The 121,896-nt window shown below is 43.0% G+C and overlaps 1 protein-coding gene across 1 annotated transcript; it reads right to left on the bottom strand.

Annotated features, from left to right (window-relative positions):
- Positions 1-16,539: 16,539 nt before the first annotated feature.
- LOC110537871 (GDNF family receptor alpha-4-like) lies at positions 16,540-70,217 on the bottom strand. Its single transcript, XM_036939515.1, has 10 exons — positions 70,208-70,217; positions 69,670-70,008; positions 65,856-66,075; positions 27,361-27,671; positions 26,946-27,026; positions 25,795-26,140; positions 23,668-23,777; positions 20,383-20,517; positions 18,343-18,506; positions 16,540-18,008 (listed from the first exon to the last, which is right to left on the bottom strand). Exons 1-10 carry the CDS (start codon positions 70,215-70,217, stop codon positions 17,868-17,870), a joined length of 1,857 nt encoding a protein of 618 aa, XP_036795410.1. The 3' UTR covers positions 16,540-17,867.
- Positions 70,218-121,896: the final 51,679 nt, after the last annotated feature.

Raw genomic sequence — 121,896 nt, 5'->3', positions numbered from 1 at the left:
TTATGCGGCCATCCCTTGTATCATTTTCTATGCCTCCTAGGTATTTGCATTTGAAGTCATGCATATGAGTACTGCCACTAGGGGGAGCTGTGACGTCAAATGGGAACATTAGTGAGATAGTGAGGTTTGGAGGTTTCTTCTTCAGTCTTGGAGAATGCCTACCACTGAACACTACTAACGTTTCTTCATCTCATCATTTTATCCTGTTAATTCAGGTATATAATGTGCAAAAGTGCAATATAACTCTCAAAATATTGAGTTAACATGGTTAATTGCATAGTCCATGAGTTTGGTGATGTTTGAAGGCAATTGGAGGGCGTTTTAATCAGGTGAAAAAAAGCTGTTGGTGTTTTCCCCATTGTAAGTAATGGAGGTTGGCTAGGTTGCTAATGGTTTATATGTAAGAGAACTTCCAACAATATTTTAGCTCCTATAGCACGCCTATGAACGAAGGCTCAGTTTAGTTCAGGGAATATATATAAATATGCAATGTGATGATCAAAAGTGTTAAAGTGTTAAATATTTGTCCAAAAAGTACATTTAACAGTTCGCTAGCTTGATGGTAAACGAATTTAGCTTGGCTCAGCACTAGCTAGTTCTAGGCTAGTTGGTTTTGGTCAATGTTAGCTTACAAGTTGGTGGTTTATAGTGTAATGGTTGTAGCATTGTTTGCACAGGCATCCAGTAATTGACACCTTTTTAGAAATTGACACTGATTGAACCGTAAGTTATATATAATGGGAATTTGTATAAGTATGGTGATTTTCTTTTAACCTGAGACCTTTTATTTTTGGTGGATACTCGAATATGGAATGGGAAGATTTAATACTACAATAGAGTTGTAATGCGTACTTGATTTTGACAAAAGAAAAAGATGAAGAAAATATCTTTGAGAATGCCTGCTACTGAACACCACTAAAATGTATCTGTCATCATTCTATCCTGTTAATTCAGGTTTGTTATCTACTGACACGTCTCAGTCCGAGGCGTGTAACACTTTTGTTTGTTTACCCCACCATGATTTACATGCTAAATCGCAACTGCCAATAAACCCTAAATGACCACTGAAAGTCACACTCAGTGGCCACATACTTTACCTGTCAGTGTTTCCTGTTTTGACCAGGGGTTATACTCAATGATTTATATATGCACTACATGACTGATAGGGGACGCTGTGTTGAAGTCACCTTGCCTCCATATTGGCACTCCCCCACAGTTGTAAAAAAAAAATGCATTTCTTAATGTCTACATTCGTTTTCGCCACGTTTATTTCATTACAGACATCTTAATGCATACCTTTAAATTATATTATCTGAGATAAACATAAAAAAATGAACATATATACAAATATTTTCCTTAAAGTATACCAGGGTTTATATACATCATTAGTTATACCCTTCTAGCCCTCCAGCACAGCATCTGGTCTTGGTATCAACTAAAGCTCCAGGCTTGCTTTTAAAAAAAGCCAGCAGAGGAATAAAGGGTGGTATGGCTGCTGACCATTGTATATGGTGACTGAAAAGTACCACAAGAGAAATGCGTAATTTATTTCAATGATGTTATCTGGACATTCCTTTCCAATAAATGCAGTTTGCCATGTGCTGATATCAACCTTTGGTGGTTTACATTAAACTTGACATTTCTTGATATGAGTGTGAATATGAGTGCACCTGTGAAGGATGTCGTCTCTCCGCCCCCTGGATTACCATGATGGCCACCTGCTGCCAAGAGTGCGCTTATTACTGACCTCAAATGTAAGAATGCTACAGGGGATTGACAATTCCATAATCTTGTAATGAACAAGTCGTTATGTTGGTTATTTCAGAACTACACTGAACAAAAATATGAACACACATGTAAAATGTTGTCCAATGTTTGATGAGCTGAAATAAAAAGAACCCATAAACGTTTCAAACAACATGCTTATTTCTCTCAAATTTTGTGCACAATTTTTTTGTACATCCCTGTTAGTTAGCATTTCTCCTTTGCCAAGATAATCCATCCACATGACATGTGTGGCATATCAAGAAACGGATTAGTTAAACATAGTGATCATTACACAATCCGAGGCGCACCTCGTGCTGGGGATAATAAAAGGCCACTCTAAAATGTGCAGTTTTGTAACACAACACAATGCTACAGATGTCTCAAGTTTTGAGGGAACATACAATTGGCATGCCGACTGCAGGGATGTCCACCAGAACTGTTGCCAGAGAAGTGAATTTTAATTTCTTTACCATAAGCCGCATCCAACGTAATTTTAGAGAATTTGGCACTACGTCCAACCGGCCTCAGAACCTCAGACCACGTGTCTGTCGTTGTGTGGGCGAGTGATTTGCTGACATCAACAGAGTGCCCCATGGTGGCATGGGGTTAACAGCTTCTGGACTCAAGCCATAGGACTTCTGAACAATTAATCAAATGGCCACCCGGACTATTTACATTTACCCCCTTTGTTTTTACACTACTCCTACTCACTATTTTTATTATCTATGCATAGTCACTTTACCCCTACCTACATGTACAATTTACCTCAACTAATCTGTACCCCCACACATTGACTCGGTACCGGTAGCCCCTGTATATTGCCTCATTATTGTTATTTTATTACCAACTTTTTTTGGGTAAATATTTTCTTGAACTGCATTGTTGGTTAAGGGCTTGTAAGTAAGTATTTTACTGTAAGGTTGTATTCGATGCATGTGACAAATACGATTTGATTTGAATAAGTCTCTTGGAGCGTTCATTAACTCCTTGATGCTAACCTCACCAGGCTTCTTCGGCGCTACCAAGTCTTTCAGCAGTGTAAAAGTCCTCGAACCCACGACCGATAGAAACAGCTCTTCTCCTGTTGTCCTATATCTCGTTGGCCTCCAAAAACTGTAAAAAAAAAATCCTCATACAGTATGTGCTGAAACTATCAATAGCTTCATCGTAGCACCAAGCAGTCTCATTAATGAACAATGCCATGGCTCTCGTTAGTCATCGTGCGTGATGATGCAGATTCCAACTAGCCGTGCAGCTAGCTCGCTCGATTGGTCGTCAGCAAATTGAGGGTTTTACCTCAGAATTCATCTCATCCTCATCGCCAGTTGTTGCATCTTAGATTCTTAGACGCTGGGTTCTTTACTGATGACTCTGAGACTTCGCCAATTTGTAGAGCAAAGGAATATGTTTATTTCACATTCACACAGGAAACACAGATAGATATGACTATTCGTTGCTTCAGCCCTACTAACCCCTACTGCCTTCACAGGTGATCCCCTGGCCTCTCATTAGCCATTAGCCTCTTTGGAGGGCAGAAACACAATTACTATTTGTTCATTCAAACCATAACCCTCTTTGGAATAAATATGATTGGTTATTCTGAATAATAACATTTCCAATACACCACAATGACAATTTGAATGCACAGAGATACCATGATGAGATCCTGAGGCCCATTGTTCCACAGCCATCACCTCAGTAATGCACGGCCCCATGTCACAAGGATCTGTACACAATTCCTGAAAGCGTCCCAGTTCTTCCAAGGGCTGCATACTCACCAGACATGTCACCCATTGAACATGTTTGGGATGCTCTGGATTGATGTGTACGACAGCTAGTTTCAGTTCCCGTAAATATCCAGCAACTTTGCACTGTCATTGAAGAGTAGTGGGACAACATTCCATAGGCCACAATCAACAGTCTGATCAACTCTATGCGAAGGAGATGTGCATGAGGCAAATGGTGGTCATACCAGATACTGACTGGTTTCCTGATCCATGACCCTACCTTTTTTTAACAGATGCATATCTGTATTCCTAGTCTTGTGAAATCCATAGATTAGGGCCTAATTTATTTCAATTGACTGATTTCATTATATTTATTTTACCTTTGTTTAACTAGGCAAGTCAGTTAAGAACAAATTCTTATTTTCAATGATGGCCTAGGAACAGTGAGTTATAACTGCCTGTTCAGGGGCAGAACGACAGATTTGTACCTTGTCAGCTCGGGGGTTTGAACTTGCAACCTTCCGGTTACTAGTCCAACTCTCTAACCACTAGGCTCTGCCGCCCCACTGTAACTGTAACTCAGTAAAATCTTTGAAATTGTTTCAAGTTGCGTTTATATTTTTGTTCGGTATAAGCGACAAGAAATACAAATCTTTCTGAACTGGAGTAAAGTGGATAAAAATGTCATATAGATTGACTCAAGCATACCATTGAATGTAATAGTTTGTTGGAGCAAGTCAGCAGTGTACTTTCTTAACAGAAGGGGGCAGTCTAGCAACGGCTTTGTTTTCTCCACTAACAGCTCCATGGCTCGGTCCCAATCAGTCCTGTCCTTGCCTCCTCTCCTTCAACATTCCGATGTGAAAGAACTGACCAGGTGAAAGAGCTTCAACTATATTGTTTTTACCTGTCAAGTATTTTCCAGTCAGGGCAGATAAGGGGGAGGAGGCGAGGAAAGCGAGGAGAGGACGGACTTTAGAACAGCTGAAACATAATGCGTTCACACAGGCAGCCCCATTCTGATTTGACCAATCAGATCAGCTATTTGGCCAATAATTGGGCAAAAGATCAGAATTAGGCTGCTTATGTAAACACAGCCTATGAGTCCCATAGGCAAGACCGCCTACCCTGTCCCCCTCTGTTTTTCCTCTTTTTGTAATAACATAGATGTTAACTAAGGTTTTGCCTGAGTAAGAGAGCATGGAAATTCGATTGTAGCCTGGGTATCTGAGCAAACAGCAGTAGCCTAAAGCGGGATCTGTGTTGCTAAAGCGCATAATGACTAATATCAGTGGCTGATTGTCTAAGGTCCACTGATTGCCTGTTCTGTGTGTTTTGATTGCTAATTTCACCCTGCATGTGTTCTAACAAAAGTTCACACCACCTGAATGTACCTTGGCTGCGGATCACAATCGGAAATAAGAGTCACACAACTGAAAACACATGCAGGTGTTTCTAATTGAGTTTTGCCTTTTCATATTGACTAAATATCAATATGAAATCAAATACGAATCAAAAAGCATTTGTAAACTACACAAATCTAGAAAACGAAGAAACAAACAACCTGATCGGGATACAACACAATCAAATACAATCGTAAATGGTTGCATTTGAGGACTGGAAAGATATATTGGATTTTCACTATCATCTTCAACATTACGCTTACTAAGTAATAGACTAGTGTCCTGTCCAGAGGGTGAACTTGTACATCAAGCTGCCTCACACTACAGAAACAGGAGCTCCTATGAGCTGTTCCGGCTCACACACGCCAAGGATCTTGCAAGGCTACTTACTTACTTTTTAGTAAGTAATGAGTTGATATCAAAGTTGCTTTCACTGTTTTGTACAATGTAATTCTGGCTCTAGTTAGGTAGAGCACACACACATCTGTTTAGCTAAACCTGGTTGTCTCTTTACATTTCAGACAGGTGCTGGCTTTGGCTTGCATCTGGAACCAAACATGTGGAAATACTCTGCAGTGATTGGTGTCTGTCTCAGAGTGTAGAAGAGGGTGAGAGACAGATGGAGAATGTCAATTGCATATTCCTCGTATCCTCTCTCCTCGCATCCTTCTCAAAACCCATTGGATGAGAAAGCCAGAGGTCCCTCCCCTCTGACCTTCTCCAATGAGTTTTGAGGTGGTGAGGTGAGAGCCAACATGTTAACCCCCAGCCCATATCTTTGCACATCCAGAGTCTTCCTCCTGGGCAACACACTATGCCTACTCCAGTCGACATAGCTCCCCCATTAACAATACTGACCGAGAGAAGACATCCAGGGGATTAGAAATGGATGCGAACTGACATCCCCGTACACTCACCGCACCACCCTGTTGCATTCAGAAAGTCTAATTTCGGGTCAAGACGTGGAAACTGAAACAAAGGCTGTTATATTTCCCTTGATACCTTGAATTTTCTCTCCTTACCTCCTTCTCAAAACTCATAGGACAAGAAGGTCCAAGGGGAGGGACCTGGGACTTTCTCCTTCAATACATGAGGCGAGGAGATATCTGGGATCAACACTACTTGAATTTGGCTGGAACACACCAGTACTGAGTACCAGAACCTCCCATTTTCCACTGCTTGAGATCCGGCACCTCTAATATAATGTTGCCATAAAAATTGCTAAAATATACAGAGCTAGTCAAAAGTTTGGACACCTACTCATTCAAGGGTTTTTCTTTATTTTACTATTTTCTACATTGCAGGATAATAGTGAAGATGATAGTCCCACTAAGCGCAAAACAGATAACCAGCAAGACTATCGATACGCCATCCTAAGTGTGCCTTGAATTCTAAATAAATCACAGACAGTGTCACCAGCAACGCACTCCCACACCATCACACCACTTCCTCCATGCGTCACGGTGGGACCACACATGCGGAAATCATTCGTTCACCTACTCTGCGTCTCACAAAGACACAGCAATTGGAACCAAAAATCTCAGAATAGGACTCATCAGACCTAATCAGTCTAATGTCCATTGCTCGTGTTTCTTGGTACGAGCAAGTCTCTTCTTCTTATTGCTGTCCTTTAGTAGTGTTTTTTGTTGTTGCAGCAATTCACCCATGAAGGCCTGATTCACGCAGTCTCCTCTGAACAGTTGATGTTGAGATGTGTTTGTTACTTGAACTCTATGAAGCATCTATTTGGGCTACAATTTCAGAGGCTGGTAACTTTAATTAACTTGCCCTCTGCAGCAGAGGTAAGTGTGGGTCTTCCTTTCCTGTGGCAGTCCTCATGAGAGCCAGTTTCATCATAGCGCTTGATGATTTTTGTGACTGCACTTGAAGAATCTTTCAAAGTTCTTGAAATGTTCTGGACTGACTGACCTTTGCTCATTTGAGCTGTTCTTGCCATAATATGGACTTGGTCTTTTACCAAATTGGGCCATATTCTGTATACCACCCCTACCTTGTCTCAACACAACGGATTGGCTCAAACGCATTAAGAAGGAAAGAAACTTCACAAATTAACTTTTAACAAGGCACACCTGTTAGTTGAAATGCATTCTCTCAACCATGAAGCTGGTTGAGAGAATGCCAAGAGTGTGCAAAGCTGTCGTCAAGGTAAAAGGTTGGCTACTTTGAAGAATCTCAAATATAAAATATATTTGGATGTCTTTAACACTATTTTTAGTTACTACATGATTCCATATGTGTTATTTCATAATTTTCATGTATTCACTATTATTCTACAATGTAGAAAATAGTAAAAATAAAGAAAAATCCTTGAGTAGGTGTGTCCAAACTTGACTGGTTCTGTACATCGTTCCCGCACCTTAATACAGTATAAACTCTGCAATCACTGGCGATGGACGAATCATTGAAAGATTAATGGAGTTTTCAAGCAGGAATAGCTCAAAGTAAACAGATGTAGATTAAGCAATTCATTACTTGAGAAACTTCAGACAAAGTCATTTCTCAATTAAGTATTCTAATGGCGGCTGGAAATCTCGACTTCCCACCGAGAGTAATGTGAAGTCATAGGGTTTCTCAGCTACAGCAGCCAATTAATGGGAGTCTAGGGCTTTTTTTAATCTGTCAAGCACGCTATTGACATTCTGTGGCTGTATTCTTATGCTCAATTTGATGATGCCGTGGTGCTTTCCAATTAAAATGTGGCAAAAATTATGGAAGAGTGCGTATTATCTGGAACAGAGCTCTTCAACACCCATCAAGGGTGCATTGACCCCTACTTTCATCTTCTGTGAGATGAGAATTCCTGCGACATCTCTATTTAGTCTGTTTATTGATTCGTTCGCTTTCTTGCTGGTGATTACTGTGCAAGCATATGTTACCTTGGACCGGCTTAATTTGAGTGCACCTTTTCAGTGACACAGATTTGACTCATATTGCTATATGCCTGTAAGCAACCCTCTGGAGTCGGAGCCATAGTGGAGATCTCATGCTGTAGATGTACAGAATTCAGAATTCAGATAAGTCACCTTATTATGTCAAAAGGGGGAATTAAATAATCAATAGGAAGCTGACTGAAGTTCCCCTGCTGTGGCACTTCTACATACACGAAGCATGTACATCCCAAATAGTACTGACACACCTGCTCTGCTTGCTCCGACTACCGTGCCTTCTCGCCACTCACAGAACTTTCACAAGTCTGGATGAATGAAATAGCGTCAAAGTAAAAATAATTGCCACCCATTTCCAGGGAGCTATACACTAGCTACATATAAGCCCCATAAGTCTGGATTGTGATACTGTAACTGGACAATGTGTCAACAAGGGCACCATGACATAATGTTATGTATGGTACGACGTGCTGTTCGTCGTACTGTACGTTGTTATGGTTTACATATGCTGCGTTAAGGATGAATGGGTTGTCAGAATGAGTGGCTATGTCATTAAACGACAGTGATGTACAATGTGAAACTGGGCAGATGTGCATTATTTGACAGCTAAGCTAGATATAGCAAACGTGTAGATTAATCAGTGTACTGTAACCCGAAAGCTACAGTTGCCGGCTAAATGGGCCCTCGCAGGCAGCTTCATGTCAGGGTGCGTCTGGCCTCTCAAATGCAGGGCTCGGGTGTAGCATGAGTGGGGCCCAACATGGACCCATGGGCTAGCATAGAGAGTGGGAGAGGGAGTGGGCATCTAATCCAGTCCAGCTGACCGCCCCCCCATGACTCCCCCTCTGTTCAGGGACATAAGTGCCTCAGCCACGCTGCAGCTGCTGGCCGCTGTGATAAGAGCACCACACAGACACGCGCACACACACACACACACACACACGGATGTAGTTCACACACATATTAGGCACACACATATGCAGCACATTTGCGCACACACATGCACACATGTGTGCACACACGCGCACACATGCACACACACGCACACATGCACATTCACACAAACAGAGAGGGGAGAGAACTTGATAAACACAAGGTACGCATGCGCACTCACTGCTGGATGTACACACACAAACATGTGCTCACCCTGACCCATTTGCAGAACCCCCACTGAGAAAGTTTGATTATTTCACATACCCTAAATGTGATAGTCTTCCACTGACATGCACTCTACCACAAATGCAATCTCTCAAAATACTGCTGTAGAACATCAACATTACTGAAAGATGCCAGACCTGGGTCAGACCTGGCCTAGGTGAAAGACTTCAAAGTATTGGAGATGCGCTTGATTTATCTTGGCATTTGCACTCTGGGGACTATTCCATTGTTTCCATTGTATCGGGCAAACCAAATCAAGCTCAGCACAAATACCCAGGTCTGCTACAGTAGGCTGATGTTAAAAACATTTTTAGTCAAATGTCTTTGTATGCTGGTTGAATGTTCCAGACAGTGCAGTGTGGTGACATGTTTGTGGTAGCCTTGCCTCAGTCAGTGTTCAGGACTGGGCTATAGAGCAGTGATAAAGCTCCTGCTTGGGAAACACAGCAATGCCCTTCAGACAGAATATTATTAGCGCTGAGTTGGACTGATTTAAAGCCAAACTGTGCAAACAAGCTCCAGTATGTGGATTATAAAGCTTCAGCCAAATAAAGTTCAAACACAAAGCACAGCACAGCCTCGCTCTGCTCGCTGCATGTCCTCCTTAGACAACTAGGGAAAGTAGTGCTCAGAATTTACGATGAAAGACGTACAAAACACATAACTCTCACTAGTCTCAATGAAGTACAATTAGTTGTTTGATTGTATGATGGAAATAGGAGAAGCTGTGCAAAGCATTAAAAAAACTCACCCATCTCAATGGACAACAATAAAAACAGGGGCATGCTTTTGTAATATGCTTTTTATGTACGTACAAGGTCAGTATAGTACTACCTTTCCCCAATTCCCAGATTGAGAGAAAATACACAGTTGATGTGAGCATTTGTCACGGGCTTCAGAGAAGGCATGCAGTGGGGTTTATCTTTGTGTTTCATTGTTAGGGGTTGAAATCATGAAATGGCTACAAACAAGTCATTACAGAGGAGAGTAGAGCACATATATACTTTGTTGCAGTGCTTACAACAACGAGCTTGGCCAAATTGATCACATTTCTCCCAAGCAAAGGCAGGGTTGGAAGGTCATTGAAAAAGCATGCAACTCCTTAGAATACCAACATTGAAGGAAATACATATTAGATCAAGGGAATGGCAGAGGGGGAAAAAGTCTGGTAAACATGATGGCTGTTCCTTTCTTTCACATATCTGTTTATGATGTTGATCTCCAATTCACAATCGGATTTGTAGTTCAAAAAAAGAGGGTGGCTTGGAACATAAAAAAGATGGTCACCCCATCAGCATTTTTATTCTTCAAAATAATTTTCATCCCATCATCCTCCTCAACTTGTTAGGCCACCAGCTGCCACTGAGTTTCATCACTGTTAGAGTAAAACAAGTGTGGTTTGGCAATTTTCACTCATCCTGTAGTGTACGAAGGTTGTATCTTCTTTCAGGGGGTAATGTAATCACCTTGCAGTATGTCAATCATGTAATATCAGACACCTCTTAAAGGGATTCCATGTGTGGCCATCCATAACTAACGTTATACCATGAAATGTCCATTAACTGTGCATTCCTTTAGAGATAGTGCAACCATTTCAATTACTTGTGAAGTTTGGAAACTGTGACTTTGACTGCGATTTTTCAGCTATCCAGTTAATTCAACTCTACTCGTACTGTTGAATTTGAGGTAACTTTTTTGATGTTTGTCAAGGGAGATATGATATGTCCCAACTGACGGCTAAAAGCACCATCAAATAAATTACAAAAATCAGCATCAAAGTATAGATCAAAGTATAGTATGTTAATCCCAATTAAAATAAATCCAGTTCAACCATGACCCTTTTAATAGAAAATGTCAATTACAATATGAATTTTACAGTACTTTCGACGATGTCCAACCTAGTTTTTATGTTGGTTCTAATGTTCTATTACAGCTCTTTTAGTAAGATCTCTTGATTAAAGGAGTACTCTTATTTCCTCCTCCCCTTTCATTTCCTTGAAATAGCATTTACATTTTTTAAACAAAGTAAGCCAAAAGTAAAAAGGACCAACTCAAATTAATGGGAAACATAAAACTAACTTATTTTTAAACTTATTTTGTACATAATGGTGCGGCTGCCATCTCTTAAAACCGATATAACTTCTGGACATCAGGACAGCGATTACAGCGATTACTCACCTCTATCTGGACAAAGATTTTTTATTTATTAACGAATCCAACGCAAAGGATATACTGCTTTCTCTTGAACGGGCCAAAATCCCTGTCATTTGCGTGAAGATAAGACAGAGGAAAAGGGGGCGGAGGTCAGAGGAAAAGGGGGCGGAGGTCAGGCTACGTTCTGAGAGTTCGAGTGAGTAAACTTCCACTACCATCCGTTCTATTGGCATGAAATCATTGGAAAACAAAATGATACATGATCAAGACTATCCTGCCAAAGGGACATTAAAACTGTAATATCTTATGTTTCACCGAGTTGTGGCCGAACAACAACGCGGATAATATAGAGCTGGGGGGATTTTCCATGCATCGGCAGGACAGAGAAGCTATGTCTGGTAAGTGGGTGTGTGTCTATTTGTTAGTAACAGCTGGTGAGCGATGTCTAATATTTAAAAAACTCTTGAGATATTGCTTGTCTGAGGTAGAGTACCTTATGATAAGCTGTTGACCACACTATCTACCAAGAGAGTGCTCATCTATATTATTCGTAGCAGTCTATTTACCACCACATACCAATGCTGGCACTAAGACCGCACTCAACCAGCTGTATAAGGCCATAAGCAAATGAGAAAATGCTCATCCAGAAGCAACGCTCCTACTGGCCGGGGACTTTAATGCAGGCAAGCTTAAATCTGTTTTACCTCATTTCTCATTTCTGTCACATGTGCAACCAGAGGAGAGAAAAAAATAAACTCTAGACCACCTTTACACCACACACAGAGACAAAGCTCTCCCTCGCCCTCCATTTGGCAAATCTGACCATAATTATATCCTCCTGATTCCTGCTTACAAGCAAAAACTAAAGCTAGTACCAGTGACTCGCTCAATACGGAAGTTGTCAGATGACGCGGATACTATGCTACAGGACTGTTTTGCTAGCACAGACTGGAATATGTTCCGGGTTTCATCCAATGGCATTGAGGAGTATACCACCTCAGTCACTGGCTTCATCAATAAGTGCATCAACTACGTCGTCCCCACAGTGACCGTACGTACATATCCCAACCAGATTCCATGAATTACAGGCAACATCCGTATCGAGCTAAAGGCTAGAGCTGCCGCTTTCAAGGAGTGTGACTCTAACCCGGACGCTAATAAGAAACCCCGCTACGCCCTAAGACAAACCATCAAACAGACAAAGCGTCAATATAGGATTAAGATTGAATGCTACTACACCGGCTTTGACGCTTGTCGGATGTGGCAGGGCTTGAAAATTATTATGGACAGCAAATGGAAACCCATCCACGTGGCGTGAGCCTACCAGATGAGCTATATGTCTTTTATGCTCACTTCGAGGCAAGCAACACTGAAGCATGCATGAGAGCACCAGCTATTCCGGTTAACTGTGTGATAACTCTCTCGGTAGCCAATGTGAGCAAGACCTTTTAAACAGGTCAACATTCACAAAGACGCGGGACGGATAACCAGGATGAGTACTCTGCATGTGCAGACCAAAATGTACAACCTCTCCCTTACCGAGTCTGTAATAGCTACATGTTTCAAACAGACAATGAAACCATGAAGTGCTTTGAAAGGCTGGTCATGGCTCACATCAACAGCATCATCCCAGATACCCTAGACCCACTCCTAATTCGCCCCAACAGATCCACAGATGACGCAATCTCAATCGCACTCCACACTGCCCTGATCGTGGACTACAGGAATAGGCGGGCCTAAATCATTCTCTCTACTATTATTCTGACATTTCACATTCTTAAAATAAAAGTGGTGATCCTAACTGACCTAATACAGGGAATTTTTACAAGGCTTAAAATGTCAGGAATTGTGAAAAGCTGAGTTTAAATGTATTTGGCTAAGGTGCATGTAAACTTCTTCAACTGTATAACTTGGCGGAGTCAGAGGAAGGCCCCCAAAAATTGTCAAAGTCTCCAGTCACCAAAGTCATAGACTGCACAGCAAGCAGTACCAGAGCATCAAGTCTAAGACCAAAGGTCTTACCTGTTGTATTCGGCGCATGTGACAAATAAAGTTGGATTTGATTGCACTTTTTCCAGAGGACGGCTATTACTTCTGTAGTCTTTAAATGTCAAGATCTATTTTCTGCTCAGTAAAAACATTTTGAAACCTAGAATTATTATGTTCCTTATATACTCCCACTGAATTCTGATGTTGTGGGTTTTCTTTATTCCATATGCATCTTTTCTTGGGCTAATCAAAGGTATTGTCAGTGAGGATAGTGAAAGCAATACCAACGCATACCTGGGAGTGCAACCAAGTGTAGCGGTATTCAACACCCCACTTCCAATATTGCTATCAACCACATCCAGAATCATAGTCACACCATTGTTCTATTTTGTGGTGTGTTATGCATGCATGGCATGATACACCACAATGAAAGGTCAGCATAATTATATTTGAGAGAGCGAGAGAGAAACTTTTTTCTGTTGTACAAATTCAATTTAATACAATTGTAGCCAGGTACCATTTGAGGTAAGCCATATGGACCAATTTCATGTTTTTCTCACAGAACTTTGTGTATGAAAATTTAAAGCAGTCAGTCATGTGATGAGTTGAGTATAGTCGCACTCTGAGTGTTCATACTGATTGCTGCTATCCGTTCCACATCATCAAAGTAGGCCTACGAATACAAACAAGGGTTTTCCCCATAATACTGCCTTTTGAGTGATTTAACCACCGATACCCTTGGCAAAATCTCGCATTGGTATCCTGACTTACAGTAGTAATACACACTGCCAACCCACTCCCTCATTGCCAACTCATTTTTCCAGAGACGAACTAGCCACCAGACTGTTATTTTTGAGAGGGAAACAGCTTGGATTCACCTGACTAACTTTACCCCACAGCTACTTCACTCTTTTAATTTTCTAATCATAGCCCTCTACAAGGCCGTTCCATTATTGAAATGTACAAAATGCTTAGTTGTCATTCTTTGCATATTCTGTGCCCGATAAAACATCAACATTTCTACTTTAATTAATCAAGCTATTAATTGCGTCCAGACTAGACTTAACAAATACACACATTACTGTACTCAGTAAAAAGGGATAGAAATCTGCTATGAACATCATAATCAAATTGTATTTGTCACATGCGCCAATACAACAGGTAGACAACAGGTAGACAGGTAGACCTTACTGTGAAATGCTTACAAGTCCTTAACCGACAACGCAGTTCAAGAAAGAGTTAAGAAAATATTTACTAAATAAACTAAAGTAAAAAATACTAAAAAGTAACACTTAAAATAACATTAACGAGGCTATATACAGGAGGTACCTGTACCGAGTCAATGTGCGGGGGGTACAGGTATAAGGGCAGAAGGCGAGACCCAAATACAGACACAGGAGGCAGATGGTAGAGCTCTGATGTTTATTATAACAAAGGGAGTAGGCAAAGACAGGTCGGAGACAGGCAAGAGTTCATAAACCAGGTCAGAGTCCAAACATTACCAGGTGATAGGCAGTTTCGAGGTCAGGCCAGGCAGGGGTCAGAAACCAGATCCGAGTCCAAAAACAGTACAAGAGGCTGGTAGTCAGGCTGGTAGTCAGAACAGGCAGAGTGGTCAGGCAGGCGGGTTCAGAGTCAGAACAGGCAGAGTGGTCAGGCAGGCGGGTTCAGAGTCAGAACAGGCAGAGTGGTCAGGCAGGCGGGTTCAGGAGCCTTTTGGTCCTAGACTTGGTTCTCCGGTACCGCTTGCCGTGCGGTAGCGGAGCGCACAGTCTATGACTTGGTTGACTGGAGTCTTTGACAATTTTTTGGGCCTTCCTTTGACACCGTCTATTATATAGGTCCTGGATGGCAAGAAGCTTGGCCCCAGTGATGTACCCTCTGTAGCTCCTTACAGCCGAGCAGTTGCTATTATAGGTGGTGATGCAACCGGTCAGGATGAACTTTTTGAGGATCTAGGAACCAATGCCAAATATTTTTGGTCTCTTAAAGGTGGAAAAGGTGTTGTCGTGCCTTCTTCACCACAGTCTTGGTGTGTTTGGACCATGATAGTTTGTTGGTGATGTGGACACCAACGACTTGAAACTCTCGACCCGCTCCACTACAGCCACGTCAATGTTAATGGGGGCCTGTTCGGGTCACCTTTTCCTGTAGTCCACGTTCAGCTCCTTTGTCTTGCTTACATTGAGGGAGATGTTGTTGTATTGGCACCACACTGCCAGGTCTTTGACCTCCTCCCTATAGGCTGTCTCATCGTTGTCGGTAATCAGGCCCATCACTGTTGTGTCGTCAGCAAACTTAATGATGGTGTTGGAGTCGTGTTTGGCCACACAGTCATGGGTGAACAGGGAGTATAAGAGGGAACTAAGCACGCACCCATGAGGGGCCTCAGTGTTGAGGATGAGCATGGCAGACGTGTTGTTGCCTAAGCTTACCACCTGGGGACGGCCCGTCAAAAAGTCCAGGATCCAGTTGCAGAGGGAGGTGTTTAGTCCCAGGGTAATTAGCTTAGTGATGAGATTCGTGGGCACTATGGTGTTGAACGCTGAGCTGTAGTCAATGAACTGCATTCTCACATAGGTGTTCCTTTTGTCCAGGTGGGAATGGGCAGTGTGGAGTGCGATTGAGATCGTGTCGTCTGTGGATCTATTGGGGCGGTATGCAAATTGTTGTGGGTCTAGTGTTTCCGGGATGATGGTGTTGATGTGAGCAATTATCCACCTTTCAAAGCACTTCATGGCTATATGAGTGCTACGGGGAGGGAAATCATTTAAGCAGGTTACCTTCGCTTCCTTTGGCACAGGGACTATGGTGTTCTGCTTGAAACATGCTATATTACAGACTGGGTCAGGCAGAGGTTGAAAATGTCAGGGAAGACACTTGACAGGACGTGTACCAGGAGTACAAGTCCTGGTAATCCATCCGGCCACGTGGCTTTGTGAATGTTGACCTGTTTAAAGGTCTTGCACACATCGGCTGAACATATTCCAGTGTGTGCTAGCAAAATAGTCCTGTAGCGTAGTATCCGTGTCATCTGACCACTTCTGTATTGAGCGAGTCACTGGTACTTCCTGATTTCGTTTTTGCTTGTAAGCAGGAATCAGGAGGATAAAATTATAGTCAGATTTGCCAAATGGAGGGCGAGGGAGAGCTTTGTATGTGTCTCTGTGTGTGAAGTAAAGGTTGCCTAGATTTGAGGTAAAACATTATTTAAGTTTGCCTGCATTAAAGTCCCCGGCCACTAGGAGCGTCTTGTTTGCTTTTAGCTCGTGGAGTGCAGTCTTAGTGCCAGCATCGGTGTGTGGTGGTAAATACATGACTATGAATACTATAGATAAGAACTCTCTTGGTAGATAGTGTGGTCTACAGTGTGGTCTACAGCTTATCATGAGGTACCCCACCTCAAGACTTCTTTAATATTAGACATTGCCCACCAGCTGTTATTGACAAATACACACACCCCCACCCCTCGTCTTACCAGAAGTAGCTTATCTGTCCTGCCAATGCACAGTAAACCCAGCCAACTCTATATTATGTCGTCAGAAACCCATTGTCTTCCCCCATTGAACATCGCATCATTCATGACCATCTTACCATGAACAGGTCACATATACGCTTTCTACTGTACGAACTGTACTGTATTCTGCTATTGTCTCTGATATTTTATTTTCACATTGTGCATTCCAGCAACTATGGTTGATGTGTATTTTTTATATTTTACCTCTAGGCAAGTCAGTTAAGAACAAATTCTTATTTTCAATGACGGCCTAGGAACAGTGGGTTAACTGCCTGTTCAGGGGCAGAACGACCTTGTCAGCTCGGGGATTTGAACTTGCAACCTTCCGGTTACTAGTCCAACGCTCTAACCACTAGGCTACCCTGCCGCCCGAGGGCATTGCGGCCTGTCTTGGCTAGGCTCGGTAGTGATAAAAGGGTTCAATATTGCCCAAAATGTTGAGACACAAGCCCTTGTTCCTATATGGCATACTAATTCAGATACCCTTTGAGAATTTTATAATGAACACTTAGCTAAGCATTAGCGAGAACAAATGAACTGGCGATGACAGCATGACAAAGAGCCCAATCTTCACCACGTGCATGATAATCATTAGGTCAGAGCTATCCTACGTATTCTAAAGTTTCCACATCTCTTGCAGCCGACAGCACTTGGAATGATCAGAGTCAGTGTATTTGTCCAGAATGGATGAATAAGCCGTAGCTCCATTGTCCATCTCTACCATTCCAGTATTAATCAGAAACAATGTTCCTCCTTCAGTCAAGTCGAAGAGAGCGGTATTAAAGCCCTTATATCCGCAAGGGTCTTTTCCAATCAGTTTGTGCAGTTGAGTACAAAATAAAGACAGTTCACTAGAGTCCGTTTCTCGTGAGCTTTCCGTTTATATATAGATCTTAAAGAATAACCGTGCAGTTCCCGATGGCATTTGTAGAATTTAGTCCTGTGCTTGGATGTGCTTGGATAGCTGGATGGTAGGTTAGTCCACTAAAAAGTACTTTCATCTTGACTCGAAGCGATAACAATGTACAAGTATACAGATTGAAACCAATCTGTCTCAGTCTCTCCAAGTCGTACACCTAAGGGACTTGCAAGTGCAACAGAACCACTCACACAAAAAATAGGAAAAGGACTATGCTGTATATGTTTAGGAGACGGAGTAGCCTTAAATGCTAAAGACAAAAATGTATCCAGAATTTGTGAACAAATACTCCTGCTTTATGGGTGGTCCTTGGCAGTGCTTCCTCATTTAGTGACCATATAAGACCAGAGGTAGGACCAAAAGACCAGTAAAGGAAGTTGGAGGCAGTAGGCCAAGTGCGGGGGCAGAGTTTGGGAGCCCATCTGACGGGAGGGTAGAATCTCTCCACAATCGGTCGTTTCCGCTGGCCTAAAAGGGTGAGAAAGAGAGATCAATGTGACAAAAAACATTGTAGCCCCACATGGTTAGCCTGAAACATAACATAACTAGGTAGGTATTATTCACTGCCGAGGGCCAAAACTAAGTTATGCATTATCATTCAGAAATTTCAAAACGATGTGTCAAAGGTGATCGGGTGGGAGTCCTCTAAATATGCAAATATAACCTCCCTGAACTTAACTGGCAAAGGTATCAACTCCTGGCAACTCTTTCTTTAGATGAAATGCTGTACAAACAACTGAAAAACTATAATATTCCATTTTCTCTGACCCTGATGAAACAATCAACAAAACAATCACCACACCTGTGTTGGAATAATTGATTCCGGACTGTTCCGTGTGGTCTCCACAGTAGCAGTCAGAGGGTTGATGGCATGGCTCTCTCTGCCAGTGGCTGGGCTGAGGTGTCTCGATTCGCTGGACGTGGGCATCACGTCTGTCCCTCTCCCAAACGCCAGGAGGGCATTCCCTGTTTCACAAGATGAGAAAAGGCACAGTGTGAGAAGAGGAGACAATTAACCTGAGGCTCCTGAAATGGACCTGATACGTCTTAATGAATTTATAATCACGCCCACATTCAATTACTGCACAGGACTCTGCCTGAGCGGCTCGGACCAATTTGGATTTGCTCGGTGGAGAAAAAAAATACTCAGTATTCTCTTCATGTTTCCCCAACTGCACCTGCACCTGCCTCTCCACATCCTCTCATTAGCTCACAGACTAGTGGCATCGGCCAAACAAGTCTGAGACCTCGCACTGTGTCCTTTTTTGTCATGGAGAGGAGAGGCCACAGGACAGGTTGCTATCTGATGGCACTAGATTTACCCGGGAGGAAGATAGCCCCTATCTGTTTAAACAGGTCAGATGAAAACACTGTAGCAAAGTCAATAATAAGGATGATTAATTATTAGAAAGGGCATGCGCAATATTGGAATAGAAATGGATAACCGTCATGGTGAGTGAGTCACCCACAATGATGCATGAAGCTCCTAAAATAAAGCCAAAAATGAACGTCTGGGTCATGTGGTTGAAGGCACTCTTCATCTTATAGATGGATCATGAACATATCACACATTTGCTTAAACCATCAGAAGGTTAAACTAGCTTGTCTCCCAACATATTACACAATCATTACATGTAATAACATTACTATGCTATTATGGGTTAAGTCTGTAATCTACACAAATGGTCTCCATAAGGAACTCTATACAAGTTGCATATTATCAGCTAATATTTACATCAACTGTTGAAACGGGAATTTATGCATAAACCAATAAGATGGGGTGAATTAATAAATATGTTATTACTTTAGGTTAGCCCTGTGATTCTCTTTCCTGAGTGAAAAGGAAATGCACTGAACACCCAGGTGGAATTACCAAGGATACGGCATGAAGGGGATGATTAATATGAGAGAGAGAGAGCCCGAGAGGGGTGAAAGAGAGAGGAGCGAGAGAGTGAAAGGAAGAAAGAGAATGAAAAATCACAAGATTATACTCTGACTGGTCATTTTCCCACAGAGGGGATAACTATTTAACACAATAGTTCACTGCTATTGAGCCTACAGGTGACTAACTGCTGTGGGACATATCTGCCTCATTGTATCAAATTTTCCCCTAGTCAAATTACTTCTCCTTGTGAGCCCAATTTGCTGTAGTCCTTTGGCACAGGTATTCAATGCAAATAGGCTAGGATGAACGAGGAGTAACATCCAATAAATAACATTTGGAAATAAGAGAAAAGCTGCATTTAATCCAACAGATTAGACAAATCAAATTATGCTTGGCTTCAATGGGAGCTCTGTGAAGGTTTTTTGTAGAATAATTGCAAAAGCATTGTTATGTAGACCAATTATTGTAATGGAAAACCAAAGTGTTGCTTTTGAGAAGTTGGATAAATCATTCCTCAAAGGGAGACAGCATATGAGAGACATTACAAAAAAACTAAAGGCAAAATCCCCAGAACTCATGGAGTAAATCGTCCCATATATTTTACCATTGGAATATACAGAACAATATTTTATAGAAATAGGGCATCTTGAGATACAAGAAGATGTTGCTCTTGTTCTTCTCCCCTGTAAACCTGGGTAGTGTAACATGCTCATTAGGGATACCATAGCAAAAGGTTTCAAAATGTTTCCAATAGTTCAGAAAGTACCTTGGGCCGTTTTCCTCCATCGCGTGCCTAGTGAACACAACCCTACACTAAGGCTATATCCCAAATATTCCCTAAATAGTGCATTACTCTTGACCAGAGCCTTATGGAACCTAGTCAAAACTAGGCCATTTGGGATGCAGGCTAAGTCACTGGAGACTGCTTTTTGTGATGACTTGATGGGAGCCACTCACTGAGACAGACGTTGTTGGTGAAGTATTCCAGGAAGTCGGAGCACTCTACTCTCTGGTTTCCGCTGGCAGAGCAGGAGCACCATGGGGCCACGCTAGATGTGGAGTTATCCACATAGTTGGGAGTTATCGAACTGCCTGCAGAAACAATATGTTCTCAGTTTAGTATCAAATATTCATTCCCTCGAAAGACCTGTTGTTATAGGACTGTTATGCAACGTAAAACATTTATGAACCTTGTTTGCAATTCACTGTTCAATCGCACAATGTGAGTGGGGATGTTATTCAAGAAATGAGCAAAAATGCAGCTATGAGTACAAGTGTGTTGAGGGTAATTCTTGCCAGCTGTCTGTTGTTCGTTTTTATGGAGTCAGACACTTTCATTTGCGCTTTCTTTGAAAATGGTTGGAAGTGTTTGTGTGCCATTTCTCGCCCAAGTTTTGAAATGGAATGGAGAGTTTAAGTGCTTAATAAATACAGACCAGGAATGAAAATGCCAATTGTTTGTTTGCTGAAGGGCACCACAGAACTCTTGAAATGTATTAGGTCACTTGTGCTCTTTTTTTGAGAGCATGAAAGAAAAATGGCCAATCTTTGAGCGAGTGCATAAATCAAAGTCTACATTTCATCAAAGACACTTCTCAAAGTGTAATAACAGCCTTTACACTTCAGACTCTGCCTTCAGAGGTCCTTATGTGTACGGCATATTAGGACATACAGTTGAAGTCGGAAGTTTTCATGCACTTAAGTTGGAGTCATTAAAAACTAGTTTTTCAACTACTCCACAAATTTCTTCTTATTAACAAACTGTAGTTTCGGCAGGTCGGTTAGGACATCTACTTTGTGCAGGACAAGTAATTTTTGTTGTTTACAGACAGATTTCACTGTTTCACAATTCCAGTGAGTCAGAAGTTGACATACACTAAGTTGACTGCCTTTAAACAGCTTGGAAAATTCCAGAAAATTATGTCATGGCTTTAGAAGCTTCTGTTAGGCTAATTGACATAATTTGAGTCAATTGGGGGTGTACCTGTGAATGTATTTCAAGGCCTACCTTCAAACTCAGTGCCTCTTTGCTTGACATGGTGGGAAAATCAAAAGAAAATCAGCCAAGACCTCAGAAAAACAATTGTAGACCTCCACAAGTCTGGTTCATCCTTGGGAGCAATTTCCAAACGCCTGAAGGTACCACGTTCATCTGTACAAACAATAGTACACAAGTATAAACACCATGGGACCACGCAGCCGTCATACCGCTCAGGAAGCAGGCGCGTTCTGTCACCTAGAGATGAACGTACTTTGGTGCGAAACGTGCAAATCAATCCCAGAACAACAGCAAAGGACCTTGTAAAGATGCTGTCAGAAACAGGTACAAAATTATCTATATCCACAGTAAAACGAGTCCTACATCGACATAAGCTGAAAGGCCACTCAGCAAGGAAGATGCCACTGCTCCAAAACCGCCATAAAAAAAGCCAGACTATGGTTTGCAACTGCACACAGGGACAAAGATCGTACTTTTTGGATAAATGTCCTCTGGTCTGATGAAACAAAAATATAACTGTTTTGGCAGTAATGACCATCGTTATGTTTGGAGGAAAAAGGGGAGGCTTGCAAGCTGAAGAATGCCATCCCAACTGTAATGCACGGGTGTGGTAGCATCATGTTGTGGGGGTGCTTTGCTGCAGGAGGGACTGGTGCAATTCACAAAATACATGGCATCATGAGGCAGGAAAATTATGTGGATATATTGAAGCAACATCTCAAGACATCAGTCAGGAAGTTAAAGCTTGGTCGCAAATGGGTCTTCTAAATGAACAATGACCCCAAGCATACTTCCATAGTTGTGGCAAAATGGTTTAAGGACAACAAAGTCAAGGTATTGGAGTGGCCATCACAAAGCCCTGACCTCGATCCTATAGACAATTTGTGGGCAGAACTGAAAAAGTGTATGCGAGCAAGGAAGCCTACAAATCTGACTCAGTTACACCAGCTCTGTCAGGAGGAATGGGCCAAAATTCACCCAACTTATTGCGGGAAGCTTGTGGAAGGCTACCCAAAACATTTGACCCAAGTTAAACAATTTAAAGGCAATGCTACCAAATACAAATAGAGTGTATGTAAACTTCTGACTCACTGGGAATGTGATGAAAGAAATAAAAGCTGAAATAAATCTCTACTATTATTCTGACATTTCACATTCTTATAATAAAAGTGGTGACCCTAACTGACCTAAGACAGAGAATTTTTACTATGATTTAATGTCAAGAATTGTGAAAAACAAAGTTTAAATGTAATTGGCTAAGGTGTATGTAAACTTCCGAATTCAACTGTATGTAGTACATACACTGAACAAACATTAGGAACACCTTCCTAATATAGAGCTGCTGCCCCCCCCCCTCCCCCCTCCCCTTTTTTCCTTGGAACAGCCTCAGTTCATTGGGACATGGACTCTACAAGGATGATGGCCCATATTGACGCCAATGCTTCCCACAGTTGTGTCAAGTTGGCTGGATGTCCTTTGGGTGGTGGACCATTGTTGATACACGCGGGAAACCCTGCAGCGTTGCAGTTCTTGACACAAACCGGTGCACCTGTCAAATACTACAATACCCTGTACAAAGCCACTGCAATCTTTTGTCTTGCCCATTCACCCTCTGAATGGCACACATACACAAGCCATGTCTAAATTGTCTCTAGAATCAATTGTCTAAAAATCCTTTCTTAAACCTGTCTCCTCCCCTTCATCTACACTGATTGAAGTGGCATTAAGTGATCATAGCTTTCACCTGGATTCACCTGGTCAGTCTTGTGGAAAGAGCATGTTCTTAATGTTTTGTATACTCAGGGTACATACTGCTTTAAACCTTCGCAAATAGGATATACTCAAATCCTACTCATTTATTTTAGGCCTACACTATTAAAGAAGCTAAATGTAGCATTTCCACCTCCAAATGGCAAATGCTTTTCCTTGTATGTACATACATCAGCATCTTTCAGTGATAGTTAACTTGTTACATGTAGCTCCTTTAAATAGTAACTTTAATTTCCCTCAAATCAAATATTTCCTGACAATCTTTGTTTTTTTATTCATTAGTTTACCTTTTCCATCCTTCTCTCGTTGCCCCTCTAACTGCTTTCTCCTTTTTCAGTACACTAGGTTAGTTAAATACTTCCTTTTCTCTCTTTCTCCTGTTCTCCATTCATCGATTTACCCTCTCCTCCACTCATTTTGCTTTCTCCAATCCGTTCTCATTCTTAAGTTGCTCTTTCAGGCTCTGTACCCACCTATCAAGCCTGTGTAGGCAAGTAGACAGGCTCCATAGTTCCCCTGCTTGCAGCTGTTGGCAGACGACTCGGCTGGTTTGCAGTCGTACTGGAACTGAGCCAGACGGGACCTACACAGATCCAAAACAACTAGCACTGTTTAGTAGCGATCAAGGGCCGGACACAAATTACAATAGTAAAAAATATTAATGTTTTATGAAATGATTTTCACTGGTGGACGATAGGGTTGTGCTATGAATTTGGTACCGCACTAGTAAACTCAGCAAAAAAAACGTCCCTTTTTCAGGACCCTGTCTTTCAAAGATCATTTGTAAAAATCCAAATAACTTTTCAATGATAAACAATTAATGAACATGCACCTGTGGAATGGTCGTTAAGACATTAACAGCTTACAGACGGTAGGCAATTAATGTCACAGTTATGAAAACACTAAAGAAGCCTTTCTACGGACTCTGAAAAAACACCAAAAGAAAGATGCCCAGGGTCCCTGCTCATCTGCCTGAATGTGCCTTAGGCATGCTGCAAGGAGGCATGACACCTGCACAGGATCAGTACATCTGAACATCACACCTGCGGGACAGGTACAGGATGCAACAACAACTGCCTGAGTTACACCAGGAATGCAATAGGCTGAGAAAGGCTGGATTGAGGGCTTGTAGGCCTGTTGTAAGGCAGGTCCTCACCAGACATCACAGGCAACAACGTCGCCTGGCAAAAAAGTGCTCTTCATTGATGAGTCGGATTCGCGTTTATTGTCGAAGGAATGAGCGTTACACGGAGGACTGTACTCTGGAGCGGGATTGATTTGGAGGTGAATGGTCCGTCATGGTCTGGGGCGGTGTGTCACAGCATCATCGGACTGAGCTTGTCGTCATTGCAGGTAATCTCAACGCTATGCGTTACAGGGAAGACATCCTCCTCCCTCATGTGGTACCCTTCCTGCAGGCACATCCTGACATGACCCTGCAGCATGACAATGCCACCAGCCATACTGCTCATTCTGTGTGTGATTTCCTGAAAGACAGGAATGTAAGTGTTCTGCCATGGCCAGCAAAGAGTCCAGATCTCAATCCCATTGAGCACGTCTGGGACCTGTTGGATCGGAGGGTGAGGGCTAGAGCCATTCCCCCCCAGAAATGTCTGGGAACTTGCAGGTGCCTTGGTGGAAGAGTGGGGTAACATCTCACAGCAAGAACTGGGAAATCTGGTGCAGTCCATGAGGAGGAGATGCACTGCAGTACTTAATGCAGCTGGTGGCCACACCAGATACTGACTGTTACTTTTGACCTCCCCCCTGTTCAGGGACACATTATTACATTTCTGTTAGTCACATGTCTGTGGAACTTGTTCAGTTTATTTCTCAGTTGTTGAATCTTATGTTCATACAAGTATTTACACATGTTAAGTTTGCTGAAAAGAAACAGTTGACAGTTAGATGACGTTTCTTTTTTGCTAAGTTTACGTGTAAGGCTATGTGGCATACTGCAGTGAGGGGCATTTATTTATTTATTTCCACAATCCAGAATCATTAGTACAGCCACAGAGCAGGAAAGGGGGAAGGAGAAATAATGGTCATGACAAGAGATCGCAATAACTTTAATCCCTCTTACATTTTATCTGTGTAAAATATTTAATGTGTTTATCCAGCAGACTCTCAGAGGTGTTCTAAATGATTTTGGTGGACAGCTTGGGGGTAGAATATTGAACCATTGTTGATTGCTTGTTCGGTTTGTCTGACCTGATACAGATGTGGTTCCCAAATTATCAGTCACGGCCCCACTGGTGGGTCACAGCTGGTACTGTCTGGGTCATGAGACTCCTGACTAAAGACTGGGTTGAAGTATTGGTTTGTTGAGTTGGTGGTTCACAATAAATATGAACAACAGTTTTTTGATAAAAGCGAAAATACGTTTGGGAGTCAATGTTATACATCTTACACTGAGTGTACAAGGCTGTCAGATGAGCTGGCCGAGATCAACCTCTCTGGGAGCGAGTCACAATATGTTGGCTAAAACAGAAAGTGGTAGTAGCTCATTGTGGCCTATGTCCCAAAAGAGAAAAGTAAGTAAATAGGTGCAGTACATTACACATTAACAGTATGTTGTGTTATTAGAGCTTCTAACTCACCTGCACACATAGTCACCCTTGCACATACTCATCTGTATGAGGCAGCTGGGTTTGTCTGAGCCCTCATAGGAGCAGCCGGGAACAATGGTTTGCCTGCGTCGCTCGGCGCACGCCATGTCCGTGCAAGGGCAGAAAAGCAGCTCATGTGTGTAGGCTGGAGGGACGCGATCAAAGAACCGGCGTAGGGCCTTATTACACTTGGCCTTGTTGCAGAGGCCCGACTTGGCCAAGGGTTTGATGCAGGCAGATACGTACTCTGTGCGGAGCTTCTGGCACAGGTCGTCAACGTTACACGTCTTGGCTGCGTCCAGGCAACGGTTCACCGTCGCCACGTTGGCCTCAGAGTCTGTTGGTGCAAGGAATAGGAGGAACCAGGAATCAGTATCATAGAATAATAGAATGACCAAGCAAAACATTTTTGGAAAAGGCTATATCACCCATCAGTGATATATTGTTGAAACAATACAGATAGATAATCAGGTTCCTCTCTTCTAAGGTTAGTGGTATTTTTTGTTTGAATGCATTGGATTCTTTCCTCTGAGGAGGCACACCATCATACTGTAGTCCTAACCTCTTCAAATAACCAAACAAATATATAAGTTATGGGTAGATATATTTGATTGTTAGAGCATATTTAGAACATTCAATCCTAATTTGAATTTCCAAAGCATGAAACAATAATCTCATTATAAGTGAATCAACACATTCAGACATAGTCTTGAGGGAAATTGCCATTTAAACGTAGTAAACGTCTTGAGAAACCTAAATAATTATTGATGGGTATTCATTGTTCCTCTGTACTACCTTCATAACACATCTGAAAATAAAAATCACACCATTTGAATGGACCCAATTATCCAAAATACAATAATGACATGACTAGAAATTATGTATATAAAATAGCTGTAATATTCCTGCAAATGAAAATGTTAAAGCAGATGTAAATGAGATGCTTGGAAGCAAAACCACATTTTTTATAATGCTAATTGTATTAATTTTTAACTCTGCCTCCAGGATACAATGTGGGTTATTCTATGCCTAAGGCTGCCCTCCAGGGGGACCTAAAAGATGGTGGTTTATTTTCAACATGAAACCTCTCATGGTCAAAAGGTTGCGGTAACATCAAAATAAACCGAGGTCCATGTACTTACCAGCCGTGATGGAGGCCAGACGAACGGAGTCGTAGTCTCTCTCCACAGCTTTGTAAGGGTAACTCTCTACCAGGTTGAGTCCTGAGGGGATACAGAATGACACATTATATGACACAGTAATGACACTATCCTTTTGGAGCGAATGAACAGGACTTGCACATTGTTCATTTCCTGTAGTTGTTTATTACGACTCCTGCAGGTTAATACAGCAAATACTCCCCCTCTCCAAGGACCTTCAGTAATTTGTTACACGGTGACGCCAGGTGTGGTGACTGATGACTGACTGTGTGCCATGCATCATGACTAAGCTGCATCAGCCAGATTGTGTTGTGGGTAGAGAGTTAAATCTGTAACCTGTGTTACATAAATGGACATGGCCGCCATTCGATACAAATGACAGAGCTAAGTTGCTCACCGTGTATGACAGACTGATGGAGACTCCAGTAGATGCTGAGGCAGTTCTTCTCCTTCTTCATGCCCCGTTTGCACTGGCAGCCATGCAGGGGGCTGGAAATCAGGGCTGAGACGGCGTTGGCGCACTGGCTCCGGGCCCCGGGGCCCAGCTTCATGCTGCCGTCGCCCGCCACGCACTGACGCAGGGTCCGCAGACGTGGGCTGCAGGTCTCATCGCTGGAGCATGAGTCCCCCGCCACCAGACAGTCTCTGCCTGCAGACAGGACCTCATGCAGGGCTACAGGAGAGAAGGGGATGGGGAGGGTGGTGGAGAGAAAAGAAGAGTAGAAGGCAGGGAGTGGAGAACAATTATGATTGCGTACACAGGTTATTTCAGGTCACGGTTTCAATTTTGGAAACCTAATTTCTCATTATGCAGATCACCCAACCCATCACCTAAACCACTTGTATAATCCAATGAAATGAAAAGCATGAGGCTTGTGAAAACATCTGATGAAATGTTGAAAATATTTGACTACTGGCTATCTGTTGGTTTCTGTTGGTCTATTGCACCAGAGCCCGTTCTCTGTCCTAAAAGATGTTTGAGACTGAATTGTGTCACTGGCCTACTCACTGGCCTACTATCCCATAATGTCAAAGTGGAATGATGTTTTTAGAATTTTTAACTAATTAATTAAAAACCAAAAGCTGAAATGTCTTGAGTCAATAAGTATTCAACCCCTTTGTTATGGCAAGCCTAGATAAGTTCAGGAGTAAAAATGTACTTAACAAGTCAAATAATAAGTGGCATGGACTCACTGTGTGGAGTAATTGTATTTAACATGATTTTTGAATGACTACCTCATCCCTGTACCCTACACATGCGGTTATCCGTAAGGTCCCTCAGTTGAGCAGTGAGTTCAAAACACAGATTCGACCAGATTCAACCAGGGAGGTTTTCCAATGCCTCGGGCAACTATTGGTAGATGGGGACCAATGGTGACTTTAAAACAGTTAGAGTTTAATGGAGAAAACTGAGGATGGATCAACAGCATTGTAGTTACCCCACACAATACTAATCTAAATGACAGAGTGAAAAGGAGGAAGCCTGTACAAAACTAAAAAATATTCCAAAACTTGCACCTATTTGCAAAAAAAAAAAAAAAAAGAGGAAATAAATTAACTTTATGTCCTCAATACAAAGTGTTATGTTTGGGCCAAACACAACACATCACTGAGTACCACTCTTCATATTTTCAAGCATGGGGGTGGCTGCATCATATTATGGGCATGCTTGTCATCGTCAAGGACTAGGATTTTTTGGGGGATAAAAGTAAAGGGAATCGAGTTAAGCACAGGCGAAATCCTAAAGGAAAATCTGGTGCAGTCTGCTTTCCAAAATACTCTGGGAGACAAATTCACCTTTCAGCAGGACAATAACCTAAAACACAACGTCAAATATACACTGGAGTTGCTTACCAAGACGGCATTGAATGTTTGAGTGGCCTAGTTACAGTTTTGACTTCAATCATCTTGAAAATGGCTGTCTATCAATGATTAACAAGCAACATGACAGAGTCTGAAGAATAAATAAAAAATACAAACATGTACAATCCAGGTGTGCAAAGCTCTTAGAGACATACCCAGAAAGACTCTCTGCTGTAATCGTTGCCAAAGGTGATTCTACAAATGTATTGACTAGCGGATACTTATGTAAATTTGATATTTCTGTACTTAATTTTCAAAACATTTGCCAAAATTCCAAAAACACATTTTCATTATGGGTTAGTGTGTGTAAATGGGTGAGATATTTAACACATTTTCAATTCAGGCTGTAGCACAAATGGTTGAATAAGTTAAGGGGTCATTAGGCTAGGCCCCTTTTTTCACCACTTCCTGTCTGAATGACGTGCCCAAAGTATTATTGTTATTCAGGCCCTGAAGCCAAGATATGCATATAATTGGTACCATTGGAAGGAAGGCACTTTGAAGTTTTAGAAATGGTAAAATAATGTAGGAGAGTATAACACAATAGATATGTTAGGAGAAAATCCAAAGAAACAACCAGATTTTTTGGGGGGGAGAGAGGCCATGCTCTTCCAATGGCCAGTACACTCAATTCTAGCTCCCAGGATGCAATTCCTATGGCACCACTGGGTGTCAGTAGTCTATGTTCAAGGTTTCAGGCTTGTAACTTGAATAACAAATTAGAAATAACAGTTTTAGTACAAGGACACCGGCTTGGAAATCCATGTTTGCGCGCGCCAAGAAGAACCTGCTAAATTCGGTTTCCTATTGAACATAGTTCTTTCCCTAAGAAATATTATAGTATCTGAGGAGTAAATAGAAACGCATTTTGATATTGATGATATTATTTCATACTAATAAAATGTTCAGAGAAAGAGATTTGGGGGTGATCTTAGACCATTCCGCCAAACCTTCATCAGCTCTTCAATTCAAACCACAGGTTTTCAAAGGTGTTCAAGTCCGGAGACTGGCTGTTGCAAAATGTTGATTTTATGGTCAATTAACCATTTCTTTGTGGATTTTCATGTGTGCTTAGGGTTATTGTCTTGCTGGAAGATCCACTTGCGGACAAATGTCAGCCTCCTGGCAGAAGCAACCAGGTTTTTGGTTCAAATCAGGGCCGCCTGCAGGCATAAGCGGTGACTTAGATCCCCTGGCTGTAAGGGACTCAGTCCAATGCAACTTAGTTGGTAGAGCATTGCACTTGCAATACCAGTGTTGTGGGTTTGGTTCCCACAGGGGACCCGTATGAAAATGTATGCACTTTACTCTCCCCGCCCTGTGCAACTGGGTCCTGGACTTTGACAGGCCGCCCCTAGGTGGTGAGGGTAGGAAACAACATCTCCACCCCGCTGATCCTCAACACTGGGGCCCCACAAGGGTGCGTTCTCAGCCCTCTCCTGTAGTCCCTGTTCACCCATGACTGGTTGGTCATGCACAACTCCAACTCAATCATCAAGTTTGCAGACGACACTACAGTGGTAGGCTTGATTACCAACAACGACGAGACAGCCTATAGGGAGGAGGTAAGGGCCCTCGGGGTGTGGTGTCAGGAAAATAACAGAGGGAGCACCCCCCATCCACATCAACGGGACAGTAGTTGAGAAGGTGGAAAGTTTGAAGTTCCTACATATCACGGGCAAACTGAAATGGTCCACCCGCACAGACAGAGTGGGTCAACCTCATGAGTGGGTCACTTAAGTGGGTTGAGTCACTGATGTGATCTTCCTGTCTGGGTTGGCGCCCCCCCCTTGGGTTGTGCCGTGGCGGAGATCTTTGTGGGCTATACTCGGCCTTGTCTCAGGATGGTAAGTTGGTGGTTGAAGATATCCCTCAAGTGGTGTGGGGGCTGTGCTTTGGCAAAGTGGATGGGGTTATATCCTTCCTGTTTGGCCCTGTCCGGGGGATGTCATCGGATGGGGCCACAGTGTCTCCTGACCCCTCCTGTCTCAGCCTCCAGTATTTATGCTGCAGTAGTTTATGTGTCGGGGGGCTAGGCTCAGTTTGTTATATCTGGAGTACTTCTCCTGTCCTATCCGGTGTCCTGTGTGAATTTAAGTATGCTCTCTCTAATTCTCTCTCTTTCTTTCTCTCTCTCGGAGGACCTGAGCCCTAGGACCATGCCTCAGGACTACCTGACATGATGACTCCTTGCTGTCCCCAGTCCACCTGGCCGTGCTGCTGCTCCAGTTTCAACTGTTCTGCCTGTGATTATTATTATTTGACCATGCTGGTCATTTATGAACATTTGAACATCTTGGCCATGTTCTGTTATAATCTCCACCCGGCACAGCCAGAAGAGGACTGGCCACCCCACATAGCCTGGTTCCTCTCTAGGTTTCTTCCTAGGTTTTGGCCTTTCTAGGGAGTTTTTCCTAGCCACCATGCTTCTACACCTGCATTGCTTGCTGTTTGGGGTTTTAGGCTGGGTTCCTGTACAGCACTTTGAGATATCAGCTGATGTACGAAGGGCTATATAAATACATTTGATTTGATTTGATGAGGCTGAAGAAATTCGGCTTGTCACCAAAAGCACTCACAAACTTCTACAGATGCACAATTGAGAGCATCCCGTCGGGCTATATCACCACCTGGCATGGCAACTGTTCCACCCATAACCGTAAGGCGCTCCAGAGGGTAGTGAGGTCTGCACAACGCATCACCGGGGACAAACTACCTGCCCTCCAAGACACCTACACCACCCGATGTCACAGGAAGGACAAGAAGAACATCCATCAAGGACAACAATCACCCGAGCCACTGCCTTTTCACCCCGCTATCATCCAGAAGGCGAGGTCAGTGCAGGTGCATCAAAGCGAGGACCGAGAGACTGAAAAACAGCTTCTATCTCAAGGCCATCAGTCTGTTAAACAGCTATCACTAACATTGAGTGGCTGCTGCCAACATGCTGACTCAAATCTATAGCCGCTTTAATTTTTAAAAAATTGTTCACTTTAAACAATGCCACTTTATAATGTTTACATACCCTACATTACTCATCTCATATGTATATACTGTACTCTATACCATCTACTGCATCTTGCCTATGCCGTTCAGCCATTGCTCATCCATATATTTATTTGTACATATTCTTATTCATTCCTTTACACTTGTGTGTATAAGGTGGTTGTTGTGAAATTGTTAGATTACTTGTTAGATATTACTGCATGGTCAGAACTAGAAACATTTCGCTACACTCGCATTAACACCTGCTAACCATGTGTATGTGACCAATAACATTTGATTTGATGTTGCTCTGGATAAGAGCGTCTGCTAAATTATTAAAATGTAAACAACTCAACTTACTGTTAAGAGTTAGAGTAGTAGAATACAGAAGTTAACATTTGGTTGTGCATCAGCAGTTCTCTTGTTTTGTCAGTCACTGACAGTTAATTAGCCATGTCAGCTGACAATTTTTAGATTGGTAAGTTAGTCTAGCCAGTTAACTAAACTTGTACTAATCATGGCCGAATAACGACCCAGGGGCCCTGACCTGCAGGGGATATCCATTGATTTTGTTGGTCACTTTGACTCAGATATCATTACATACATCATGTAAAAATGTGGATAATTGCAGGAAATTAGCTTTAAAACAGAAAAACGAATTATCCACCCCATGGCAAAATGGATAGAATTGCTGGAAATTAGCATTAAAACTTCAAAAAAATGTTCTACCTTCACATAAACACTGGGGTGGCAGGTAGCCTAGCGGTTAGAGCATTGGGCCAGTAACCGAAAGGTGGCTGGATCAATTACCTGAGCTGACAAGGTAAAAATCTGTCATTCTGCCCCTGAACAAGGCAGTTAGCTCACTGTTCCCCGGTAGGCCATAATTGTAAATAAGAATTTGCTCTTAACTGATTTGCCTAGTTAAATAAAGGTTCAACAAAAAAAACAGAGGGAGATTTTACTGTCATTCTGTTACCAAACTTTGCATCTGAACTGTTCATCAAGTAAGTGTTTTGGGGTGTTTTAGGGGCCTTTTCATCAATATTGCATAAATTATTCTAAAATACTACTTACGAATGGTAGGCATATAGACCAACATCGTTCTTCTGCAGAATGAAGGGGTTGTACATTCCACCTGGCCACCACATTCAGCACCGTCTCTTGCACATCACATAACACATCACCTGCACATTAAGTGAGTGGAAGACTTTTCTGTTCACATAGCTGAACTCATTTTGGGATGGTGCTTTAATAGCAATGTGGGTGCTGCCTATTGCTTTGTTCGTATTTGGGAACTCAATGCTGGCAAACGCCCTTCACTTATCAACCCCGGACTTGTCTCGCCATCATTACACACACCTGGTTCCAATCCCCACTCTATCACTGTATATACACTCCCTCTGCCATTTGTTTTTGTCGGTCATTGTAAATGTTACTTGTTTTCCTAAGAGGAATCGCTCCTACTATTTCCTGAGTATTTTATATTTTTGCACTTTGGGTTCACCCTGTGCCTTTTTGTTTATGAAGATATATTTTGAGCACAATAGCGTTTGGGTTTCATCCAACTTTGTTCTATGGTGCTTAAATAAATTCAGTAGTTCTAAACCTGTGACTGCCTTCTGCCTACTCCTCTCTACACCAGTGACAGGTTGCCTCTGCCAGGATGCTGAAACTTGGCCGCAAGTGAATCTTCCAGCAAGACAATAACCCCAAGCACGTATCAAAATCCAAAAATAAATGCTTAATTGGCCACAAATCAACATTTTGCAATGGCCATCTCTGCATCAAATCTGTGGTTTGAATTGAAAAGAGCAGTCCATAAACGCAGACTAAGTATATCAAGGATCTGGAAATATTCTGTATGGATCTAAGATCACTCCCAATGTGTTCTCCAATCTCATAAAACATTTTAGAAAAAGGTTCAGTGCCGTTGTCCTTGTCAGGTGAGGTATTGAAAGCTATTGAAAACAGGGGTGTTCATTTTGACCCTTACCTTTTTGAGAGAAACAAATATTGCTTATTGAACACAATTGTATAACATTTCCCAGTTTTTTATAGCTCAGTCTGAATTATTTATGATTTTATAATTTTCACTCATTTTTCTCTAGGCTGTCAATAATTTTGGACCCACTGTATGTTTTGTGTGGAGCATTCAGAGGATATAAAGCCTGTAACATCACTGTAGATATATATCTATCTCGGCTGTGTCCCAAGTCCTTTTAAGGCTCTCTATCTGTCTCAATACGGTGACATGACAGCTGGCAAAATGAGACTTCTATCTTCAAGTTTTTTTCTGAATCTGCTCTTTCTGTAGAAGGATTAAGCAGGGATAACCACACTTGATACAACCCCAAATGAAACGCAATGAGACAATACATGATTTATTCCCGACTTCCACATTCCCTTTCTTTTCCATGCTGCTTTGAAGCATATTAATGAGGGATTTTCAAATACAATTCATTAAGCTACTCTTCATATCAGAAGCTTCTAAAGCCATGACATAATTTTCTGGAATTGTTTAAAGGCACAGTCGACTTAGTGTATGTAAACTTCTGACCCACTGGAATTGTGATACAACACTACTCCATAAGTGAAATAATCTGTCTGTAAATAATTGTTGGAAAAATAACTTGTGACATGACCAAAGTAGATGTCCTAACCGACTTGCCAAAACTATAGTTTGTTAACCAGAAATTTGTGGAGTGTTTGAAAAACAAGTCTTAATGAAGTCGGAAGTTGTTTACAGACAGATTATTTCACTTATGATTCACTGTATCACCATTCCAGTGGGTCAGATGTTTGCATACACTAAGTTGACTGTGCCTTCAAACAGCTTGGAAAATTCCAGAAAATGATGACATGGCTTTAGAAGCTTCTGATTGGCTAATTGACATAATTTGAGTCAATAGGAGGTGTACCTGTGGATGTATTGCAAGGCCAACCTTCATTCTCAGTGCCTCTTTGCTTGACATGATGGGAAAATCAAAAGTAATCAGCCAAGACCTCAGAAAAACAATTGTAGACCTCCACAAGTCTGGTTCATCCTTGGGAGCAATTTCCAAATGCCTGAAGGTACCATGTTCATACAATAGTACGCAAGGATAAACACCATGGGACCACGCAGCCGTCATACCGCTCAGGAAGGAGACGTGTTCTGTCTCCTAGAGATGAACGTACTTTGGTGCGAAAAGTGCAAATCAATCCCAGAACAATAGCAAAAGACCTTGTGAAGATGCTGTCGGAAGCAGGTACAAAATTATCTATATCCACAGTAAAACGAGTCCTATATCTACATAAGCTGAAAGCCACTCAGCAAGGAAGAAGCCACTACTCCAAAACCGCCATAAAAAAGCCAGACTATGGTTTGCAACTGCACATGGGGACAAAGATGGTACTTTTTGGATAAATGTCCTCTGGTCTGATGAAACAAAAATAGAACTGTTTGGTCATAATGACCATCGTTATGTTTGGAGGAAAAAGGTGGAGGCTTGCAAGCTGAAGAACACCATCCCAACCGTGAAGCACAGGGGTGGCAGCATCATATTGTGAAGGTGCTTTGCTGCAGGAGGGACTGGTGCACTTCACAAAATAGATGGCATCACGAGGCAGGAAAATTATGTGGACATCAGTAGTTAAATCTTGGTCGCAAATGGGTCTTCCAAATGGACAATGACCCCAAGCATACTTCCAAAGTTGTGGCAAAATGGCTTAAGGACAACAAAGTCAAAGTTATTGGAGTGGCCATCACAAAGCCCTGACCTCAATCCTATAGAAAATGTGCGGAACTGAAAAAGCGTGTGAGAGCAAGGAGGCCTACAAACCTGACTCAGTTACACCAGCTCTGTCAGGAGGAATGGGCTGAAATTTACCCATCTTATTGTGGGAAGCTTGTGGAAGGCTACCCAAAACATTTGACCCAAGTTAAACAATTTAAAGGCAATGCTACCAAATACACTCAATTAGTATGTAAACTTCTGACCCACTGGGAATGTGATGAAAGAAATAAGGGCTGAAATAAATAATTTGCTCTACTATTATTCTGACATTTCACATTCTTATAATAAAGTGGTTATCCTAACTGACCTAAGACAGGGCATTTTTACCTGGATTAAATGTCAGGAATTGTGAAAAACTGAGTTTAAATGTATTTGGCTGATGTGTATGTAAACTTGCGACTTCAACTGTATACAGACAATACCAGTCAAAAGTTTGTCACACCTACTCATTCAAGGGTTTTCTTTATTTTTACTATTTTCTACATTGTAGAATAATAGTGAAGACATCAAAGCTATGAAATAACACATATGGAATCATGTAATAAGCAAGAAAGTGTTCAACTGGTGTTCAATGACTGTGTACATAGAGCAGCAAAGGGGGGTGAAATGGAACCGTAGTGGGCAAAAACCGGTTGAATCAACATTGTCTCCATGTCATTTCAACAACCAAAAATTAAATGTGGTGACGTTGAATCAATGTGGAAAACTGATTGGATTTGAAAGAAAGTAATCAACGTAAGAACTTTTAAAACAAATTCACCCAACTTTTAACCTACATTTTTAACCAATGACGTTGTGGCATTTGTTGATTTCACATTTGAATTTGCGTTAGTTGACAACTCACTCAACAAAATATAAATCAAAACTAGATGTTGAAATTACATCTGTGCACTCTGGGTAACCTTGCCGGAGACCTTAAGACTTAAATTAGCTCCCCAAGCCAATGTCTAGACATTCAAATGAATGTGGTCTTACAAAGTCTTGTGGTATACAGGATACCCAACTTCGAACCCAGTCGGTCACCAAAGCACCACATGCTTCACAACAAAGATGTTCTATGGATACCAAATAGATAGAGAGCAAATTGTAGTTTTAGTAGATGAGTCTGTCACTTTGTTAAATACATTATTGATCCAAATGAAGAATTTGTTTTGTATATACAATAAAACTTTACCTCATGATCTCAAGGCATGTGAGCCAGGTTGTGTGGAACTAACTTCCTGAGACGAAAGGAGATCCCACAACAATAACTCCAGTCAACACCACCACCTACAATCGTCATGACAACAGCAATGCTCCATTTGAACATGCTTCCTCCATTTCTACACTGTGGGAAATTGTGGAGCAAAATTACACCGCAAAAGTTCTATCAATTCCCCACCGACACACTGTTCGATGAGGGGCACCTAAAATGGTCAGGTATCGTCAACATCTTTCTATCATGTTATGTGTAAGTGTAACAACCCTGTTCGTTACCTTAACCCCAATAGGAGTATTGACCCTGAGTCACAGCATGGCACTTGTCCTCTATTCAACCAAAGTCAGCTAAGCTCATTGGATAGACTAATGTTAGCCCTTGTTGAACAAAAAAGTGGAATCTCAAAAGCGAGCCAACTGCTCGGAAGGACAGATGGTCAGTTACAAATTTGAGGCAAAAGTCCCAGCCCTTCTCTATCACAATTTGTGTCAGTTTGTGCTGCCTGGGCAGAAGTTGTAATAGACCCCATACATCATGAATGCAAATGAGGCGCTTGATTTGACATTTCCAATAAGCCCCATCTCAATGTACCAGTGAGTTTAGCCAATTAACCATGTCAGTAATCAATGCCTTCAGAGCCTTAGTTAAGTCCTCAGTTTCCTTGCCACATAAATCATGGGGAGATTAGCCGATCAGTTAGCCAGATGCACTTAATGGCCCACTTCAGCAGAGATCAAATGGAAAAGGAAACTTAATGAACTCTGGTGGAATGTTGACCTTGCCTAAACCTTGCCTCCCTCTTTCCAACATACCTACAAGGCAGTACGGCTGTGAGGAAATGTATCGGTGAACTTAATGCCTATCAGAAAGAGATTTAGAACTCTGAATGTACAATTACCGAGTTTGACATAAAAGCCATATTCGGGCGGGATTTTTTACAGGGGAGGTCAGGTAATGTCATTATTTGCACGAGCACAAAACACCACATTGTAGAGCACAAAACACCACATTGTAATTTTAGTCGCATGCGAATCTGCCATTTCAGTTATTTATTTATTTTTACATGGCGGGAGAGTATCAATTCCAGCAAGAAAATAAAAAAAAACTGTTTGTCGGGTAACTCCAAGGTCTTCTGATAATACTAGTCCTTTGCGTGTTGCCATCCATGTGTTTGACAGGTGCTACTCGCAGTTTGAGCAAGAAAACAATAACTGCTTTATATAAATTGATGCTTAAAACAAAGTACTGTGCATACATTTCATATGACTGGCCTACATTTATCAACTTTCACAGTGAATACTTTTGTTTTGCCTCATGCAGCGCGACACATCTCCTTCACATAAAGTTGATCAGGCTGTTGATTGTGGCCTGTTGTCCCACTCCTCTTCAATGGCTGTGCAAAGTTGCTGGGAACTGGAACACACTGTCATAAACGTAGATCCAGAGCGTCACAAACAGGCTCAATGGTTGACATGCTTAGTGAGTATGCAGGCCATGGAAGAACTGGGACATTTTCAGCTTTCAGGAATTGTGTACAGATCCTTGTGAAATGGGGCCGTGCATTATCATGCTGAAACATGAGGTGATGGTGGCAGATGGATGGCATGACAATGGGCCTCAGGATGTCATCACGCTATCTCTGTGCATTCATATTGCCATCAATAAAATGCAATTGTGTTTGTTGTTCGTAGCTTATGCCTGCCCATACCATAACCCCACCATTGGGTACTTTTTTCACAACGTTGACATCGCTCACCCACACAACGCCATACACGCTGTCTGCCATCTGCCCGGTACAGTTGAAACCATCCGTGAAGTGCACACTTCTCCAGCGTGCCAGTGGCCATCGAAGGTGAGCATTTGCCCACTGAAGTCGGTGACTACGCCAAACTGCAGTCAGGTCAAGACCCTGGTGAGGACATTGTGCACGCAGATGAGCTTCCCTGAGACGGTTTCTGACAGTTTGTGTAGAACTTCTTCAGTTGTGCAAACCAACAATTTTATCAGCTGTCCGGGTGGCTGGTCAGACAATCCAGCAGGTTAAGAAGCCGGATGTGGAGGTCCTGGGCTGGAGAGGTTACACGTGGTCTGCGGTTGTGAGGCCGGTTGGACATAGTGCCAAATTCTCTAAAACAACATTGGAAGTTGCTTATGGTAGAGAAATTAACATTACATTATCTGGCAACGGCTCTGTTGGACATTGTCACACCCTGACCTTAGTTATCTTTGTTTTCTTTATTATTTTGGTTAGGTCAGGGTGTGACGAGGGTGATATGTGTTTTTGCCCTGTCTCAGGTTTTTGTATGTTTATGGGTTTTTTCCAGTCTAGGTGTTTTTATGTCTATGGTTGCCTAGATTGGTTCTCAATCAGAGGCAGCTGTTTATCGTTGTCTCTGATTGGGGACCATATTTAGGTAGCCATATGCCTTGGATAGTTTGTGGGTTATTGTCTATGTATAGTTGCCTGTGTCAGCACTCGTTGTTCATAGAGTCACGTTCGTTTTCTATAGTTTGTTAAGTGTTCTTCATTTATTAAAAGAAGAATGTATTCTCATCACGCTGCGCCTTGGTCTCCTCTATACGACGAACGTGACAGACAGTCATCATGCCAATTGCACGCTCACTCAGAACTTGAGACATCTGTGGCATTGTGTTGTGGGACAAAACTACAAATTTTATGGTGGCATTTTATTGTCCCCAGCACAAGGTGCACCTGTATAATGATCATGCTGTTTAATCAGATTCTTGATATGCCACAACTGTCAAGTGGCTGGATTGTCTTGGCAAAAGATAAATACTCACTAACAGGGATGTAAGCAAATTTGTGGCCAAAATTTGAGAGAAATACTGTATGTTTTTTGTGCATATGAAACATTTCGGGATCTTTTATTTCAGCTCAAGGGACTAACACCTTACATGTTGCATTTACATTTTTGTTCAGTATACATAACCAACATCTATAGTAATACTAAAGTATCAGTGAGAAATCTTTCACAACCATCCAAACCCAAATAAACAATGCTGGATCCTTGTTTGTTACTATTTAATCTAGCCTACTGGTATGGGTCTGCATATCTGATATGTCAGGAAAAGTATGAGTCAGCGTTTAACTTTTTTATTATTACTTTTTAACCTTTATTTATGCAGGAAGTACCGTTGAGGTCAGAATACTTATTTTACAAGTCAGACCTGGAAAATGCAATACAATGGGAAGGGGTGGAGGGAAGTACTTTGAGAGAGTTCTTCAATTGAACTTTAGATTTCCTCTAATTCCCTGCTGGTCTTATTAAAGTCCTTAATAATAAACTCAGCAAAAAAAGAAACGTCTCTTTTTCAGGACCCTGTCTTTCTGTCACGCCCTGACCTTAGAAAGCCGTTTTATTTCTCTATTTGGTTAGGTCAGGGTGTGATGTGGCGTGGGCATTCTATGTTTTGTTTTTATCTGATTTTCTATGTTTTGGCCGGGTATGGTTCTCAATCAGGGACAGCTGTCTATTGTTGTCTCTGACTGGGAACCATACTTAGGTAGCCCTTTCCCTCCTTTCTTTGTGGGAAGATAACTTTGTTTGTGGCACATAGCCTTAAGCTTCATGGTTGTATTGTTTTTGTCGGCGGCATCCTAATATAAAGGACACTAAAGAGGCCTTTCTACCGACTGAATATCACCAAAAGAAAGATGCCCAGAGTCCCTGCTCATCTCATCTGTGTGAACGTGCCTTAGGCATGCTGCAAAGAAGCATGGGGACTATAGATGTGGCCAGGGCAATAAATTGCAATGTCCGTACTTTGAGATGCCACAGACAGAGCTACAGGGAGACAGGACGGACAGCTGATCGTCCTCGCAGTGTCAGACCACGTGTAACAACACCTGCACAGGATCGGTACATCCGAACATCACACGGGACATCATGCGGGACAGGTACAGGATGGCAACAACAACTGCCCGAGCTACACAGGGAACGCACAATCCCTCCATCAGTGCTCAGACTGTCCGCAATAGGCTGAGAAAGGCTGGACTGGGGGCTTGTAGGCCTGTTGTAAGGCAGGTCCTCACCAGACATCACCGGCAACAACGTTGCCTATGGGCACAAACCCACAGACGCTGGACCAGACAGGACTGGCAAAAAGTGCTCTTCACTGATGAGTCGCGGTTTTGTCTCACCAGGGGTGATGGTCGGATTCGCGTTTATTGTCAAAGGAATGAGCATTACACCAAGGCCTGTACTCTGGAGCGGGATCGATTTGGAGGTGGTCCGTCATGGTCTGGGGTGGTGTGTCACAGCATCATCGGACTGAGCTTGTTGTCATTGCAGGCAATCTCAATAATGTGCATTACAGGGAAGACATCCTCCTCCCTCATGTGGTACCCTTCCTGCATGCTCATCCTGACATGACCCTCCAGCATGACAATGTCACCACGCACAGAACGAGCAGTTTGGCTGATTTCATGCAAGACAGGAATGTCAGTGTTCTGCCATTGCCAGCGAAGAGCCCGGATCTCAATCCAGTTGAACATGTCTGGGACCTGTTGGATCGGAGGGTGAGGGCTAGGGCCATTCCCCCCAGAAATGTCCAGGAACTTGCAGGTGCCTTGGTGGAAGAGTGGGGTAACATCTCACAGCAAGAACTGGCAAATCTGGTGCAGTCCATGAGGAGGACATGCACAGCAGTACTTAATGCAGCTGGTGGCCACACCAGATACTGACTGATACTTTTCATTTTGACCCCCCCCTTTGTTCAGGGACACATTATTCCTTTTTTGTTAGTCACATGTCTGTGGAACTTGTTCAGTTTGTCTCAATTGTTGAATCTTGTTCATACAAGCAAATACACATGTTAAGTTTGCTGAAAATAAACGCAGTTGACAGTGAGAGGAGGTTTATTTTTTTCTGAGTTTAGTAGTACTTAGCCACTGGAAAGACAAATTAAAGGATTGAGTGAGTAATGATGAATCATCTAAATGTTCTTGAGCTTTCCCAGAATGCTTTGAGCATAAGGCATCTAATCATGGGTACCATTAGAGTATCCACATGCACCACTTGAGATTCCTCAGACATTTATGTAGCTATGTGCCTACAGCCTTATTTTGAGAACAAGAAGCATATGTGAGGGGTATACCTTATATTATTTTGTGAATCGATTTGGTGATGCTAACTCACAATGGTGCTGCGTGCTTGATTGAATCATTAACTTGGTTTCCCTTTTATTTCCCAATGAACGTAATCTGCAGAGATTGTTAAAAATAAAAACTAGATTTATATTTCCTTCATCATAATATGATATTAACCCTGTGTGCCCAAAAAGCCTTTAGGCTTTACTTTGTCGTGTTTTTATACTTGATTCTTAATGTACAGTGCCTTGCGAAAGTATTCGGCCCCCTTGAACTTTGCGACCTTTTGCCACATTTCAGGCTTCAAACATAAAGATATAAAACTGTATTTTTTTGTGAAGAATCAACAACAAGTGGGACACAATCATGAAGTGGAACGACATTTATTGGATATTTCAAACTTTTTTAACAAATCAAAAACTCAAAAATTGGGCGTGCAAAATTATTCAGCCCCCTTAAGTTAGTACTTTGTAGCGCCACCTTTTGCTGCGATTACAGCTGTAAGTCGCTTGGGGTATGTCTCTATCAGTTTTGCACATCGAGAGACTGAAATGTTTTCCCATTCCTCCTTGCAAAACAGCTCGAGCTCAGTGAGGTTGGATGGAGAGCATTTGTGAACAGCAGTTTTCAGTTCTTTCCACAGATTCTCGATTGGATTCAGGTCTGGACTTTGATTTGGCCATTCTAACACCTGGATATGTTTATTTTTGAACCATTCCATTGTAGATTTTGCTTTATGTTTTGGATCATTGTCTTGTTGGAAGACAAATCTCCGTCCCAGTCTCAGGTCTTTTGCAGACTCCATCAGGTTTTCTTCCAGAATGGTCCTGTATTTGGCTCCATCCATCTTCCCATCATTTTTAACCATCTTCCCTGTCCCTGCTGAAGAAAAGCAGGCCCAAACCATGATGCTGCCACCACCATGTTTGACAGTGGGGATGGTGTGTTCAGGGTGTTCAGCTGTGTTGCTTTTACGCCAAACATAACGTTTTGCATTGTTGCCAAAATGTTAAATTTTGGTTTCATCTGACCAGAGCACCTTCTTCCACATGTTTGGTGTGTCTCCCAGGTGGCTTGTGGCAAACTTTAAACAACAATTTTTATGGATATCTTTAAGAAATGGCTTTCTTCTTGCCACTCTTCCATAAAGGCCAGATTTGTGCAATATACGACTGATTGTTGTCCTATGGACAGAGTCTCCCACCTCAGCTGTAGATCTCTGCAGTTCATCCAGAGTGATCATGGGCCTCTTGGCTGCATCTCTGATCAGTCTTCTCCTTGTATGAGCTGAAAGTTTAGAGGGACAGCCAGGTCTTGGTAGATTTGCAGTGGTCTGATACTCCTTCCATTTCAATATTATCGTTTGCACAGTGCTCCTTGGGATGTTTAAAGCTTGGGAAATCTTTTTGTATCCAAATCCGGCTTTAAACTTCTTCACAACAGTATCTCGGACCTGCCTGGTATGTTCCTTATTCTTCATGATGCTCTCTGCGCTTTTAACGGACCTCTGAGACTATCACAGTGCAGGTGCATTTATACGGAGACTTGATTACACACAGGTGGATTGTATTTATCATCATTAGTCATTTAGATCAACATTGGATCATTCAGAGATCCTCACTGAACTTCTGGAGAGAGTTTGCTGCACTGAAAGTAAAGGGGCTGAATAATTTTGCACGGCCAATTTTTCAGTTTTTGATTTGTTAAAAAAGTTTGAAATATCCAATAAATGTCGTTCCACTTCATGATTGTGTCCCACTTATGGTTGATTCTTCACAAAAAAATACAGTTTTATATCTTTATGTTTGAAGCCTGAAATGTGTCAAAAGGTCGCAAAGTTCAAGGGGGCCGAATACTTTCGCAAGGCACTGTACGTAATGTCTCTGGCTGGAGCAGCATACTACTGTTAATGATCTAATAAAAGTAATAAAATCAGCACACTTTACAGTAAAGAGGGGCTGCAGAGAATGACTTACTGCATTGAGCTTTCTTCAAGCCCCTCTCTACTGTGAAGTAATATGATACTGTTTGGCCACAAAGGATTAACATCAGGGGGTGTGGGGGTTGTTTCTTGTAAATTAAATCTTGTGAATTGGTGCACAGTATAAGACAATATTTGCATTTCTGGCACACAAAAAAACATGAATTACAGACATCAAAGGCAAATAGATGGCTTTTGAAGAACTGAGAATGAAAAACACTGAAGTCCTCATAAAATGGAGGCAATGTCAGCACTACTCAATCTCCATATTCAACATCAAACATATTCTGGTATGCTGGAGAGGTAGCCAAAAGGAAAGACAGATTAACCTGCATTGCTTTTACAGAGAATAAACGTTTCTCACGCTGATATTCATGGGGAAATGTGTCCTCATGCGATATTATAGAGTAGATTTGCGAAATGCTCTTGGTCAACTGCAACATTAGTCTCTTGAAAAAATAATGCACTCGTAAACTATAGCCATTCAATAGCGCTGTGACTTTCAGCATAGCTACTATGCCTATAGAACGGCAATCCAGGAATGAAGGATGACTGTGCGATGGGCATGGACAGTCACATGAATCAAAGCAATTGAGCACCTGAAAGGAAATGGTACTATAGTTTAGGGTCACTCATACTCGGTCCTGGGGACCCCACTGGGTGAACGTTTTGGTTTTTGCCCTAGGACTACACAGCTGATTCAAATAACCAACTCATCATCAAGCTCTGATTATTTGAATCAGCTGTGTAGTGCTAGGGCAAAACCCAAAACGTGCACCCAAGGGGGTCTCAGGACCGAGTGCTGTAGTGTGTGCAATCTAGAAGTTTGAGATCATGAGCCCATTTGAAAGATGGCAGCTTGAACACAACACACACACACACGTATGCATGCGCCCACGCATGCACTCCCCCAAAAAAACACACACACATCCCCAACCCAATATCTGATGAAAAGTGAGATGCAGCAAGATTTAGACATTGAAAGATCTTGATTCCCCTAATTGGCATCTTACACTCCACCTTGGAGAATGACAATTGTCTAAGTCTCTGATAACAATCTCTTTTCCCTATCTCCAGTCGATGCCTTTGCTGAGAGGTGCTTTCATTTGAAAGGTGAGGGTTTTGTCCATGGGAAGCCGAACTGAAACAAACACACACTGCTTTCGTATCTCCAAACATCACCTTGAGTCTGCAGATGGGCATGAGTGTGCTGTGCAACATTACCATGGGGTATTCAAATCCGTCCATAATAAACAATATTGTAAGTGCACAAAACAGTACATCCATGTAATGATTTGGTAGTAAACCAAGTAGCAGTGAACGAACCACACCCCTGCCCCCTTTCCACTTGTTAATTGTGTAGTCTGTGCATGTTTGTACAGTATGCTTTTTCCCCACGGCTTTCTGGCATTGACAAACATGGTCCTAGTTATTAATCATGGCCCGTCACTAGAGGCAGGAGCATTACGTTGCCATAATCTCAAACTCCCATTACAGGGACTCAATAAATACACAGGCTAGGCTCCTCTGGGAATATGAGAAAACATCTGTGCCTCGCAATCTTCCTGTTGATTTCCTACATAGCACTGTTTCCACGATAAGTTTCAACATATTCCAAATTCCAAGCCCCAGTGCACATTTACAAATGCCTATAAATTGCAGTGTAATGCAGCTGCTTCTTTGAAATCATGGTAAGTGAACATAAACAAAATATTATATCAAGAGACACCCTCTATCAGTTATTATTCAGCCTGAACTGGGCACTTCAAACGAGCATCCATATCAGCTTGATCCAAAGGCTAGATTTGGAATGATTTGACGCTGTAGCCATGTAGCCGGCTGCATGCAAAGGCTTGTTGGAGTGTTTGTGGAGTCTGCCATGTGGGCCTGTGTGCCCGAGTCTTAACCCCCGGTTCCCCTTCAGGTGTTTTCCAAACTGCCAGGAGCTTATATATCACAGCATGGTTGCATGCTGCTAGCGGTCAGGGTGCACTTTGCTCATTGCCAAACAGAGTCAAACACACAGCACAGGACAACATACATAAGGACAACAACAAACCTTCGTTCTGAGGCAACAGGCTAATAACTCTCGAAACCCATGGCATGTTTGATTTTATTGAACTGTAAGGAAGACGCTGGTCTCCACAGAACAGGCACTCTGGACCCTGTATATACAATTAGTGACAGACAATTTGCCACCTCAAAGGGTGACAACAATCTACATTCACAGTCAATTTGCTAAGGATAATAGGTAGGGGGTTGGACTGTGAGAGCAATCATTTATCTCCCCCATCTAAAGGCACACATAAAGCGATGAAAGGACAATGCAGGAGATCACAATGGCTCAATGGTTTATGTACTGCACTAGAGAATGGTACAAAATGGCAAAACGTGGCCTGGCAGATGTCGTCAATGCAAAGGAGGTGTCTGAATTATCAATGCTAGCGCTATCTACAGAGGCAGAACGGTGTCCTGTGGAGAACAGAGGAAGATGCATGAAACAGTTCAGTAAGATACATGTTATTTGAGGGACAAAATGGAAGAAAATAAAACATTAAATAAATGTCAAATAATTATAAAGCGGATGGTGTTTCTTAGGGGATGTTTGAGGATGGATTATTGTGTGAAGCTAGCATGCTATCTTAGGGCATGGCCCTTGATTAATTATTCATTCATGCCATGTTGATTTGTTGAAAGAAACGTACTCCAATCACATCTAGAACAACAATAATTGCCACATGGAAGCCCTTGACATTGCAACTCCCTTTAAAGGAATAAACAGCTGCTGAAATTTCACGAGGAGGAGACACAACTAGTCGTTAATGAAAATGTGTAATCTTGGAAGCATTCATTTATGTATGCAAAATAGAGCATATTTTCTTCCGACTCTGCCTTGGAGATTTTGATGGTATCAAGTGGTGACCAATTCTAATGATGTGTATGATGGCTTGTCGAGTCTCAATGTCACGCCACAATGACGCTTTATCTCAAGAATGGAACGGTGACATTATAACAGCATAGTCTATTGGTTTGTAATGGTCGCAATTAACTTATTAGCATAACGTCCTACGCTTGGTGAGAGTGAGAGCGTGACTCACCGGATTTCTTCCTTTGAAAGTAATTAATGCCCACCAGCACATAGCAGAGGGTCACATGGTGTCCAAAACACCAGTTGTTCGGACTGCCAAGATGAAGGGTTTCGGAATGTGACATTCACACTTTCCCTGAATCATCAACAGAGCATTTGCACATATTAACATAAAGTAAGAGGGGGGCAATTAACAACCACATTTATAATGAGACCGATATGTTTCCTCACAAAAATATGCCACAAGTTATCTTAGTCTATATCATTAATCAATCCATTAGGAGTAGCCAAATAACTACTCACTTCAGACATCAATGGGATCTCATGCACAGTGCAGAGCAAGTAACACTTTTATAATCACATCCAAGAAGAAACATGATCTTTATCTCACAGGCTGTGACACACAAAGACAGACACACACAAACACACCAAGAAAAATGTCTTATTATGGGTTCCACAAAGTCTTGTAGACCGCACAAATAGAGTGATACTGAAGAAATTCTCAATCCTGAGTTCTCCAATGTGATTGGTGATGGAGAGGTAACCTAGTGCGCTCGGTCGGTGATGTAGCAGACAGAACCACCAGTTGTGGCTGTCTCTCCAGAGCCATCGCAGTGGGAGGGAGGAGCCAGACATTAACTATTCGATCAGTGTGAATAATGAGCACCCTTGCTGATGAGACTCTTAACCACAGCTCAATGTGGTTCGGTCCCCTTGCCGCCGAGCATGCTGGGTAAAGTGCCCGCTTCACTTTGGCTCCCCCTCCTGTCCAGCTCAGGCGTTTGGTGTCGCCGGCCTTCTAGCTGCTGCCGAACCTGCTGCTGGCAAACGCCATTCACTCATCAACCCCAGACTTGTCTCGTCATCATTACACACACCTGGTTTCAATCAACACTCTATCATTGTATATTTACTCCCTCTGCCATTTTTATTCCCTTAGTCGGTCATTGTAAATGTTGCTTGTTTTCCTGAGAGGAATCTCTCCTACTGTTTCCTGAATACCTTATTATTTTGCACTTTGGGTTTCGTCCCCCTTTTATATATATAGTGCTTTAATAAACTCAGTAGTTCTAAACTTGCGACTGCCTCCTGCCTACTTCTCTCTACCTTTAAAATTTGCGTCGTTACTGCAGCCCAGCTGCCGCAAAATTCTATGGCACATTATTTAAGTGTCAGCCATTGTTGCCAATAATGATAGTAAGTACTAGTTTGCCCTCCAGAGGGCATCTTTGAGATTGAAATAACATGGAGCTGTAAGCCTAAGGGAGGGAGCCTTGAATAGAACAGACTATATGGGATAGATTTTTTTGAAATATAGCTTAATTAATTTGATGAATATTATGTTTTTTTCAATTCCAAGAAAAACTCAAATGCATTTCTTACTATAGCCGATGTACTGTAGGCCTAAGGTTCTCTGTTAGGAAAATATGGCACTGTACAACGTGTTTCTATTCCAAGAAAATTTAAGTGCATTTGTTACTGTAGCTGTTTTAGCGTAACTTACTTTTTGGCATAAAGACCTACTTAAACAGTACAATCAATCACTCATTAATTTGTTCATGTCATCACACAGTATACAAGTCATCCATGTCTTTAAATATAGTCAAGCATTTTAATTATAAAACTAAATAACATAGGGAGCCTTGATTAATTTTACAATCACTGCTAAAGTGATTTAATTAAGGGTTTCAGTTCAGACAATATGTTGCTGTACAATGTGATCGGTCGGCAGTAGGCCTAGGCTACTAAGTGACTGCGAGTGAAGAGCAAAATAATCCTTACATTTCCAGATAAAAATCTGATTGATTTATAAAGACCAGACTCCATGCTCTGTCATTCAGTGATATTTATTCCCTTAGTAATTCGTTATGAATCCATCCAGATGTGGTTAGAATTGGTGGGCTATGCAAAAGATATGGGAGAAGTGACATTAATAATGTACATTTAAAGTCCCTAATCTCGGCAAGAGTCTATTGTCCTGCTGATAGCCCATAAAGGGTGGATGGCTTCTAGCCCATCAAGGACACATTGTTTGCCGAGTCCACAAACAGGAGGTGGAGTTCCAGAGCTCACAGGTGTGTCTAGCATGGATTGGGACTCCATCTCTTTCCTCGCCCTCTTCAACGCGCCATTCTCCGCCTGACTTTCCACCAATGCTGCCACACTCACCGCCAACAACGCGTGACTCTCCGCCAATACCACCTGGATCTGGACCAATGCATCAGGTGATTAATTTTACAATCATGGCTAAAGTGATTTAATTAAGGGTTTCAGTTACGAAAATATGACACTGTACTGGTCGGGAGTAGGCCAAAACTACTAAGTGACTGCAAGTAAAGAGAAAAATAATCCTAACATTTCCAAATAAAACTCTTTGATTTATCAAGATCAATCCCCATGCTCTGTCATTCTGTGATATTTATTACCTATTGTCCTGCTGATAGTTGAAATAAACATCTGCATTTTGAAAGAGTATTTTTTATCATTATTTTATTAACAAAAGCATAAATACTGTACAGTATATGCTTGATCTGACATTTTGCGGTTGCATGAGGTTTGGAGTTAGAAATGTAAAACTTTATACATTGCAAGATGAGGGGATTTTTTTTCACACCTACTGTAGCCACGTTTAAGACTATCTTTAGGTAAAGGTTGTAGATTCTATTGTCCTGCTAACGGCCCATCCTAGAAACCTTGTTTGCAGAATTTACAGGTGCTACGCCTGTGAAAAAAAAAATGCCTCCAGCTGTCCATCACTGCTGTAAATAAAAACACAGAATATCTAAGGGGCTTTTATATAATTACAACGCATGGTTAATAAGAATAATAATAATTGTTGGATAACAGATCGGCTATCGGAACTCAAGGGGCGGCTTCTATCAATATAATCATCAATTCAGAAGGTTAAACCCATAGGTTTTAGGCCTGCAGTAGGTTATAATAAACTGACATTTGCGTGTCAATTCATAAACCATGTGCCATGGAATCATTACATCAAAAATCACTTCCTATTTATTTTACAATCTATATGGCACAGCTGTCAATTTTTTGGTCCTTAAATGAAACTGGTATATTTTAATTTATAAAATTTTGGGCCTTACTTTTTCCCCCTTCCACTTGATAAAGGTTGGAATTGCAAAAGTTTTTAAAAAATCAATTAGTATATTATTATATATATATATATTATTTGTATTATTTGTCTTTTCTGGTGGATTAAACTGAAATTGCAAACAACTTTCTTGTTTAATAAAAATAAAAAAATATCAAAGTTTTCAAATAACTGAAAGTGAGCGGTTATAATCTGAATAAAGGGAAAAAGGCCATTCTTGAACATGGGGTGAGACATTCTTGCTAATTTGTAAGTAAAGCCAGTTTGTTATTTACAATTATTTATTTCTATTTTAAGAGGGAGAGAAACCAAAAGCCCACAAAGGCAGTGTCCCACCTGGCCAACATCTGGTGAAATTGCAGAGTAAGACATTCAAACTACAGAATTATAAATATTTAACTTTCATAAAATCACAAGTGTAATACATCAAAATAAAGCTTAAAGTCTTGTTAATCCATACGCTGTGTCAGATTTCAAAAAGGCTTTATGGCGAAAGCACACCATGCAATTCTCTGAGGACAGCGCCCCACATACAAAAGCATGAAAAACATATTTCAACCAGGCAGGTGCCTGAAAGTCAGAAATAGCGATATAATAAATGCCTTACCTTTGATGATCTTCTTCTGTTGGCACTCCAAAAGGTCCCAGATACATCACAAATGGTCCTTTTGTTCGACAATGTCTTCTTTATATCCATAAAAACTCAGTTTAGCTGGCGCGCTTCAATCAATAATCCACCCAGTTTCCCTCCATCAAAATGCATACAAAATAAATCCCAAACGTTACTAATAAACTTTTCCAAACAAGTAAAAAAAAATGTATAATCAAACCTTAGGTACCCTAATACGTCAATAAATGATACAATTTAAGACAGAGAGTCTTTATTGTCTTTACCGGAGAAAAATACCAAAGAACGAGCTCTCTTCCACGCGTTTGGAAACACTACAGCCAAAATGGGAGCCACCTAGAAAAACTACAATTTCTGGATCATTTTTCCAAAAACCAGCATGAAACTCTTTCTAAAGACTGTTGACATCTAGTGGAAGCCCTAGGAACTGCAATCTGGGAGGATTTCGCCTTGTAATAAAAGTGACAGCCATTGAAAACAGTGGTAGGCTGAAATGTTTTTTGGGGGGATGGTTTGTCCTCTGGGTTTCGCCTGCCATATCAGTTCTGTTATACTCACAGACATAATTTTAACAGTTTTAGAAACTTTAGAGTGTTTCCTATCCAAATGATATGCATATCCTAGCTTCTGGGCCTGAGTAACAGACAGTTTACTTTGGGCACGCTTTTCATCCGGGCGTGAAAAAACTGCCCCCTACCCAAGAGAGGTTAAACTTGACCCCAAAAAAACCTCTGGGTCAGATGGTTTAGACACTTTCTTCTATACGATTGCTGCCCCTATCATCGCCAAGCCTATCTCTGACCTTTTCAACCTGTCTCCCTTCTCTGGGGAGGTTCCCATTGCTTGGAAGGCAGCCACGGTTTGTCATTTATTTAAAGGGGGAGATCAAGCTGATCCTAACAGTAATAGGCTTATTTCTATTTTGCCCTGTTTATCAAAAGTGTTGGGAAAAACGGTATACTTTTTTGATGTCTATAGTATTCTCTCTGGTATGCAATATGGTTATGGATGTGTCACTGAAACCTTAAAGGTCCTCAATGATGTCTTGATTATTTTTTTTCGCCCTTCATTTAACTAGGCAAGTCAGTTAAGAACAAACTCTTATTTTCAATGACAGCCTAGGAACAGTGGGTTAACTGCCTGTTCAGGGGCAGAACAACAGATTTGTACCTTGTCAGCTCTGGGATTTGAACATGCAACCTTCTGGTTATTAGTCCAACGCTCTAACCACTAGGCTACCCTGCCGCCCCAAGAAATGTTGTGTTGCTAATTTTATTGACTTATAGTCAAAGCTTTTGATACGGTAGACCATTCCATTCTTGTGGGCCTGCTAAGGAGTATAAATGTCTCTGGGGGGTCTTTGGCCTGGTTTGCTAACTACCTCTCTCAAAGAGTACAGTGCCATCCACTGCTTGTCACCAAGGGTGTACCCCAAGGCTTGATCAGAGGCCGCAAGCTCTTCTCAATTTACATCAACAACATAGCTCAGGCAGTAGGAAGCTCTCTCATCCATTTATATGCAGATGATACAGTCTTATCCTCAGCTGGCCCCTTCCCGGATTTTGTCTTAAACGCTCTACAACAAAAGCTTTCTTGGTGTCCAACAACCTTTCTCTTCCCTTAACCTTGTAATGAACACCTCCAAAACAAAGGTCATGTGGTTTGGTAAGAAGAATGCCCCTCTCCCCACAGGTGTGATTACTACCTCTGAGGGTTTAAAGCTTGAGGTAGTCACCTCATACAAGTACTTGGGAGTATGGCTAGACGGTACACTGTCCTTCTCTCAACTAATATCAAAGCTGCAGGCTAAAGTTAAATCTTGACTTGGTTTCCTCTATCGTAATCGCTCCTCTTTTACCCCAGAGCTGCAAAACTAACAGTGATTCAGATGACCATCCTACCCATGCTAGATTACAGACATGTAATTTATAGATCAGCAGGTAAGGGTGCTCTCAACCGGCTAGATGTTCTTTACCATTCGGCCATCAGATTTGCCACCCATGCTCCCTATAGGACACATCACTGCACTATATACTCCTCTGTAAACTGGTCATCTCTATATAGCCATGGCAAGACCCACTGGTTGATGCTTATTTATAAAACCCTCTTAGGCTTTACTCCCCCGATCTGAGATATCTACTGCAGCCCTCATCCACATACAACACCCATTCTGCCAGTCACATTCTGTTAAAGGTCCCCAAAGCACACATCCTTGGGTTGCTCGTCTTTTCAGTTCGCTGCAGCTAGCGACTGGTACGAGCTGCAACAAACACTCAAACTGGACAGTTTTATCTCAATCTCTTCATTTGAAGACTCAATCCTGGACAATCTTACGGACAGTTATTGCTGCTTTGCATGATGTATTATTTTCTCTACCTTCTTGCCATTTGTGCTGTTGTCTGTGCCCAATAATGTTTGTACTGTGTTTTGTGCTGCTACCATATTGTGCTGCTGCCATGTTTGTGTTGCAACCATGTTGTTGTCAGGTTGTATTGTTACCATGCTGTGTTGTCATGTGTTGCTGCCATGCTATGTTGTTGTCTTAGGTCTCTCTTTATGTAGTGTTGTCTCTCTTGTCGTGATGTGTGTTTTGTCCTATATTTTTATTTAATTTATAAAAATGTTTAATCCCAGCGCCCGTCCCCGCAGGAGGCCTTTTGCCTTTTGGTAGGCCGTCATTGTAAATAACAATTTGTTGTTATCGGACTTGCCAAGTTCAATAAAGGTTAAATAAAATAACAAATAAATAAATAAACAACAGCTAGTGCGCGATCTCTACTGATAAGGAAGTCTCAAGTTTTGCTTGCCCGAGTTCGAATACCTCATGATCAATGTTCCCTCCAAAACGGCACGCATACTCCCCATAGCTCCCACAGGACTGCCACAGCAGAAGAAATATCAGCCCACAGAGAGAAGCACGAGATTGAATTTCACTCAACTTTCTAGAGTTTTCCCTGTTAACACTATCAACGTTTCTCTTTAACGTGGCAACCCTGATTGATTCAATGCAATATTGGCCACTTTCAATGCAACATACCGAAACAAAACAAACTATGCAAGAGATGTTGTTGTAGGATGAATGCATCGGAGTAGAAGTCTATTGCACATGACACAAGCTGTAATCTACACAGACCGGTGCAGCATAACCAATCAAAGCTGCAGTAGTCCTATATGCAAATAGACCATTGCCATATATGGATCTGTGCCATCTACTTTGAACTTGGGTTCTGATGAGAACTCTAAAATGCATTCGGGTGTGCAGTCTAGCAGTGTCAATTATGCATGTGCTTTGAATTTATGGCGACTTGTGTAACGTAAATATGCTAGGCTAAAGGCTTCCATGTGACAACCTGTTTGGCAAAAAAATTTAATAGCACATTATCCAATCTGCTGCTGGCATGTTGTGTATTTTGTGGAATTGCATTAGTGCGACATTGGGGGTCACATGACCTTTTTCTGGGAAGGTCACGGGAAAGTCACAGGATCCCGGTTACCGGTGTTAATCGCTACTTTCAACAGGTTAACATTCACAAGGCAGCAGGGCCAGATGGATTACCAGGACGCGTTCTCAGAGCATGCGCTGACCAGCTGGCAAGTGTCTTCACTGACACAAGCAGACCACCATAGTCCCTGTGTCCAAGAACAATAAGGTAACCTGTCTAAATGACTATTGCCCCGTAGCACGTACATCTGTAGCCATGAAATGCTTTAAATGGCTGATCATGGCTCAAATCAACACCATCATCCCAGACGCCCTGGATCCAGTCCAATATGCATACCCCCCCAACAGATCCACAGATGACACAATCTCTATTGCACTTCCCATTGCCCTCTCCCACCTGGACAAGAGGAACACCTACGTGAGAATGCTGTTCATTGACTACAGCTCAACGTTCTACACCATAGTGCCTTCCAAGCTCATCACTAAGCTTAGGAGCCTTGGACCCTGCAACTGGATCCTAGACTTTCTGACGGGCCGGCACACTGATCTTTAACATGGGGGTCCCTCAGCAGTGCGTGCTTAGGCCACTCCCTGTTCACTCAAATCAAATCAAATCACATTTTATTTGTCACATACACATGGTTAGCAGATGTTAATGTGAGTGTAGCGAAATGCTTGTGCTTCTAGTTCCGACAATGCAGTAATAACCAACGAGTAATCTAGCTAACAATTCCAAAACTACTACCTTATACACACAAGTGTAAAGGGATAAAGAATATGTACATAAAGATATATATATGAATGAGTGATGGTACAGAGCGGAATAGGCAAGATGCAGTAGATGGTATCGAGTACAGTATATACATATGAGATGAGTATGTAAACAAAGTGGCATAGTTTAAAGTGGCTAGTGATACATGTATTACATAAAGATGTAGTAGATGATGTAGAGTACAGTATATACGTATACATATGAGATAAATAATGTAGGGTATGTAAGCATTATATTAAGTAGCATTGTTTAAAGTGGCTAGCGATATATTTGACATCAATTCCCATTATTAAAGTGGCTGGAGTTGAGTCAGTGTGTTGGCAGCAGCCACTCAAGGTTAGTGGTGGCTGTTTAACAGTCTGATGGCCTTGAGATAGAAGCTGTTTTTCAGTCTCTCGGTCCCAGCTTTGATGCACCTGTACTGACCTCGCCTTCTGGATGATAGCGGGGTGAACAGGCAGTGGCTCGGGTGGTTGTTGTCCTTGATGATCTTTATGGCCTTCCTGTGACATCGGGTGGTGTAGGTGTCCTGGAGGGCAGGTAGTTTGCCCCCGGTGATGCGTTATGCAGACCTCACTACCCTCTGGAGAGCCTTACGGTTGGGGGCAGAGCAGTTGCCGTACCAGGCGGTGATACAGCCCGACAGGATGCTCTCGATTGTGCATCTGTAGAAGTTTGTGAGTGCTTTTGGTGACAAGCCGAATTTCTTCAGCCTCCTGAGGTTGAAGAGGCGCTGCTGCGCCTTCTTCACGATGCTGTCTGTGTGGGTGGACCAATTCAGTTTGTCTGTGATGTGTACGCCGAGGAACTTAAAACTTACTACCCTCTCCACTACTGTTCCATCGATGTGGATAGGGGGGTGTTCCCTCTGCTGTTTCCTGAAGTCCACAATAATCTCCTTAGTTTTGTTGACGTTGAGTGTGAGGTTATTTTCCTGACACCACACTCCGAGGGCCCTCACCTCCTCCCTGTAGGCCGTCACGTCGTTGTTGGTAATCAAGCCTACCACTGTTGTGTCGTCCGCAAACTTGATGATTGAGTTGGAGGCGTGCGTGGCCACGCAGTCGTGGGTGAACAGGGAGAACAGGAGAGGGCTCAGAATGCACCTTTGTGGGGCCCCAGTGTTGAGGATCAGCGGGGTGGAGATGTTGTTATACCTACCCTCACCACCTGGGGGCGGCCCGTCAGTTGCACAGGGCGGGGTCGAGACCCAGGGTCTCGAGCTTGATGACGAGTTTGGAGGGTACTATGGTGTTAAATGCTGAGCTGTAGTCGATGAACAGCATTCTTACATAGGTATTCCTCTTGTCCAGATGGGTTAGGGCAGTGTGCAGTGTGGTTGAGATTGCATCGTCTGTGGACCTATTTGGGCGGTAAGCAAATTGGAGTGGGTCTAGGGTGTCAGGTAGGGTGGAGGTGATATGGTCCTTGACTAGTCTCTCAAAGCACTTCATGATGACGGAAGTGAGTGCTACGGGGCGGTGGTCGTTTAGCTCAGTTACCTTAGCTTTCTTGGGAACAGGAACAACGGTGGCCCTCTTGAATGGGACCAGCAGACTGTGATAGGGATTGATTGAATATGTCCGTAAACACACCAGCCAGCTGGTCTGCGCATGCTCTGAGGGCGCGGCTGGGGATGCCGTCTGGGCCTGCAGCCTTGCGAGGGTTAACACGTTTAAATGTTTTACTCACCTCAGCTGCAGTGAAGGAGAGTCCGCATGTTTTGGTTGCGGGCCATGTCAGTGGCACTGTATTGTCCTCAAAGCGGGCAAAAAAGTTATTTAGTCTGCCTGGGAGCAAGGCATCCTGGTCCGTGACTGGGCTGGTTTTCTTTTTGTAATCCGTGATTGACTGTAGACCCTGTCACATACCTCTTGTGTCTGAGCCGTTGAATTGCGATTCTACTTTGTCTCTATACTGACGCTTAGCTTGTTTGATTGCCTTGCGGAGGGAATAGTTACACTGTTTGTATTCGGTCATGTTTCCGGTCACCTTGCCCTGATTAAAAGCAGTGGTTTGCGCTTTCAGTTTCACGCGAATGCTGCCATCAATCCACGGTTTCTGGTTTGGGAATGTTTTAATCGTTGCTATGGGAACGACATCTTCAACGCACGTTCTAATGAACTCGCTCACCGAATCAGCGTATTCGTCAATGTTGTTGTTTGACGCAATACGAAACATATCCCAGTCCACGTGATGGAAGCAGTCTTGGAGCATGGAATCAGATTGGTCGGACCAGCGTTGAACAGACCTCAGCGTGGGAGCTTCTTGTCTAGCTTCTGTCTGTAGGCAGGGAGCAACAAAATGGAGTCGTGGTCAGCTTTTCCGAAAGGAGGGCGGGGGAGGGCCTTATATGCATCGCGGAAGTTAGAATAGCAATGATCCAAAGTTTTACCAGCCCTGGTTGCGCAATCGATATGCTGATACGCGATGCGTGGAGAAACCAGCTGGCTGCACCGACTCCGATAGCATCTCTCGAGTGAGCCATGTTTCCGTGAAGCAAAGAACGTTACAGTCCCTGATGTCCCTCTGGAATGCTACCCTTGCTCGGATTTCATCAACCTTGTTGTCAAGAGACTGGACATTGGCGAGTAGTATGCTAGGGAGTAGCGCGCGTTGTGCCCGTCTCCGGAGTCTGACCAGAAGACCGCTTCGTTTTGCCTCTTTTACGACGTCGTTGTTTTGGGTCGCAGGCTGGGATCCATTCCTTTGTCCTGGGTGGAAGGCAGAACACAGGATCCGCTCCGGGAAAGTCATATTCTTGGTCGTACTGATGGTGAGTTGACGCTGCTCTTATATTCAGTAGTTCTTCTCAACTGTATGTAATGAAACCTAAGATGACCTGGGGTACCAATGTAAGAAATAACACATAAAAAACTGCATAGTTTCCTAGGAACGCGAAGCGACTGCATGGCTGAGCACGACTCCAACACCATCATTAAGTTTGCTGACAACACAACGGTGGTAGCCCTGATCACCAACGACGATGATACAGCCTATAGGGAGGACAACAGAGACCTGGCAGGGTGGTGCCAGGACAACAACCTCTCTCTCAACGACAGCAAGACAAAGGAGCTGATCGTGGACTACAGAAAATGGAGGGCCGAGCACACCCTTTACATCGTCAGGGATGTAGTGGAGTGGGACGAGAGCTTCAATTTCCTCGGTGTCCACATCAACAAGAATCTATCATGGTGCACACACACCAACACAGTCGTGAAGAGGGCACAACAACATCCCTTTCCCTCAGGAGACTGATAAGATTTGTCAGGGCCCCTCAAATCCAAGGGGCTACAGAGGGTAGTGCGTACGGCCCAATACATCATTGGGGCCCGAGCTCCCTGCACTCAGGACCTCTATACAACGAGGTGTCAGAGGACGGCCCTAAACATTGTCAAAGACTCCAGCCACCCTAGTCATGGACTGTTCTCTCTGCTACCGCACGGCAAGCCATAACGATGCACCAAGTCTGGAAACAACAGGACCCTAAACGGCTTCTAACTCAAAGCCATAAGACTGCTAAATAGCTAGTCCGGGTAGCAATTTGGTTAACTATTTAACAATCTGCATTGACACTTTTTGACTCATCACATACGCTGCTGCTACTGTTTATTATATGTCACTTTATTCCTTCTTATGTACATATCTACCTCAATTACCTCATACCCCTCTGCATATCAACTCGGTACTGGTACCCCGTGTATATAGCCAAGATATTGTTACTCATTGTGTATTTATTATTGCTTTTATTATTATTATTATTATTATTACGTGTTATTACTTTTCTATTATTTCTCTGGTTTCTAGAAAGAGAAAGATCCAGTAAGTAAACATTTCACTCTTAGTCTACACATGTTGTTTATGAAGCACGTGACAAATAAAATGTGATTTGGTTCCGCCTCCAGGGCAAGACAATAAACATCAACCTGCATCACAGGGGCCCTTTGGGAGCCGATGGTGATTTGCGCGCCCACCGGGTCTCTTGTGATTCAATGCATTAGAGCTCCCAATGGAAAGGCCAAGCACTGATTGCAGGGGCCCTTTACAACTTTAACCTCAAGATCAAAAGGAAAGTACTTCGCTGAGTCAATACAAGCTGGAATCAAAGAAGTTGGATACCGACTTTGTTGAGTCAGAGTAGCTTTTGTACAAGACATTTTAAACTCTTCTTTTACAGTCTGGCCAAGAGGGGGTCAATCAATCGGGCTTTGATGAAACAGATTCTTTAATGTGGTGCAGTATCATAAGGTCCAGTTAAGGAATGAATGACAACCGATTTTTAAGATTTAAGAAGGAAAACATGATTCTCATTCAGGAGGGATAATTGTTCTTGTAACGCAGAGAGTGAAACAGAAAATCATGTTGAGACTTGTAAACCGAAAATGGAGTCCAAAGTTTCCCCTTCTCCTCATTAGCATAAAATACAAATCATTCATAATATGGAAATGTGACAGAAGCCACCTGGTTTTAGACAGGTGGGGAGTTACTGTTAATCTGTGTAACGAAGATAATTCTTACATTATTTTCAAGTCATTTTTTGGGATGAACAGCAAACTACTAGTGTCAGGATCATTTCCTGCGCATCAACATTCATGATATGGAAATGATGGTAACACTTTAGTGTAGATGTCCTTATGTATGCATTAATAGAGCCTTTATGGCTCAGTGGTCCATCGCAGCGCTAGCTATGCCACCAGAGACTCTGGGTTCGCGCCCAGGCTCTGTCGCAGCGGGAGGTCCGTGGGGCGACGCACAATTGGCCTAGTGTCGTCCGGGTTAGGGAGGGTTTGGCCGGTAGGGATATCCTTGTCCCATCGCACACCAGCGACTCCTGTGGCGGGCCGGGCGCAGTGCACGCTAACCAAGGTCACCAGGTGCACGGTGTTTCCTCCGACACATTGGTGCGGCTGGCTTCCGGGTTGTATGCGCGCTGTGTTAAGAAGCTGTGCGGCTTGGTTGGGTTGTGTTCCGGAGGACGCATGGCTTATGACCTTCGTCTCTCCTGAGCCCGTAGCGATGAGACAAGATAGTAATTACTAACAATTGGATACCACGAAATTGGGGAGAAAAGGGGGTAAAAAATATATATAATAATAATAATTTCAGCCGGGCTTGACAATCTGGACCCTTTCTTTCTAAAATGATCTGCCAAAATTGTTGCCACCCCTATTACTAGCCTGTTCAACCTCTCTTTCGTGTTGTCTGAGATTCCCAAAGATTGGAAAGCAGCTGCGGTCATCCCCCTCTTTAAAGGGGGGGACACTTTTGACCCAAACTGCTACAGACCTATATCTATCCTACCATGCCTTTCTAAGGTCTTTGAAAGCCAAGTCAACAAACAGATTACCGACCATCTCGAATCTCACCATACCTTCTCTGCTATGCAATCTGGTTTCAGAGCTGGTCATGGGTGCACCTCAGCCACACTCAAGGTCCTAAACGATATCTTAACCGCAATCGATAAGAAACATTACTGTGCAGCCGTATTCATTGATCTGGCCAAGGCTTTTGACTCTGTCAATCACCACATCCTCATCAGGAGACTCGACAGCCTTGGTTTCTCAAATGATTGCCTCGCCTGGTTCACCAACTACTTCTCTGATAGAGTTCAGTGTGTCAAATCGGAGGGTCTGCTGTCCGGACCTCTGGCAGTCTCTATGGGGGTGCCACAGGGTTCAATTCTTGGACCGACTCTCTTCTCTGTATACATCAATGATGTCCCTCTTGCTGCTGGTGAGTCTCTGATCCACCTCTACGCAGACGACACCATTCTGTATACTTCTGGCCCTTCTTTGGACACTGTGTTAACTACCTTCCAGGCAAGCTTCAATGCCATACTACTCTCCTTCCGTGGCCTCCAATGCTCTTAAATACAAGTAAAACTAAATGCCGATCGCTGCCTGCACCTGCCCGCCTGTCCAACATCACTACTCTGGACGGCTCTGACTTAGAATACGTGGACAACTACAAATACCTAGGTGTCTGGTTAGACTGTAAACTCTCCTTCCAGACCCACATCAAACATCTCCAATCCAAAGTTAAATCTAGAATTGGCTTCCTATTTCGCAACAAAGCATCCTTCACTCATGCTGCCAAACATACCCGTGTAAAACTGACCATCCTACCAATCCTCGACTTCGGCGATGTCATTTACCAAATAGCCTCCAATACTCTACTCAACAAATTGGATGCAGTCTATCACAGTGCAATCCGTTTTGTCACCAAAGCCCCATATACTACTCACCATTGCGACCTGTACGCTCTCGTTGGCTGGCCCTCGCTTCATACTCGTCGCCAAACCCACTGGCTCCATGTCATCTACAAGACCCTGCTAGGTAAAGTCCCCCCTTATCTCAGCTCGCTGGTCACCATAGCATCACCCACCTGTAGCAAGCGATCCAGGTATATCTCCCTGGTCACCCCAAAACCAATTATTTATTTGGCCGCCTCTCCTTCCAGTTCACTGCTGCCAATGACTGGAACGAACTACAAAAATATCTGAAACTGGAAACACTTATCTCCCTCACTAGCTTTAAGCACCAACTGTCAGAGCAGCTCACAGATTACTGCACCTGTACATAGCCCACCTATAATTTAGCCCAAACAACTACCTCTTTCCCTACTGTATTTATTTTATTTATTTTGCTCCTTTGCACCCCATTATTTTTTTTTCTACTTTGCACATTCTTCCACTGCAAATCTACCATTCCAGTGTTTTACTTGCTATATTGTATTTACTTTGCCACCATGGCCTTTTTTTTGCCTTTACCTCCCTTATCTCACCTCATTTGCTCACATCGTATATAGACTTGTTTATACTGTATTATTGATTGTATGTTTGTTTTACTCCATGTGTAACTCTGTGTTGTTGTATGTGTCGAACTGCTTTGCTTTATCTTGGCCAGGACGCAATTGTAAATGAGAACTTGTTCTCAACTTGCCTACCTGGTTAAATAAAGGTGAAATGAATAAATAAACAATTCTGTTGTCGTATACTTTAATGTCAACTGCTAATAGTTGACTAGAACCCCAAAATTGTATCATTTTACTCCAGTGCTAGCGTAGCTTCCCGTTAAGGCTAGGGCTGATTTCAAGGTTTTACTGCTAACCTACAAAGCATTACATGGAGTTGCTCCTACCTATCTCTCCGATTTGGTCCTGCCGTACATACAGTGGGGCAAAAAAGTATTTAGTCAGCCACCAATTTGTGCAAGTTTACCACTTAAAAAGATGAGAGAGGCCTGTAATTTTCATCATAGGTACACTTCAACTATGACAGACAAAATGAGAAAAAAAATCCAGAAAATCACATTGTAGGATTTTTAATGAATTTATTTGCAAATTATGGTGGAAAATAAGAATTTGGTCAATAACAAAAGTTTATCTCAATACTTTTGTTATATACCCTTTGTTGGCAATGACAGAGGTCAAACGTTTTCTGTAAGTCTTTACAAGGTTTTCACACACTGTTGCTGGTATTTTGGCCCATTCCTCCACGCAGATCTCCTCTAGAGCAGTGATGTTTTGGGGCTGTTGCTGGGCAACACGGACTTTCAACTCCCTCCAAAGATTTTCTATGGGGTTGAGATCTGGAGACTGGCTAGGCCACTCCAGGACCTTGAAATGCTTCTTACGAAGCCACTCCTTCGTTGCCCGGGCGGTGTGTTTGGGATCATTGTCATGCTGAAAGACCCAGCCACGTTTCATCTTCAATGCCCTTGCTGATGGAAGGAGGTTTTCACTCAAAATCTCACAATACATGGCCTCATTCATTCTTTCCTTTACACGGATCAGTCGTCCTGGTCCCTTTGCAGAAAAACATCCCCAAAGCATGATGTTTCCACCCCCATGCTTCATAGTAGGTATGGTGTTCTTTGGATGCAACTCAGCATTCTTTGTCCTCCAAACACGACGAGTTGAGTTTTTACCAAAAAGTTATATTTTGGTTTCATCTGACCATATGACATTCTCCCAATCTTCTTCTGGATCATCCAAATGCTCTCTAGCAAACTTCAGAAGGGCCTGGACATGTACTGACTTAAGCAGGGGGACACGTCTGGCACTGCAGGATTTGAGTCCCTGGAGGCGTAGTGTGTTACTTTGGTCTCAGCTCTCTGCATGTCATTCACTAGGTCCCCCCGTGTGGTTCTGGGATTTTTGCTCACCGTTCTTGTGATCATTTTGACCCCACAGGGTGAGATCTTGCGTGGAGCCCCAGATCGAGGGAGATTATCAGTGGCCTTGTATGTCTTCCATTTCCTAATATTTGCTACCACAGTTGATTTCTTCAAACCAAGCTGCTTACCTATTGCAGATTCAGTCTTCCCAGCCAGGTGCAGGTCTACAATTTTGTTTCTGGTGTCCTTTGACAGCTCTTTGGTCTTGGCCATAGTGGAGTTTGGAGTGTGACTGTTTGAGGTTGTGGACAGGTGTCTTTTATACTGATAACAAGTTCAAACAGGTGCCATTAATACAGGTAATGAGAGGAGGACAGAGGAGCCTCTTAAAGAAGAAGTTACAGGTCTGTGAGAGCCAGAAATCTTGCTTGTTTGTTATTGACCAAATACTTATTTTCCACCATTATTTGCAAATAAATTCATTAAAAATCCTACAATGTCATTTTCCTGATTTTTTTCTTCTCATTTTGTCTGTCATAGTTGAAGTGTACCTATAATGAAAATTACAGGCCTCTCTCATCTTTTTAAGTGGGAGAACTTCAACAATTGGTGGCTGACTAAATACTTTTTTGCCCCACTGTACCTACACGTACTCTACAGTCAGAAGACGCAGGCCTCCTTATTGTTCCTAGAATTTCTAAGCAAACAGCTAGAGGCAAGGCTTTCTCCTATAGTGCTCCATTTTTATGGAATGATCTGCCGATCCATGTGAGAGACGCAGACTCGGTCTCAACCTCTAAGTCTTTACTGAAGACTCATCTCTTTAGTAGGTCCTATGATTGAGTGTATTCTGGCCCAGAGGTGCGAAGGTGAACGTCAAGGCACTGGAGTGATGAACCACCCTTGCTGTCTCCTCCTGGCCGTCTCCCCTCTCTCCACTGGTATTCTCTGCCTCTGACCCTATTAAGATGGCTGAGTCACTGGCTTGCTCATGCTCTCCCATCTTCCTGTCCTCATGCTCGTGTGGTGGGGGAGATCTTTGTGGGCTATACTTGGCCTTGTCTCAGGGTAGTGTGTTTATAGTCTGTTGATAGTCCTTTGGTGGTGTGGCGGCTGTGCTTTGGCAAAGTGGGTGGGATTATATCCTGCCTGGTTGGCCCTGTCCGGGGGTGTCCTCCGACTCCCCCCTGTCTCAGTCTCCAGTATCTACGCTGCAATAGTCTATATGCCGGAGGGTCAGTCTGTCATATGTCCACTGTTCCCCGGGCGCCGAAGATATGGATGTCGATTAAGGCAGCCCCCCGCACCGCTCTGATTCAGAGGGGTTAGGTTAAATGCGGAAGACATATTTCAGTTGAAGGCATTCAGTTGTACAACTAACTAGGTATCCCCCTTTCCCTTTGGGTGGCAGGTAGCCTGGTGGTTAGAGCGTTGGGCCAGTAACTGAAAGGTTGTTGGATTGAATCCTGACAAGGATGACAAGGTAAAAATCTGTTCTACCCCTGAGCAAGGCAGTTAACCCAATATTCCCCAGGTGCTGAAGATTTGGATGTTGTTAAAGGCAGTGAGGGGTTGGGTTAAATGTGGAAGACACATTTCAGTTGAATACATTCAGTTGGACAACTTACCCCTTTCCCTAAATCTTCTGTCTTACTGTATCTGGTGTTCTGTGTGATCTTAGGTATGCTCCCTCTAATTCTCCCATCTCTCTCTCCTCTCCTGGAGGACCTGAGCCATAGAACAATGCCTCAGGACGACCTGGCCTGATAACTCCTGGCTGTCTCCAGTCCACCTAGTCGTGCTGCTGTTCTGCCTGCGGCTATGGAACCCTGACCTGTTCACCGTTCATGCTACCTTGTCTCAGACCTGCTGTTTTGTGTCTCTCTCTCTCCTCTCCCTAAGCCTCATTTAGATATTTTTCTGCTTGTAATTTCTGATATTTGGTAGGCAATTTGTTAGTCAACCTGTCTGTAATTAGATACATGCAGCTTCTCTTCCGTCATTACTAATGCTCGTCTAGATACTATTCTACTCTATCCATAGGCTTCATGAATGCCATTCAGACTTGAAGTTGCCCAACTTTGATAGCTGAGGTTCATAGATTGGTATGAATATTAGTTCAGAACCTAATGTTTTAGGGTCCATACACAGATCGGCTACATACTGTAGCTAGTTACACATCCATTGGCATACATATTTTTATCCCCATCACACAATAAGCAAGTAAAGAGTTAGCTAGCTATGTTACTTCAGCTGCATTGTAAGGCAAGCTTACACAATTGTACATTCAATTTGCAGTAAATGCTTTAGCTAGCTAGATTCTTTACATCCACTGTTTCACAGGACATTTCTGTTTCTGTATATATGAATAACAAATCAATCATGTTTCTAATCTATTGCATAGTTACAATGTGTAATCATTGATGTCCCAGGAGCAGGAGTGGTAAACACTGTTGAAGTGTATAATTGTTATACATACATGCAGACACAGCATCATTCAAATAATGGAGTTTGTTAAGACTGAAAAATAATGTCTCAGAGATTCATACCTGAACTACACCTTTATTTGCCAAGGAAGAGTACATGATCAGTGAATATATTAAATGTACAGGATACAATGTGGGAATCTCATGTGTGGTACGTCCTGTGCCAGATCCACGCACTCGCCCTGAAGTGTGTGTCACCAGTCCAGTGCCATCTGTACCGGCTCCATGCACTAGGCCTCCAGTGCGTATTCACAGTCCAGAGCTTCCAGCGACAGTTTCCAGTCCAGAGCTTCCGGCGACGGTTTCCATTCCAGAGCTTCCGGCGATGGCCCACAGTCCGGAACCTCCTACGACAGTGCCAGGTTCGGAACCTCCAGCGATGGTCGACAGTCCGGAACCTCCAGCGAAGGTCGACGGTTCGGAGCTTCTAGACACGTCGTCCAGTCCCGCTCCATGGCAGGAGCCTTCCTCTGCACCGGTGTCCAGTCCAAACACGGCGTCCAGTCCTGCTCCATGGCCGGAGTCTTCTTCTGCGCCGGTGCTCAGTCCAGATACTGTGTGTTTATGTGTAGTTGCCTGTGAGGACTCTATTGTCTTCAAGTTTTGTTCATTCTTTATTGTTTTTGTGTGTTTCAGTTAATAAACATGTGGAAACCATATCACGCTGCACCTTGGTCCGATAATTCTTACAACAACATGACAGATACCATCAAAAATAAGTTTACATTCTGTACTGTTCCCTCATATAAAATATTTGATCTCAAATGCAAGATGCTGGAGTAAAGAGCCAAATTCAAAGTTTTAGCTTCAATGTCCAAATAAATACACAAGGGAGCGTGCATGCAAATATTATGACATAATAAATATCTGAAGTCCCAAGTGACCAGATAAGAGTTGGTTGGGAGAAAGTAAATACAATAAAAATCAATTCAAACAAGGTCTTCTATTCAAATTAAATCTATAAAATTGTTTTCTGTACTGCAGCCGACAGGTTAGTTGGTTTAATTTCAATAGCCTCGATATTAGAATTTTTATGATAATCACATAGATTGCTTAATGCTTTCCCACATGGGTCCTTTGGCCATGAATACAAGACTTGTCAAGGCTAAAGCTCATATGTATTTGAGGCCTCTGCAGCCTTTCAAGGATTCTGGGTATTCAAACTTGAATGTATATGAGAGTTCAAAGTTGTCTGTATGTATAATACTCCTTAATATGAGAGTCTTCATTCTTCATTCAGTACTTTTTAATGATGCAAAGGATGTGTTGTCAATTGAAATTCATACAGATAATCCTATTCCTATGTGAAACCTTATAAAATCTTCTTGATGTACTGTAGACTTCATCTGTGGGCATGTGGATAAATCATTTAAAAAAAGAATGTAGCCTCCAGTACATTATGACATGCACAATACATTACAGTTGTATTAGAACTTAGAATCCTTTACTATAAGACAGCAAGATGGGCAGTGACATTATAAAATGGGTAGTTTGGCTTCTGGATGCTGATTGTCTGAAAGCCATGGTATACAGTTGAATTCGGAAGTTTACATACACCTTAGCCAAATACATTTCAACTCAGTTTTTCACAATTCATGACATTTAATCCGAGTACAAATTCCCCGTCTTAGGTCAGTTAGGATCACCACTTTATTTTAAGAATATGACATGTCAGAATAAAAGTAGAGAGAATGATTTACTTCAGCTTTTATTTCTTTCATCACATTCCCAGTGGGTCAGAAGTTTACATTCACTCAATTAGTATTTGGTAGCATTGCCTTTAAATTATTTAACTTGGGTCAAACATTTCGGGTAGCCTTCCACAAGCTTCCCACAATAAGTTGGGTGAATTTTGGCCCATTCCTCCTGACAGAGCTGGTGTAACTGAGTCAAGGTACCTCCTTGCTCGCACACACTTTTTCAGTTTTGCCCACAAATTTTCTATAGGATTGAGGTCAGGGCTTTCTGATGCCACTCCAATACCTTGACTTTGTTGTCCTTAAGCCCTTTTGCCACAACTTTGACAGTATGCTTGGAGTCAATGTCCATTTGGAAGACCCATTTGCGACCAAGCTTTAACTTCCTGACTGATGTCTTGAGATGTTGCTTCAATATATCCACATAATTTTCCTGCCTCATGATGCCATGTATTTTCTGAAGTGCACCTGCAGCAAAGCACCCCCACAACATGATGCTGCCACCCCATTGCTTCACGGTTGGGATGGTGTTCTTCGGCTTGCAAGCCTCCCCTTTTTCCTCCAAACATAACGATGGTCATTATGGCAAACAGTTCTACTTTTGTTTCATCAGACCAGAGGATATTTCTCAAAAAAATATAATATTTGTCCCCATGTGCAGTTGCAAACCGTAGTCTGGCTTTTATTAATGGCGGTTTTGGAGCGGTGGCTTCTTCCATGCTGAGCGGCCGTTCAGGTTATGTAGATATAGGACTTGTTTTACTGTGGATACAGATACTTTTGTTGTTTCCTCCAGCATCTTCACAAGGTCCTTTGCTGTTGTTCTGGGATTGATTTGCACTTTTCGCACCAAAGCACGTTCATCTTTAGGAGACAGAACGCGTCTCCTTCCTGAGCGGTATGACGGCTGCGTGGTCCCATGGTGTTTATACTTGCATATTATTGTTTGTACAGATGAACACAGTAGCTTCAGGCATTTGGAAATTGCTGCCAAGGATGAACCAGACTTGTGGAGCTCTTGGCTGATTTCTTTTGATGTTCCCATGATGTCAAACAAAGAGGCACTGAATTTGAAGGTAGGCCTTGAAATAATTCCACAGGTACACCTCCAATTGACTCAAATTATGTCAATTAGCCTATCAGAAGCTTCTAAAGCCATGAAATCATTTTCTGGAATATTCCAAGCTGTTTAAAGGCACAGTCAACTTAGTGTTTGTCAACTTCTGACCCACTGGAATTGTGATACAGTTAATTATAAGTGAAATAATCTATCTGTAAACAATTGTTGGAAAGATTACGTGTGTCATGCACAAAGTAGATGTCCTAACGGACTTTCCAAAACTATAGTTTGTTAACAAGAAATATGTGGAGTGGTTGAAAATTAGTTTTAATAACTCCAACCTAAGTGTATGTAAACCTCTGACTTCAACTGTATGTAAGTGATAAATGCCGACGTCCTGTACATTAATGGACGATGGAGTGGGACAAGGTGGAACCGTGTCCCTTTGCAAAGTAAATTTTTCCAAGGTAATGTAAAGAAAGGAGGCATTTATCCCACTTATACCACAGTTCCCAAATAAAACAATACTCAACCACAAATTTACCAGTATAATTTGTCGTTTTTGAATGTATTTTTATTAGCCACTTCCTACTTTCTCATATTTTGGTTGCTAGAGATGCAACCCAGTCGTTCGTTCATTGTTCAGTCTATACAGTCCATTGTGCAACCCTTGACTTTTTCCACATTTTGTTACATTACAGCTTTATTCGTAAATGGATTAAAAAACAAATCCTCAATCTACACACAATACCCTATAATGAAAAAGCAATAACAGGGAAGTGTTTTTTTTTGCAAATGTATAAAAAACAGAAATTACTTATTTACATAAGTATTCAGACCCTTTGCAATGAGACTCGAAATTGAGCTCACGTGCATCCTGTTTCCATTGATCATCCTTGAGATGTTTCTACAAATTGATTGGAGACCACCTGTGGTAAATTCAAATGATTGGACATGATTTGGAAAAGCACAAACCTGTCTATATATGGTCCCTGCATCGATGTGCGCTTAGAGTTGGGAAACAAGCTCAGGGTGTGTGTTTCAAATAAATCAATGAAACAAACATGTAACACAAACAACACACTGACATGAAAATAGAGTCAATAACACCTGAGGAAAAAAACCAAGGGGAGTGACAGATATAGGGATGATAATCACGGAGGTGATGGAGTCCAGGTGAGTGTCATGAGGCGCAGGTGCGTGAGACGATGGTGACAGGTGTGCGGGATAATCAGCAGCCTGATGACCTAGAGGCCGGAGAGGGAGTATACGTGACAGTACCCCCTTCTCGACGCGCGGCTCCAGCCGCAGGACGCGGTCAAAGGGGACAAACCCGTGATTCAGGAGCGGACCGGTCAACACTGCTGATGCGCGAGAACCTGTCACTCCACCTGAGGCACGGGAACCTGTCGAGTCAGCTGGGGCGTGGGACGCTGACAGATTGGTTGAGGCAGGGGAGCCTGGCGACCCGGCTGACGCAAGAGAACCTGACGAGCCGGTGGAGGCAGGGGTGCCTGGCAATCTGGAGGAGGCATGAAAGCCTGACGAGCCGGCTGAGGCAGGGGAGCCCGGCGATCCGGCTAAGGCATGAAAGCCTGACAAGCCAGCTGAGGCAGGGGTGCCTGGCGATCTGGAGGAGGCATGAAAGCCCGACGAGCCGGCTGAGGCAGGGGAGCACGGCGATCCGGAGGAGACATGAAAGCCAGACAAGCTGGCTGAGGCAGGGGAGCCTGGCGAGCCGGAGGAGGCAGGGGAGCCTGGCGATCCGGAGGAGACATGAAAGCCAGACAAGCTGGCTGAGGCAGGGGAGCCTGGCCATCCGGCTAAGGCATGATGAAAGCCCTATGAGCCGGCTGAGGCAGGGGAGCCTGGGGATCAGGCTGAGACATGATAGCCTGTAGCAGTTCCCGGATGTAGCAGTTCCTGGACCTGACGTCATTACTCTGACACAAAAAATAAAAAGTACTTCCTGACGCTTCCCTTAGGTGAGGTGTTATTCTGTACCGATGTGCGCTGGGAGTCGGGAAGCAAGTTCAGGGAGTGAGTGTTTAAATAAATAAAACGTAACATAATACAAAAGATACACAAGAAACACGAACAATGCACTGACAAGAAACTGAAACAGAAACAATAATGCCTGGGGAAGGAACCAAAAGGAGTGACATATATAGAGAAGGTAATCAGGGAAGTGATGGATTCCAGGTGAGTCTGATGACGCACAGCTGCGAGTAACGATGGTGACAGGTGTGCGCCATAATGAGCAGCCTGATGACCTAGAGGCCAGAGAGGGAGCACATGTGAGAGTCCCACAGTTGACAGTGTATATCAGAGCAAAACCAAGCCAGGATGTCGAAGGAATTGTTCACAGAGCTCAGAGACAGGTTTGTGTCGAGGCACAGATCTGGGGAAGGGTACCCAAAAATGTCTGCAGCATTGAAAGTCCCCAAGAACAAACATTTCTACAAACCTGTTTTTGCTTTGTCATTATGGGGTTTTGTAATGCGTTTGTTTAAGCAGTTTTCTATTGATATTCATTTGGATATATCCAAATGAATGATGATGCCCGATTTTGCCTGCCATAGCTAGAAAAGTTTGCCTTCTCGCCAGGACACGCGACACTGTTCATTTTATCCACATTTAGTTATCTTACAGCTTTATTCAAAAATGTATTATAGTTTTATTCCCCTCATCAATTACACACAATATCCCACAGTCACAAAGTAAAAACAGGTTTTTAGAAATGTTGGCTAATTTATAAAAAACAAAACTGAAATTTCACATTTACATAAATATTCAGACCTTTTACTCAGTACTTTGTTGAAGCACCTTTGGCAGCGATTACAGCCTTGAGTCTTTGGTATGACGCTACAAGCTTGGCACACCTGTATTTGGGGAGTTTCTCCCATTCTTCTCTGCAAATTCTCTCAAGCGCTGTCAGATTGGATGGGGAGCTTCGCTGCATAGCTATTTTCAGGTCTCTCCAGAGATGTTCGATTGGGTTCAAGTCCAGGCTCTGGCTGGGCCACTCAAGGACATTCAGAGACTTGTCCCGAAGCCACTCCTGTGTTGCCTTGGCTGTGTGCTTAGGGTCATTGTCCTGTTGGAAGGTGAACCTTCAACCCAGCCTGAGGTCCTGAGTGCTCTGGAGCAGGTTTTCATCAAGGATCTCTCTGTACTTTTCTCCGTTCATCTTTCCCTTGATCCTGACTAGTCTCACAGTCCCTGCCACTGAAAAACCTTCCAACAGCATGATGCTGCCACCACTATGATTCACCGTAGGGTTGGTGCCAGGTTTCCTCCAGACATGACTCTTGACATTCAGGCCTAAAACTGTAATCTTGGTTCCATTAGACCAGCGAATGTTGTTTCTCATAGTCTGAAAGTCTTTAGGTGCCTTCTGGCAAACTCCAAGTGGGCTGTCATGTGCCTTTTACAGAGGAGTGGCTTCCATCTGGCCACTTTACCATAAAGGCCTGATTGGTGGAGTGCTGTAGAGATGGTTGTCCTTCTAGAAGGTTCCCCCATCTCCACAAAGGAACTCTGGAGCTCTGTCAGAGTGACCATCGGGTTCTTGGTCACCTCCCTGACCAAGGCCCTTCTCCTCCGATTGCTCAGTTTGGCTCTAGGAAGAGTCTTGGTGGTTCCAAACTTCTTCCATTTAAGAATGATTGAGGCCACTGTGTTCTTGGGGACCGTCAATGCTGCAGAAATGTTTTGGTGCCCTTGCCCAGAGTTGTGCATCGACACAATCCTGTCTTGGAGCTCTACGGACAATTCCTTCAACCTCATGACTTGGTTTTTGATCAGAAATGCAATCTCAACTGTGGGACCTTATATAGACAGGTGTGCGCTTCTCAGAATCATGTCCAATCAATTGAATTTACCACAGATGGACTCCAATCAAGTTGTAGAAACATTTCAAGGAGGATCAATGGAAACAGGATGCACCTGAGCTCAATTATGAGTCTCATAGCAAAGGGTCTGAATATGTACGTAAATAGGTATTTATGTTTTTCATTTTTTATAAATTTGCAAAAAATTCTAAAAACCTGTTTTCACTTTGTCATTATGGTGTGTTGTGTGTAGATTGATGAGAAACATTTTTTCATTTAATCAATTTTAGAATAAGCCTGTAATGTAACAAAATGTGGAAAACGTTAAGGGGTCTAAATACTTTCCGAATGCACTGTACCACAACATGGTGTGATATGGCTCCCTGGAATGTTGCTGAAGCGTAATCCCTGAAAAAAGGTAGCCTTTACTTTTATTGAATGGCACAGCCCGGAGTTGTTTATCTCGATTTTACCGCAGGTACTTGCCGCAGAGACAATACTAACGCACACATTTTATTTACTGGAGAGAAAACTCATTGTTAGCTTGCTTTGTGCATCTCCGCAGCTAGATAGCTAGGTAGGTCACAAGCAAACTCAATGATCTCTCACAAATATAGTTGTTTCCATCCAGCCTTGGAAACAGCAGGTAAAATGTGGAACATATGGGAGTATTTCACTTGTTTTAGTTTTGCCTCTTGCGTAACCGCATCATTGAAACAGACAGACTAGTGAAATTCATGTCTATCACTGTCCACAGCGAGTCATCAAATGTGGTAAAGAAAGAGCTCTCAGCAAGAATCTAAGCTAATGCTAGCTAGCCAGCAAGCTAAATTTACCTGCCATGTTTCTTCCTGTTTTAAAACCTGCCTCATAAAATGCCAGCAAGCAAATATCAACGAGATATGCTGAACTTTTGGGCTTTGTTAGTTTGTTTTCTCACATCAATCAAGACTGCTGATCTTTCTCTCAGTCTCAGTAGCAGGAACACCAGTCTGGAAGGTTTGCTACTTCACCAATGGCTTTATAGAGATGGGAGAAAGCTACAACAGTTTCAAGATTATCTTATGTTTCAAACAGCACCGCCATATGTTGTGTCTAACCTCAAACAGGTTTCTCAGGTTCAAAGGGCATGCACAAGACTACTGAGGCAGGTAATCTCAAGCAGAAGCCGGTTCTCTGAATCTACACTGCTGCGTCCCTCCAACATGGCTCAGGCACTGAAAGAAATATCAGGTGCAGGCTTATTACGATGCAGGCCATAGGATCTGCAGGGCAATGAATCAACTGCAAAGAGTCAACTGCAACTGCAAAGAATCAACTGCAATAACAAAGCTGCTTGGGACTGAGACTCGGGCTCTTGTAGTTTCCACTGCCCATTTTTTGGGAGGCTGATGAAAGGAGTGTTTGCCAAAGGCTTTTTCCCACATGAGGTCATAGCTCCGACCGGTAATGTTATCGAATCTAACTCGAATCTAACTCAATGGGTGACAGAGGATGGCACGAGGGCCTCCCAAACTTCCTCAACTTCTGCCTTATATGGATGGAAGCAATGCACAGCATATGGGCCATGGGATTGGGCAGGCATGGCTTACTCCCTATCTGTGAAATGTCATTCCTCCTCACACCTTTAGAGAAGAGCAGAAGCACTGACTTTACAGTGCAATTAAAGTATCAATTTGTGAAAAATTACACCAAATCTGTTGAACTTTTATCAACAAACTTTGTTCTTGCATGAAGGACTAGTGCTCTGAAAGAAAGGCCTCTAATATTACAATCATTATGACCAGTCGTCCAGACCATAATTGTCGATGCCTATGTTGCAAACCCTTCAAGAAAATCATTAGCAAACAAAGGACGGCCAGTGCCGCTTCATTTGACTGGTTAACACAAAGTCTGTGTTAAATCCCCTGCCTCTGAGAAAGGGAGAGAGAGTCAATGGGCCTAATATGGAGTGGTTCTTCTCCAGGGGCAGATCCCTGGCAGTGGGCCTGTGTTAGCCGCCACTCAACACAGACCTGTCAAATGCTTACTGACATTCTTTCAATCCAATTAATTAGGGCCTAACAAGCTATGGGAATTGGTGGGATTGAGTCTGGAGTGATGACAGAGGCAGAACTCTTTTACAGATCCACCCGACAGCATGTCAGAGACTTCACAATAATGAGGTGGGTGAAGGAACTTGGTGGCTCGTGTCATGTACCTTTGCTGACCTAGAGGGTAGCTGTACTAGTAGAGTGCTTAAATGTCAAATCCTGGTCAGAGTCAGTCACAGTTATAGTAACGCTTCGATTGCACTGCATGGCTTTGTCACCATCACCAAACCAAAATAAAGAGCATAACTGCAATATAATAATTTGTGACTAAGACCACATTGGACATATCACAATGTTGGACGAGGGGGAAGACTTGTTCTGTGCATTTAGGATTTGCAATAACCATTTGCCTTCTCTTCCCTGAGGCTTAAATAATGAATCAAGTAGCGGTGAGCGAAGGTGGCAGCCTATCCTGCATAGAGCAGCTGTTGTAAATCCACTGAATCTTCCAGAGACAGGTGCCCTCCAGCCGGTAATGGTTTGTTCCCTTTCCTGGAACACTGGAGAAATCCGGCAGCACCACTCCAATCTCAATCATTACAAGGTTATACAGCATTTCCAATGCCAGCATTGATGTCCTATGACTTTGTAGATAGATACAATTACTGAGCGACCAGAGTGAAGACAGCTGGGCCTGTTGGGTCAAAGGATTAACGGTATGTCTGTATATTGTTGCTATTACGCCATTTCATATATTTAGGCTGCTGTCCATCAAAGATATCAGATTTCTTGGTATAGGCCAGACAGTACTGATCCGATTTGTTATTTGGAGCCAAACATTTCCAGTCAGACTTTTATATCAACAACCACAATGAGTCCACTTGACTGGTTTAATTGATTTGATTAACTGAAGAGCCCTTCATGAAAATAAATGTCACTGGATTAATTTAGGTGAAAAACGATTTGGTGCCATGGCCTGGTATATATACTTTGGGCTGTGCATACTGATAAGACTGTATTTTATTCACTGTGCTTGTAGGCAAACATTGTAATGGCCCCATAGTAATTAAATACCATGGAGATTAAGGCCACATTTATGTTTAATAAAATAATAAGAAAATAAATTAAATACATGCATAGTGGTGAATATAAAACCTGTTCAGTTAGTGGAGCCCATTCATCCTGCCTGGCATTAATGCTGTGTTGCAACCACAATGAAATTAGACAGCTGCATCCATCATAGCTTTGCCAGCAATGTCTTCTTACAGCTCACTTCCAGGCTCTGTCTCCCGTTTTCAATTATGTATTTTGTGTACTCTTCCCCCTGTTTTCCTCAGTTTCTTTGGCTCACATCTCCAAAATTTCAGGCACTAAAAAGGGATAAAAAAGGGATGCATCCTGTCAGAAATAATTTTAGATTTTTTGGAAATAAAGATGAGAGGGATACCTAGTGGACACAAACATTTCATCCGAAAGATATCAACTGTACCTCTTCATGTTTACTGATGCAAGAGAAGTTGAAAGAAACGTGAAACAAAACAACTCCAATAAAACAACACTATGATGGAAGTTACTAAAAAAAAAATTATCCCAGAAGGGACAGGAAGAGGTCCATGGTTTTCACCTCCAATCTCAACTCTTTCAAAACCGACAGGCTGCAATTTCAAAAGTCTGACATTTAATTCAAGGAATTATTTCCCTTAGGATCTTACAAAACTATGGTGGACCACCGGTCCGCAGCCCTGTTTTCAATTGACACAGGTAAACCGACTGCTGATGCAAAATCTGAGGGGGAGTCAGTCAGCATTTAAACACTTAATCACATTCGCTCTCATCACAGATGGAATATTAAGTAAACATACTCATTCTCACTCAAATACAAAGCCATCAAACTGACTGACACTAGATAAATGGAAAAGTGTTGGGCTCAACAGCGAGGTTAAATATAATTAAATATGAAGACAGTTTTAAATGCCCAGACAATGGTAAGGGAACAGAGGGAACCAACAGGTAGCAAAAATGTAATATAGCCATCCTGTCTCTGTAGCTTTCTAACGTTGTGTTCTACTGGCAAGAACATCATGATGATTGGATCTCAAGCAATAATGTCAGGGTCTGAATTGATAATTAGATGCTCAATATGTCTCCTTTAGCTAAAAAGATAATGAGATTCAGTCAAAATGACTTGTTTTATCTAGTCAAGTCAACTAAATTTGGTACATGTGTTGAGTTCACAAAAAATACTAAGTTGAGCAGACTTCAACTCACTCAAAATGTCAAGACGTATTAAAAACATTTGAATCAGCTAAGAACTACATGCTTACTTCACTTAGAAATGCAGCTGTATTGACAATTTGTTTTAAAGTTCAACACTGGAGGAAAAGGGTCCATATCAGAGGATATATTTACATGACACTAGTTTTGTGGATATGCACCATATCCTGACAAATTCTAAATCCAGATGTTCCTTTTAGACATAAATGATATAGGGATCACTCTGAATATCACACATGGACATTTCCTATGGCCAGATATGGACTCCTTCAATATCCTGAGATATGTGACATCCTATTTTCTCTCTTCATGACAAATACTGAGTGTATACATTGAATATACAGTGCCTTGCGAAAGTATTCGGCCCCCTTGAACTTTGCGACCTTTTGCCACATTTCAGGCTTCAAACATAAAGACATAAAACTGTATTTTTTTCTGAAGAATCAACAACAAGTGGGACACAATCATGAAGTGGAACGACATTTATTGGATATTTCAAACTTTTTTAACAAATCAAAAACTGAAAAATTGTGGGTGCAAAATTATTCAGCCCCCTTAAGTTAATACTTTGTAGCGCCACCTTTTGCTGCGATTACAGCTGTAAGTCGCTTGGGGTATGTCTCTATCAGTTTTGCACATCGAGAGACTGAATTTTTTTCCCATTCCTCCTTGCAAAACAGCTCGAGCTCAGTGAGGTTGGATGGAGAGCATTTGTGAACAGCAGTTTTCAGTTCTTTCCACAGATTCTCGATTGGATTCAGGTCTGGACTTTGACTTGGCCATTCTAACACCTGGATATGTTTATTTTTGAACCATTCCATTGTAGATTTTGCTTTATGTTTTGGATCATTGTCTTGTTGGAAGACAAATCTCCGTCCCAGTCTCAGGTCTTTTGCAGACTCCATCAGGTTTTCTTCCAGAATGGTCCTGTATTTGGCTCCATCCATCTTCCCATCAATTTTAACCATCTTCCCTGTCCCTGCTGAAGAAAAGCAGGCCCAAACCATGATGCTGCCACCACCATGTTTGACAGTGGGGATGGTGTGTTCAGCTGTGTTGCTTTTACGCCAAACATAACGCTTTGCATTGTTGCCAAAAAGTTCAATTTTGGTTTCATCTGACCAGAGCACCTTCTTCCACATGTTTGGTGTGTCTCCCAGGTGGCTTGTGGCAAACTTTAAACGGCAATTTTTATGGATACCTTTAAGAAATGGCTTTCTTCTTGCCACGCTTCCATAAAGGCCGGATTTGTGCAATATACGACTGATTGTTGTCCTATGGACAGAGTCTCCCACCTCAGCTGTAGATCTCTGCAGTTCATCCAGAGTGATCATGGGCCTCTTGGCTGCATCTCTGATCAGTCTTCTCCTTGTATGAGCTGAAAGTTTAGAGGGACAGCCAGGTCTTGGTAGATTTGCAGTGGTCTGATACTCCTTCCATTTCAATATTATCGCTTGCACAGTGCTCCTTGGGATGTTTAAAGCTTGGGAAATATTTTTGTATCCAAATCCGGCTTTAAACTTCTTCACAACAGTATCTCGGACCTGCCTGGTGTGTTCCTCGTTCTTCATGATGCTCTCTGCGCTTTTAACGGACCTCTGAGACTATCACAGTGCAGGCGCATTTATACGGAGACTTGATTACACACAGGTGGATTGTATTTAACTTAAAAAGTTTGAAATATCCAATAAATGTCGTTCCACTTCATGATTGTGTCCCACTTGTTGTTGATTCTTCACAAAAAAATACAGTTTTATATCTTTATGTTTGAAGCCTGAAATGTGGCAAAAGGTCGCAAAGTTCAAGGGGGCCGAATACTTTCGCAAGGCACTGTACCTACGTTTTCTCAGCACATTCAATATATTAAGCTAAGATCATATCCGGATCTTGATATGCTTTTTGAAATGCTGAAAATAAGGACAATTTCTAACACATTTCTGGGTTTTCAGCACATGCTCAATAATTTGACAAATATGAAATTCATATTTTTCTTTCATGCACAAATCATGTTTGGATTCCGTCAAGATATCATACATTATATAGTATGGCCTGATATTGACTCATTAGATATCCCAAGATAGGCCTATGTGGACATCTCTATATGATAACAAACACTGACAGTAGGCCTACATAGTATATTTTTCAGCACATACAATGCTTTTGACTGAGGTCCATATCAGGATCTTGTTATGCTTTTGATATGCTAAATATGGACTATTTCTGATACTTATTTGAGTTTTGAGGACATGCTCAATAATTTGACTAATATTAAAGGGGACTTATGGAAATGTCATATTTCAGTTGTTTATTTGAATATATTTGCGAAAATGTCCAAAAACCTGTTTTTGCTTTGTCATAATGGATTTAGAACGTCAGCTAACTGTAATTGTAAATTGCCATATTGGCATTGTTGCGTCACTGGCAGGAGAGAAGATTTTGGAACTCCCAAAAATGGCTGAATTACAGAGTAGCTCAGAGTCTGAGAATTCGTTTTTACAAAGAATTTAATCATATTAGTTAGGGAGCCAATAAACCTACTGAAGCCATTCATGTTTGAGCCGATCGTTGCCCAAGATCAACGAGTTTGTTCTCGTAGCAGTAGCTACACAGACATGCCGCCTGAAACACCTCAGCTAGAGGGTCGGCGTAGCCAAACACACACTGGTGTGAGTGGGGATGCTGCCAGATAATGGCTAGAGTATGTATGTGTGTTGTAGAGAGATGGTGGCTGTATTACATCCAGTCAGAGGTTCCTGTCGGCCTGTCTGGATGGCAATGTATTTATTGGACGTGTCACCAATCCTTATGAAGGACTTCCTGGCAGAAGAGGTTACTCGACCAGTCAGCAGCCAATATACCAGTTAAATAATTGGTGAAATTTTGCTTGATTATACATTTAAATGTTAATATCAGTAGTGGCTAGGTGCTAAATATATATAATCACTATCCTGTAACAATGTTTATCACCAGCGCTGTTTGGCACGATGATAATTATTAGACGACCGGAGTTCGAAATGCAGTCATGAATCATGAAATCTCATTCTAACCAATAATGGGGCGTGCTCATTATAAATACATTGTGATTTAGTTTCGGTATCAGACTAACTTTTGTTATGATTTTGTTTGTTCACCCGATGGGCACAAGGGAGAATTGGACGAGGTGTGCAGCGTCTCATCCCTGTGTGTGTCGTTTCTTCCATAAATCGTGCATACCCAGAAGCAACGGCATTGACATAGGGTTTGAGTTTGAATAAAACCAGTAAATTTACTAATCTATTCTAGCCTGCTGTCATTTGTTTAAAGACATAGATCTAACGCCTAAAGTAAAAATAGTATTAGTTAGCTTGTACACTATAATATGTTCAAGCGTAACCAGATAAACTTGCTATAAAGATAAAACTAATGTTGATATCATGGATGGTCCCTCCTTGCATCTACACCTCTGTCTATGAATTTGAGAGTGGTTACACTTCTCCAGCCCCATCCCTCAGCTTTTTACCGAAAGATGAGCAGGGAGACACTGTGTTATTGTTTCTACTGCTGATTGCCACTTTAAGAAGTTATGATGCAGATTAAATACACACCAGAATATGTTACAGAAACTAGAATAATGTCCTATCACTCAGACAGTTAGTGAATACACAGCATCCAACACAGGAAATTATCAATAATTCAATGTATTAAACAAAACCCATTTTTATATCAAAATAATAACCACGTCCTGACCTTAGTTCCTTTTTTATGTCTCTATTTTAGTTTGGTCAGGGCATGAGTTGGGGTGGGCATTCTGTTTTGTTCTATGTGTTAGATTTCTATGTGTTTGGCCTGGTATGGTTCCCAGTCAGAGGCAGCTGTCAATCGTTGTCTCTGATTGAGACCCATACTTAGGCAGCCTGTTTTCCCACTATGGGTTGTGGGTAGTTGTTTTCTGTGTCTGTGTTTCACCATACAGAACTGTTTCGATTTTCATTGTTTCACTTTGGTTATTTTGTATTCAGTGTTCAGTTATATTTTATTAAAATGGACACTTACCACGCTGCGTTTTGGTCCGATCTTTCATACTCCTCATCAGATGAAGAAGATCGTTACACAGTGGTTATAGAAGGTGCAACAGTTCAACACCTCGTGAGCAAATGTCAGATAGCTTGTCATAGCTGAGCATTCATAGGTTGAGAGCGAGTTGATACAGCAGGACTGGGACAAGGTAGCACATCCATTGAAACGGGTTAAAAAAAATCAGTGGAAAAACAATTCCACTCCGATTCCCTTTATGAATAGGTGTATCTTTGAATTCGCTGTCGAATGGCCTGCTCTATCTCCATTTTCGGGAACACCAGCCCGCTTCCCTAAAGTGATTGATAGTATTTACTGGTGCACACTGTGATTCTGATTCTGAGCTCTCAGGTTGATACAGCGAGTTATGGTCTTCACTGATCTCACTCTCCATCTGCTCCATTTGTGGCGTATAGGGGCAGGCCTCAAAGCAAATCAAATCAAACTTTGTCACATGCGCCGAATACAACAAGTGTAGACTTTACCGTGAAATGCTTACTACAAGCCCTTAACAAATCTCCAAATGAGCTTCAATGCTATACAACACTCCTTCCGTGGCCTCCAACTGCTCTTAAATGCTAGTAAAACAAAATGCATGCTCTTCAACCGATCGCTGCCCACACCCGCCCGCCCGACTAGCATCACTACTTTGGACGGTTCTGACTTAGAATATGTGGACAACTACAAATACCTAGGTGTCTGGCTAGACTGTAAACTCTCCTACCAGACTCATATTAAGCACCTCCAATCTAAAATTAAATATAGAATCGGCTTCCTATTTCACAACAAACCCTCCTTCACTCATGCTGCCAAACATACCCTCGTAAAACTGACTATCTTACCAATCCTTCAGCTATGTCATTTACAAAATAGCCTCCAACACTCTACTCAGCTAATTGGATGTAGTCTATCACAGTGCCATCCGTTTTGTCACCAAAGCCCCATATACTACCCACCACTGCGACCTGTATGGCCTCGTTGGCTATTCCTCGCTACATACTCGTCGCCATACCCACTTGCTACAGGTCATCTATAAGTCTTTGCTAGGTAAAGCTCTGCCTTATTGCAGCTCACTGGTCAGCATAGCTACACCCACATATAGCACGCGCTCCAGCAGGTATATTTCACTGGTCATCCCCAAAGCCAACACCTCCTTTGGCCGCCTTTCCTTACAGTTATCTGCTGCCAATGACTAGAACGAATTGCAAAAATCACTGAAGCTGGAGACTTATGTCTCCCTCACTAGTTTTAAGCATCAGCTGTCAGAGCAGCTTACCGATTGCTGCAGCTGTACACAACCCATCTGTAAATTTCCCATCCAACCAACTACCTACCTCATCCCATATTTGTTTTTTGCGCACCAGTATTTCTACTTGCACATCCTCATCTGCACATCTATCACTCCAGTGTTAGTTGCTAAATTGTAATTACTTGTCCACTATGTCCTATTTATTGCCTTACCTCCTTACTTAATTTGCACACACTGTATACCGATTTTTCTATTGCGTTTGTAACGGATGTGAAACGGCTAGCTTAGTTAGCGGTGGTGCGCGCTAAATAGCGTTTCAATCGGTGACGTCACTTGCTCTGAGACCTTGAAGTAGTGGTTCCCCTTTGCCTTGCAAGGCTTTTGTGGAGCGATGGGTAACGATGCTTGGTGGGTGACTGTTGTTGATGTGTGCAGAGGGTCCCTAGTTCACGCCCGGGTATGGGCGAGGGGACGGTCTAAAGTTATACTGTTACACGTTATTGACTGTACGTTTGTTTATCCCATGTGTTGTTGTTTTTGTCGCAATGATTTGCTTTATCTTGGCCAGGTCGCAGTTGTAAATGAGAACTTGTTCTCAACTGGCCTACCTGGTTAAATAAAGGTAAAATAAAGAAATTCAATAAAAATGTATTTAAAAACCAATAGAAGAACCATAAATTGTATTCTAAAACTCACAAGCAGCTAGTTCAGAGACCTTAAAACCATTGTAATGTCTTGGTCAGTAACTTTGCTGCAGCATTCTGTATGTTTTGCAGTTGACCAATGGTTTTATTGGGTAGACCAGACAGGAGAGCATTACAGTAGTCATGCCTGCTTGTAATAAAAGCATGGATGAGTCTCTCTGTGTCAGTCAGAGAGAAACTACCGCACCTTGGGCCAATGTTCCTTAGGTGGTAAAAAGCTATTTTGGTCACATTCCTAATGTGTGATTTGAAATTTAGTTCAGAATCTAAAATAACACCTAGGCTTTTTACCTGGTGTTTTATCTTTATTGCATATGAAAAAAAATGTGCAACTATATTCTCTCTCTGTGCTTTGGCTCCAATGATAAGCACGTTGGTCTTGTCTTGATTTAGCTGGAGGAAGTTGTGAGCCATTCAAGTATTTAAATCACTAATACAGTCTAATAATTTATCCTCTGGTGACAGAACTGTAAAGTTGTGTATCGTCTGCGTAGCAGTAAAAATCAATGCTGTGCTTTCTGATAACGCTGCCAAGGGGTAACATATACTATAAACTGAACAGTACCAGACCCAAAATCAAACCTTGTGGAATGCTACGTGATATATATTTTCTCTTGAGTTATGTTGGGTGACAAACACTGCCCAAAACCAATTTAGAACTGGACCGGAGAGGCCAACCCACCTCTCCAGTCTGTCCAGAAGGACATCATAAGTTCCCGCCTAGCGAACCACTGAGTTAGACCACACACCATTTACACACTCATTTGTGGCACCCAAATAAAAAAATGAACTCCACAGCAGAAAATACGTGGTTCTTGTTGCTAGGCTACCACTTGCAGTGCTTTTTGTTTGCATGCGTCTTTATGCAGAGGGAATACAACAATTATAGCTAGTGTCTGAAATAATGATATGGATTTAGTGTAGGGGTTACCGACCGACCATCATCAACATCGCTGACTGGAGTGATTGGAGGAGGCGGCACAAGTCAAAGCAATGGACCCTGAGGTAACGTTAACCTGTCATGACTTGTTGACTAGGATAGCGTTTGACACTGGACCACTTTGTTGCAACTCTAGTTGATATAACTAGATAATTGTGTCTGAAGTGTTTTGTGTAACACCCCCCCCGCCCCCCCCCCCCCCAACAAATAACAATAGCAAGCAACTCAACTGCAACTAAAATTGCAACACAGTTTCTCTGATCGTGGACTACAGGAAAAGGCGGGCCGAACAGGCCCCCATTAACATCGACAGGGCTGTAGTGGAGGAGGTTGAGAGTTTCAAGTTCCTTGGTGTCCACATTACCAATGAACTACAGTGGGGAGAACAAGTATTTGATATACTGCCGATTTGGCAGGTTTTCCTACTTACAAAACATGAAGAGGTCTGTAATTTTTATCATAGGTACACTTCAACTGTGAGAGATGGAATCTAAAACAAAAATCCAGAAAATCACATTGTATGATTTTTAAGTAATTAATTTGCATTTTATTGCATGACACAAGTATTTGATCACCTACCAACCAGTAAGAATTCCGGCTCTCACAGACCTGTTAGTTTTTCTTTAAGAATCCCTCCTGTTCTCCACTCATTAACTGTATTAACTGCACCTGTTTGAACTCGTTACCTGTATAAAAGACACCTGTCCACACACTCAATCAAACAGACTCCAACCTCTCCACAATGGCCAAGACCAGAGAGCTGTGTAAGGACATCAGGGTAAAATTGTAGACCTGTACAAGGCTGGGATGGGCTACAGGACAATAGGCAAGCAGCTTGGTGAGAAGGCAACAACTGTTGGCGCAATTATTAGAAAATGGAAGAAGTTCAAGATGACGGTCAATCACCCTCTGTCTGGGGCTCCATGCAAGATCTCACCTCGTGGGGCATCAATGATCATGAGGAAGGTGAGGGATCAGCCCAGAACTACACGGCAGGACCTGGTCAATGACCTGAAGAGAGCTGGAACCACAGTCTCAAAGAAAACCATTAGTAACACTCTACGCCATTATGGATTAAAATCCTGCAGTGCACGCAAGGTCCCCCTGCTCAAGCCAGCACATGTCCAGGCCCGTCTGAAGTTTGCAAATGACCATCTGGATGATCCAGAGGAGGAATGGGAGAAGGTCATGTGGTCTGATGAGACAAAAATAGAGCTTTTTGGTCTAAACTCCACTCGCCGTGTTTGGAGGAGGAAGAAGGATGAGTACAACCCCAAGAACACCATCCCAACCGTGAAGCATGGAGGTGGAAACATCATTCTTTGGGGATGCTTTTCTGCAAAGGGGACATGACGACTGCACCATATTGAGGGGAGGATGGATGGGTCCATGTATCGCGAGATCTTGGCCAACAACCTCCTTCCCTCAGTAAGAGCATTGAAGATGGGTCGTGGCTGGGTCTTCCAGCATGACAACGACCCGAAACACACAACCAGGGCAACTAAGGAGTTGCTCCGTACGAAGCATCTCAAGGTCCTGGAGTGGCCTAGCCAGTCTCCAGACCTGAACCCAATAGAAAATCTTTGGAGGGAGCTGAAAGTCCGTATGGCCCAGCGACAGCCCCGAAACCTGAAGGATCTGGAGAAGGTCTGTATGGAGGAGTGGGCCAAAATCTCTGCTGCAGTGTGTGCAAACCTGGTCAAGAAATACAGGAAATGTATGATCTCTGTAATTGCAAACAAAGGTTTCTGTACCAAATATTCAGTTCTGCTTTTCTGATGTATCAAAAACTTATGTCATGCAATAAAATGCTAACGAAATAACATCATAAATATTTCCTTACCTTTGATGATCTTTCATCAGAATGCAGTGCAAGGAATCCTAGTTCCGCAATAAATCGTTGTTTTGTTCGATAATGTCCATTAAAAGTTGGCGCCGGTCCAGGCGAACTCGGACGAAAGCTTCAAAAAGTTATATTCCAGGTCGAATAAACCTGTCAAACTAAGTAGAGAATCTTCAGGATGTTATTATCATATATATCCAATAATGTTCCAACCGTAGCATTCGTTTTTGTCTAAAGAGTAATGGAACGCAAGGCGATATAATAAGTACTGTGCGTCTCCAGGAACTGCCATTCTGACAGACCAGTGACTCAAATAGCTGCCATCTGGTCCCACATCACACTAGGGGCTTCATTCCACGTTCTACTGACTGTTGACATCTAGCGAAAGGCGTAGGAAGTGCGAACAGATCCATATCTTATTTGGATGTGAATAGGCGATGAGTTGAAAATCAACCAGCCCCAGAATTTCCACTTCCTGTTTGGAAGTTTGCCTGCCCTATGAGTTCTGTTATTCTCACAGACATAATTCAAACAGTTTTAGAAACTTCAGATTGTTTTATATCCAATAGTAATAATAATTTGCATATATTAGCATCTGGGACAGAGTAGCAGGCAGTTTACTCTGGGCACCTTATTCATCCAAGCTACTCAATAATGCCCCTCTGTCACCAAGAAGTTAACACAGTGTCCAAAGAAGGGCCAGATGTATACAGAATGGTGTCGTCTGCGTAGAGGTGGATCAAAGAATCACCCACAGCAAGAGCGACATCATTGATATATACAGAGAAGAGAGTCGGCCTGAGAATTGAACCTTGTGGAAACCCCCATAGAGACTGCCAGAGGTCCGAACCACAGGCCCTCCGATTTTACACACTGAACTATATCTGAGAAGTAGTTGGTGAACCAGGCGAGGCAGTCATTTGAGAAACCAAGGCTGTTGAGTCTGCCGATAAGAATACTGACGTCTTGATGTCTATAGTATTCTCTTGGGTATGCAATCTGGTTTCTGTTCAGGTTAAGGTTATGTGTCACTGCAACCTTAAAGGTCCTCAATGATGTCACCATTGCCTTTGATTCTAAGCAATATTGTGCTGTATTTTTATTGACTTGGCCAAAGCTTTGATAAGGTATTCCATTCCATCCTTGTGGGCCGGCTAAGGAGTATTGGTGTCTCAGAGGGGCCTTAGGCCTGGTTTGCTAACTACCTCTCTCAAAGAGTGCAGTGTATTAAGTCAGAAAATCTGCTGCCTCAGCCATTGCCTGTCACCAAGGGAGTACCACAAGGCTCAATCCTAGGCCCCACGCTCTTCTCAATTTACAACAACATAGCTCAGGCAGTAGGAAGCTCTCTCATCCATTTATATGCAGATGATACAGACTTACACTCAGCTGGCCTCTCCCCGGATTTTGTGTTAAATGCTCTCCAACGAAGTTTTCTTGGTGTCCAACAAGCTTTCTCTACCCTTCACCTTGTAATGAACACCTCCAAAACAAACGTCATATGGTTTTATAAGAAGAATGCCCCTCTTCCCACAGGTGTTATCACTACCTCTGAGGGTTTAGATCTTGAGGTAGTCACCTCATACCATTACTAGGGCGTATGGCTAGACGGTGCACTGTCCTTCTCTCAGCACATATCAAAGCTGCAGGCTAAAAGTTAAATCTAGACTTTGTTTCCTCTATTGTAATCGCTCTTCTTTTTCCCCAGCTGCCAAACTAACCCTGATTCAGCTATATTACAGAGACAAAATGTATAGATCGGCAGGTGCTCTCGACCGGATAGATGTTCTTTACCATTCAGCCATCAGATTTGCTACCAATGCCTCTTATAGGACACATCACTGCACTCTATACTCCTCTGTAAACTGGTCATCTCTGTATACCCGTCACAAGACCCACTGGTTAATGCTTATTTATTAAACCCTCTTAGGCCTCACTCCCCCCTATCTGAGATATCTACTGCAGCCCTCATCCTCCACATACAACACCCGTTCTGCCAGTCACATTCTGTTAAAGGTCCCCAAAGCACACACATCCCTGGGTCGCTGCAGCTAGCAACTGGAACGAGCTGCAACAAACACTCAAACTGGACAGTTTTATCTCTTCATTCAAAGACTCAATCATGAACACTCTTACTGACAGCTGTGGCTGCTATGTGTGATAGATTGTTGTCTCTTCCTTCTTGACCTTTTGTGCTGTTGACTGTGCCCAATAATGTTTACACCATGTTTTGTGCTGCTACCATGTTGTGTTTCTACCATGTTGTTGTTTCGTTGTGTTGCTACCATGCTATGTTGTCATGTGTTGCTGCCTTGCTTTGTTGTTGTCTTAGGTCTCTCTTTATGTAGTGTTGTGTTGTCTATCTTGTTGTGATATGTGTTTTGTCCTATATTTATATTGTATTTATTTATTTATTTTAATCCCAGGCCCCAGTCCCCGCAGGAGGCCTTTTGCCTTTTGGTAGGCCGTCATTGTAAATAAGAATTTGTTCTTAACTGACTTGCCTTGTTAAATAAATGTTAAATAAATAAAATAAATTACATAATTACATTATATAATTGAAATGTCATTATTTATTTTTCCATATTTTCCTAATTTGTTTCTGTGATAAAAAAAAATACAATTAACACTAAAATTAAATTCTTTAAGAGTCCTGTGTAGTATTTTAGCATTTTGATACTTTGTGCAAGGCAACTGATGAGCATTAAAAACTTTGGCTGGAACTTCCCGAGTGGCGCAGTGGTCTAAGACACTGCATCTCAGTGCAAACTGCATTTCTGCAGATGCCGGTTCGAGACCCGTGCCGGCCACGACCAGAAGACCCATGAGGCGATGCACAATTGGTCCAGCGTTGTCCGAGTCAGGGGAGGGTTTGGCCGGCCGGGATGTCCTTGTCCTATCGCACAGTAGCGACTCCTGTGGTGGGCTAGGCGCATGCACGCTGACACGGTCACCAGGTGCATGATGTTTCCTCCAAGACAAAATGTTTTTTTGTGGATGGGTATAATTTGCATGTATGAAATGTATAATAGTAATATTTAAAAATACTAAATCGTGTAATTTTGTATACATTTATTTAAATTTGCATCGAGTCGCTTCTGGTAAAGTCGGCTGAATTCTGGTAGACGGAAACGGACAGATGTACTTGGGCCGATTCTGGGCGTCATTCATTTTAATTCCGGGCCGAGTCGGACACCTGATTCCGTGCCGATTCAATCCATAGGGCCGTTTCCGAGACCGATTCCTCATTGCTAACTGGGGCTCCTGTAGGCTACCCGCGCACATTCATCCACTCACAAAATAATTTCACCATCCAAACCCCAACAACAAACCCCAACAGTGCACTGTGCACCTGCAATTTGAGTGGAAAGAGACATCAGTTACAAAACCCTTACTTGTATTGGAATGGCATTCTGCGATTGTCATTAGGCCTACACTTGTAGCCTAAATTGATGCATCTACTGTTGTCCACAAGCGCCTCGGTCTTGGCCACCCATCTTTGCCTTGTCTGCAAGCGTCTCCGCAACCCATCTCTGCCTTGACAAAATGTAAGTGTACTCAAACCACAACGCAATTTTGAGCGTATACCACCCGGTTTCTCGTCAAAACATTTTTTAATGCGGCTATGCAGTAATGTTAAATAATGTTGTAATAGACTATAGTTTTTTGGGCATGTTGTATTAATTGTGATAGGCTGGCATTTTACAGGTACGGCGTACCCCCTCTTTTTATTTTGCCGGGACACCGTACCGGACCATACTGCCTTACTTTCACCCCTGGCCTTAATGAGTAATCACTGAGGTTTACAGCAACCTGAGATAAAGTATGCACTCTAGTGTGGTTGGCATTATATTTTCTATCGGTGCATTATAAAGTTAGAATAATATCCTAGAGCTGAAATTGGCTGTCTTTAACCATCAACCTAAATGCACACAATGCTCTCCATGGAATTGGAAATATCAGAATATCTGTGGGCTTATTTCTTACAATCCAAGACCCAGTATAGTACAGTATGTACCCTTTTATTGCACCACCATGTGCAGACTTGGAAATTGCCATCATTTTGAATCCCCAGGGTTAGCAATGTGCAATGGGAGCAGTTTGAAGTGGTGTAAAGAACTTAAGTAGTATTTTCAAGTATTTTTACTCAAGTAGTTTTTTTGGGATATCTGAACTTTTTACTCCATACATTTACCATGACACCCAAAAGTACTCGTTACATTTTGAATGCTTAGCAGGACAGGAAAATGGTCTAATTCACACACTTTTCAAGAAAACATCCATGGTCATCCCTACTGCCTCTGATTTGGCGGACTCATTGAACACATGCTTCGCTTTTATATGAAGTGTTGGAGTATGCCCATGGCTATCCGTAAATAAAATAAAAACAAGAAAATGATGCCATATAATTTGCTTAGTATAAGGAATTTGAAATTATTTACACTTTTACTTTTGACACTTAAGTATATTTTAGCAATTACTTTAACTTTTGATACTTAAGTATATTTAAAACCAAATACTTTTACTCAGGTAGTATTGTACTGGGCGACTTTCACTTCTACTTGAGTCATTTTCTATTAAGGTATCTTTACTTTTACTCAAGTATGACAATTGGGTACTTTTCCCACCACTGGCAGTTTGATCAAACAGGATGTTCTATCTAAAGATTGAGATTATTATGCGAGTTGAACCTCCATCCACATCAACCGCACTGCTGCCTCGTCAGTAGGCCATATAAATGCATATGGTTGTCTACATAGGAGGTGATCTATCTACACTGTGCCTTCGTTGATCTGGAGTATTGAATTGTTGCCTTTGCTGAATTAGGTAGGACAGATGGCTCAAAAACACAGACTGAAATTACTTCAGAAATTAGCCATTGTAAATCCCAACACATTAAATACTGCAAGCTACTGTGAAAACGAAAGACAATGATTGAATACGTAAGCTGGAACATTGCATCATTATGCTTCTGTTGAGGTAAAGCTACAGTTATGGATATATACCAGCAAGATCCAACTGTTATCGACAAAAGCCCCAAACCCCTTAATTATACATCACTTCTGCCCTACCCTGAATTCAAAATCTAATTGAAAGGCTAGTATGCTCTAACCCCAATGGAACTAACTAGCGACTGCGCATAATTACTGTAGATGACGTGGTTAGTTTCAAGGATTTTAAGACCATTGACCTTCGTTTTTCAGAGATGAAAATGGAAAACAATCCAATTAACTTAAACAGACATCCTCTCTACCGTATGCCAATTGAATGGACATTAAATCATATTATGTTATGATTCTCAATGCATAACTGTATTAATTTCACTTCGGCATTCCTCACCTCCAACCTCTACATTTCTCTAAAGAAGACAGTCCTCGAGTTGCTGAAGATAATATCAATACTGAGGCAGGCTATAGTGCAAATGTCTATTCTCATGTTAGCCCTCTGTTGATGAGCTGGAAATGCCAGGGCCCGAATTCAGATAGGAATCATCAACTCTGGTGTTATGGCCGTGTCAATAACCACAATAATATTAACATTAGGTCAGGGTTAACATGTCAGTGTTGTCTTGACTAATAGATAGTTTACAACATGAGACTCTCCTTTCTCACTCGCACACTTCAGAGACACGAAATCAATAGCGACTTCATCCAATCATAAGGAGTGTCTGTCATTCAGCAACGATGCCGAAGCATTGTCTGAAATTATTAATATGGGGGAATGCGTCACCGTTTCTGTACTACAACTGTTGCTCTGAAATATGTGAAATGATCAGGCCAACAGTTTAATTAAAAAAATAAATATTTCACCTTTATTTAACCAGGTAGGCTAGTTGAGAACAAGTTCTCATTTACAACTGCGACCTGGCCAAGATAAAGCATAGCAGTGTGAACAGACAACAACACAAAGTTACACATGGAGTAAACAATAAACAAGTCAATAACACAGTAGAACATTTTTTAAAAGAGTCTATATATATTGTTCAATGCAGCGGCAGTAAATTAGGGTACCAGTAAATTGTGGAAGTTAGACCAGGCGTACAAATATACCGTACATTGTGGTGCGTTCCAGGGGGGGCAAGGGGTTCATTGCTGTACCCCCCTGAAAACCTCTACTTAAAGTAAAAGTAGCCTTCTTAAGAAACTACTCAATTATGAGAAAATAAGTATCTGGTCAGAAAACTACTTAAGTACTAGTTACAAATGTACTGATTTGCCTAGTTAAATAAAGGTAAATTTTTTTTAAAAATCACTCCCCCCCTCGATTTCCCAGACTCCAATGTCCTGTCCGCCCGGTGAATGGAAAATCCATCGAGTTGGATAGCAGTGGGGGTTATCTTGTCTGAGAGCCATGTTTCTGAAAAGTAAAGAATATTGTAATTCCGAGAGTCCCGTTGGTAGTGAATTCGCAATCAGAGGTCATCCATCTTACTATCAAGTGACTACATTCGCCAGTTGAATGGATGGAAGAGGTGGCTGGTTTTCACCCTTAATCACACTCTGTAACGCTGGCGTTTCCTCTTGGGTAGCCCACTGGGTTGTAATTACAAAAATAATTTCACATGACCATCCCCTTGTACTGTAAAATAAATGTAACACCATCCCCCCTCATAAAATTAACTAAAAATAATTGTACGACTACAAATAACAATAACTGTGTTTATAAATGTGGATATGTACTTCACTTTTGTGGCACAGTCGATGCAACACAGGGCTATGGGCCAGAAGGTTGAGGGTTCGCCGAACACCACAGAGGAACTCACTCTCCCTGCCTGTTTCATTAGTTCACAATCTTTCGCCGGTTGCAGACAATGATCAGCTAGGGGGAAATCTGATTTTCAACATTTTGATGGATATTATCCACAAACAGGTTTCTGTGCCAACGCACCACATAACCAATAAACAAAACCAAAACACTCCAACTTCAGGCACTTCAATATCATGGTTGTGGTGTTTTGTAAAATATGTTTCTTTCCTTTCAACAAATTGCCACTGCACAATTTGGACTAATTGATTGTATTTGTCAGTTAAAAATATATATATACACAAATAATTTAAAACGTTACCGGGATTACACAATAAAGTCGGGGACTTATTTCCATTTTGGACCCTACATTTGCTACAGCATATGCTACAGTAATACAGTGCATTCAGAAAGTATTCAGACCCCTTAACTTTTTCCACATTTTGTTACATTACAGCCTTATTCTAAAATTGCTAAAAAATCATTTTTTCCCCTCATCAATCTACACACAATACCCCATAATAATAAAGCAAAAACAGGTATAATTTTTTTGTTGCAAATGTATTAAAAACAGATATACCTATATACCTATAAGTATTTAGACCCTTTGATACGAGACTCGAAATTGAGCTCAGGTGCATCCTCTTTCCAATGATCATCTTTGAGATGTTTAAACAACTTGATTTGAGTCCACCTGTGGTAAATTCAATTGATTGGACATGATTTGGAAAGGCACAGCACTGTCTATATAAGGTCCCACAGTTGACAGTGCATGTCAGAGCAAAAACCAAGCCATGAGGTCGAAGGAATTGTTCACAGAGCTCCAACACATGATTGTGTCAAGGCACAGATCTGGGGAGGGGTACCGAAACATCTCTGCAGCATTGAAGGTCCCCAAGAACACAGTGGCCTCAATCATTCTTAAATGGAAGAAGTTTGGAACCACCAAAACTCTTCCTAGAGCTGGCAGCCCGGCCAAACTGAGCAAACGGAGGAGAAGGGCCTTGGTCAGGGAGGTGACCAAGAACCTGATGATCACTCTGATAGAGCTCTAGAGTTCCAGAAGGACAACCATCTCTGCAGCACTCCACCAATCAGGCTATTATGGTAGAGTGGCCAGACGGAAGCCACTCCTCAGTAAAAGGCACATAACAGCCCGCTTGGAGTTTGCCAAAAGGCACCTAAAGGACTCTCAGACCATGAGAAACAAGAGTCTCTGGTCTGATGAAACCAAGATTGAACTCTTTGGCCTGAATGCTAAGTGTCACGTCTGGAGGAAACCAGGCAACATCCCTAAGGTGAAGCATGGTGGTGGCAGCATCATGCTGTGGGGATGTTTTTCAGTGGCAGCAACTGAGAGACTAGCGAGGACCGAGGGAAAGATGAATGGAGAAAAATACAGAGAGATCCTTGATGAAAACCTGCTCCAGAGCGATCAGGACCTCAGACTGGGAGGCAAAGGTTAGGAGCAAACAACCCTAAGCACACAGCCAAGACAACGCAGGAGTGGCTTCGGGACAAGTCTCTGAATGTCCTTGAGTGGCCCAGCCAGAGCCTGGACTTGAAACTGATCGAACATCTCTGGAGAGACCTGAAAATAGCTGTGCAGCAAAGCTCCCCATCCAACCAGACAGAGCTTGAGAGGATCTGCAGAGGAGAATAGGAGAAACTCCCCAAATACAGGTGTGCCAAGCTTGTCGCGTCTTAACCAAGATGACTCGAGGCTGTAATCGCTGCCAAAGGTGCTTCAACAAAGTACTGAGTAAAGGGTCTGAATACTTATGTAAATGTGATATTTTTAATTTTTTTTAATGAATTTGCCAAAAATTCTGAAACCTGTTTTTGCTTTGTCATCATGTGGTATCGTGTGTAGATTGGTGGGGGGGGGGGGAAACAATTCAACCCATTTTAGAATAAGGCTGTAACGTAACAAAAAGTCATGGGGTCTGAATACTTTCCGAATGCACTGTATAAGGACTGAATGTGTGTCTAATTTACACATCTCCACCTGGCTTCCAGAGGTCACCTTATCTTTTAACATAGGGTTTTTCTGTCATGCGTAATGTTTTATTTCAATTTAACCCTAATTTTACCAGTTGACTGAGAACACATTCTCATTTACAGCAACAACCTGAGGAATAGTAAAATGGGGGGGGGTGAATGAGCCAATGGGAAGCTGGGGATGATTAGGTGGCCATGATGGTACGAGGTCCAGATTAGCCAGGACACAGGGGTCACCCCTACTTTTACGCCACAGAGAGTCAGGGCATCCATTTAATGTACCATCCGAAAGACGGCACAGTGCAATATACCCGATCACTGCCCTGGGGTTTTCACTCCACCTTTGTACTTAATTGATGAATTAAGGTCACTAATTAGTAAGGAATTCCCCTCACCTGGTTGTCTAGGTTTTAATTGAAAGAAAAAAAGAAAAACCTGCAGACACTTGGCCCACCATGGAATGAGTTTGAAACCCTGCTTCAGAATGACACTTCTGGTTTGTGTGGGAAATACCGGGTTACCTGGGAGAAAAGCTATTATTCTCGGGATGGAACATTTGTAATATACTGAAAAAATATTCAACCTTAGTCTGTAGCTTATTCTTTAGATGTTTTGGGCTGCTGGTACACCATGGTGTGCAGGCATAATCTAAGTGACACTGAACTAGTGCACTTGCCAGAGTCTTTAGGGTGTCTATAGGTGTCCATCAAATTAGCAACAGATTTTCATGCAAATATTCTAAAATCTGCATAAAAACATTTCTGTCATGCCTGCTCCCACTCCCGTCGCATCTCGTCTCCAAACGTCTGTCCTTACAGAATGCTGACCACACAATGGGAAGCATCAGGGGTTTTTTTTGTTTTGTTTTTTGGTGCCACTGCCGGAGGAACCGGGGGTGCCTCAGCCGGCTCGTCGGGCTCCCACGCCTCACCCGGCTCATCAGGCTCCCACGCCTCAGCGGGATTGTTAGGCTTTCACGTCTCAGCCGGATCATCGGGCTCCCATGCCTTAGCTGGCTCATCGGGCTTCTACCCGGCCCGTCAGGCTCGCCCAGGTGGAACGCCAGGTGGCCCCCCTAGAGGAGGGGGGGTACTGTCGCGCCTGCTCCCGCTCCCCCTCACTGGTGCTCGAGGGTGCCAGGATGCCCATCATTACGCACACCTGTCACCTTCATTACGCGCATCAGCGCTTCATTGGACTCACCTGTACTCCTTCACATTTTGATTGCCTGGCTACTTTACTAAAACAATAATTGTCCACCTCATGGTTCAGCTGTTGGGAGATTCGAGTACTAAATGCTTCAGGGCATTGCATGCATATGCCTTATGGCTTAGGTGTCCACTGTATGATATTAATATTAATATAAATATATATATATACCATTACCAGTCAAACATTTGGACACACCCACTCATTCAAGGGTTTTTCTTTATTTGACTATTTTCTACATTGTAGAATAATAGTGAAGACATCAAAACAAGGAAATAACACACATGGAATCATGCAATAACCAAAAAAGTGTAAATCAAATCAAATTATATGTTTTATATTTTAGATGCTTCAAAGTAGCCACCCTTTGTGCAAAGCTGTCATCAAGGCATTCTTGGCATTCTCTCAACCAGCTTCATGAGGTAGTCACCTGGAATGCATTTCAATTAACAGGTGTGCCTTGTTAAAAGTTGATTTTGTGGAATTTCTTTCCTTCTTAACAAAACTTCTTAGGGCTAGGTGTCCCAACTTCCGGTGAAACTGGAAGGTGCAAAATTCAAATAAATAATCATAAAAATGATGGATATTAAACATTTATGTACATACAAGTGTCTTATATTGGTTGAAAGCTAAAATGATTGTTAATCTAACTGCACTGTCCGATTTACAGTAGCCATTAGGAGCGAAAGCATGCCATGCGATTGTTTGGGGACGGCGCTCCACAACAAAATATTTTTCCACCAGCACAGGTTTCATAAATTCAGAAAAATACTTTTAGAAAATCTTCCTCTGATTTGTCATCCAAAGGGTCCCAGCTATAACATGTAGTGTCGCTTTGTTTTGTTAGATAAAATCCTTCCTTATATCCCAAAAAGTTGGTTTAGTTGGCACCATCGATTTGAGTAATCTACTCGTTCAACATGCAGAGATAGGAATCTGAAAATCTACCCCTAAACATTTTTATTGACTCCTCAGATACCCTAGAATGTAATCAAACTATAATATTTCATATGGAAAGAAGTATGTTCAATAGGAAACCAATTTTAGCAGGTGCGTTCTGTCTTCGTCGCGCGTGCATACACGAATTTCCAAGACTGTGTCCCTGTACTAAAACTGTTCTATCTCATTCGTTTTGGAAGTTACAAGCCTGAACCCTTGAACATATACTGCTGACACTCTGTGGAAGCCATATGAATTGCATCCTGGGAGACAGAATTCATTATTTCCCTGTACTTTCCATTGTAAGAGCATGGGCTCTCAAACAAAAAAACATTCTGGTTGATTTTCTTTGGAGTTCCTCCTACCATATTTATTGTGTTATAGTCTCCTACATTATTTTAACATTCTACAACCGTCAGAGTGTGTTCTTTCCAATGGTACCAATTATATGCATATCCTGGCTTCAGGGCCTGAGCAACAAGCAGTTTACATCGGGCACGTCAGTCAGGTGGAAATTGAGAAAAAAGGACCCTAGGCCTAACTTAATGCGTTTGAGCCATATCAGTTGTGCTGTGAAAAGGTAGAGGTGGTATACAGAAGATAGCCCTATTTGGTAAACGACCAAGTCCATATTATGGCAAGAACAGCTCAAATAAGCAAAGAGAAACAACAGTCCATCAGTACTTTAAGCCATGATGGTCAGGCAATACGGAAAATTTCAAGGACTTTGAAAGTTTCTTCAAGTGCAATCGCAAAACCCATCAAGCGCTATGATGAAACTGGCTCTCATGAGGACCACCACAGGAAAGGAAGACCCAGTTACCTCTGCTGCAGAGGATAAGTTCATTAGAGTTAGCAGCCCAAATAAATGCTTCACAGAGTTCAAGTAACAGACACATCTCAACATCAACTGTTCAGAGGAGACTGAGTGAATCAGGCCTTCATTGTCGAATTGCTGCAAAGAAACCACTACTAAAGGATTAGAAGAAGAGACTTGCTTGGGCCAAGAAACATGAGCAATGGACATTAGACCGGTGGAAATCTGTCCTTTGGTTTGATGAGTCCAAATTTGAGATTTTTGGTTCCAACCTCTGTGTCTTTGCGAGTAGGTGAACGGATGACTGGGAAGCATGGAGTAGGAGGTGTGATGGTGTGCGGGTGCTTTTCTGGTGACACTGTCATCGATTTATTTAGAATTCAAGGCACACTTAACCAGCATGACTACCACAGCATTCTGCAGGGATACGCCATCCCATCTGGTTTGCGCTTAGTGGGACTATAATTTGTGTAAGGGCTATTTGACCAAGAAGGAGAGTGATGGAGCGCTGCATTAGATGACCTGGCCTCCACAATCACCCAACCTCAAACCAATTGAGATGGTTTGGGATGAGTTGGAACGCAGAGTGAAGGAAATGCAGCCAACAAGTGCTCAGCATATGTGGGAACTCCTTCAAGACTTTTGGAAAAGCATTCCAGATGAAGCTGGTTGAGAGAATGCCAAGAGTGTGCAAAGCTGTCATCAAGGCAAAGGGTGGTTACTTTGAAGAATCTAAAATATATTTTAATTTGTTTAACACTTTTTTGGTTACTACAGGATTCCATGTGTTATTTCATAGTTTTGATGTCTTCACTAATATTGTACAATGTAGAAAATAGTCCAAATAAAGAAAAAACATTGAATGAGTAGGTGTGTCCAAACTTTGGACTGGTACTATATATATCTTATATAAAGAAAGAGAATCTTCGGCCTAGCCCCAGAGAGATAGAGATATGCCGGCGGCATGCTATGAGACCGACATGTATTTCTTTATGTCATGGCTACTGCGTCTGATATGCAGATATAGAGGAGGCATATTCATTAATTGTCTATCAGACTATTTGGTATATGTTTTGATTATAGGAGTAACTCTGATAGGCCTGAAACATTCTTCCTAACCTCAAGTTCAACTGTTGGTGTAAGTTGGAGCGTCGGTGCACATTGTCTTCGTATCGTAGGCTTGCAGTAGCTAAAGCTTAATAATAGCCACACCACACCAAACCTTGACAAAAGTTTCCAAACTTTATTTGGGTAATAGCAGAAGTAAGTCAAGCCATTTCTTATGAAACAATACAAGCAGGCTATTATACAGTTTTGCTGCAAACACAGCATTACAGTTGCATTACACTTGGTTTAAACCTTCACAAAAGTTTTGAGGAGGCAATATTGCAGTAATTACCAACAAAGACAAGACCCTGTCATACCCAACCAATGACAGAAAGGCTAATGCTATTTATTTTACAACATACCTACTTATAGCTTATCATAAACTAAATAAGGAGCACACGATTAAAAATGTAAATTAGCCAATGAAAATGTCTCAAACATAATTAAACCACACACTGGTGTGGAACTGGTTTCGATTAATAAATAGGCTTACAATAATAACAATGATATACAATAATAATAATGATAATACAAATTATTATAAATAAATGTACATTTCAAAATTGCATCCTACCTGAATAGGGAGTTGCTCAGTAGCCTACATTCTTCTCATCTTAGTCCACTACAATATTAAAACTTCTATTAAATTTCCCTTGTAGGCTTTTCACTATACGCATTATCTTTTTCCTCTAACTTTTGTTTTACTTCCAAGAAAAAGGCCTACATCTTCACAATCAACAGTAGCTTAGGCCAAGGCTCCTCTAATGGCTCTCTATCTCTCTCTCTCCTCAGCAGCAGGCACGCAAGGCGTGAAAGAATGGTGCTGGAGCGCAAATTCAGGGTGTATGTCATGACAGACAGCCAAAATAAGACCCTCGATATTTATAGAAAGGACCATCAACCTCTGTCATGTACTGTCATGTTGTGTCTTGTCTCTGTCCTTTCCCTTCACCCTGTCTCCCTCTGCTGGTCGTTGTTAGGTTACCTTTTCTCCCCCGCTTTCCCCCAGCTGTTCCTTGTCTCCTCTTGACTACCTCGTCACCCCTTCTCCCACCTGTTCCCCTTTTCCCTCTGATTAGTCCCCTATATCTCTCTCTGTTTTTGTTCCTGTCCTTGTCGGATTCTTGTTTGTTGTGTTTCATGCCTGAACCAGACTGTCGTCATGTTTGCTGTAACCTTGTCTTGTCCTGTCGGAATCTGCCGGTCCGTCTGAGCCTACCTATGTTTGGTAATTAAAGAAGCTCTGTTTAAGTTAATTCGCTTTTGGGTCCTCATTCACGCACCGTAACAACCTCATCACGGTGCACTTTCACCACCCTGTGGAAGTTCATTATCATTCATATAATCTGTATATTTTGGATGAACGTGTGCATGCCTACAGGAGACTTTTGAAGTAGCCTAATCAGATGAAAACATTGTGACTGGTTGTGTTTATGACATATATAAAAGGTAATGCGTTTAAAAAGTTAGCTGCTCGGATTGGAGAAGAGGCAGAGCATGAGTTAAGCTTTCCTGAATACCTGGACCTTCCGGGAGCATGCAGTATGTGGCCACATTATCATAGGATGACAGAGGAGAATGATGATCTGCAAAAGACAACGCAATCAGTATCAGAAGTTTTTAAAAAATATAGCCAGACTGGTTTGCTACTGTGCCTTTCTAGACCATATAAACTGTCGAAAGAAGGCCCACAATTGATCCAAATCAAATTTTGAGCTGTGTGTCTCATGTCTTCTCTGTTCCTTCATGCGCAGTGATGCACCTGGCCTCTCCGCTGCCTATCAGCTATTCCTATTTGTTCTATCAGCTATTCCTATTTGTTTTTGTCGATTCATATAAAAATGTATGCAGCCTTGAATGATTTTATGTGTGGTATGATTGCTAGTTAACCTATTGCAGATCTGGACAAACGATCCACCTACCGCTATTGTCACTATGAATGGTGGATAGAGGGCAGGATAGACCATTAGACTGGTAGATTAAACTTACCTGCGGCATACTTAAGCAATAAGGCCCGAGTGGGTGTGGTATATGGCCAATATACCATGGCTAAAGACTGTTCATATGCACGACGCAACACGGAGTTCCTGGACACAGCCCTTCGCCGTGGTATATTGGCAATATACCACAAACCCCCAAGGTGCCTTATTGCTATTATAAACTGGTTACCAATGTAATTAGAGCACGCGCATACAAAGTAAAAATACATGTGTTGTTATACCCATGATACGCCACGGCTGTCAGCCAATCAGCATTCGAACCACCCAGGGCTCGAACCACCCAGTTTACAATAAAAGTTAGCACACGGAAAAGCAATATTGTATAAGGGAAGTACCAAAACATCTTGATATAGAGGCGGCGCATGCAAGCACATGAGGAAATTTGGCTAGGATGGAAGAAATTATATTGTAAAACCTGCAAAAAAGCGAATGTAAACCAGGGGAAAACCGCACTACCCTCCCTTGTGCCCCCCCAAAAAACACGCAACCCTCCCCAAACCCCCCCAAAAAAGTTTGACAACCCTCCCTATTTTGGACCACCCCTCACAGGATGTTCCCCCGTGATGAAAGGGGGCATGACTGAAAAAGTTTGGGAAGCACTGATTTAGCTAATGATTTGCACAAACACAGATGGGCTTCAGCCTATTAATTTGAAGCCACTATGCTGCATAAGTTAGGCTACAGGTGATAATGCTTATTGCTAAATAACACAGCAGCCTGATAATATGGACCAAAATGTTGTTAGGTTCACTTTTGGAGGGGAGATTATATTTTAAATGTTTCGGTCAGGGGGATTGTTATAGTGTACATTGCTCACTGCCTGTATTATTATTATCTTAACAGGATGCATACTCTGACAGTGAGCTTCTCCAAAGGAGCAGAGCCTAACGCCGAAGACTAACGTATTGCATGTATTGTAATCTTTTCTAATCAAAGGTTCAACATGGTGTTTTCTGTCTGAACCATGCTTGGCATGTAATTGTTTTGGAGAATGCCTATGAGAAAGTCAGTTATCCTTTCCACTCCAAATTGAATGAAAATAAGATGATGCTACTCCATGTTGAAATTGACCCATCATAATGGGTGTATGCAGATTATTGGGTATCAGAACACTTATGAAGTGCTAGTGAGCCACTTAATTTCAACCTCATATTGATTTTCAATGTGGCATACATTTAAATTGCAATCACATTTTAATGTATGTTCTTTTTTTTTTATTTAACTAGCAAGTCAGTTAAGAACAAATTCTTATTTAAAATGACGGCCTACCCCGGCCAAACCCTAACCCGGACGACGCTGGGCCAATTGTGCGCCGCCCTATGGGACCCCCAATCACGGCCGGTTGTGATACAGCCTGGAATCAAACCAGGGTCTGTAGTGACGCCTCAAGCACTGCGATGTAGTGCCTTAGACTGCTGCGCCACTCGGGAGCCCATTCTCTAGATGGCAAAACCATCCTTTCCTACAACTAAAATGTAGGCTATTGCTAGTCTAAGATGTGCTCTTAAGGTGCCAACTGTTACTCCTTAAGGTCCAAGGACTTGCTTATTTTCACAGCTTGACTTCGTCTGGCAGCCAAAACAGTCAAATACTCCATCTAAACGTGAATTGATTCTCAATTGCGATATGGTTCTAGAAACAAAGCCTTTTACTTTCATATCACATCAAAATAATTTCACAAATGTTAAATATACACTTACTGTACACTGTTTTAACCGGCATTAGCACAGTTGCAAAGTATTTTTCAGTGACAAGTTTCTGGCGGCCTTCTACCGTTACACACAGGTGTAATGGAAGAAACGGGTCCATCAATATTAATTAATTACAACATAACTTACGGCAGTACTCACCAATGAATACGAGATGAAATAGGTACACTCCCCAAAGATCCATTTGATTTACGATGTCGTACGATTCTGTTAAAATAATTCCAGGTAAACCACCACTAACGTTACACTCATATCTTCGAAATTACACTCAAATACATCCTCATGTGGCATAGGCCTGCCTACATGTGGACTAAATTGTTACAAAAGGAATTGATGAACAAGTGCGATCCTTGTTCGCAACATTTTTCAGAATTCCGTAAATTTCCCGAAATGTGGATGGATTAATAAAATGTCATGGACATAAATCAAATAATTACGGGGTAATTGTTATGTAAAACGAAAAGAAAACCTGGTATTCTCACCGAAAGTTATTTAGGCTACACCTGTAGGGTCCGGTGTGTGAGAGTTTGTGTTTTCCCGCTGCTGTTCTTTCTCCACGGAAAGAGTGTCGTCTCCGAACGTATTCGCTGTTGGTTAATCGAGGAGAGAGTGGTCGGATGGACGAACTGTTGAGAGCGATGTAGGTGAGCATAAGCGAATGGGTTAGGATGGGGGAGCACAGAGCGGGCTACGGGAGCACAGCGGGTTACGTAGAGTGGAATGGTTCTAAGGACAGTGACACGTCCAATGTTCGAGTAAAAAAAACACACAACATAACATTGCCTCTACAAGCCTATAGTCATGTAGGTAAAGTTATATTGTACTATTTCCCAGTCGTTCTCAGATCCAGCTGGAAAAGAAGATAACTACTAATTTGGTGAAACTGACAGATAATGATGGCTGAACACCACAAAAATAGATGGTCTGACTCAATTCAACACGATGTATTACATTTTTCCTGCACTTTAATACTAGGTGTTGAATTCAAATCAATTTAAAACAATGTTTGTCCCAGCTTCGTGTGGAAACTGTGGCAGCATTTCTTATTCGGATTTAAGTCAATTGGAAATACAAACTGTAAACCCTGAAATTACTCTGAGACAGAATTCAGTAGGGAAAATGAATGAGAGTAATAAAAAGCAGTGCTAAAACAAAACCATGTTTTGGCTGGATAAAATTGATATCAAATCTATAATAGATAAGCTCCTGGGGGGAAACTAATATTTGTTTTTGGGCACTAAGATAATAATTTGATCCTGTCTACTTCCATATCTGTTTATTATTTCAATCTTGTTTATAGAATACTTTTCTCAGTCATGGTTTTGTTTTCCATTCTTGGCTCTTGTTGTGTGCTATATTGGAAGAGACTACCAGATTAAATGACAGCTGGTCAATTTCTAGGTTGTTTTGTGAGCATCACCCAAGACAGTAATCATGACTTTGTCATTAAGAGGAGCCAACAAATGCCTGGGGAGGGATGAGGGAGGGAAAAGGATCTGGGAGGGGGTTGGATTGATGGGTGTCTTCCTGCACTTCAGAATATCCAGAATATGTGGCTTGTTGTACAAACAAAAACATCTCTATAAAATATAGCAAACAGAAGAGTGGAAATTAAGCTGTGGACAACCTTCTAATACAATGACATTGCTTCTTGAATGGTTTGAAATTTGACTATTGTCTCAAGTCTGTTTGATGTGAGACTCTTCTAGAGAGCAAGAGTGCGCAAGAGTGCGCAACTCTGGTCCTGGAGCACTGCATTGGTCCCACACTGGATTCAAATGTTCAAATAATCATAGTCTTCAATTTGGACCATGATTATTTTTATCAGGTATATTTGCACTGAGCTGGAGCAAAATCGTGCAATGAATGCAACCCTACGATACTGGAATAGCCCACCTATGCTCCACCAGAAGATAGAACCTGAGGCTAGAGGCTATTGCAGGGATTGGCTATTGATGCTGATGGCAATGCAACATATTTAAAATAGCTTATAGTAGTTATACTGTTTCTGAAAGTTAAGGGCGGGGATGTTAATATGTGAATGTTATGGCCCAACCCTAATGAAATGACAGCAGTCATCCAGGAAGTGCATATGGGCATTATATACAGTGTCTGCAAATGTAGTAGGATTAGGGAAGTAAGGCAAAAAATAGGCAATAGTGGCGAAATAATTACAATTTAGCATTAACACTGGAGCGATAGATGTGCAGATGATGATGTGCAAGTAGAGATACTGAGGTGCAAAAGAGCAAAAATAAATAACAATATGGGGATGAGGTAGTTGGGTGGGCTATTTACAGATGGGCTGTGTACAGGTGCAGTGATCGGTAAGCTGCTCTGACAGTTTGTTACAGTTTTCTTCCGTCGAAGGAGAGGCGGACCAAAATGCAGCGTGGTTATTTTGATTAATCTTTAATAAAAGATAAACACAAACAATACAAAACAAGAACCGTGAAAACCTAAACAGCCTTATCTGGTGCAAACAAACACTGAGACAGGAACAATCACCCACGAAACACTCAAAGAATATGGCTGCCTAAATATGGTTCCCAATCAGAGACAACGATAAACACCTGCCTCTGATTGAGAGCCACTCCAGGCAGCCATAGACTATTCTAGACAACCCCACTAGCCACTATTCCATAACCTACAACAAACCCCGAGACAAAACACACCACATAAAATAACCCATGTCACACCCTGGCCTGACCAAAATAATAAAGAAAACACAAAATACTAAGACCAGGGCGTGACAGAACCCCCCCACCCCAAGGTGCGGACTCCCGGCCGCACACCTAAACCCATAGGGGAGGGTCCGGGTGGGCGTCTGTCCACGGTGGCGGCTCCGGCGCGGGACATGGACCCCACTCCAACAAAGTCTTAGTCTGCATGCATCGCGTCCTTAGATTGGCAACCCTCGCCGCTGACCTTGGCGTAGTAACCCTAACCAAGGGCCCCACTGGACTGAGGGGCAGCTCCGGACTGATGTGCAGTTCGGGACTGAGGGGTAGCTCTGGACTGGGGGGTAGCTCGGGACTGAGGGGTAGCTCGGGACTGAGGGGTAGCTCGGGACTGAGGGGAAGCTCGGGACTGAGAGGAAGCTCGGTACTGAGAGGAAGCTCAGTACTGAGAGGAAGGCACTTGGCTCGATGCTTACTCTAGCCCGGCTGATACGCGGAGCTGGTATGTACCGCACCGGGCTATGCACCCGCACTGGAGACACCGTGCGCTCCACAGCATAACACGGCGCCTGCCCAGTCTCTCTAGCCCCCCGGTAAGCACAGGAAATTGGCGCAGGTCTACTCCCTGTGTGCCCCCCCAATACATTTTTGGGGCTGACTCTCGGGCTTCCATCCGCGTCGCCGTGCTGCCTCCTCATACCAGCGCCTCTCCGCTTTCGCCGCCTCCAGCTCTTCTTTGGGGCGGCGATATTCTCCAGGCTGAGCCCAGGGTCCTTTACCATCCAATATCTCATCCCATGTCCAGAAATCTGGATTTCGTTGCTCCTGCTGCCTGTCACCACGCCGCTTGGTCCTTTTGTGGTGGGTGATTCTGTTACGGTTTTCTTCCGTCGAAGGAGAGGCGGACCAAAATGCAGCGTGGTTATTTTGATTCATCTTTAATAAAAGATAAACACGAACAATACAAAACAAGAAACGTGAAAACCTAAACAGCCTGATCTTTTTTTTTTTTCTAAAAAATAATTTATTACCTTCAATACCATTCATTCTTTACAACTCATAATTTTCATACATACTCCAACAATGGTATTTTAATTTAACTAAACAAAAACCCAAACAAAACCTCAGGGGAGCATCTTTCCTCCCCGTCACCCTACAAACTACCTTTCCCTATCTCCCCATCCCTAATCTATCCCCTTACAAATCTAAATGACACCCAGCCCTAAACCCCCCTTCCACCTCTCCCGAGCAGCATGCTGCCCCCACTTCCTCTCCTCCCTCTAAATCCTCCCCCTCAAATCTCCTTCCACTCTCCTCACTATCCCTTCCACCCCCCAATCTCTCCCTGTCTTCACCATGTTCTGCCTGGCTTCCCACAGCCCCCGTTTAAAGAGACTCATGAGAAGCCAGAGCAGAAACCTGTCCCTATCCGTCCCTCTCGCTCTCCCTACACCTCTCTCTAACCTGGCCCACGTCAATACAAAATCCCCCTTACCAAACCTAACAACACCCGTGCCCTAGCCCATACTACTCCGGCAAAGGCACAGTCCCAAAAGACATGGCGCACAGTCTCCTCCCTGCCACAAGAGGATCTTGGACAGGTGGGGGATTGCACCAAACTATACCGGTACATGATGGAACGTACCGACAAGCACTTATGCAGGCTCAACCAATTCAGGTCCTTGAGCCTGTTGTCCAGACCCCGCGCCTGCACTCCCTCCCAGACCACTTCCGAGATGCCCACTACAGGCGCCGGACTCCCTGCCTTTCTGACCTCCTCGTACAGGTGCCTGTGATCTAAACCTACTCGGGCAACTTCAACCTCAGGGTGCGCACGCAGCCACTTGGCCGCATGACCAAAGTGCCACGGCAGCTGTTCCGCCCGAGGACCCGTGTTAGACCACACCATTACGCTTCTCGCCTGATACGAGAAGAACACCCTCAGGAGGTAACCGGACGGGTGTATCACTGGATGAGCAAGCTCCGTTAACAAGAAAGAAACAAAAATTGCGTCCAGCTTGAGGGGGAAATGTGGTACCCCCTCAAGCTGCCCTGGCGACACACTCGCACCTGCCACTAGCCTCACTAGAGGCCTCCTCAGACTAGCCGGCAATGGGTAGATGTACGCCAAATACAAAAGAGACGGCAACACATCCACCTTTAGGACCAGGACTTTGCCCATAAAAGACAAACACCACTGCGATACGCATGTTCCAGTTTAGCGTCGCTGAGCCGGAGGTCTCAAAATGGACCCAGAGAATCCTCAGGGCCCCCTCACAGAGAGATAACCCCCCGGGCACATCCGTTCTACCGCGCCATCTTCCGAAAAACTTGACGGAAGACTTTGCATGGTTCAGAACTGCTCCCGACGCTCGGGTGAAATCCCCAAAGATGGCAAGGGACCTTGTCAGGCACGAGTCCTTGCACAGCAGCAAGGAAGTGGCGTCGGCGTACTGCGTCATCTTAACACGCAGCCCACCACTTCCAGGGATCAACAAGCCTTCCACCCCTGTGTCTGCCCTAATGGCAGCCCCCAGAGGCTCCATGTACAGAACGAAGAGGAGAGCCGAGAGTGGGCACCCCTGCCTGACCCCAGACAAGAGGTCAAAAACGTCACCCAAGTGACTATTTACACTAACTCGGCACCCCGCTCCGACATATAATGTACGAATCCATCCTATGAACTGCTCCCCAAATCCTAATCGACCTAACACTCTGAATAAAAAGGATCTATTCACGCGATCAAAGGCTTTCGCCTGATCTAGCGCTGCTACCAATAAAGGCAGTCCTCTATCTTCAACCCAAGCGATGAAGTCCCTGATTAACTGTAGGTTCCATCTAATAGAGTGGCCCTCTACCCCGCACGTCTGATCCTCATGGACGACGTAGGGAAGGGCTGTGCGCAACCGGTCTGCTAAAACCTTTGCAAGTAGCTTGTAATCTACACACAGCATGGCCAACGGCCGCCAGTTGCCAAGGTCTGTTACTTCCCCCTTCTTATATAAAAGTGAAAGCACACCAACAGCCATTGATCCCCCCGGGACCCCCGTCTCAAGGATGGCCTTCAAGACTTCGAGGACCACTGGTCCAAGTATACCCCAAAACTTGAGATAAAACTCAGCCGGCAGCCCATCCATCCCAGGCACCTTCCCTTTTCCCATCCTCCTAAGAGTCTCAACCTCTTCTAGTGAAATCTGGGCCTCCATCACTTCTCTAATGTCCTCCGGCAACCGCCTGGACAAGTGTTCTAAAAACACATTTCCCTGCTCTACATCTATTTCCCTTTCCTTAAATAAACCTTGGAAATGATCAGTTGTCACCCTGACCATATCCTCTGGTTCTCTAACTATACTGCCATTTTCTTCCCTAACGCCATGCATTACCTTCCTACTCTGTCTGGCCCTAACCGACTTAAAGAACATAGCAGAACAAGTCTCATTGTGTTCTAGAAAGCCACTATGTGCACGCTCCAGGAAAGCTCGAGCCTTCCGCTCCTGCAACTCCCTGAGCTGCGCCTTTAGGGTTGCGGATCTCTCCCAGTCAAACGACCCGCCGAGGTTGCCTGCCTCGTACTCGAGTTCAATTAACCTTTGGATACGATCCACCTCCCTCCTCTCCTCCCTTTTTTTCCTCTTGCAATATCCTATTATAAAAGCCCTAATCCTCACCTTAACTAATTACCACCATTCTAACACCCCCTCGCACATGGACCGGAGGCCTTCAAGCCTCCAAAAGAAACCAAAAAACCCATCAACAAAAGCCTGCTCCTCCAGCACATCCCGATCTAACTTCCAGTACCCCCTACCAAAGAGGCAGACTGGCGACCCCACCTGCAGAAGCACCCCGTCGTGATCCGAAAAGAAAACAGGCAACAGCCGCCCAGACAACTTACCCAAATACCTGGGTACAAAAATATAGTTGAGCCTCCGCGCAACCCCCCTGGAGTTGCGCCATGTAGTAGTAGTGTGCAGGCCACCATCAACCAGACCATGGCAAGCCATTAGCCCGGTGATGGCGCCTGCACTGCTATCCCCCCCTATTCCTAAATCTGTATTAAAATCCCCCCCCTATCACTAATTTCCTATTTGTGACACACAGAGGTGCCAGACAGTCCACCATCTCCCTCCTGTCTGCCACCACCTGTGGCCCATACACCACCACTAATCTAAATTTACAATCCCTTATCGTGACATCCACCCCTATAACCCTCCCCTGCATCACCACAAAAGAACCCTCCACTTTTACCTCCCTGTGCCCACACAAAATCCCTACCCCCGATGAGTGCACCCCCCCAATACCCCAAACCGACTCCCCTTTGTCCCACTCCTTCTTAAACCTACTAACATCCCCTCCATCCCTCAGGTGAACCTCCTGTAAAAAACAAAAATCAAACCCCACACCCTCCAAATAACTAAAAACCGCCCCTCTTAACATAATCCCTTAAACCCCTTACATTTAAACTAACAAAAGTAAAATTAGACCCCATGAAAGAATAAAATAAAAACATGTAATACACTCAAATACTAAACCCAGACAGAAAAAAACAAAAACAGGAGACTCACCCGATGCTCCCCTGCTCCATATCTACCGGTGATAACACCATCCGTACTCCCGACGTCCCCCCCTCTTCCTCCATCTCACCAACCCAGGATGCAGGAATAGTGTTTGGCTCCGGGGTGCCCTGCACCCTGGGTCTACCCCCACACTCCTCCCCCTCCCCAGCGCTGCAGCTGTTTTGGAAAAAAATGGGGAAGGCTGAGTCCCCAAACAAAAAACTCCCCACCTCCTCCTGCACCCACCTGAGACTTGTTAGGTGTGTCCCCACCCAACAAAAGTTGAGGGCCTGGGGAAACCAGCAGCAACCCAGAGGTTTCTCCCACCCCCATCACTCTCTTGACCATCCCCTCCCTCTCACTGTCGGCCAATCGCACCCTCCTCTTCATTCTCTTCTTTGGTGATGGCGGCAGTGGAGAGATACCACCCTCCCCCCCGCCAGTTCCTCCACCATACCCCTCATCTCTTCCACCAGGGCACTTTCCCCCCACTCCACTTGTTCTTCCACCGTCTCCTTCTCCACCACTCCTCCCTCGCTTTCTTCTCTCTCATGCTCCTCCACTCGCTTGCCTTCTTCCGCCGCTTTTCCTGGTTCTCCTACTCCCGTGCCTTCCGTTTCCTTCTCTCTTCCATCCGCCGCTTCTTGCCCCTCCTCCTTCCTTGCGACCCTCCCCTCTGGACCTGTACTCTGGTCATGAGGCATTCTTCCTTCCCCTCCTCTTCTTCCCCCATCCCCCGCTCATGCTCCTCCCCCAGCCACAGACGCGTATGACCTCTGACGAGCCGGACACCCCCGCCACAGGTGTGCTAATGAGCCACACCCATGGCACGCCTTAGGCTCGTCACAATACTTCGCCTCGTGCTCCCCAGATCCACAAAATCTGCATTTTCTTGCACTGCACGAGGCGAAGATGTGGCCATAGGCCATACAGCACCTGCAAAATGGAGGCTGACGTGCATAAAACAACGTCCCCTGTCAGTCCCTAGGGAGAACATAGCAGGAGGATGGAGGTAGCCACCATGTCCCTTTGGGTCCTCCCTGAGGAGGGCCTGGAAGCCTCTCCTCCCATTCCAAAACCCAAGGGAGTCTTTGAGGTGCCTTGCTGAGGAGACGTTATCCATGTATCTCCCCAGAAAGGCCCTCACCTCTTCGTCCTTAACGTATGGGTTGTATATGTTGACAGTTACAACCCTAAAGTTGTTCCTCGCCAAGCTTGTTATTTCATAGTGGCTCATCGGCCTCTCACCTCCCACTGCTCTTGCCCTTCTCAGGATATCATCATGTTTCTCCTCTGTATGTAGTGCCACGTCGTATGCTCCCTCCAACGAGTTGCCTTGGAAGCAAAACACGTCCTTCACCGTCAGCTTTAGAATCCCCATCAAAATTGTCCTTCCAAAAGTTTCCCGTCCTAAAGGCTCCAACTCCTTTTCCTGATCTGAGTGGGCATTCTATGTTACATGTCTAGTTTGTCTAGTTCTATGTTTGGCCTGATATGGTTCTCAATCAGAGGCAGGTGTTAGTCGTTAGCTCTGATTGGGAACCATATTTAGGTAGCCTGTTTGGTGTTGGGTTTTGTGGGTGATTGTTCCTGTCTCTGTGTTTGCACCAGATAGGACTGTTTTAGGTTTTCGCACGTTTGTTGTTTTATTAGTTTTTTCATGTACAGTTTCTTTATTAAAGTACAATGAATAACAACCACGCTGCGTTTTGGTCCGCCTCAACTTCAGCCCAAGAGAACCGTTACACTCCAGGCAGCCATAGACTATTCTAGACAACCCCACTAACCACTGTCCCATAACCTACAACAAACCCCTAGACAAAACACACCACATAAAATAACCCATGTCACACCCTGGCCTGACCAAAATAATAAAGAAAACACAAAATACTAAGACCAGGGCGTGACACAGCTGATGCTTAAATTTAGTGAGGGAGATAAACTCATTAAAACCTGTTTTTCAACCACTCCACAAATTTCTTGTTAACAAACTATAGTTTTGTCAAGTCGGTTAGGACATCTACTTTGTGCATGACACAAGTCATTTTTCCAACAATTGTTTACAGACAGATTATTTCACTTCTAATTCATTGTATCACAATTCCAGTGGGTCAGAAGTTTACAAATACTATGTTGACTGTGCCTATAAACAGCTTGGGAAATTCCAGAAAATGATGTCATGGCTTTAGAAGCTTCTGATAGCCTAATTGGCATCATTTGAGTTAATTGGAGGTGTACCTGTGGATGTATTTCAAGGCCTACCTTCAAACTCAGTGCCTCTTTGCTTGACATCATGGGAAAATCAAAAGAAATCAGCCAAGATATCAGAAAAACAATTGTAGTCCTCCACAAGTCTGGTTCATCCTTTGGAGCAATTTCCAAACACCTGAAGGTACCACATTCATCTGTACAAACAATAGTACACAAGTATAAACACCATGGGACCATGCAGCCGCCATACCCCTCAGGAAGGAGACGCCTTCTGTCTCCTAGAGATGAAAGTACTTTGGTGCTAAAAGTGCAAATCAATCCCAGAAGGTCCTTGTGAAGATGCTGGAGGAAACCGGTACAAAGTATCTATATCCACAGTAAAACGAGTCCTATATTGAAATAACATGAAAGGCCGCTCAGCAAAGAAGAAGCCACTGCTCCAAAACCGCCATAAAAAACCCAGACTACGGTTTTTCAACTGCACATGGGGACAAAGATCGTACTTTTTGGAGAAATGTCGTCTGGTCTGATGAAACAACAGTAGAACTGTTTGGCCATAATGACCATTGTTATGTTTGGAGGGAAAAGGAGGAGGCTTACAAGCCGAAGAACACCATCCCAACCGTGAAGCACGGGGGTGGCAGCATCATGTTGTGGCGGTGCTTTGCTGCAGGAGGGCCTGGTGCACTTCAGAAAACAGATGGCATCGTGAGGCAGGACAATTAAGAGGATATATTGAAGCAACATTTCAAGACATCAGTCAGGAAGTTAAATCTTGGACACAAATGGGTCTTCCAAATGGACAATGACCCCAAGCATACTTCCAAAGTTGTAGCAAAATGGCTTAATGACAACAAAGTCAAGGTATTGGAGTTGCCATCACAAAGCCCTGACTTAAATCCTACAGAAAATGTGTGGGCAGAACTGAAAAAGCATGTGCGAGCAAGGAGGCCTACAAACCTGACTCAGTTTACACCAGCTCTGTCAGGAGGAAGGGTCCAAAATTCACCCAACTTATTGTGGGAAGCTTGTGGAAGGCTACCCAAAACGTTTGACCCTAGTTAAACAATTGAAAGGCAAATTACCCCCAAAAAAGTTTTACTTTTTTTATTTTTTTATTTCACCTTTATTTAACCAGGTAGGCAAGTTGAGAACAAGTTCTCATTTACAATTGCGACCTGGCCAAGATAAAGCAAAGCAGTTCGACACATACAACGACACAGAGTTACACATGGAGTAAAACAAACATACAGTCAATAATACAGTATAAACAAGTCTATATACGATGTGAGCAAATGAGGTGAGATAAGGGAGGTAAAGGCAAAAAGGCCATGGTGGTAAAGTAAATACAATATCGCAAGTAAAACACTGGAATGGTAGATTTGCAATGGGAGAATGTGCAAAGTAGAAATAAAAATAATGGGGTGCAAAGGAGCAAAATAAATAAAATAAATACAGTAGGGAAAGAGGTAGTTGTTTGGGCTAAATTATAGGTGGGCTATGTACAGGTGCAGTAATCTGTGAGCTGCTCTGACAGTTGGTGCTTAAAGCTAGTGAGGGAGATAAGTGTTTCCAGTTTCAGATATTTTTGTAGTTCGTTCCAGTCATTGGCAGCAGTGAACTGGAAGGAGAGGCGGCCAAATAAATAATTGGTTTTGGGGTGACCAGGGAGATATACCTGGATCGCTTGCTACAGGTGGGTGATGCTATGGTGACCAGCGAGCTGAGATAAGGGGGGACTTTACCTAGCAGGGTCTTGTAGATGACATGGAGCCAGTGGGTTTGGCGACGAGTATGAAGCGAGGGCCAGCCAACGAGAGCGTACAGGTCACAATGGTGGGTAGTATATGGGGCTTTGGTGACAAAATGGATTGCACTGTGATAGACTGCATCCAATTTGTTGAGTAGGGTATTGGAGGCTATTTTGTAAATGACATCGCCAAAGTCGAGGATTGGTAGGATGGTCAGTTTTCCGAGGGTATGTTTGGCAGCATGAGTGAAGGATGCTTTGTTGCGAAATAGGAAGCCAATTCTAGATTTAACTTTGGATTGGAGATGTTTGATATGGGTTTGGAAGAAGAGTTTACAGTCTAACCAGACACCTAAGTATTTGTAGTTGTCCACGTATTCTAAGTCAGAGCCGTCCAGAGTAGTAATGTTTGAATTTAAGAGCAATTGGAGGCCACGGAAGGAGAGTTGTATGGCATTGAAGCTTGCCTGGAGGGTTGTTAACACAGTGTCCAAAGAAGGGCCAGAAGTATACAGAATGGTGTCGTCTGCGTAGAGGTGGATCAGAGACTCACCAGCAGCAAGAGCGACCTCATTGATGTATACAGAGAAGAGAGTCGGTCCAAGAATTGAACCCTGTGGCACCCCCATAGAGACTGCCAGAGGTCCGGACAGCAGACCCTCCGATTTGACACACTGAACTCTATCAGAGAAGTAGTTGGTGAACCAGGCGAGGCAATCATTTGAGAAACCAAGGCTGTCGAGTCTGCCGATGAGGATGTGGTGATTGACAGAGTCGAAAGCCTTGGCCAGATCAATGAATACGGCTGCACAGTAATGTTTCTTATCGATGGCGGTTAAGATATCATTTAGGACCTTGAGCGTGGCTGAGGTGCACCCATGACCAGCTCTGAAACCAGATTGCATAGCAGAGAAGGTATGGTGAGATTCGAAATGGTCGGTAATCTGTTTGTTGACTTGGCTTTCGAAGACCTTAGAAAGGCATGGTAGGATAGATATAGGTCTGTAGCAGTTTGGGTCAAGAGTGTCACCCCCTTTGAAGAGGGGGATGACCGCAGCTGCTTTCCAATCTTTGGGAATCTCAGACGACACAAAAGAGAGGTTGAACAGGCTAGTAATAGGGGTGGCAACAATTTTGGCAGATAATTTTTAGAAAGAAAGGGTCCAGATTGTCTAGCCCGGCTGATTTGTAGGGGTCCAGATTTTGCAGCTCATTCAGAACATCAGCTGAGCAGATTTGAGAGAAGGAGAAATGGGGAAGGCTTGGGCGAGTTGTTGTGGGGGGTGCAGTGCTGTTGACCGGGGTAGGAGTAGCCAGGTGGAATGCATGGCCAGCCGTAGAAAAATGCTTATTGAAATTCTCAATTATGGTGGATTTATCAGTGGTGACAGTGTTTCCTATCTTCAGTGCAGTGGGCAGCTGGGAGGAGGTGTTCTTATTCTCCATGGACTTTACAGTGTCCCAGAACTTTTTTGAGTTAGTGTTGCAGGAAGCAAATTTCTGCTTGAAAAAGCTAGCCTTGGCTTTTCTAACTGCCTGTGTATAATGGTTTCTAGCTTCCCTGAACAGCTGCATATCACGGGGGCTGTTCGATGCTAATGCAGAACGCCATAGGATGTTTTTGTGTTGGTTAAGGGCAGTCAGGTCTGGGGAGAACCAAGGGCTATATCTGTTCCTGGTTCTAAATTTCTTGAAAGGGGCATGTTTATTTAAGATGGTTAGGAAGGCATTTAAAAAAAATATCCAGACATCCTCTACTGACGGGATGAGATCAATATCCTTCCAGGATACCCCGGCCAGGCCGATTAGAAAGGCCTGCTCGCTGAAGTGTTTTAGGGAGCGTTTTACAGTGATGAGTGGAGGTCGTTTGACCGCTGACCCATTACGGATGCAGGCAATGAGGCAGTGATCGCTGAGATCTTGGTTGAAAACAGCAGAGGTGTATTTAGAGGGCAAGTTGGTTAGGATGATATCTATGAGGGTGCCCGTGTTTAAGGCTTTGGGGAGGTACCTGGTAGGTTCATTGATAATTTGTGTGAGGTTGAGGGCATCAAGTTTAGATTGTAGGATGGCTGGGGTGTTAAGCATGTTCCAGTTTAGGTCGCCTAGCAGCACAAGCTCTGAAGATAGATGGGGGGCAATCAGTTCACATATGGTGTCCAGAGCACAGCTGAGGGCAGAGGGTGGTCTATAGCAGGCGGCAACGGGGAGAGACTTGTTTTTAGAGAGGTGGATTTTTAAAAGTAGAAGTTCAAATTGTTTGGGTACAGACCTGGATAGTAGGACAGAACTCTGCAGGCTATCTTTGCAGTAGATTGCAACACCGCCCCCTTTGGCAGTTCTATCTTGTCTGAAAATGTTGTAGTTTGGAATTAAAATGTCTGAATGTTTGGTGGTCTTCCTAAGCCAGGATTCAGACACAGCTAGAACATCCGGGTTGGCAGAGTGTGCTAAAGCAGTGAATAGAACAAACTTAGGGAGGAGGCTTCTAATGTTAACATGCATGAAACCAAGGCTATTACGGTTACAGAAGTCGTCAAAAGAGAGCGCCTGGGGAATAGGAGTGGAGCTAGGCACTGCAGGGCCTGGATTCACCTCTACATCACCAGAGGAACAGAGTAGGAGTAGAATAAGGGTGCGGCTAAAAGCAATTGAGTGAAGGAGGCTTTGTTGCGAAATGGGAGGCCAATTCTAGTAAATTTAGTTTTGGATTGGATATGCTTAATGTGAGTCTGAAAGGAGAGTTTACAGTCTAACCAGACACCTAGATATTTGTCCACATATTCTAAGTCAGAACCGTCCAAAGTAGTGGACAACATGCCCTCCGATTTTACACACTGAGAAGTAGTTGGTGAACCAGGCGAGGCAGTCATTTGAGAAACCATGGCTGTTGAGTTTGCCGATAAGAATGAGGTGATTGACAGAGTCAAAAGCCTTGGCCAGGTCGATGAAAACGGCTGCACAGTACTGTCTTTTATCGATTGCGGTTATGATATTGTTTAGGACCTTGAGCCTTGCTGAGGTGCACCCATGACCAGCTCGGAAACCAGATTGCATAGTGGAGAAGGTACAGTGGGATTCAAAATGGTCGGTAATCTGTATGTTAACTTGGATTTCGAAGATTTTAGAAAGGCAGGGCAGGATGGATATAGGTCTATAACAGTTTGGGTTGCAACAATTGTGGTGGATAATTTTAGAAAGTGAGGGTCCAGATTGTCTAACCCAGCTAATTTGTTGGGGTCCAGATTATGCTGCTCTTTCAGAACATCAGGTATCTGAATTTTGGTGAAGGCAAAGCGGGGGGGGGGGGGGGGGGGGGGTTGTGTAAGTTGCGGTGGGGGTGCAGAGCTGTTGGTCGGGGGGGTAAGGGTAGCCAGGTGGAAAGCATGGCCAGCTGTAGAAAATTGCTTGTTGAAATTCTCGATTATCGTGGATTTATCCGTGGTGACAGTGTTTCCTAGTTTCAGTGCAGTGGGCAGCTGGGAGGAGGTGCTCTTATTCGCCATGGACTTTACAGTGCCTCAAAACTTTTTGGAATTTGCACTACACGATGCAAATTTCTGTTTGAAAAGCTGGCCTTTTCTTTCCTGACTGTGTATATTGGTTCCTAACTTCACCGAAGGGCGGCAGGGTAGCCTAGTGGTTAGAGCATTGGACTAGCAAGTTCAAACCCCCGACCTGACAAGGTACAAATCTGTCATTCGGCCCCTGAACAGGCAGTTAACCCACTGTTCCTAGGCCGTCATTGAAAATAAGAATTTGTTCTTAACTGACTTGCCTAGTTAAATAAAGGTAAAATAAATAAATAAAAAACTTCCCTGAAAAGTTGCATATCGCGCTGGCTAGTCAATGCTTATGCAGTACTCCAAAGGTTGTTTTTGTGCTGGTCAAGGGCAGTCAAGTCTGGAGTAAACCAAGGCCTATATTTGTTCTTAGCTATACATTTTTTTGAATGGGTCATGCTTATTTAATTTGGTGAGGAATGCACTTTTAAAAAATAACCAGGCTATGAGGGTGCCCGTGTTCACGGATTTAGGGTTGTACCTGGTAGGTTCCTTGACAATTGTGTGAGATTGAGGGAATCTAGTTTAGATTGTTGGACGGCCGGGGTGTTACGCATAACCCAGTTTCGGTCACCTAACAGTAAGACCTCTGAAGATAAATTGGGGGCAATCAATTCACATATGGTGTCCAGTACACAGCTGGGGGCTGAGGGGGGTCTATAACATGAGGCAACAGTGAGAGACTTTTTTTCTGGAAAGGTGGATTTTTTAAAGTAGAAGCTTGAACAGTTTGTGCACAGACCTGGATAGCATGACAGAACTCTGCAGTAGATTGCAACTCCCCTTTGGCAGTTCTATCTTGGTGGAAAATGTTGTAGTTGGGGATGGAAATTTCAGAATTTTTGGTGGAGTCTGCTAAAGCAATGAATAAAACAAACTTAGGGAGGAGGTTTCTAATGTTAACATGCATGAAACCAAGGCTTTTACAGTTACAGAAATCAACAAATGATAGCACCTGGGGAATAGGTGTGGTACTGGGGGCTACAGGGCCTGGGTTAACCTCTACATCACCAGAGGAACAGAGGAGGAGTAGGATAAGGGTACGGCTAAAGCCTATAAGAACTGGTCGTCTAGTGCGTTCGGAACAGAGAGTAAAAGGAGCAGATTTCTGGGCGCGGAAAAATAGATTCAAGGCATAATGTACAGACAAGGGTATGGTAGGATGTGAATACAGTGGAGGTAAACCTAGGCGTTGAGTGACGATGAGAGAGGTTTTGTCTCTGGAGGCACCAGTTAAGCCAGGTGAGGTCTCCACATGTGTGGGGGTGGGACAAAAGAGCTATCTAAGGCAAGTTGAGTGGGACTGAGGGCTCTACAGTGAAATAAACAATATGAATTAGCCGAGACAGCATATTGACATTAGAGAGAGGCATAAAGCAATCACAGGTGTTGATCGGGAGAGCTAAGTCAACAATAGGTAAATGGCGATGAATGGGCAGAGCGGGTCAGTTAGGTAGTTCGAGGCTTGGGCCGACAGATAAACAAAATATGGTACCGTGTTATTGAAACAGTCCAGGGGGCATCAGCTTTGTAGCCGAGTGATCGTAGGGTTCAATGAGCAGCAATAGGTGAGTCAGGGAGCCGTTCGGTAGTCACTACTACACTAGGCGAGTGGGAGACATGGCGTTCAGAAAGCTAGCGTGCCCGGGCTAGCAGATGGGTCTTTGGCGACATCGCAAAGGAAAAGCCTGTTGAGACCACATCGGGTGATTACGTCGGGAGACCAGTTGTGATGGATCGGCGGGACTCCGTGTTGGCAATAAAGGGTCTAGGCCAGTTGGCAAAAGGAGGTGTTGTAGCCCTAGAATTAGCTGGTATATGGGCCTTGCTCGAGGCAAGCTCAAGGCTAACTGGTGCTTGCTTCGGGACAGAGGAATTAGTTAACAGTGGCCACTCGGTTGCAGCTAGCTAGCTGCGATGATCCGATGTAATGATCCAGAGCGGCAGGAATCCGGTGATGTGGTAGAGAGAAGCAGTCCGACATGCTCTGGGAAGCTTTCGCGCTGTGCAGACTGGCTTCTATTTTCCCAGCTAAAGCTGTCTGGTGTCCGAGCTAAAGATAAAGACCGCTAGCCATGGTTAACAAAGACTAATAGCTAGTAGCTAGTTAGCTGGCTAGCTCCTGATGGAGGTTTCAGTTATAAGGAATAAAAATAGCAGATCTGTACCACATTGGGTGAGGCGGGTTGCAGGAAAGTATATTTAGTTTGTAGATAGGAAGTAAGATTAAAATATATACGAAAAAACTATACTGAACAAAAATATAAACAAAACATGTGACAAGAAATACAGTTCATAAGGAAATCAGTCAATTGAAATAAATTCATTAGGCAAAAATCTATAGATTTCACATGACTGGGAATACAGATATGCATATGTTGGTCACAGATACCTTAAAACAAAGGTAAGGGCGTGGATCAGAAAACCAGTCCGTATCTGGTGTGGCCACCATTTGCCTCATGCAGCGCGACCCATCTCCTTCGCATAGAGTTAATCAGGCTGTTGATTGTGGCCTGCGGAATTTTGTTCCACTGCTCTTCAATGATTGTGCGAAGTTGCTGGATATTGTTGGGAACTGAAACACGCTGTCATACAAATCCATTCAGAGCATCCCAAACAGGCTCAATGGGTGACACGTCTGCTGAGTACACAGGTCATGGAAGAACTGGGCCAGCTTCCAGGAATTGTGTACCAATTCTTGCGACATGGGGCCGTGCATTATCAATGCTGAAACATGAGGTGATGGCGGCAGATGAATGGCACGACAATGGGCCTCAGGTTCACGGTATCTCTGAATCGATAAAATGCAATTGTGTTTGTTGTCCATAGCTTATGCCTGCCTATACCATAACCCTACTGCCACCATGGGGCACTCTGTTCACAACGTTGTCATCAGCAAACCGCTCGCCCACACATTGCCATACACGTGGTCTACAGTTGTGAGGCCAGTTGGACAGACTGACAATTTCTCTAAAAATGACATTGGAGGCGTCTTATGGTAGAGAAATTAACATGACATTATCTGGCAACAGCTCTGGTGGACATTCCTGCAGTCAGCATGCCAATTGCATGCTCCTTCAAAACTTGAGACATCTGTGACATTGTGTTGTGTGACTAAACTGCACATTTTAGAGTGGCCTTTTATTGTCCCCAGCAATGTAATGATCATGCTGTTTAATCAGCTTCTTTATATGCCACACTTGGGTGGGTGGATTATATTGGCAAAGGAGAAATGTTCACAAACAGAGATGTAAAAATGTGTGCACAAAATTTCAGAGAAATAAGGAATATGGAACATTTCTGGCATATTTTATATCAGCTCATGGAACATATTTTTGGTCAGTTTGAGTGTACAATAATAACAATCAATGTGGGTTACATTTTTACCATACCGGCATGGATGGTAATGGGGGGAAATTATATTGATGGTTTATTTCATTTTGAGTGCTGAAATTGTAGTTCTAAACGTGTCTGGGCAGGGCAATAAATTATTTACTGAAGATTATATTTTGGAGTGCTGTCCATTTAATTTCCCATTTTCTATAGACATGCAGCCCAGACAGAGGAATCACTAATTGTAATGTACAACCTAATCCACTTTGCGTTTGTCATGTACAAGTTAACTTCCTAATAAGCGTACCATTTTAGGATTTGAAACAATACAACATTACCATCTCAGTTGGGAAGTGAGTACTATTTAGACTAGAGGTAAAAGGAGCTCTGAGCATATTTGATACATTTTTTTGAACAGACAATGTGCCTTGGGGATCTTTCAGTAAATTACATTTTTGCACTGTGCATTTGGAATTTGTTATTCACATCAACACTTAATGTTGCAAGAAAAGTAGAAAGCTCTCTCTGAGGGAAAGGGAGCTTTAAAAGGAGTAGAGCTTGTTTATATTTTCTTCTTAAGCCGTGAGGTCTCCCCAACATTCTCTGAGGGACATTGTAGGTGTTGAGGGTTTGTTAGTCTTTTTCTCACATTTAGAAGAGGTGACTTAACCTAGCCCGAAGCCCCTTCGATAAGGATACCATCAAGGAGATGAATGCTTTGTCAAGGCAAGCGCTCCTCATAATACAGTACATACCCTCTCAATCTGAAGGGCTTTGCTCTCCCGGGTTCTCAATTAATCCCTTCTCAGTCCTCCGGACTGTTTAGCTTTCATATGGGTTAGGTTTGAAGGCAAAGGAGATGGACAGGCATCACTTTCTAGCCGCCTGCGAGGGTACATTGATTTCCTATCGTTCGGAGCTGAGTATGAGTGAACATTTCATAATGAGGGATTACATACTGTATCTGCCACGGCCGTTGCTGGAAGATAGACAGCTGTCCCTGATTGAGAATCATACCCTGCCAAAACAAAGAAATACAAAACATAGAAAATAGAACATAGAATGCCCACCCCACAACACACCCTGGCCTAACCAAATAGAGAAATAAAACGGTTCTCTAAGGTCAGGGCGTGACAGTACCCCCCCCCCCCCAAAGGTGCGTACTCCGGCCGCAAAACCTGAACCTATAGGGGCTCTGGTGCGGGACGTAGACCCCGCTCCACCTCTGGTTCACCCCGCTTTGGTAGCGCCTCTGGTGTGGGGACCCTCGCTGTTGGCCCCGGACTGGAGGCCGTTGCTGGAGGCTCCGGACTGGAGGCCATCGTTGGAGGCTTCGTGCCATGGATGATCGCTGGAGGCTTCTTGCCATGGATCATCACTAGAGGCTTCGTGCCATGGATCATCACTAGAGGCCAAAAGGCTTCTTAACAGCTTCTACTCCTGAACAGCCAACCAAATGGCTACCCAGACTATTGCATTGACCCCCCCCCCCTATATTTTTACACTGCTGCTACTTTCTGTTATTATCTATGCATAGTCAGTTTACCTCTACCTACATGTACATATGCCCCCGCACGCACATTGGTTATGTACCGGTACCCCCTGTAGTCTCGTTAGAAAAATAATTAAAGAGCAACAAATACACCATTTTCTTTTTATTTCTTTATTTACTGTCTACTTCAGTTTATTTAGTAAATACTTTCTTAACACGTTTTTTCCTTAAAACTGCATTGTTGGTTAAGGGCTTGTAAGTAAGCATGACAAATAACATTTAATTTGATATACTTTCCCCCCTGTGTGACCATTATTGTTAAAGGGAACACTTTCTAAGGATGGAGACATCTCTCATTTTCTATCTCACAAAATGGAAAAGGGGTATTTCACAGTTGCACTCAAAAAGAACATTGCTTAAATGCACTGAGATTGCATGGTGGGCATTCACACATGCAGTGACTCGTTATCCTCTCGCAACAACAGATGGTGTGTTTCATGCCTACTGTGTGGGAAGGTTAGGTTACAGTGCTGTAGATGCCTAGTTCTGTCTTTAAATCTAATTTGGGAATCACACACAC

This window comes from Oncorhynchus mykiss, chromosome 12 (assembly GCF_013265735.2).
Source record: "Oncorhynchus mykiss isolate Arlee chromosome 12, USDA_OmykA_1.1, whole genome shotgun sequence".
NCBI lineage: Eukaryota > Metazoa > Chordata > Actinopteri > Salmoniformes > Salmonidae > Oncorhynchus > Oncorhynchus mykiss.
This window is presented reverse-complemented; position numbering and strand designations above follow the sequence as displayed.

What these genes read in the sequence shown, in the direction of transcription:
- LOC110537871 (XM_036939515.1), bottom strand. An exon ending in CCATCAGTCTGTCATACACG is followed by an intron (nt 27,027 to 27,360) that starts GTGAGCAACTTA and finishes GTATCCCCTCAG; the next exon opens with GACTCAACCTGGTAGAGAGT. An exon ending in TCTGGCCTCCATCACGGCTG is followed by an intron (nt 26,141 to 26,945) that starts GTAAGTACATGG and finishes TTGCACCAACAG; the next exon opens with ACTCTGAGGCCAACGTGGCG.